General features: G+C 41.8%; 1 protein-coding gene across 3 annotated transcripts; it reads right to left on the reverse strand.

Annotated features, from left to right (window-relative positions):
- Positions 1-9,077: 9,077 nt before the first annotated feature.
- Positions 9,078-93,722, reverse strand: TGFB2 (transforming growth factor beta 2). Of its 3 annotated transcripts, none has more exons than XM_003364564.5 (8): positions 91,962-93,580; positions 77,789-77,872; positions 41,493-41,656; positions 18,205-18,337; positions 17,972-18,082; positions 16,261-16,438; positions 14,906-15,059; positions 9,078-11,880 (listed from the first exon to the last, which is right to left on the reverse strand). In XM_003364564.5, the coding sequence occupies exons 1-8, from the start codon at positions 92,305-92,307 to the stop codon at positions 11,722-11,724; spliced, it is 1,329 nt and encodes a 442-aa protein (XP_003364612.1). In that variant the 5' UTR covers positions 92,308-93,580; the 3' UTR covers positions 9,078-11,721. The 3 variants fall into 3 exon arrangements, with proteins under 3 accessions (XP_003364612.1, XP_005608083.1, XP_001489401.1); XM_005608026.4 differs by having other exon boundaries at positions 16,261-16,323; positions 91,962-93,519; XM_001489351.6 differs by lacking the exon at positions 77,789-77,872 and having other exon boundaries at positions 91,962-93,722.
- Between the last annotated feature and the right edge of the window lie 11,449 nt (positions 93,723-105,171).

Consider the following 105,171-nt stretch of genomic DNA (forward strand, 5'->3'; position numbering starts at 1 on the left):
GTTTAACCAGGGGAGACATAACATGACATGGGAGGGCAAGAGGAAGAAAGAAGCTGGGGAATTTCTCCTATCCTTCTTTGCCTCAGACAAGATTTCCAGCAAAGGTTGCCTGTGCTTCAAGGTGCCAGCTCCCAACAGACAGGCCCATTCTGACACTGATCCCCAGGCTCTAAAAACACTGCTTCCTCTTTTGTCCCACTGGCTTAGGGGTGCTGCTAGCTTCCTGTTGTTGCTAATTTGCAGGTTGCCTCAAAGTCCTCTATTTGGTTTCTCAGCTCTTCCATCACCTGGGTAATGAGTTACATACATCAACTTCCTCTTTCAAACGCTAGTGGATATTATTTTCCTGTTTGGATCCTTTCTGATACAGGAGGCAATGGCCAGGATCTGATGGGCTATGACATATCCCAGAGGCCAGTGAAGAGAGAAGACCAAATATGTACCTCCTTGTAGGCCCCATAGGGTAAGGATGCCTCTCCTAGGACTCATATGCTACTCAGGGAACAGGAGAAGGGAAAGGAGAGGGCCGAGCAAATCCAAAATTGACTGAGTGGCTAGCCAAAAGAGACCGCTTTTCAAACTGAAGCGACATAGTTATCTTGGCTTGGCAGGATTAAACGTTCTGTTACCCAAACAAAATGAGAGGCTCATAAGTTAAGTGGATTTGGTCATAGAAACATAAAATGCCTTTTTTCATATCTGAATGCACAGTCTTAAAATGCATATCTACCATGCTAAGGGTTTTTAATTGGCTCTATAGGCAATGGGATTGCACTGACAAGTTTTAAGCAGGGACTGACATATTTGATTATTGCTTGAGAAAGATCCCCTTGCTGAACTGTGAAAAATGTATTGGAAGGGACAAGGTAAGAGGCTTTTCAGAACAGCATAAATTGAGGAATCCAGAAGTGGCCTTCCTTAAAGTTTTGAGCAGTATCCAGTATAGAGAAGGACAGCTTTATATACCCTCCAATAAATTTTCCTATTAATAAAGATGGCCCTTGAAGCCTGCTTTCCCCAGAGACCTAAGACTTCTGAGCACATTGGGACTGACATTACATTCCGATGTATGCATTGTAATTGGAGCCTTATAATAGATACAAATTAATGCAGAACTTGCTTTAAGAGACCCTCAGTTTGAGCTAAATGCTTTTGGAAATATTCTCACTTTTGGTATTGTGTGACTAGAGAGTTATTTCAGAAACTCATCACAGTCACTCTATTTCTACAAATGTGTTCGTAATTCTTTACTACATCATGAAATATTTGATAACCGCCAAATGTTGAAGAAGTTTTTGTATAGATCAGAGTTTCTCAATCTCAGCAATATTGATGTTTTGGGGCCAGATAATTCTTTATCAAGGGAGGCTATCCTGTGCGTGGCAGGATGTTTAGCAGTATCCCTGGCCTCTGTCCACTAGATGCCAATAGCGCTTGCTGAGTTGTGACAACCAAAAATATCTCCAGACCTTGCCAAATGTCCAGTGAGCAAGCGAGGATGGGTGGGCAAAATTGCTCCTGGTTCAGAATGACTGGTTTAGATGGAACAAGTTAGTCATGGGATATAAATCAAGATACAGACACTTAGTAAGCTATAGTAACGATTTTGTGGATGATGATGTTGCTCGCAACAAAACTAATGATGATGATAATTTGTTTCATTGCTTCTTTTGCTCTAAGCTATGAGCTCCTGGGGTGCACAACTAGTTATTACTGATTGTCAAGAAGGATTATAGGTAGTGGAATGAGATCAGAGGCCCTATTTGCTGATCCTCCATCTGCAGAGACAACATTGTTCCAGTATTCCTTCATTATGAAGAGCAGTTTATCAAATCTTTTGTACGAACTGGCAGAGTTGGATTCTTTCTCACACAGTGGTTTATATTCCAGCCTCTTCTCTGATTGGCAAATGAAAGCCTTTGCCTTTGCATAGGCTCTATTGGAGAAGCATTTTGGGAAGTAGAGGATCTTCCTTCTCCAACACTTCTAAAATCATGCCAAAGAGGAGGCTGGGATTCTGCCTCCACCGGAGATGGTAAACCAAGTCTCAGTGCCTGCAACAAGGAAGGTACAGCATGAGAGCAGATTACAGCATCTTCTTTCGTGTTTTCACTGGGGTGAAATCCTCGCTCGAACATAATCTACTGGAGGCAGAGACTTGCTCAATACTTATTTGTCGAATGGATGAATTAATGAATAGATGCTTCCTGTTCACTGGTACAACCATAGAAAAATACATGCAGACAACCCACAAATCAGAAAAACAATTACAAAGGACTTTATTGATCACCTAATGCAAAGCTTTTGTTTTACTGAAGAAGACACTGAGAACTTTAAGTGATGTTATTACCGAACCAAAGTGGGTCCGCTTCTTAGTGAGTTGAAACTAAAGCATTCACCAGAAGTAGTTGTCACATAAGTTAAAATTTATTTGCAGCAAATAAGGAGACCACGGGGAATCTCTTCCAAAGCCATGGGTCCCTGAGCAAGGAAAAGCAGAGGCCTTTCATTTCAGATGGGGAATAAATATTCAGAAGGGAGAGATGGGTATTCATTTGTGCAGGCTCAGTTGGATAACATGCTTCTACATACATGGAACATGTTTTCCATGGAACGTGGAACATGTCACATGTTATGGTAATAAGGCCTAAGCTCCTCCTAGGATGGAGATCCTAACATTAAAATGAAGTAATTGTCATCTCTTGGGCACTTCTCAACCCATCTGGCAGGCGCTGCTCTTGTGGTGGGGTTTGGACTGGTTCAGGGTGGTTGGTGATTGCATCTCTTCACATAGCTAAAAAAACAATTTGGAGACAGTTAAGTGCTTCTGAAACCTCCTTTGAGTTACTTGGGGCAGTTAATCGGTGACACTTTCTCTGGGGTCCAGATAATATGTCAGTGGCAGACTTGGGGCTATAATCCCATCCCATGCCTCTCCTCAACTTAGCAAACATTGGTTAAGTTGCCATGAGATAAACTGTATATGAAGTGCTAGGAACACAAGATAAATAAGGACTAGTCCAGAATAGGAAACATAGGATCGTGATGGCTCACGTTCTGAGGGAGACCCCTGGGGGTGGGATGTGACCATTCCCAAAGCCCAGCACAGCAGGCCAGAGACAGAGAACAAAGAGCCACTTCTTCCAGTCACATCATTTATGCAACCAGCACGTTGGCTTTTAAAGACTCCTATTGAAAGTCAATGGCACGGTGGGATTCCTCCTTTGAGTCTTTTACTCAAAGTTAAGCCCAGTTGACCAATTTGTTCTGTACTTCTCACTACATTTGTTTAGTTGCTTTGCTGTTATATACAGATATCAAACTTGACTAAAAGTGCTGGGCACATAAAGTCGGTGTTCAGTGTCCCCAACTTCTGTTCCTGCCCACTTCCCTGTGTCCCCTCCTCCCTTCCACTTCCATTGTGCCCTGAAGTGTTCACTGGTTTCACTATAGAGATCCCGGATCAAGAGTAAATAAATCAAAATCAATCTTAGCACCTTTGGTTGGAATTGTTTCCTGTGCTACACCACTGAGGATATTGAAATTAAATATATATCTGTATCTCCTTGGGGAAAATCCTACAGGAATAACTCCCCACAGCTGACTATAAGAGCCTATAACAAGTAGGCAGTGTTCAGGGGGTTTCCAGGCCCACCACACCTGCTTCTCTCCATATTTCACCTTTGTAGGAATCTGAATATTAGCCAGTGGTTTCTTGGAACACCAGGATATGAGCAACGGGAAGATGTACACAGGTGCTGATGTGAAATTTGCTATTTCAATAAATGAACAACCAGTACTTGATTTAAAGTTCTCCTTGGTTTTCTGTACTGTTTAATTTAATTTTGTTTCAAATGAAGAAATTAGTGTTACACCCATTTTTGAGGACAAGCCAAGCTGCATGACTTCACATCGCCTTTTGAACAGTATTCGATTACATAACTTCTTAGCTTGTTTGCTCCCAACATCCTGAGATTTGGAACTTTCTATATGATTCAGAATGGAGATTTGGACCTGAGGAAAGGGTTTCCATCTCCAGGGCTGGCCAGACCTTTATGATGTCACCTGAGTAACACATCTGTGTTCTTTCACTTGGATTGGCATCTATAGGAGAGAAAATCCCACTTTGGGGGAAAAGCCCGAGAGATTCTATTGGGCCTCTTTCTTTACCACCAATTTTTTGCCTTGCTGTTTAATTATGTCTGTTCTCTTAGGCTGAGTGATTTTCCTAGTTTTGATCACACAGCACAGTCTCCCTCAGTACATTCTGTTCCTTTTACTCGGTCTCTGCCCAATTACAGGAACACACTCATCTCTTCTCCAAACAGCCATTACTTGCTGAAATAAAGAAACCAACTACAAAGTATTTCAGGGAAATAAAGACACAGTCAGGGAAAAACCTAGAGCAATTCTTTCATTTAAAACAGGTAATTGAAAATCATTCCTTTTGCAATTTCTGGTAAAGTTATTTATATCTAGTGATTCAATTACCTGGTATTGATATTAATGATTTCTCCAATCTAATAGGAGCTAGCTATGATATTTCAAAAAAGGTATAAAAATAACATTTCCTCTATTGCCTTTGACCTGGAATGTTAGTAAAACCAGTCTTTTTCTTTTTACTGTGATCAGCACTTAAGCTGTGGTTGCAGAGACAAGAGGAGGGCAGAGAAGACAGCAACCAATTGAGTAGATTAGCAATAAAGAATGGGATCTAGATTTTGCTAGAATTACAAGGTAACAGTGTTTGATAGAAACAAAGGCATGTTTTAGCTTAAAGGTCAAAGGCAGGTTTGTAGGGAAGCTCTTGAAGTTTATAATGTCCTGGCTTTTCACTTTGATGGGCCCTTTCTAAGGCTCTGAAACTAATTTTGTATTTGTAATTTTGATTCTTTAAAAAAGAAAAAACACCACTCCCTCCTTATATAAGCTTCCGGAACACAAAGCCTGGATCCACCCTTCTAAGGCTTGTTAGCAAAAAGTGCAGCATAGCTTATTTCCAGATAGAAAAAGCAATGTCGTCTCAATACCAGTGACTCAATGAGTGTTTTGGGGTTTTTTTCCCCCTTAAAGACAGCGAAAAAAGGTTGTCATTATGTCAAAGTACATTGATGAAGATTTCTATGGACTGGAAGCATTTGATACTGTAGTCCAAATACCTGGAAGTAGGTTGTACTGTCCCCCTTAGGAGCCCTTTGCTGGTATGCAAACATCAATTTTATCAAGAGCTTCACCAGTGGGGCTTGTATAATATTTGTGTTTTCATTACCACACTTGCCAATCTGTGCCAACCGTTAGGTTGAACCCTAAAAGATTGGCAACGTTCGTCAAATCATGACCTACAAAAACAGGTCCATAGGGTTTGACCTAATATTGTTCAATTCTATGTCAATTACAAAAACAAAAACTGGTAATATAGCTAATGGGAACAGGTTAGCCTTTGTTTCTAAATAGAGCTGCTCTAAGATTCTACACCAGAGATGTCTAATAGAAATAGAACTTCCGGTTTCTGGCTCCACATGTTACAAGCTTGGAAGTCGCCACTCCATTCTAACAACTAGTAAAGAGTTAAACAGACTGAAAAATCAACAACTCTTCTTGGATCCATAAGAGAGGGGAGGACACAGGGCAGACCACTGCCTCCAGGGTTGGAGAGACAGATGGGCAAATACGGGTTATCAGGAATTACCAGAGCAGAGACTCAAAAGCAGAAACCACCATGGGAACCAGTGCTGGGGTAGGAAAACCTGAATGATAATTGACAAATCGCTGGAGGCTCAATGTGGATAACTCTGAGAGTTAAAAGCTTTAAGGTGGACCCACTCATAAGGGGGCCCCCACAATATTATGAGATTTACCTCTAGGAGCTCAACCAGATTCCCATAGTAAATACTGCAGAAAAATCTCCTAGTGCTTCCTGCAGCTGGAGGGGAAAAGGAACCATTTTGAAATACGGTAGTTTCCCCTTATCTGCGGTTTCTGTGGTTTCAGTTACCCCCGGCCAACCGCAGTCCAAAAATATTAAACGGAAAATTCCAGAAATACAAAAGTCATAAGTTTTAAATTGCACACTGTTTTGAGTATCGTGATGAAATCTCACGTTGTCCCACTCTGTCCCGCCCAGGATGTGAATCATCCCTTTGTTGGATCCCCAACCATCAAAATCCTCTGCTTCTGACACCCAACCATCAACATCGTCATACTCAATGATCCTCTTTCTGAGGTATCAGCAGGTCAATAGTAGACTAATGTTACATCACAATGCCTATGTCATTCATCTCATTTCATCTCACCATGTGGGCATTATCTCCTATCACCACAAGAAGAGTGAGTACGGTACAATAAGATATTTTGAGGGAGACCACGTTCATGTAACTTTTATTAGAGTATATTATTATAATTGTTCTATTTTAGTATTAGTTATTGTTGTTAATCCCTTACTTGTGCATAATTTATAAACTAAACTTTAGCGTAAGTGTATATGTATAGGAAAAAATATACTATATATAAGGTTTGGTACTGTCCACGGTTTCAGGCATCCACTGGGGAGCTTGGAATATATCCCCCACGGATAAGGGGGGACTACTATACACCACTGCATTCTGTCTTTATTAGCAAGGTCTGCCCTGGGGGGAAAAAATTAGCCAGAGGCTAACCTACTAGGGTTATTATCAGAGCCTAACTGGCTCAGGGAAGGGAAATAGCCAACTCCAGCCAATTCTAACCATTCTGTGCCATGTAAGGGGGGAGAAAAATACTGAGAAACTCTTGTGAAATTCATGGTCCAGAGTCAGAGGCTGACTAAAAGACTGAGACCTAATCATAGACTATAGATCGCTTCCCCTTGGGAAGCAATTACTAAAGGCCTAATCACAGCAGTTCCTTTGACCCAGTACACCATGTCCGGCTATCAAGAAAAAATTACGAGGCATACCAAAAGGCAAAAAACACATCTGAAGAGACAGAGCAAGCATCAGAATCAGATATGGCAGGGATGCTGGAATTATCAGACCAGGAGTTTAAAACTACTATGATTCATATGCTAAAGGCTCTAATGGATGAAGTATACAGCATGTAAGAACAGATGGGCAATGTAAGCAGAGAAGGAAGTCCTGAGAAAGAACCAAAAAGAAATGGTAGAGAAATAGAATGCAAGGTATGAATGTGAGCCACATATGTAATCTTAAATTTTCTAGTAATTGTATTAAAAAAGTGAAAAAGAAACAGGTGATAGTAATTTTAATAATATACTTTATTTAACCACATATATCCAATATAGTATTATTTAGACACATAATCAATATAAAAAATTGATGAGTATTTTACATTCTTATTTTCTTTTTTGTACTGTCTTCAGAATCTGATATGTATTTTCCACTTATGGCATAGCTTAATTCAAATTAGCCATAGTTTGATTCCTTGAAAGTCACATATGGCTAGCAGCTAATGAATTGGATAATGAAATTCTAGACTGCCCTCTTATGAATTAGACGATCTTGGACAAGTAATTTAACCATTCTGAGTCTTCTCACCTCCCTCTAAAATGGAGTTCTATAACAAAACACCCACATCACAGGGTGAAACGTGAAGTTAAAAAGGTTAACAGAGACCAGTACCTGGCAGGTGCTCAGCCAACTGTGGCCCTCCTTCCCATCATCTCAGCAAATGGATCAACTGGCCACTTTCTCTCTTTTATTTTGAATTTTAGTTGGTGGACTTAGGCAAAGCTTAACATGAACATTTCTCCTCTATTTTAAACAATTTCTGGTCAGTCATGTAACCAAAAGCTTAACAAATAGAATTACAGAACATGCTCGGGAATAACTGATGGCTTGATCTATTTATGAGACTAGAGTCTGGAGCATTTATCCATTCAGGAACAGGATGAAGTATGGGCCTAGGTTACAGTCTGAATATAAAAAAGCTTATTACAATAGCATTGCCAAGAAGCCAAAAACTGAACAGGTTGGGAGATATTGTTAAGACTACCATTTACTGATCATCAGCTGTAGACCAAACACCAAGCAAAGTACTCTTCATATGTCCATTCACTTAACAACAGCAGGGGCAAAAAAACAAACATGCAAAACCCTGTGAAGCAGTGGTAGTCTCATCCTCCTTTTAAAGATAAAAAACAGAGGTTCAGTGTGGCTGACAAATTGACAAAGTTGATACAGCTGTTGGGTGATTCTTCATTACCCTATGATACCCTCCTGTTCTCACTCATCACATCAAGGGGACGTGGGCTGGGGTGATAGGTCTGATGCTAGCCCTTTGCAGAAAAGCATGAACTAGTTGTTTTAACGTGAGACATTTCCTCTATCTATGAGTTGAGTATAAAAGATGAAACAGATTGTAAAAAGGGAACCATTTTCTATTCTACCTAAACACTTAAATTGATGGTTTATATGCGATATTTAGACAACACAATAGCACAAACTAGTTCTTTCATTAGATAAAGCAAGACAACCAGATTGAGCCACAACTACTTTTTTATTAGTTCTATTTATTAAGAGACTGGCAACTCACTTGCTAAGTCTGGTCTTGTAGGGAACAGCCAAGGAAATTTGCAGAAATAGGGGTTTTTTGGTGCAGCGGTACTGGTGAAACGGAGAGAGGAGTAGCTGCTCCCAAAGACAAACCCAAATGAGCACGTGGCTCTTGTTATATCTGGCTGGCTCAGCAACTATTCGAGTTATGGGGCTACAGGGGATACTGTCTAGACCAGTTCTTTTGGCCCTGGGGTTGGCAGAACATAGAACCAGAAAGCCAAAGCATGGTCCAAATATCTCTCTGCATTTTTTCTAGGAGACAGTCAAATTGAATGAAAACTAAATTTCCAACAATTACCAAATAGCAATAGACAAGAGAATAAAAAGACTGAACAGGGCTTTCTTCTCAATAGATATGTCCTGGCTCCTGAGATACAAAGCATGACATTTCTGGAGTGAATACCCTTGAGAAAAAAGTCCAACCTTAAAGATGGTGTGACTTTTCCAGCTTGATCACATTCTCATTGCATCAGAGGTGTTCTCTGGCCTCAGTGATGACACCATGATAGGAAAAAACACATCCACTTATAATTGAAATAATTTATTTACCACTAGAGCACCACAAAAACAGACATACATTGTGTTAAAATACAGCGTAATCAATCATCAAAATACAAAACAACTATTCTTATATTCCATTTTTCTTAAACCTTGCCAACCATGACATTGTACTGCTGCTTAACACATAAAAACTGCTGCCCCACCCCCACCCGCAGACTACCATCTCCCCACCTCCCTCCCTTCCCCCTCCCCTCCCATGGCAATATTTACTTATGGGAAATAAAGACCTTATAGAACCCCCAAACTAAAAAAAAAAAAAAAAAGATTCAAGAGATCTTAAAATAGAGCATTTAAAATATTATCAGTGCATTCATGAGGAAAGACAAAATAATACAAACAAAATGTCATTCTATCTGAGAGGAAAAAATACCTGCAGAAATAAAAGTGATTTACATAGAATTAATAGAAAAGTGGAAGAGAAAAGAATCAACGCACTCAAATCTGGGATTGGGTTACATCCAACACAAGGGTTGTTCGCTATGGTGGCATCCCATCGCTTGCTTTTCCAGTTTTCAAACTTGCAAACCCAATCCGCCATTTTAATTAAGGGTCCGGAAATTCCAAAAAAGAAGTGTCAATATCAAACAATTTCACTTTGGATCCACACCTCACTGTGCTGCTCTTTAGGTGAAACTGCAAATATTCCATTTTTACCTATTCATTTTTATGTTAAAATGAAATAAGAGACAACTGACAAACTGACATATTCTACAAACCCTGACATAAGGTTACCTTCTCTGCAATGGTGTGGGAATAATTCATTAACACAAGGTAAATTGTGGCCTCAGATGCAGATTTTAACTCTCATTCAGAGGAATGGAAGAATGTTTTGATGATGGGAGAATTTGGCTTGTGCCTTTTCAACCTTCCAAGAACATCTATAAAAATCTTAACCTCAGTGAAATAAACTAATGACTTATGCTGACCTGGGGTTTTCGTCTCCCTTAAAAAAAAATCAACTGAAATGTGAATCTTTCCATCTCCCCTTGAACACTAAAAACTAGATTAAAGGAAAAAAATGATCCCTATGAATTGTCTGCTTTTTAATAACAAGAGAATTCTGGGAAAATACTCATTAACCAAGTTAGAGAAACCTTTCTTCACTCAGTCACCAAGATTCTGAGTTTAGGGAGGGATCCTTAAGCCCTCGCTAAAACTAAAATATTTCACCGCAATTATCTATGTATCTATTCCCCTCAATTTTCCTAAAGTCAAAGATTTTTAATGTCTGATTTGATTAGTAATGATGCTTCGAAGATGAAGGAAGACTGCTGAACTTAAATCTATCCTTTTTATAAAAGGAACAAAAGGACAAGTGAACTCAGGTAGCTTATGTCTTAATAATAAAGTAGGCACAAAGCACAGGTGGAGCAAATACTATAACACATGTCTCTGTAGTGCAAGTCAAAATGCGGGGGCTTTACTCAAAAGTACTGGCCAGCTACAGGAAACACACAATTCTGAGTGATCGTTAAAAAGAGCCCAAATTGAAGTCCAATCTAAATCAGAGTTGACATTATTACAGAACATTAAAAATACGGTAAAAATTTACACATTACACATAAAGTAGTTAATGTTTTGATTTAATAGTTTGCAAAAGAGATCTCCAGATGTGTTTCCAATTACACCGGCTTCTCTACCCAACTATGGTAATAAAATAGGTATGGTTACGTATACCAGAACGAAGGAGAACCCGATAGCAGAGAGATACAGCAATACTTTAAGGTCCGAAGTCTGACCAGTACATATCAAAACATTTCCACGTTTCACTGGTTTACTAAGCTGACAAAGAACCATTTACAATTAAAAAGAAAAAAAAAATCTTACAGACTTATTCTGACTGAAAGTTTTCTTTATTAACAGGCTTTTCAGTTTTGAACCTTACAAGAAGCTTCCTTAGGCAGCTGGTACAAAGCATGTGTTTTTAGGGTCTTTATCTCAATGCAGACTTGCTTGGTCATATAATAACTCACTTGGGTTTGCATCCCGTGAATATGACCTTTTTTTTTCTGGCTCGTTTGAGTTCAAGTTCCTTAAGCCATCCATGAGTTTCTGGCAAAGCATTTGGTCTCCACTTTATACACCTGTTTTATTTTCCAAGGGCAATGAAATGTTCATTATATAGTAACACACAATAAATAACTCACTGTTAACTCTAGGAGTAAGACTGGAAAGGGCGCCTATTGCATAGCAATACAGAAAAATCAGGTGAGGCACGGGATAGAAACAGTATGTACAGCAACTCCACTTAATGGGATTTTCCTGTTTTGTTTTTTTTTTCTTTCACATAATTAACACTAACAAATTCTTCCAGTGTTTATTTTTTTTTCTTAAAAAAAAAAAAGGTTTTGCTTCTTGTCTCTCTCACTTACAGAGTAGGTGAAACGTAGAATAAAGCCTTCAACTTTTTTTGTTTCAGATGCCAGTTTTAACAAACGGAACACAAACTTCCAAAGTGTTTGAACTAGTACCGCTTTTTCAATTTTTTTTTTTTAACACTGATGAAGCAAGGCTCTCTTATGTTTTCTTGTTACAAACATTGTCATTGTCGTCGTCGTTATCATCATCAACACCGTGTGATTATCATCTGGCCACTTTTCCAAGAATCTTAGCTGCATTTGCAAGACTTGACGATCATATTAGAAAGCTGTTCGATCTTGGGTGTTTTGCCTATGTAGTAGAGAATGGTCAGCGGTTCTAAATCCTGCGACACACAGCAAGGAGAAGCAGATGCTTCTGGGTTTATGGTATTATATAAGCTGAGAACCTAAAAGGACACAGAAGAGGAAAGACAACATAGGAAAAGACTAAAAAAACAAGAAAAAGGGCAATTGTTTTTTAACGAACCATTCCAACTTGTCACCTTATCAGTCAGAGCACAGAGTAGGCAATTTAAATTAGTTTTGCTTTGCAATTTCCTTTTCTTAACTCCCACTTATGGTCAAATTGGTATGTGTCCCTAGCAATCGCCGCATCCCCCATTTTCCCATAGAATCCTTTTCCTGTACATGGTAAACAAATGAAACTGGACAAAATTGCTCACTCAACAGATTTTCCAGATTTTCCAATATGTCTTTACTTTGATCGCTGCTTTGCTGCACGTACTAATTAGGCCCTCAAAAATTTTGGTCCTCTTAGTAGTAGGTGTTTTTTCTACACTTCTTTGTAACTTAAGCTGTTTCGTAAGCACGTATTTTCAATTCCCACCTAGATGAGTCCCCTTAAGACCAGGGATTCTGCAGACTTTGTTTTTACTTCACAGCCCTGGTAAGTGTCCTCTGGACAAAATAAGACTCACGTGCTAGGTGAAGAAACGAATACATGCATACATAGAAACACAAATTTTTTAATTAAAATTCCCAACAGAGCTTTAATCTACCCTTAGATAGAGAAAAAGACATTTGTCTGCAAGGTGAAATCGTTCTATGCTAAGTGTCTTTTCAGTCTAATTTAATGCCACCTAAATTTTCATTTAAAAGATAAAAGTCTCTTCACTTATCATTGCTTCATAAATACAATCACGCTAAGAATGACATCAAAGGCAATCTATATTCTTAACTATTCACTTTCTTACATTTTGCTTAAAACAATAATAAAAATAATAATAATAATCGTCACTCCATTTAGCTTTCCATGTGGTAAATGGTAGTGGCTAAGCTGGAGGAGGGGATAGCTGTCCCTAAAACAAAATGAAGAGAAAGTTCTACAGCTAGTCCCATTCCTTTCACCCCACTCTATATCAATGGGTATGTGACTTTCCCCAATGGAAGTATGTAGGTTCCCCAGTGATGATAAAGAGACATTTCCAAGGATGCCATTAATGTATTAGTCAAACAGCAAGTGACCTTTTCCTCGAGATTCACTGCAATTTTTTCAGCCTAAGACAGAAGATCTGTTCAGCGCAGCAACACTGACTACTTTATTAAGCTACCTCTGGCTTCTTGGGTAACTGTCCAAACCACATATTTGTGACCATGACAGTTATTCTTCCTCTCTCCTTGAAAAACAAGCATGGGCTCAGCCTTCACACACTCCCTCTGTGTATCAGGGAGGAGAATTATGTTTCTACTTGGCAACTGGGCCTTGCCCACATTACAGCTACTGTTGCCACAGCCCAGATGAGGCAGCCTGGCCAGAGAGCTCAGACAAAGGGACAGGCATGAGCAAGCTTCGCTCACATGGCCAAGCACATGGTCAGCCCAGAGTGCCAAAATCTACAGGGGAGCTGGGAAAACAGCTGAAGGAAGGGGAGCTATATCTGTCAACTTAAAGTCTAGCATATGTAGGCATTTATAAATAAATAGACTTCATGTTCCACTAACACATGATTTTTCATACGAATTAAAGAGGGAACTTTATAATACAGATTGTCTAAAATAATTGATAACCCTGAAACTCTTGAATTCAGCTGAACGCATTATGTGATCTTCTTGGCAGCAGATTCATTTTCCTATCCTGCAGTGACGGCAATTTTTTGAATGCCTCTTTAATAAGGTGATTTACGGAGGCACAACCCCAATGTGTAGCCACATTTCAGGAATTAAACTCAGGCAGACAGAGCAATCGGAGGTCTGGTTCTAAAACAAGGAGGCCTGAGTTCCAAGTTTTGGTTTGTCACCAACCATTTGATCTTGGGCAAGTCATCTACATGATCTAGACTCCAATTTCTTTAGAAAAGTGAAAGGTTTGGACAAGATAACTTATGAAGTCCTTTTCATCTCTAAAATCGTACATGATGAGGCACCAGGAAGAAGTATTTGCACAAATATCATTGTTACATAGAAAACGTCTTTGCAAATCTGGGCCGGGAACCCATGGATTCTGAATTAGGACCTGTCTTCTGAATTAGCCTTCCATCCTCATTGAAGTAACTTGACAAAATATGCAGATTCTTGTTTACTTTGGGTTATATTCAAAAAGACTTAGAGATGCCAATTTTCAAATCGTTTTCACATATATCATCTTTTTGTTCCTATCAACTCTCAAGTTTGGCATTATTATTTTAAACATTTTTTTTTAAAGATTTTATTTTTTTTTCCTTTTTCTCCCCAAAGCTCCCCTGTACATAGTTGTATGTTCTTCGTTGTGGGTCCTTCTAGTTGTGGCATGTGGGCTGCTGCCTCAGCGTGGTTTGATGAGAGGTGCCATGTCCGCGCCCTGGATTCGAACCAACGAAACACTGGGCCGCCTGCAGAGGAGCGCGCGAACTTAACCACTCGGCCACGGGGCCAGCCCCTAAACATATTCTGTTTAATGTAGACATTCCTTTTTGCTGATAATAAATTGAGGGTCAGAGGAGTTCACCAACTTTCTAACTGTCATACACTAGTGAATCTCTATGCCAAAGCATCTGCTCAAGTCCTAATGTTCTTTCTAATATGACAGTCCCTGATACGGGTGACAGATCCTTTCTTTAGATGGGGACGTGAGTCCCTTCACAGCTGTACTTGACACTATGTGATAGATTCATCCCAAACAGTTTCTTTTCTCGCTATCTATTTATGCTTACAGCTGTTAAGAACATAAAACAAAGGAAAAATTAAATAAAATTGTCCTCGAGTTGCTTATAATCTAATTGGGAAGGCAAGACCTACTGTTCTAACTGATCAGTGTTACTTTCTGAGTTCACTACATCCTACACTCTTCCTCATCATTCAAAAGGATTTCTCCAGCGCCCATTTATGTGTGATGATGGAAAGGAACCAGGTTAATTAGAATTCATTTAGAAATACTATCAGCAGGTACACATTAGCAACCCAAGAATAGAAGAGACAAGTTAGCCAAATATTTACCCTACTGTGCTGAGTGTCTGAACTCCATAAATATGGGCATGCTCCAGCACAGAAGTTGGCATTGTACCCTTTAGGTTCATGTATCCATTTCCACCCAAGATCCCTCTTGAAATCAATGTAAAGTGGACGTAGGCAGCAATTATCCTGCACATTTCTGTTAAAAGAAAGAACAATGGAGATCGTAAAGCTGATCTCCCCCCACCCCTCATCCCAAACCAGAAAAACAACTCATTCATTTATTCAACAAATATCTATGAGCAAATGTCACAGGCCAGGTTTTAATGGTTTTACTGTGATCTCAGTTGACTTTCATGATGGGATGTTATGGCGATTCGCTGGACTACCTTCCCTTATGGGTTCTATACCCTGACCCCCTTATCTGTGACCTCAAAAACCAAACCTTTTCCTTGAAAGACTAGATATAAGCGGAGAGGCAGCAGATGGAGACCAAGCCCTTTCTAACCAGCACTAAGCAGTTACGCCATCCAGCCTCCACTGCCCTTTCAAATACAAAATGGATGAAGTACAGTAGCTATTTTCAAAGAACCACCTGGGCATTTTCCTTCGAGAACAAATTCTTTATTTCATTTCACGTTCCTTGATATAGGAATGAACCACAGATCAAGAAACATGGAGTCTCGCTTAGTGCAACTGCTGGTTGCGGCACCCAAAACATGCCACTTTACTCATGAATTCGGACACTTTGGGCACTTTATCAGTGAGGACCCCTCACTGCCCCATAACCCTTGAAATGAAGAAACAGCCTTCCTCTTATCAGGCTTGACAGGAAGCCACAGAAGAACATTCACACTCTGCCTCCATGAACTCTCATGGGAATGGGAAATAAATTTGCGTTGCCCTCACTTCTCTCATTCTGCAGCTAAAGACATGACAAACAGCATTCTTCTCCAGTCTCTCTCATCTCTGTTACTGTGAAAGAGGTATGACCATGGGCACTCTGCAGCAAGGGTGAAGTCTCCATACGGATGGTGGGTCTTCCCAATTAGGAAGCTACCATCATGCACTTGAAATAAACATGTATCTGCTCTGGGGAACAGAGGGCTCATTTTCTTCTTCGGCCCCAGAGTGCTTCAGAGGGATTTTGGGGAAAAACTCAGGGGGCTAGTTTATCCCTTCACACTTGGTTCATTGCTAAAATGCTGATGAATACAACACAGAAATAACTGTTTTAAGCCTCTGGGAAGAATGATGTTACCAGATACGATGGCTATACTGTACTATACCTGGCCTGCAGCAAGGAATGGAGTTCAAGTTAACTTGTACGGAAAGAGAGGGAAAAGGCAGCACAAGACGTAACACACACAATTGCTTAGTTTTATTTGTATCTCCTTTACCTAAAGCAATAGGCTGCGTCCAGAGCACGCTTCTTCCGCCGGTTGGACTGTTGTGACTCAAGTCTGTAGGAGGGCAACAACATTAGCAGGAGATGTGGGGTCTTCCCACTGTTTTTTTTCCTAGTGGACTTTATAGTTTTCTGATCACCACTGGTATATGTGGAGGTGCCATCAATACCTTGAAAAAATGCATTTGAGTAATAAACATTTAGCTTTACTTTCATCAAATATAATCAGCCATATTTTTTTTTCTTTGCATATTGTCACAAATAGCAGTGATGACCACAACAGCAGCGGCAGCTGGCTATAGTCATTCCCCGCGGATATAGATATGGCACAAGAGGACTGCTGCACGTGACAATGAACACTTCTAAATGAGACTCTTGTCAGAGGAGGAGGACAGTTCAGTGTCCAAGACAGGGCTTGCTAGTTACGAAAGTCACTACAGAAGAAGTCTTTGACCTATAGTCCAAGGGCGATCTCAGCAGTTTCTTTTAGTCAATGTTCAGTTTAGGCTGTGTTCAACCCCTCAACAACCAAACCCACAGCAATAGAAAATGCCTTGTCACCCAGTGGCTCCCTCTCTTCCTAGGACTACCAAACTCAAAAGACTTGCTTAATGGACATGAACTGAGACTTACACCAAATTGCAGTGAATGAGGTTCAACTGAAACAGAAGTCACCTTTACCTAATGCTATTTTGGGACGTTGTGAAGAAAGAGCTTTTTCATTTATTTTATGGCATCCTCAACACTTTCCTGATTCCATCTGAGATTTAGAAACTTGAGCTGCCCAAAGCATGCTCAAGAGACTGCCAGTTAAGCATTTAATCTCCGCACTCTAGAGAATCACGGCTATGCTAGAGTCTGAAATAAATCTCTAGACCTCTGGGAGTATTTTTCCATGAGCAAGAGCCACTGTAGCCTTCTGCAAGTGGACGGAGGTCCCGGGTGGTGTTCATTAGGGAAGGGACATTAGTTCCCAGGCCTGGTGGTGTGGCGCTGATGCTGCTGCCCCAGCACGTGTACTGACTCCCTCTCACTTCTCATCATCAATGACTTGATATCTAATACATGAAGTGACTCAAACCTTTGGCATCGCCTCATTCTCCCTGACTTTTGGCTAATTCACCATAAGGTGAGCAAAAATATGAGATCACTTGTTTTGTGTTTATAAACTGTTATAAAAGTCTGACAAGGAAGCCACTTGAAATATCAGGCACGAGCTACAAAAGGTGGGGTGTTCTGATACATGTAAGGTTGAAAAAGCCGTAGTGTGAGAGGACTCCTTTCTTCTGTGAAATACAGTTGTGGGTTCCTGACGTCGGGTTTGGGGCATTATCAATGGATTTCCTTGAATGCATGCTATCTTCTTCTTCTACAATATTAGCATGGATAGAAAGTTGGTTTGCTTAAATGAAGAAAAAAGGGCTTAACTGACTATTTAATAGTTTAGAGGGTTGATAAGTCAGTCAGTTAGTATTGACCGAATCATCACTGGGGATGAAGCAGTGTAAACTGGGAACCAATTCCTTTCTTTAATCCTTTCTGCCTTCATCTATCTTTCTCCAACCATATCGTTACCCAAACAAATGAAACCCCCCAGGCCTCACCAAACAATCCCATTTTCACATGCAAGCTGACTTCATCCCCATGAGATTATCAACACAGGCCCTTCCCTCCCCCACCTCATAGGACCAAGTTTCAGTTACCTGCGAATCTTGCTTCTAGTTCTTCGCTTTTGTTGGGGATGATGTAATTATTAGACGGTACAAAGGTGCAGCAAGGACAGTGTAAACTTATTTTAAATCCCAGGTTCCTGTCTGGAAAACATTAAGTCAAGGAGGTCATTTGTACGTGTGTCTACACCCTTAAATCTGCAAGCAACTTGCCATACTTTAGGGTCACTGAACATCTAGGGAGGAAAAGAGAGGGTGCTGGTAACCTTTATGGTGGAGCCATTCATGAACAGCGTCAGTGACGTCAAAGGAGAGCCATTCGCCTTCTGCTCTTGTTTTCACCACTTTGCTGTCGATGTAACGCTGGGTTGGAGATGTTAAATCTTTGGATTTGAGAATCTGGAGAAGAAAAGAGCAAGAGGAAAAACTCAGTTGGCATACTGACAGCATGACTAAACCAAAACCATTAACAGTATTCCAATTCATTATCTAAATTTAGCTCCACTCTAGTATATCCATGTATTGTCATCTCAACAGCATGGCCACATGCATAAAAACATAACACCAGGCCATTTGCCATGAAAAATAGACCTACTAAATCAGCTGTGTGTTATGATAAAGGTGACAGGAACCATAAAGCCAAGTGTCTAAAAGAAAGTGACAGTAATTATTTTACTTTGCTGACATAAGCTTTGCAAGATTTCAGCCATAAATTCTATGCTATTAAGTTAATGGTTTTGTTGTTCAGCCTCCCTATTTATTTAGTTTGGGGAGCTGGGATGTGGGGAGGGGCCGGAGGAGGGGTCCACTTCAGAGGACCCTTGCTCACCCTCTGAACGTCCTCACCTTGGTTCCTAAATCCACCGACATTAAAATAGGTGGCATGCCTCAGCTTTTGAGGTAAGTCTCTGGCTGGCACTTTTACTCCCAATGTGACTTTTTGTGATTTATAAAGATATTCCGTATCCTGCAGACTAAGAATGTATCGGGACGTAGTGAGACACACTATGTTGTACCTTCGTACAACAGGGTGTAGTGAGAGTCAGAAAGCAAATGAGCCTGAACAATGAGACTTTAGAAGCATGCATTCACCTCAAATACATAAAGAGCAACTGCATTATGTTCTTGAGTTTCTACAGGAAGTGAGCATTTCAGTGGTTTTTAAAAAATTCTGTCTGTCTTTAAATGATAGTGTTCTGTGAACCAGTCACATGATGATCCTAAGACTCCCAGAACTATAGTGAATTCCTCCCCAAGCCCTATATCCTGCCTTCCTCAGTACTCAGGGGCTGAAGCCCTATCGCTTTATGCTGCCCTTCCTGATACTGAGTCTAATTGTTCTGTGGTCATTTCCTATATATGAGTTTGATCTCTCCAGTAAGTTCATAAGCTTCGCCAGGGCAGGGATCATGTCTTCAATGTGATATCATTTCAAAGCATAGTACTGGATGTAATCAATGACCATTAAATGACTATCTGTATATCTAGAAGATTTACTTACTCTCTTTAAACCTTGTAAATCAAAAATGCATAATCGTCCTGCTGATTTAAAAATGGACTTTCCTTCCAAGTGCGTATATGATTGGTTTCAAGTAATTTGGCCACAAATGCTTCCTAGAATATTTGGCATTAGAATAGACTTTTTTCTGAATTAAGTGTAGAAAAAGAAAAAGATTCATACCACTGGACTCGGGTGCCCTCACGAATTTTAGACAAACCCTACTCTACAGACTTCTCCTTAAAGTCCAACAAACCCCACTAAGTGAAGAGAATCTGGAGGTAACCGTGATTCCATCACGGGCAAGAAAAGCTCTTTGTGAATTAAAGGAAGCAAACTAACACAACTTGAGGGCTGGGCACACATTATTCCATCTAATTTAATCCCCAAAACACTTCTATGAGGTCGATTAGGAAACTGAAACTCAGGGAGGTTAAGTAACTCACCCAATGCCTCACAGTGAACAAGCGTGGAGAGGATTTAAAGCAGTCCCAAGTCATTTCCCCACCTCAGTGCTGCAGCTTTGAAGGCCAACAGAGTTGTAGGAGTCAGGGTGGCACCATGATTCACCCTTCCCCCTTTCCAGATGACAAAAAACATTCAATGATAGAGGCAAAGATGTTTAATAAGATTATAATAAAGGTTGGTGCAAGATGAAAATATAACATGTGGCCTGTATGCACAGTTAATGCCGACATAAACCTATGACTTTAAAGATACAACTTAGCAGCAGCCAGTCCTCTGGAAATCAAACTTTGCCTTGAAAACACCCCCAGTTGGGTAAATAAGACGCCACTTAGCCAATTCAGAATAAATGGTATAATTAACCTAAGATAGAATAACAATGATAAAGCAATGGTTGAGAAGAAGTTTTCAGCATTTCCATCTGCCTCATTGACTATAGTAATAGCAATATAATAACTAGTAATATACCCAGAACTCATTTTTCTGTCTTTAAATTTCTTCCCCTAGTTGACCTCCTATAATGATGCACTATTTCATAAGGCTTTGTATATTTGCTTTGCTCTAGATTAGCACAGTGTATATCTTATTCATCTTTATATCCCTAACACTTAGACATACTATCTAGAACAAAACATTGCTTTCATTGTTGAACTAATTACATGCAAGATATATATATCATATACCAAATGTCTGTTATCTATCTACGAGATATATGTGTATATGTCTAAGACACCATATATATATGGTGTGTATATGGTACACACACACACACACACCCCATATATATATACATTAAGTGAAGACAGAATTTTTTTAAAAAAAATCATGACCACATTGACCAAATGGGCAGAAAACAACACATACTGGCAAATCTACAGAAATTCTTCACCTCATAGAGAAGGAGTAATCTAGATTATCTTATTTAAAATCAGACCAAAGGGGAGAAAAGAGATTCTGAAACTTTTTTCTTTTTTAAATCTCCTTGGAAGTTATGTGCTTGCTCAGTCCTGGAACACTGGCAGGTTCTGACAATGGACCGCTTCAAATTCTCCCGCAAGTGAAAGGTTCTCTATATCTTTTTACCAGTTCAAGAACAGGTCAAGAAAGCCAGCTAGTTAGCTACATAATCCTGAAACGGAGACATGACTTTGGTCTTGCGGGTTTGTCGTCTCGAACTGTATGGCCAAGGAGTTCTTAAACCCACTTGCTGCAATTTAACTCCATTCTTTCTTATTCAGTCCTCAGTGGAAACAGGAAACAGCTGCCTTCCATCACTCATAGAACATCCCTCATATTCCTGGAGACTGTTATTAAGTCCCCTCAGCATGCTCGCGCTCGCTCTCTAAGCTAAATAAACCGAGTTCCTTGAGCCCATATTTAGAGGGGCAATTTCCCAAACCTTTAATCACTTGGGTCGCTAACAAGGGTGAATGATGCTCTGTAAAGGTACTCCTCCCACAGCTCGGTGATTTCGTTTCAGAACTGGCTAGAAAACCTTCTAATCACATCTCAAAGTCTTGAGTCTTAACTGGAAAGGTATCTTCTTTCCAAGAATAGGCACAACCTCCCTGTTCCCTGTTTATCTCCCATTTATCACCCACGCTAAATTCAACTGTGAAGGAAGAAAATCAACCTGTTGCAATTATCAATTAGTACTTTCTTCAATTTAAGAGTTTATACAAAAATGACCAGTTTGGTCAACTTTCCGTTCTATTCTAGCCTTTGCTGTCTGCCTTTCTCCAATCTCCCCACAACAAGTGTATTGAATGTTAATAGTCGTGGATATGCAGCTGTTGTTTTTTTTCTGGAGCCAAGGTCACTCCTAAATTCCTTTGTATATCTTATTGTGACAAAGATAATTTAGTTGAATAAGAGAAGCTCTCTTAACTGGCCTCCATTTAACTAGCCAGATTAACCAGTATTCTCCATTTGTTCTGTGATATATATTGGCAGATGCCCACAGTATGCTGGGGCTCATTGCTGGAAAGCTACTTTCTAGTGTGTTCCAAACACTTCTGGTTTTGCCAGTTGAGTTATACGCTTAGCAAGTATCACTTGTATATGGTTCTAAACCTGTTCATGGTAGTTGAACTCGATATTGTAATTATTCAAGTTAATTAGAAACTGATGAAATACAGGACCAAAAGTAAAGCGAACTGTTGCTTCTGTGAAAACCAGGTTGAATGCCTTGCAAAGTCTTCATAAAGACAAGTTGTTTTAAAAAAGCTTTTCTTTGGAAAACAGTTTAGTGGCTCCCCAAAAATGTAAACATAGAATTACCATATTATCTAGCAATTCCACTCCTAGGTATATACCCAGAAGAATTGAAAGCAGGGACTCAAACAGATACTTGCACACCAATGTCCAGAGCAGCACTATGCACAACAGCTGAAAGGTGAAAAGAACCCAAGTGTCCATCAACACATACATGGATAAACAAAATGTAGTGTACCCATACAACAGAGTATTACTCGGCTGTAAAAAAGAATGGAATTCTAACACATATTACAACATGGGTGAATCTTAAAAACATTATGCTAAGTGAAATAAGCCAGACACAAAAGGACAAACACTGTATGATTTCACTTATGTGAGGTACCTAGAATAGGCAAATTCATAGAGATAGAAAGTAGAATAGACATTACCAGAGACTGGGGGGAGGGGGAATGGGGAGGTATTGTTTCATGGGTACAGAATTTCTGTTTAGGATGATGAAAAAGTTCTGGAAATGGATTGTGGTGATGGTTGTACAACATTGTGTATGTACTTCATGCCACTGAATTGTGTACTTAAAAAATGGCTAAAAGGTAAATTTTACATCATGTATATTTTACCACAATGAATTTTTTTTTTATAATTTTAAATGTGGGAGAGACAGCTATGAAAGAAAGAAATAAGATAATAATAAACTGGAAGGATCCTGTACTCTGGTTGCTCAGCAATTGTCCTGAAACTTCTCTTTCTTTTTCAAAGAAATTAAAAACTAGAAATCATAGATGATGCACTATGGATGTGGTTTATTGGCAATAAATGGAGCCACAGTCAAAGAAAAGTCCTTGGTCTTTTATTAAAAACTCAGCATGTAAATTACGTATTTGTGTGTGAGTGCATTATACATACATGTATACATATATATACGTTTTAAGTTAAAATATAAGGTTTGCATCTCTCTCTTGTGTTTGAATAATCCCCTGCTATAACTGACATTTTTTCTCTAAGTAACAGACCAATAATTGTTCCTGATCGAACAAGAAAAGACGGCTTCTAATATATTGAAAATGAGATTTAGCTGTCTCTCGCTTGGCTACCACCCACAGTGATGTTTGAATGCTATCTTCATTACATTATTGATATATACACATTATCCATAATATGTGCAAAATACCCATATATCACCTCTGGCAACGCTCTAAGCTCTTCACTGAATTACCAAACTCCCTACACAAAAGGATCCATTCATCTCTCTGCCACTGGAAAGCAGCCAATCAGGGAGTGGATAGAGGTGAAAGTCACTGATGTTACCCAACAGTTTGGGAGCAAAAAGAAAGAAAAGAAGTCTAGATGCAAAATTATAGCCAGAGGAAATCTAAGTCTTAAAGGAATAATGCTGTAACTCAACTCAGGATTTGGCTTAGACACCAAGGGCAACACCTCTTCCACTCCTATGAGACATGGCAGAGTTACAAGAAAGCTCAGGGAATTCTTCCCATATTCAGACATCAACGGACCTATAGGAGAACCAAGGGGCCAATTCAACCAGACTTCTATTGGAAGGGGAAATTTAAGAACAGGGCTGTAGAGAAAAACTGACGCCAGGTTAACCAGTATGGGCCCATCTTGTTGTTGTTTTTAAATGCATTTCAAGCTTTTAATGTTTAAATGCATTTAACTATTTTAAGTGAATTGCAGAGTGATTAATAAATGCTGAATTAAACATTCACCTTGCTGGCTATGAGCACCCTCTCTCAGATCTGTCCCACCTCGAGTCATTAACTTCAGTCTCATGAAATACTCGCCAGAAAGGCACTCTGAGGCCATTTGCTCCAACCCACTACAATTCATTCTCTAACATCTCTTTGTCTGAAGACCTTTCATGACAGTAAACTCACTGCATTTTGAGAAAGGCCATCCTGCTTTTGGACAATTTGTATGTTGAGAATTCTTTATCTTGGACTTAAAATTTCCATCAACCAGTCTTTGTGAATCGTAGTACCATTGCCTCATATTTATACAATCATTTAAGTGTTTCAAATATTTGAATATTTTCATGTTTTTCAGTTTTCACAAAAACCTTGTGAGGTAGACATCATAACCCTACATTATCTATATTCTGCAGCTGAAGGAAAAGAAGCCTGAAGGACTAACCTGGGTTACTGAAGTCCTGCTGGAAGAGCCTACACTAAGATCTTGCTCTCTTAATACCAGGGGAGAGGGCTTTCCAATATTGTATTTTGTTCTCTAGAACGAGAAGTAAAATTCTCTTTCTTCTCTATGTCAGGCCATAATCACAAGAGGTGACTTCCGTCAGCTGCTTCCTTCAGGTCAAGGTCTGAGGTGCTTCACCATCCTTGTCAAGCCCCTTTTCAATGTCCCTTTTAAAATCAGTTCCTCAACGAACTCCAGATACAGTCTAGCAGAATACGGAGAATATACAGGATATGCCAAATGCGAAAGGAATGGCTATTACTTCTCTTGTTCTGGTTATTATTTTTAATGCAACCTATTTACTATTTACCATCAAATCACAGTAAACTTTTTATAAAATAAAGCCTTTGTTCTTACACAAACTGTTAAATCAGAGTTTTCACCTCAAATTCTTTCTAGAATGACATGGAATAAAGAGATAGAAAAGAAGGAAGGCAAAGAGGGAGGGAAGGCTGGTTTTTATAGCCCAGTGGTTCTCCAACTTTAGCCTGCATTAGAAACATCTGGAGGGTTTATTAAAACACAGATTGCTGAGCCCAATCCCCAGAGTTTCTGATTTAATAGAGGTGAACTTGAATTTGCATTTCTAACAAGTTCCTCGGAGATGCGCAAGCTGCCAGTCCACTCTGAGAACCCCGACTCTGGCCTATACTTATGCAATTCATTTTTTAAACTAAACGCAAATTACTCATATGTCTCTGTTAATTGTGAGCTTATTTGATCTTGGTGTTTAGCCTTTTGGAAGCTCTCTGAATCTTAAGTTTGCTATTCAACATGGAACCTATCCATTCTAGCTACCTAGTACCAGCAACTGTGCATCCAATGTCTTCATGAGGTCGATGACAACACTGTGAAATTACATAAGGCCAAAACTACAACTTGTTGCTGGGTACTCAGGTACTTTCCTGCAAGACCTTGTTTCTTTAATCAATACTTTGTGGTACATTGTATACAGCAGAAAAAAGTAGAATTTCATTAGTTTAATTGAGGCATGAGGCCCTGTTTAGGCCAGGAGTCCAGCCCATCTTCACCAACTGACAATCCATTCCATTTCTTCTGTGGCCCCTTAGGTTTCTTTGAAGAACCCATAGGGCTTACCAAGGGCCTTTGGAAATCACCAGTGAGTGAAAAGATTCAGAGGCTTTGAAGTCAGACAAACATAAACTGTTACTTACTGGATCTGTGATCTTCTTACTTATGAGAGGGGTCAATAAAACCCACCTTGTATGTTTGTTGAGAGAATTAAATGACACAGAGTAAGCAAAGCCCCTACCATATTGCCCTGTATTCAATAAATATGAATTATTATTATAATCACACTCCTTACCTGGTCAAAATCTTCCAGAGGTTTCTACTGTCTAGTGAATAAAGCCCAGATTCCTTAGGTTAGTATTTAAGATGCAACTTGCCACCAAGTTTATTATCCTAGACCCACCGCTTATCCCTGGAAGCTAACCTAAACATGACCCCTAAAAGCTATATTCCACGTCTCAAACTCTGTTCAGCCAAGTATCCCTACCGGAATGCCCTACCCCGCCTCTGATTTTTACCTAGAGACAAAACAAACCAAACAACAAAAAAAACCCTCTATTCTTTAGTCCAGCTTTTCAATGAAATGGTTACATTCACTCTAAAGTCAGTTTTCTTTTCCTTGCTCCCCAAGCAATTACTGGGTGTGTGAGCAACTAGCCCCTTGCACACAGTGACTTCCAAGGTAATCCTGTATGTGCGTACATTTCAATTTCTTCCAATGAGATCTCAAGCTCCTAAAAGATAGTGGGAATAAATTTATTTAAATCTCCACAAATGCTCTATTCTAGTTTGCTGACAAGAGCAGCTTAAGGAATATATAGTCACTGATTTAATTTTACAGGAATCTGACTCTCTGGGTTGAAATCTCGATATATCAACATTTAATCTCACACAGACAGACAAACAGAACACACTCATGAAGGAATTTCTTGGCTTATTCACAGGAAGAACAAATGATCCTCCAACATACCACTTCAGCATTCATACTCTGAGGAGCCTTTCGACCTGCATGACAAAAAACAATGATGATATCTACTTGTAATAGAATACTTAATATAATCAGTAAATTTGTCCAGTGATTCATTCATTCATTGAATAATTTCTGTTTCACCCACTGTGTGGCTTCTGTCTCTTCAACGGACTCAGACTTCTCACTACTATGGTCCTGCCCAAAAGCCCCACTTAAGTTATATAACTTAAGTCATTCTCTGCCCAGAGAAGGCCACTGATTGGCCATGAGCTGAAGAACTGACCCTGTGTGGGGAGCATCTCAGATGTGCCTGAGTGCTTATTTATTCATTTGCTTGAATTTATTTATAGTCCATTTTCTCCAGTTTAGTTCAACAAGTATTAAGCACTGGCTATAAGCAAGTCGTTACACTTTTATCCCATGCTCACAAGATGATCCCTGTGCTTAAAGGAGTTCACGCTACAGTGAGAGAATACAGACATCTCAACAAAAATTAAAGGAATGTGCCCACAGGGCACAATGAGGTCACTGAGACAGGGCATCTGCCATAGCCTAGTGAGGTCTGGGAAGGATTCCTAGAGCAAGGAGAGGATTAAAAGGTAACTCCCAACATCTGAAAAACTGGCAAGGATGCTGGGTACCAAGAGAACACAGTCCAGGTAATAGGGATGTGCTGGCTCATAGAGAAGAGAACGAATAATTGCATGTTCCTTTCTTTTCAGGGCCTTTCGTCCTTTCCATGCACTGTGCACTTGAACTGATGGAGTGTTTGCTACATAGGCATTTTGCACTCCCAGCACTGCCCTAACAAAGCACCACAAACGGGATGGGTTAAAACCACAGAAATGTACTCTCTCACAGTTCTGGAGGCCAGAAGTCAAAACTCAAGGTGTTGGCAGGCCACGCTCTCGCTCCCCGAAGCCTCCAGAGGATCCGTCCTTGCATTCTCTAGCATCTGATGGTTTGCCGGCAACCTTTGGCGTTTCTTGGTTTACAGCCACATACCTTCAATCTCTGCCTTTGTCTTCACCTGGTGTTCTCCCTGTGTGTCTCTGTGTCTTCACATGGCCATCTTCTTATAAGGACACTGATCCTACAAGATTAGAGGCCTACCCTACTCCAAGATGACCTCATTGTAACGTAACTAATTATATCGGCAATGACCCTATTTCCAAATAAGGTCACATTCTGAGGTGCTGGGCATTAGGACTTCAGCATATCTTTTTTGAGGGGAGAGAATTCAACCTATAGCAGTAGGCGTTCATACACTGTGCTGGATTGAATATGTTCTCACGCTCAACCTGACTGTAAAGTTTTTCAAAGCAAAGAACATTCTCTTTCTTATTCTCCCACAGTCTTTTCCACTGCAATTTTCACAGTCCCTCATTGGTAAATTCTTACTGACTAGCAGGCTTCATTAGAAAGACATAGATGATCATGCAACAAGCCCCTGAACAGTCAGACATATATTAATATATACAGGCAGGTGCCACATAACAATGTCTCAGTCAATGCGTATACAATGGTGGTCCCATAAGTCTAGTACCATACAGCCTAGGTGTGTAGTAGGCTCTACCATTTAGGTTTGTGTAAGTGCACTCTATGATGTTTGCACAACAATGAAACTGCCTAACGATGCATTTCTCAGAATGTGCCCCTGTCATTAAGCAACTGATAAGTGTACACATATATGTACAAATATATATATATATATATACACACACACATACATACATACATACATATATATGTGTCAAGGAGGACAGAAAGAATCATCACACAGAGTAAGCAATTTTATACTGTATTTTACCTTTTCTACTTAATATATTTCATTAGGGGAAGGAAAATAAGGGAGAAAAAGCAATAAAGTGAATTTCCAAGTAACAGAAAGTGGGGCCTTATAGAGAATCAGAGCTGGGTGAATGGCTTTTCTTCCACTGAGGCGTAAACATGGCTCTCTGTTCCTGTTCAACTGCAGCTTCCTTGAACAATGCTGGGTCACTTTGGGGGTGCTTAACAAACCGACACACTGCATGATTACCCTTCAGAAGTGGCTTCACAGAGCCAGCATTCGTCTTGCTTCTCCCATCACCGTGTCCCGTAATTGCCCCGGGTCCTTTGTAACTGCACCCCTTTAAGAGGTCGTAAGTAATGTATACCTCACCAGGGGTTTGTGAGAGCCCATAGAGCAGACTCCCATGGAATACACATCAGCTTCAAAAGAAAGACTCACATAAAAGTAGTCTCTTTGGAGCTTAGATATTTACAGCATTATGTCACTATATTAACTCTTTATCTTTATAGTACATAGTAATGAACATTGATATGTTCCTATATTACACATATCCATGTGCAATTATGATAAAATATGGCATACATAGATCTTTAATGATCTTTATGGAAATGGCACCAGATATATCTTCAAGCTACACACACAAACACACACACACAGGAAAGCCTCTCCTCTGTGATGAAAACACCTAGCTCTCTATTGTTTCCTTCCTTTTTTTATATTCTCTACAGATGGGCCTTTGTGCTGACTGCACATGTACATAAACAAGTAAATTCATTTCTACAGGCATGAGGGATGAAGGAGTCCTTTGTGTAAATGAAAAGCCTCTGAGATGCTGCAACTCAACAGCTCTCAGGAGACCATTCTATATAAATCACCCAGCAGAGATAAGACTGAATTGGAACAAGGTCACATCAGCACAGGCAAGGAAAGAGAAATGTACAAAAAACATTCGATGATAGAATCTGAAGGGAAACTAAGTCAAGACCATAAAAGCAAGTCAATCCTGGGGGCTGAACCACACTGCCTAGTACCATGGATTTTGATAATTATCCAGTTGTTTCTTTTGATAAATATCCAGTTTTTCTTGCCATGGGAGGAATGAGTCTCCCCAACAAAACTTTGAGCTCTCTGGGGCCATATCTTCTGATTTCTTATTTGACTTCCCCTTTCAGTTCCACTCTGACCTGACACTAAAACACACATACTTGGGGAACACACTTCCAACACCCTTTTCCTTCTTCCTGGCTACCAATAATACATGTGGTCTGCACGATGATTTAAGTCCCTGCTTGTCTCAGCTGAGCACTTTAATTTAGGGGGTGTGACTATAAAGTAACGAGTCTAAAAAAAAAATAATGGGCCTGGTTTTTCTACAAATATACAGAGTTTATGGGTTATGCAAGAATATCTATTTCATTAATTTATTAACTAATTTTCTTTTTTTTCCCCACTTGGTTATTATCCAGAATTTGCTCTGAAGAAATAATAGAAAATGAGTATGTGTGTGTTTCTTTCTTCATAAATAGTTAGATAGATATCTTTAAAACAAATGTAGCAGAAATTCCAAATCCAAATAAATGAATGATGTTTCTCAAAAGAGTCCCTTCACGACATTACACATTTATTTCCACAACATTCCTTGCACTGGAATCTTATTTTGAAATTTTTCTTAAATTCATTTGAAAACATTTCTTGGGCACCCTCTATGCACCAGACACCGTTCCAGGAATTTATCCCTAGAGGGGCAGATAAGACCATAACCAAGTTCAAGATGGAGTAGAGGATAAAGTATAGCAAATGATGAAGAGTCTGAGGAGAAACATATAGTGGAGAAGGAGGGTAGGAAGTGTTGGAAAGAGGAAACCTGAGGATTAGACAGAGTGGCCAAGAAGACCTCTCTGAGCAGAGGACATTCCGGGAAAGACCTAAACGAATCAAGAGGGCAGAGTGAACCTTCTAGACAGTGGGAAAGACCGCTGTAGATGGAGGGAATAGCTACCAGAAGGCCTTGGGAGGGAGCAAGCGCGGAACGTTTGAGGAACAGCCAAAAGGCCAGTATGGGGGAGCCACGAGTGATTGAAAGTCACAGCTAGGGGGGTGAGTAACAGCTCAGGGACAGCTTCATAATGCACAATAAGGACTTTGGCTCCTACGCAGAGTGACGTAAGACGCCGCTGCAGGGCTCTGAACAGGGCATTTTGATCTGACCAACATCTTAGCAGGGATCACTCTAACCGCTATGTTGCAAACACCTCTAACGGGGCCAGGGCAGAAACAGTGAGACCAGCTCAGAGGCCATTGATTGTAAAGGCCCAAGCAAGAGACAAGAACCGCCTGGACAAGGGTAGTAGTGGCTGAGATCTGAGAAAAAGATGGATTTTGGATCTATCTTTTTTTTTAATGGAGATAACTGATTTATAATATTTTATAAATTTCAGGTGTACATCATTATATTTCACTTTCTGTATAGACTACATCCAACTGAACAGAACTGAGAGCTCAGAAATAAACCTACACATCTACGGAAAGCTAATTTTCAACAAGGGAGCCAAGAACATACAATGGAGAAAGGAAAGTCTCTTCAATAAATGGTGCTGGGAAAACTGGACAGCCACATGCAAAAGAATGAAAGTAGACCACTATTTTACACCATACACAAAACTTAACTCAAAATGGATTTAAGACTTGAATATAAGAAGACCTGAAACCACAAAAGTCCTAGAAGAAAACATAGGCAGTATGCTCTTTGACATCCGTCTTAGCAGTATCTTTTTCAATGTCTCCCCAGGCAAGGGAAACAAAAGAAAAAATAAACAAATGAGACTACATCAAACTAAAAAGCTTCTGCACAGCAAAGGAAAACAACAACAAAACGAAAAGACAACCTACCAATTGGGAGAAGATATTTTCTGATCATATATCTGATCAGGGGTTGATATCCAAACATATAAAGAACTCATATATCTCAACAAGAAAATAACAAGCAACCCAATTAAAAAATGGGCAGAGGATCTGAACAGCATTTTTTCAGACCTATCTTTTAAAAACTGCCATCACATAGAAAATCAACTTAATTACTTTTCATCTTCCTCTTCCCAAGAACTTTGGCAGACTTCAAAAATCAACACTACCTTTTAAAAATTCAGATTTGTCCAAATTGAAGAAATTCACAACTATATACTTATAGGTTCTATGCACAGCTCTAGAACAGAAGCTCCAAAAAATATTCCGGTCATTGCTGCTATCGGGAAATAAACATATATCCTCCTTTGGAACAATTTCCGCTCTGGTGGAAGTTATAGAAAAGTTAGCATATAGTTACAATATCAGAAAAATGAAACTTTATTAAAGTCAATCCAGGAAGCATGGATCAAGCCTGTTCGTGTGGTGGTGAATCAGGGAGAGGTAGCAATGGGGCAAAGAATGAGGTAAAAAGACACCCTCATTGGGGTTAGTCACTCTATAATCATTCTTCCAGAAAAAGCGAGACACGTCACAGTCCCCAGCCCGCCATGGCCACCCTTCGAGTTTTGATAAAGCAAACACACAGAGGCTAAAACCATAGCAGCTCTGCATCACTCTGCTCTGCTCCACTGATAAGAGGAAATGGGTCAGACGAGACCTCGTCCAACCAGAGGTGACTGACGTCATCACAGAGTAGTTTTATAATCACAAGCCAACTCTAGGGGAAATATAAACCATGTTCTAGATGACAAGCAAAACCTGATAATAATCCACTCCTTACGCATCCAACGTGCCAGACACTTTACATATGTGTTCTCCTCACAGTAACTCATTAGACAAGAACTGTTATCTCCATTTTATCATGAAAAACTGAGGCTCAGCAAGATGAGTGATTTGTGAGATCAGAAAGCTAATAAATAAAGAAGATGGAGGGTGAACCCAGGGCCAACTGGCTGCAAAGTTTCTCTTCTTTCCTGCTCTGAGCTGCTCATCAGCAACTGAATGAGACCACCGCAAGCAGAGTAAGTTGACACTATTACTTAAGGAGGCCCCGAAGCAAACTCCTGGGATGGCCTCCGAGAACCCAGACCCTAGCAACAGGAGCTAGGGTGAGTTTTCATTTTTTAAGAGATTTTGAGCAGATCTTAAATTTAAGAGACTGTTTCTTATAAAAATTCAAACTCAATCCTTTGGAAACTGTAACAATAGTAATAGCAACCATCAAGTAGAGCAATATTGTGCTAGGAATTTCCATGCACCCTCTCTACGCCTCACAAAATCTTTGCCAAATAGGTATTTTTATCCCCATTCTCCTGATGCAGAAATTGTCTCAGTGATCTGACTTCTTCAGACTCCCCAAAGGGGAAAAGCCACACCTTGAACCCATACTGGCCCAACTCCAAACCCTGCGTTCTTCCTACTAGTCTCGTCAAGTGGTCAAGAGCAGGGCCTCGGAGGGTAGACTGCCTGGGTTCAAATCCTGGCTCTGCCTCTTGCTAGCTGCATGGCCTGCGCAAGTTCCTTAACTTCTCCGTGCCTCAGTTTCCTCACTGGTATAACAAAGATAATGAAAGTATCTACCTCATAGGGTTATTAGAAGGATTAAATGAATCTATCTAAAGCACTTCAAATGGTGCCCAGCACACAGTAAGCACCATCTGTGTGAGCAATAATTATCAACACTGTTACTGAGTCATGTTGCAAAAAAGAACCTAGAGTTCTTAGTTACTATTGCACGATTGTTAACATTCTTTGCCTACAGTGAGGAAGGACTACCGTTCACACTACTTTTGGGGTCCCGTCTGCTCACAAAGTTAACAGGCTCTGGAGAATGCCAGAGCCTGATGCAAATGATCACGATCCAATGTCCTTAGGAGGTAAGCACGTCATTCGATCAGTTTGAAAAAAACCTGAGATATTAATAGCCTTGTGCAAACAAAGTGTTTATTATACCTCACGGCTTTTTCTAAAGTGGGTTACTATACTGTGCGTGTCTCCATCGTGGCGCCAGAGTTAGGATCAGTATTAAGGGGATTGTATGCTGTAAAATTCTGTACAACAGGGGCACAGTATAACTTTTTTTTTCAGTAGCACTTTTTGCAAGTCTAATTTAATAGACAGTCAGTTTTTTTGGCTGACCTCTTTATTTTACACACCCTTGGGCAACATGAGAATTGAAAGCTGAACTCTCTGTGTGTGTGTGTGTGCGTGTGTACATGTGCACACAGGCACATGCAGGTTTTGGGGTTAGGAAAAGGGGCAATTTCATTAACCCTCTTAGTGCTCTGCTCCCCACAATGATGGGAACCTCACTCTTCATTCTGAGTATTACTGTCCCTTAAGAAGCAGGCTTCGGCCATCGACCTTGAATTTTCACTGTAGGCCTTATGGGTGTGCACAGTTGAAAATCTTTTGCAGAGCTAATATATGTATATAAAATGGCCATTAAAAGTGGCTGGTGATTCACTCCTCCCTACGAAAATCGTAGTTTACTTATTTTTCTCCATAAGCATCAATTCACCCTTTCATCCTAAAATCTAAAAAATCATTTAATATTTACTATACAGCTTGAAGCCAAAACTAAAAGGATATCAATGACTTAGGATTTAGCCACTGTTTTGCATATCCTTGCAACTGATCTCTGAGATTTCATCACCTTTGACAAACTGGTTGTTGTCTAAATGCAAATTCAATGAGGCGTTCAAACCCAAATATTAAAGAAAGAGGTCAGAGAAAGCAGGAGGACAGATTTTATTTTACTCTCCTTCATCAAAGTTCTGCGAGAGTATTCTCTAGAGGTGGGAGCTCCCTTGTCAAGGCAGAGGTGACTTCAACTGAAGCCAGAGGCTCTCTCTACAAAAATGAATAGTGCCATCGATCCTCCTAAGGCCACAATCAGGAAATCAAAGGTTCCTTTGAAATCCACTGAGCTTATTTCACCTCAGCACATTCATCCTCTACTGATCAACAGGGACCCATCGGCAGACTGTATTCTACCAAGCTACCTGGTACCAACATTTGTGGCCTCACACCAGCCCCAGGTAAGAATTTCACATCTTTCTCCTGATGCTTCATGATGTATGAGCCGAGTGCATCACACTGCCTCTCAGTGAGTTATTTTTGCATAATTTTCTTAGTGGTCTGAAGCTAACAAATTAATCTTAAAAGTAACCTGGCATCTGCTTTCTCAGGTAACTCAGTACTGGGCTCTTCCTTTTGGAGGAATCAAAGGCTTTAGAAGTCAAACTAAGAGATGACAAGGAAGGAAGGGAACTAAGAGATGTTGATGGCCCATTCTCCTTCTGTCAGTTACATACGTTGTTTCATCTTACCCTCATAATAAACACCAAGTGAGTCAGAATTATTAAGAAAACGTAGGTCACGATGCCCACACCACTGAACACTACACCATGCTGTCTCATAAAAATTGTGAACACAGATGTCATCATCAAATCCCAGGATATTAGTGCACACACTGAAACACAAGGAAGGTAGTTCTAACATAAATAAAAGAAAACTTTGTGCATACTAATTAACCAAACTTGCTCCTATCTCAATCTGATGGATTCAGATATCCCTGCATAAATATTGTTGGGTTCAAAGGAATCTCTCTCTCTCTCTTTTGTTTTTTTTTTTTTGGTGAGGAAGATTGGCCCTGAGCTAATATCTGCTGCCAATCTTCCTGTTTTTTGCTTGAGGCAGATTGTCCCTTAGCTAACAGCCATGCCAATCTTCCTCTATTTTTCGTATGTGGGATGCCACCACAACATGGTTTGATGAGGGGTGTATTGGTCTGCATCTGGGGTCCAAACCCACGAACGCTGGGCTGCCAAAGCAGAGTACATGAACTTAACCACTACACCACCAGGCTGGCCCGAAAGAAATCTCTTGATTCTTGATTCAAGTAGATAGCCCTGCCCCTTGGAATTATGTGCCTGCCCATGCAAGGAGTCCAATCAAGATGGCAGGCTGCCCCCAAAGTCTCACAACTCCCTTTCTGGAAGGAATGAATTCTGGGGCCTTTCTCTGGATTCTCCAGATTTCGCTCTAAGAGTACCTTGCATATATCTCTATGAGTAGAAAGATTGTTCTGTTGAGATGCCACTTACACGTCTGTTTCTCTACCAGACACTGAGCAGCTAGAAGGTGGAGGCTGAGTCTGATTTATATGTTTGGCTGGCACTAATTATGGTGCTGACACCAGGAGGTGCTCACTCAGAGTTTGCTGTCTTCTACTCTACACAGAGGGTTTAATGTAGTGGATTAAAAACAGCTGCAACTTCTTTAACATTCCTCCCATCAAGAGATGGGGTCTACTTCCCTTCCCTTTGAATCTGGGCTAGCCTACAGCTGATTTGATCAATAGAATAAGGTGCAACTGATAGTCTGCCAGTTCTGGGCTTAGTCTTTAAGAGGAATGGCAGCCTCTGCCTTGGACACTTGGCCCCTGAGTGTTATGTAAGAAGCTTGACTACTCTTCTGGGAAGACCACAGGGAAACACCCTGAGACTCCCTGGAGTGGACAAGGAGCTCAATGAATCCAGCCTACTATTCATCCCACCCAAGCCCCAGGCAGATGAGCAGTCATCAAAGGTCCTCCAGACCAGCCCAGTTGCCACCTGAATACCACCAAGTGACCCCAGTCAAAGCTACATGGAGTAGGAGAGCAACCCAGCCCTGCCCAAGTCTCTGATTCCCCAAATCATGACATGTAATAAAATGGTTATTTAAGGCCACAAAACTTTGGAGTAGGTTGTTATTCAGTGAATCAATCATCGAAACAGTTACAAAGGTACAAATCTTATTATCCTAGAGATGGTAAAGTTTCAAATGAGCAATAAGTATGAAAAGGGTGTGAGCTGGTAAGAGGAAGTCAGAAATATCTGAGAGCTCCAAGGTCCTCTGAGGTTAGCACATTCTAAACATAAGTATTCTTTGGTGGTCCTATGGGGCCGTGAGGTCATGGGTGCCCTTAATAAGTTATTAATTTCTCAGAGCTTCATTTCCTCACTGTAAAATTGAGGATTTACCCCACTCCAAGACGGTGGGTGTCCTTGCTCATGTTGGTGATATTTAGTTTGAAGATGATTCTCCTTTCCTCTTTTCTCCCTCTGATAACTCTGAGCATGATTTTAATCATAAACACAAGAGCAACTCAATCAAAGAAAGATGTATTCAATTTTGCAAATAGGCTGAGAGCTACACTAAATATTGTAGGTTCAGAGGCACTTCCAGAGCCCTGGAGCTGGTCTGAGCAGATTCCATAAAATCTGCCTTTGGCATAAGCATTAAAAACATGGTGAGGGTCATTCCTATTTGGAAAAAGCTCAAGTTTCATCTCTTTTTCCTCCTTTTTCCTTTCATCTATCAGAGGGCCTTATCCCTCTCATATTTCCTCCAATATTGATGTACATTTGAAGTCATACTGTGATCACACCAGTATACACTATACAGAGTCTGTTAACATAACAAAAGTCAGAGATAGCAGGAGAGCAGTAAGGTTTTGTTTTACTACCATTCATCAAAGTTCTGACAGTCTATTCTGTAGAAAGGGGAGGGTAGCAAGAACTTTGAGTTCTCTTGCCAAGCTAAACGCGACTTCCACAGAAGCTCGGGTGTCCTGACTCTCCCAGGCAGGGAAAATCAACAGATGCACAGCCCTGGACAAGACAAACTTGAACTCACTCACAGAAATGCTACCTTAGGTCCTTATAGCCTGGTATTCTGACTCTAGAAAGAGTATCTATATACATTTTAAAGGACAAAATGACCCCAAAAGCCTCAGATGCCTTAAATCTGTGATTCTCAATGAAGAATGGAGAATGATCACATATGAATCATGAGGAGAACTTTTTCAAACCACATCTGTGCAGAGGCAGTATTTTTCCTCTCCAGAGAGAATCAGAATCTCCAGGAAGGGGACCATGGTCAGTGCTTGTCAAAGCTCCCCCAGGCCTTTCATACTTAGGGGAACGTCTACACTCACATGTGAGCTTGCATACACATACACACACTCCCTACTTAAAATCAATGGCCTGGGGAATCCTAATAAATCATCCATACAACCACCTAAACATCCTGAGAACTTAGTCATAGTCATCCTACCTCCTCCAGGGAGTTGAAAGTCAACTGTGTGCCAAGTAATACAGTAATCAAACGGCATCCAGAGCCACCCCTGATGGCCTAGCTGTTAAAGTTCAGTGCGTTCCTCTTCAGTGGCCCAGGTTTGGTTCCTGGGTGCAGAACCATAGCACTCATCTGTGAGTAGCCATGCTGTGGTGGCGGCTCACACAGAAGACTAGAAGGACTTACAACTAGAATATAAAATTATGTACTGGGGCTTTGGGGAGGGGAAAAAAAAAGAGAGAGAGGGAGATTGGCAACAGATGTTAGCTCAGAGCAAATCTTTCTGAGAAAAAATAAATAAATGAAAACAAATTAAAAATTTAAAAAAAGAAAAGGGCATCCAAAACTCCAGAGGCAGTGTTCTTCTGAAGAGCTGAGATTTCCAAATAGCTGAAGAGCTGCCCATTTAAGTACCAAGCTTTTTTTCTTTTCCCAGCAATTTTGCATATAAAACTTCTAAAATTCATTGCATGGGTTCAGCTTCCTAAATATAATTTAGCCTCGCCTTCACAATTCAAGGCTCTTGTCACAAGCATCAATTTCTGTACTGAGGCTAGAAGAGGGAGTTTATTACTGAAGACTACAAGGACCTACAAATGGCAGCTGAAGGCAAGTGGAAAGTTGGGGAACCACAAGTCAACATGGGACTCCAAATAAAGAGGCCACAAGCAGATGTCAGAAGGGTAGTAAGGAGAAAAAGAGTGACTTGACTATAAACAGGCTAAGATTTAGGAGAATGGTCCCTAATACGCATTGCATTCTGTGACTTGGTTTTCGGGCCTAGCACCACTGTGGTGCAGGGGCCAAAATCTCAAGTCTAACAGGACATCTGCTGCTCTCAGACTGTCTTCCTCCAACCCTCCTCTTCCAATTCAGTGCTTCTAATTTCTTGTGGCCCTGGAGATAACCAAGCTAGTCAGAAGTGGATAAAGGGCCAAAGGCTGCCTTTCTGGTAAGTCAGCTGTGTGTGTGCGTTGTGTGTTCTGTTAGGGTGGTGAGGGATCTCTTTGACTTACTTCCTGGACCTTGGCTGGGTTTCAGGAGGTTAGATTGCTGCCTAGCTGAGCTCCAGATAGATAAGGAGTTGTTAGTCTTCCTTATTTTCCCTCTAAAACTACCTCCTTCCGGATTCCTGTGTTCAGTGACAGTGAACAAGCCCAAGCTCATTTTCTTCATACTTTAAGCTTCTATCTTGGGCAGTGTCTTTTCCAACGTGAGGACTCTAATCTGTGTAGATATTGTTTCTCCTGTCATGGGGCAGCTGGCGCTGCAGTAACCTCGGAGAAGGGACACGCCCACTAAGAACTCACTACGGTCCTCTAAATTACCAGCCTTCAGGAACACATCCTTCCCCCAGAAATGACACAGCCTCTGGGAGAAGGCAAGTCATCAGTAGTCCTGTTATCAGAGGCCACTCCTCAGAGCATAAGGTCAGGCCAAAGAACAACAGTGATGTGGTGGCTGACATTACAGGCAACAAAAACTAAGAGACTTTGCCTTCCGTGTGCTGAAGTCATAGAATTGAAACAGGGCCAAGAAGGACAATCAGTGATGCTGTCATCTGTACAGAGAGACATGTAAGAGTGATTTAATTGAAAAAGAAGTAAAGAGGGGAGATGTAATCATGTTTTTGCTTTTGCTTTTTTAAAATCATCTTGCAATCTATCTGGTTACCTTCAATCCAACTTCTTTTTCAAAGAAACCAGTCTTTGCTTTCCCTCCAAGTAACACTCCACCCTCTGGACGGCCTAGTTTCTCTTATTTTTCTTCGATTCTGGCTGATACTGAGGCAAAGAGCAAGAGATTGATTGGCTATGAACAGCATGGTACATGATGAGGAAAGGGTGCTTGGGAGTGAGAGCTGGAGTGGTGTTCCAGCCCTGCCACCTCCTAGCTGTGTGACCCTGGCCAAGTGCCTTAATTTCTGTATGCTTCAGCATCTTTCTCAGCAAAATGGAGAAAGAATACAGTAGTGGAAAGAATATTTCAAATTGGTGACAGTGGTCCAAAGGTATAAACTGCCAGTTGTACGGTGAATAAGCCCTAGGGATGTCATGTACAGCATCGTGACTATAGTTAACAACAGTGTATTGTAGATTTGAAAGCTGCTGGGAGAGTAGATCTTAAAAGTTCTCATCACTAGAAAAAAAACTGTAGGGGCCAGTCCAGTGCATAGTGCTTAAGTTTGTATGCTCCGCTTCAGCGGCCAGGGATTCACTGGTTAGGATCCCGGGTGGAGACCTGCACACCACTCATCAAGATATGCCGTGGCAGCATCCCACATAGAAGAACTAGAAGGACTTACAACTAGGATATACAACTCTGTACTAGGGCTTTGGGGAGAAAAAAAAAAAAAAGAGGAAGATTGGCAACAGATGTTAGCTCAAGGCCAATCTTCCTCGCTAAAAAAAGCATATCTTTAAAAAAACAAGTGTAACTATGTGAGGTGATGGATGTTAATTAAACTTGTGGTAATCATTTCACAATATAAATATACATCAAATCTTTATATTGTACATCTTAAACTAATACAATGTTATGTGCCAATTATATCTCAATAAATATGAGGAAGAAAAGGATACCTCAGCATACAAACTTCACAATACAGCTGTGAGTATTAACTGAAATAATACTTAGGAAGTGCTGAACAGAAGGTCTCCACACAGGAAGCCAACTGTCTGACGCTCTCCTGGATGACGGAGAGCAATGGCCAGCCTGTCAGCCTCTGCACTGCCCTCAGGGTGCTCCCAAAACGCACTTTAAGATTTGAAGGTCCCTCAGGAGAGGTCATTGAGGACTCATTTTAATAAGTAAGAATTATTTTTCACAAATACACATATAAACTAGTCTTTGAAAATTGTTTTAAAAACGTTAAACGTATTCTCTGAGCTCTCACATACAACAGTTATTTGTATAGTAATTCTCCATTTTCATAATAAGAGGTTCCTGTATACAGAGGTTAATTGATTTCTTTCCCTCCAGTAAGTCCACTCTTTAGTTGTATTGTCATACACACCTACTTAACACTGTGGCTCTTGGGGTCTGTTCTTAATCTTCTTTTGTCTCCCTCTACACACTCTCCCCAGGGGCCAACCTTCTCCTCAATCTCTCCTCACCTCCAGGCACTGAGCGCCATCCATCTGGTGCCCTCAACAGGCCCCTTCAATACTCTGTCTTTGCATAGGCTGCTCCTTCTGCCAAGAGTGACCATCCCTCATCCTGCTTTAACAGACACTTCTCAAGGCCCCATTCAAATGTCAACCCTTTAGGGAAATCTTTCCAGCTCTGCCCTCTATGCTTGCACACACTGTTCATACGACACTACAATGCATGTACAGGTCCGCCTCCCTCCCCACACTCAGGGCTTTTAGAGCAGTACTTGACTGTGCGTAAGAATCACTAGAGATCGCGTTCCACATAAGACGTTCAAAGACGCATGAAGATCCTGGAGATCTTGAAGGTGCATAAGAATCACCTGGAGATCGTCTGATGGAGACACCTGATGCGTCTGGGATGGGGCCTAAGATTCTGCATTTCTCACAGCTCTTAGGTGATGCTGATGCTACTGCCCTTAGACTCCACTTCAGTAACAGGCTTTTAAGAACATCTTTGAAATCTCAATAACTTGGGACTTCATCATCATCATCACCATTCACACGGCAGCCCAGCAACTGTACTTAGGATGATGAGAGAGATGTCAGTGCTGCCTGAAATAATGGAGGACAGAGGTGGACAGAGGATGTGGGTGTGTGTGTGTGAAGTAAGGGATGTGGCCTGGAGAGAGCAGGTAGACTCAGACAGGAAAAGAAGACAGGTTCGTGAAGAGGTGGGAGGTAGCAAATAGAGAAAGAAAAAACAGTGAAAGGGAGAGAAGACAATAGGAAGAAAGAAAAGGAGAAAAGGTGGGCCACAAGATGAGAAAAGCAAGGTCAGCTGACTTCTCTTCTTAGCATGGAATTGGGCCTACATCATCTGACTTTCCAGAATCGGGGGTGGATTTCAGGACTAAAGCCCTCCCAAGGGTGTGTACTTCAGCCATTGATGCCACTTAAGAAGTGTGCTCAGAGCTTCACAATTTCATTCTAAAGGTTCTTCCTTCCTTCCTGAGTGAGTGAGAAATGAGTGGTCATTGTAGGAATAATAACAAATGAGGGCCTATATCATGATCATGAACATACAGAATGCTTTCTATCAGTTTAGGAAATCTAAGACAGTAGAAAGTCTTTTATCCTAAGATTTCAAACTGATTTCCTGTTAAAACAACCCAAACAAAAGTTACCTGATACAATTCAATCCGTTGTTCGGGCACTCTGGCTTTGGGGTTCTGTAAACGAAAGACTCTGAACTCTGCTTTCACCAAATTGGAAGCATTCTTCTCCATCGCTGAGACGTCAAATCGGACAATTCTGAAGTAGGGTCTGTAGAAAGTAGGCGGGATGGCATCTGTAAAAAGTTAGGGCAATCATTGAAAATGATAAAATCCATTGTTCTCTCAAAAAAGACCATGCAGCATGAGATAGTCTCAAGAAACCATAAGGGAAATGTCTACAGAATGATTTCATTTCCAATGCCCAATTTAACACCATTATCTATTTAACCAGAAAAAGAAACAAACATGTGCATTTGGTTACAGAGGTAGCAGATTAAGAGAGATTAACAAACCACTTCCAACTCCATTTGAGGGCAAGCAGTTAACTCTATCCTTTGAAAAGTTGACAGGGGGGTGGAAAACTCTAGATGGTTATGAATTGGAACAAGCTCATGAGGATCGATGGCTGGAGAGAGCTGATGGGCTTGCACACACTTTAATCAGATGTGCCAAGAAAACAGCTCCTAATGGCAAGCAGTGTGCCCATGATTTTTTTTCCTTGAAACATTGGCATCCAAATACTCTACTCTATCCAGGTTCATGTATTGTAGCTTTTTTGGCCTTGACATTTTGGATTTTCACACACATATGACCAAACACACCCTGTAATCAAGTTAGGGTGAGGGGATTTGAATAAAAAAAACTATAGCCACACACAAGCTACACCAGGTCCAGTCTTAAGATTCTATTCAGGATAACGTCCATTGGTAGGAGGAAATCCTGGCTAATGAAGAGAAAGAATCAGCCCAAATTCCTTCAGTTCTGAGCCATGTAAAATTCAGAGATGCAGACAGTACACAACAATTTCACGCTCACGGGTTGTTAGAGTTTATAATCTGCCATTGCCTTTCAATATGCAATTTATTCTACACCAAAACCAAAGCAGGTCCTAATTCTACCCCCGGGCTTCATATACAACCCCCATTTATTGAGCACCTACACCCGGCAGGCCACTTGTTACAGGTATATTTCTACAATTCTCTTCCACAGTCTCCTGCAAGCTTACTTTCATAATTCCAGAATGCTCCCTCCAACCCTGGTGGCACCATTACTTTCTACCCTCTCCTCAATTATGTAGCTTCATTACCACATAATCATTGTTTATGGCTCTTTGCAAATGTTTTTATTACTTCTGAATTATGTTTGTTTATTTTGTTTGCCCCCAGGAAATTTTAAGATTTTTGAGGGTGGAGACCATACTTGCCAGGTCTTTCTTTTTCCCCACATCCCTAGGACAGGGCTCTGTGCACATGGAGTTCACCAAATATCCACTGTTTGCATAGCTGGTCATCAATGGGAGTCTTGAAAGACTCAGGCATCTGGCTATTGGCAAGACTAACTTATTAAATAAATGAGCCATCTTGCCGATCTTAAAATAGAAATAAATACCTTTCATGATTTCTTGGGAAATCCACGCCCTGACGATTGCACTGAAAAAAAGGCTAGGAACACACCAAGATTTCCTCATCATCAGAGTTCTGCACTTTCATCCCCCATAAGGACGTTCCCCGGTCCCTTTTTCCACGTCCTGTGACTCTCTGAAAGCAGCTCATGGGGACACGGTGAATTCCAAGCCACACTCTGCCCCATGACCGCTCATAAACCACCGTTATGAATTGAGGCCTTGTAGCTCGTGACCCAGAAGCCTCAGAAACAAACAAACAAACAAACAAAAAAACCCCAAAAATCTAAAGCATCCAGGGTTCAGAGAAAAGAAAGTATTTATGCAGATACGGTGATGGCCCGCTGCGTGGCTACTTGAAGGAGCTGGTGGACAGTTTTCAGGCGGGCCAACCTTCATACAAGCAGAAAGGTTTTTGGAGCCCCCTAGCACGGCAATTTAAAACCGTAGCCGCTGAGAAAAAAATCGATCTTTCTCTCCTCCGGAACATGCCCACCCCAGGTGACTGGACGGGCTGGTACTAGCCTGATCAGCTCAGCTGAAATCAGGCTGGATGCCCAGGCGGAGAAGCCTGGGCAAAGCTGGGACCAGACTCTCTGGCTCTGAGCCCTCTAGTTTGGCCAGAACCTTCCACAGGCCTAGTGGCTGCATTCATCTTTGCATGGCCTCCCCCTCAGACAGCAGAAGCTTCAAACACGATTTGAAAGAGCATCCTGAGAGGGCAAAGCTAATTCAGTGTGTTTCCTGTCATTAGGAAGAGTAAACATCTCGTTGATTTTTCCCCTTCCCCTCCAGTGGAACCGCCATAGGCCTGTTCTACATCCACAAACACCCATCTTTCACACCCACCCGCCCCAATCTTATCGTTCCATCAAGTTTGTAAATAAGTGCTCTTGAGATTTATTTTTATTCTCTTTTGTGTTTATTAAACTTAGAACAATTTTTTTCCCTTTCTGGTCTTCTGCCCATACACACTCTTTCTTTTTATGGCCGCTTCGGACCACGAGGTCAATTTTGTTTCCACTTCTTCTAAGCAAATCATCCAATGATCCTGTCCTAGGCTTTCGAGCTTTGAAGGGGCGCTTGCAAATATTTACAGGAGTAGCTCGATAGTTAAGTGCAGTTCTGCTCTGCTCCCTATACGTTGGCAAACAGCCCTCCTCCCCTCTGGCCATTATAACCATTTCAGCTGTTTATATTTCAACTGTCTGATAACACAAATCCACATTTTTGGTTCTTGTTTTATAAGTAGAAGCAGTTAATGCATGAGCAGCCCCCATCAGCAGCTCTGCTTTGGTCTTCTAACCACAGTGAAGTGGCCAGGCCAGGAGGAACAGCAGCCTTCCCCAACCCCCTGCTCCAGCCCACAGCAGCGGGAGCTTGCTCCATAAAGACCATTGACCAAGAACTGACTACAACTTCCAAGGGTTGGTCCCAGCTGTCCTCTGCTGTCATCTGCTATGGGTCACCAACCCCCTGCCTGGCTGAGGAACTTGAGCAACTTGCCAAATGTTTCTGCATTTGGGAAAAAAAAAATCACAGCAAATTGCTCTGGCCTAGTCTGTGATCCTGCCCTTACCTCATAAAAGCTTTTGGATGAACCATGTAGGAAGATCTGAGAGTGGCCCATCTATACCCAGCTGGACACGGCAGGCTGGCGCCCTGGGCTCAGGGTACCAGGGAGCCAGGGTAGGTCTTTAATGGCTTGTGCAGTACTGATCCACCCACTTAGCTTTGGAGGGATGGAGCTTTTTCCTCTGCCCTCTCCAAGAACCCGTTTTCCCCTTTGGAATGGGAGTTCTCTCTAAAGTCCTCTGTAATTCCAACCCCAGTTCCTATCCCATCGCCAGGTGGTCAGGTTCTTGTGCTTGACCTTTGCCAACTTACCCACACTCACACCCTGGCTGGCTCCTTCCTCTCCATTTCTGACCCAGTTTTTTTGGTTCAACCCGATCGATTTTCCCTGAACCCTTTGGACATCTGACTACCAGGCCGGTTCTGCTCCTCCTCCCACGCTCTCTCATGTGCCTTCCTCTCAGGCAAAATGCTGCACACAGGAGATTCCAGAACATCAAGTGAGCGCTGTTCCTCTCACTTCAACCGTGGCCACATGTCCCTGCTGAATCAAACTTTGGGGAATGGACAGATGGAAAAAAATGAGGAAATCTAACTAGTTTTTAATTTACCAAGTAACAGTGTACAGAAAGCCTAGTTACAGCACTTACTCACAAGCTATTTTATTAGCATTATATGTTGACTTGGTATCTGTTCCAAATAATTTATTAGCTCATTGCCTATTGTCTTCTCCCTCTGTAAATACCTTGAGCTCAGGAATCTTTACTTACAGTTGTGTAGTTCTCCGCAGCCCAGGGCTGGCTTCACGGGCCTGTGACCAGTGCAGATGCACGGGGTCCCCATGCTCAGATAAGCCTTACACTTGAGTTTCATGCTCTACCGTCACCATTTTGAAATCCTTAATCATTTCATTTTTGAATGTAGGCTCTGTAAGTGAAGTCTGATGAGACAATGGAGCATGCCCAGGGGGCGTGGAGATTTGGGGCATGTGCTGTCCTATTTCCATGAGCTATTGGCCTCCCTAGGATTGGTTCTCACGCCCTACCCCTTGCCCTCTGGTGCCCCCAGCCTCACCTGGCAGAGTCAGATCAGACACACACACCTGAACCATCTCAGGGCAGGGCATAGCTGTTCCCACCTGCAGCTGGCAGTGCCACAGTGCATTCAGAGGGCAACTCAGTAGGAGCATGCCTCTCACCCACTCTTGATCCAGGTACCAGGCACATCCTAGTGCAGAGGGTGCAATCCTATGGGTTGGAGTGACGGTCCTATGGGAAGAGAGATGCCAGGTTCAACATGACATCAGTCCAGTGGCTGGTGGCAGGGGGAACCCAGGACCTAGTGGACTGCACACTTCAAGTTATAGGGCAGGGCCCTAGATGTCTGTGAGAGTCTGCTCCTACTCTGGGAGTATCCCCATACCCAGAGGAACGCGACATCAAAGAGCACATCAAAAACAGCATGACAGGTCGAGAGAGAGACAGAAACCACGGAACAAAGGGAAAAGCTTTATATTTTAGAATCTTCAACAGTACATTTTTCTTGCTTTTTGAACAAGAAGCCCCACATTTTCATTTTGGAAAAGGGTCCCACAAATTCTGTAGTTAGCAGTCACATACAGCTATAGGATTTTAAGGCTATCTGAATTTTAATCCCAAATCAACCAGTCCTAGCTATGTGGCAAGAGGAACATTATTATGGTCTTCTGAGGTTGTTTCTTCATCTATACAATGAGGTTAATAATTTCCTACCTCATATGTATTGAATTGTGTTGTCAGGACTACATATGCAAGCAGACGGAAAGCTCGAGCACTGGGTCCAGCACAAATTTCCCCTGAGAAAGGTCCCTTCCTTGTCTCCCTTCCCATCCTGCAACAATGCTGCCAAGTGGTCCTTGGACCCTCCTCGAGTGTCCCCAGGGAGAGAGAACTCTCTTATTGCCTAACTTAATTAGAAGAGGAGAGGAAAAGGCGCAGGAGCAGCTAAGTGTACTGGGGCAGTTTATAAAGGACTCTATATACTCGGATTCCTCCCCCTGCAGAGAGGAATTACAGTCACCAACGTTCTCACAGACTCCCCACCACCATCCTGTAATATTACACCTGTTTTACTAAATTCTGGCCACCAGAAAGGGCGATAAGAGAATCCTATCTTCCCACCAAATATCTCTGCATCAAGCAATTCCACCTTCCGCTACGATGCTCCTAGTAGGACAACTTAAAAAAAATGAAAACGAAGGAAAGGTCTTATAACACCACCAATATGAGAGGAGCCCTAACAGAGAGTGTGGACTTGGAGCCTGGAAGAAATCCTGCAAGGATGTCCAGAGCTCAGCCTTTAGGAAGGCAATGCGTCAACCATCTACTTGTTGTTTATTCCCTCCTAGGTTGCTTACACCACAAAACTGGCAGAAAAAATGGTGCAGGACCGACACTGGAATTTTGGGTCAAGGATCTCCGGGTATTTGTTGTCTTTGCTAAAGCAGTGGTTCTCAAGGTGTGGTCCTAGACCCACAACATCTGCCTCACCTGGGAACCTGTGACAGCCACGAACTATCCAGTGGAAGCTGATGCCCCATTGAAGGATGAGAACCACTGTGCTAAAAGGTACTAGTTGACTCCTAGCTGGTGAGACTAGTGCTATTTAACAGAACAAGCAGATTAGCAGAAGCCAGGGAATAAGAAGAAAGAGACCTTAGCTTCTAACAGCAGTTTTCTTGGAGGCAGCACTGACCAGAACCACCAAGGGAAACCGGGCTCTGGTCTCAGTGTTCTTGAGGGATTTCCAGGATAAGCCAGGTCAGCAGTTGAAAGTGAAAGGCAGAAGGTGTGGGTAGGAAAGGGCTGGTTAGAGGCCAGGGGGTTGTGTTTGTCTTCCTGCCTGAGGCACTCACCCTGTACCTGAACTTTGAGTCCAAGCTAGTCTCCCTTCTAGGGGAAAAGTTGCAAGAGGCTCACAGGGCAGTCCAGACTCCCATAGATGAGCACGGATGTATGGATCCTATACAGCAGGGTTTCTCAAAGGGTGGGCATGGGGTAGGGCCCCATGGTCTGCATTTTAACAAACTCTCCTTGGGTGAGTCTTATGTGCCCCAAGTTTTAGAACCACTGACATAAACCGTGGAAGAAAAGAAATCCACAAGGATGGAAAGACAAAGAGCATCTATGATAGACTTTTTAATTAATTAATTAATTAATTTTTATTTATTTATTTATTTATTGGTGATGACAATCAGCCCTGAGCTAATATCTGTTGCCAATCGTCCTCTTTTTTTGCTGAGGAAAATCAGACCTGAGCTAGCATCTGTGCCCATCTTCCTCCACTTTGTATATGGGATGCCACCAGAGCACAGTTGATAAGTGGTGCATAGGTCCGCGCCCAGGATCCAAAGCCACAACCCTGGGTTGCCCAAGCAGAGCACGTGAAATTAACCACTATGCCACCAGGCCGGCCCCAGACTTTTTCATTTTTTGAAAGCACTCGTCACCTTATAACATACTATACAACTGACTTATTTACTTAGTCTACTGTTTATTATTATCTGTCTTTTACTGCTAGAATGTCAACTCCATAAAGGGATCTATGTCTGTCTTGTTCAATAAAGTATCCAAAGGATCTAGGAAAGGACACAAACATAGTAGCAGCTCAATAAATATTTTTGAATAATTAATAAAAAAAAGAGAAGCATCTAAACTTTTGATCAGGCATTACACACAGAAAAAAGTGTAAGATGAAGAAATCGCAGCAACACGAGAGCTCTGAGGCTCTTACAATGGAAAAATAAAATTCCTCTGTGATTTGCACTAATTATCTACCTTGATTGTACATTTCAAACTCACAAACTTTGAAAATACTGATGCCTGGGAACCAGCCCCTGCAAGTCGGTTTAACTGGACTGAGGTGGACTTTCCTTAGCTCCTCAGATGATTCTCATGCACAGGCAGGACGGAGAACCCCTCACGGAAAGAAAGCTTGAAGAAGAGACAACTTAGAGGCATCAAACCCCTTAAGAGATTCCAAATATTTCAGGGGCTTGCATAAGGAAAGTCCTTACTTTCCATAGAGTCAGGGAGTCATATTTTGGCTCAATATATAAAGAATTTTCCAATAATTTAGAAGAGTTAAAAAAAAAGAAGGAATGCACTGTCCTTCAAGGTGGGGGTTGGGAGTTGTCACCTCATTGGAAGAATTCATGTAGTTGGGAGATGCACCTTGTCCCAAAAGATGCAGCGGGGTGTCCTGAATCTGGTGGCGGGTTGAGTTAGATGGCCACTCACATCACTTGCAGCTCTGCCATTACATCAATGTCATTTTGATGCTCTCCACGGATGGAGCCTCCCAAAATTGCTTTTCTCCCCTAAATCCTAGGTTAGATGATTGTCACTCACCAGCCACATCAGAATCACCTGGGGGACTTACTAATATTCTTATTAACCGGCTCCATTCCACACCTACTGGGCGACTTCCCAGGAGATTCTGTTTTACACTCAGGTTTACTCACTTCTGCCCTAGACTAGGGTGTAACCACAATAACCTTGGCTAGGCTTCCCTTCCCACTACTCAGAGTCATGAACTAGCTAGGGATGATATAAAATATGTCCATCCCACCATGCCCACCCCAAAAAGAACAGCCTGGTCTCACTGTAGACTCAGAATTCTACTTCATGACCCCTCCCGTTTTATAAGCACTTTCTATACTTCCTTTCTGCAAAAGTGTTTTTTATCCTCCTTTCAAAGATCAAGAAGTTAAGAGCAAAGGAAGTGAAATAGTTTTTAGCTAAGGTCAAGGTGAGGCTGGCCCAGCAATCAAAAGCTCTGGCTTATCTCTAATGTCCTGCCTTCTGCAGGAGCCCCCAGAATCAGAGGCATTAACACCACTCCAGACAGAAGAACCAACATCTACCCTGGAGCATTGTTGCAAAAATGGGCACAAAGAAGTGGCCGTTCCTCAACTGGAGATCTGCTTGACCTTGCAATAAAGCTCAAGAACGTTAACGCAAGGCCCAGTATCTTCACTGATGCTCCTTAAAAGAACAGACCTGATTTGGAAATCTGGGGGGTTGCTCAGTGTGAAAGTTCCCCCATAAGAGGCATCTTGCTAATACCAGTATTGCCCAGGATCCTTTGGACCCCCTTCTGACATACCTAGTGCCCCCAACTCCAGTGGCATCCACTGGCTCTTATCCCCAAGCTCCTCGAATGAACAGAACAAACTCTTCATCCCCCTTCCAAAAATGACTGCACGTTTCCTGTAGCTCTATAGTAACTGGCATGAACTTTTGACAGCCTTAATGAGAGCACTGGTCTCTCATTCTTGACATCCCCAGCTTTAAGGGAAGTAGTTTGGGGTTCATTAGACATCCCTCAGTGTGCAGCAAGACAAGTAACCCACCAAATGGTTGGAGGGCAGTCAACTAGCTTCTATTTGTGTGTGCGCAGACACCGCCAGCAAGAAACCAAGACAATTGCGTTTTGGGGTTTTCTGAAATTTGTCTTGGCACACTGGATATGGATTTTATTTCACTACCACATCCCAAACACTGCTGACATTCAAGTCACAGCAATTTAACACAAAATGACTGAGGAATAAACAGCGCATCAGCAGTGGGTTCTGATTTTCTCTCCGGCCATCCCTTCTATTAAATGTAACCCAGCACCAGAGCATCTGCAATTTTAAGTGGGAGTCTCCAAGAGGGGGATGGTGTCAAACTTGACATGCTGTTGGCAAGTGTGAGTCTAATTGTGTCAGCATCAGCTTATGTGACTTGGCCTTCGTCTAACTGCTATTTGAGACTGTGCATACTGTCAGCATGAGTGTTTGGGCCTCTTCTTACACGGGGCAAAAAAAAGTAAAATAACAGTGGTGCTGGCCCAAGGTGGTTGGTTTTCTTGAACTGTGACACACGAGATTTCTAGTTTCTACTCCAAAGTTTCCATCACGCTCATAAAACCCCACCTACAGGGAGATACCTATTTCATTTCAATTCCGCTACGTTTCTCACCATGCTCTGGACTGTGCAGGAGAATTGTGTAGGGTGTACTGGATTTTAGCAGTAAAATCTTTGGTTGCAGAAAGAGGCAGGCCGACTATTGCTGCTAAGAGGCCAATGGCTAACCTAGAGGAGGGTCAGAGACAACAAGCATGGAGGAGAGCGCCTGGACCCACTTTCATGGGCAAGTGGACAACGAATGTGACATATCCCTTTGAACAGTCTCACAGTGGCAGGCTATCCTCATGATTGGAACAGACAATTGAAGCTCTCTTCTCTGCCATCATCTCATTCTTTAAAGCACATAAAACTCTCTTGATTTTTTTTTCTTTTTCTTTCTCCCTTCTTATCCTCTCTCCTTTTTCTCCATTTTCTTTCTCTCCTCTTTTTCTTTTTTCACTTCAATCTGTGCTTTTTTTCTCTATAATATCCAGGGGGCAAAGTAGCCATGATTCTGGTCCACTAATGATGTTTAAAGAGGTCAATGATCCCACGACACTGATATCCATACAATTATTCTAGAATTCAGCAATGGCTCCCAACAAGGTCAACAGAAAGAAGGCAATATGCGTTGATTCCATTAACAAATTAAACTTGGAAATTTAGGATCTCATCCTTAATCTCTTAACGGATTAGAAGCACACTTTATTTTTAGTGTCTCTTTACAGACTGAGAAACTGAGGAGTAAAATCTTTCCAAGATTACACCAAACATTGCCAAAATAAGGATTAAAATGCACAACCTTGGACATTCTTGCTCATCCCTGCAAAGAGAGCACTCTTATCCCAGAACAAACAAACCTCAGCATTCTCCTTTCCAGAAACTACTGCATTTGCCCTGCAGCTCTGTAATGATTGGGGTGGACTTCTGACATGCTTAATGGGTGGAGTGGCTCCTTACTAGCCTGAAAATCTTTCTCTAATCTTTCTAAAATTATAGCAGTGATGCATACAACGGCCAATGCGTGTCTTGTATTGTGAGCTTTTCTCTATAGTTTTTGTAAGCTTCTTGCTTGTGGCCTAATTTCTTTGCAAGGCAATCACCTAATTACTTGAAGGCACTGTGCTGAGTTATTGCTCTGCCATAAAGCTAAGCTAATAAGCAGCAGGGCACACCCTGCTGGGATTGCAAGCTACTTACCAACTTAACCAAGTGGCATGGGCTATTATTACTAACGTTATTAAATTCATGACTTGAGAGTGAGTAGATATGAAAAGGAATACATGGTCTGGATTATCCAGTTTGAGAGAAGGAATGCACATACAGTCAATGAAACTCTTCATTGCACTTAGAAATGAGATCCCAGACAGGGATTGCCTGGTACCTATTAGGTGCTCTCTCAGTGTTATTCGTATTTAATTCCTTTTACTGAAGTTCTCTCTGCAACAAGACAAGACAGGACAGTCTCTCCCAGAAGTCTCTCAGTGACAGGGAACTCAGAGCTTAAGTAGATGGCCCACTCCACTCCCTGACAGTTCCAACTGGACAAGAGTTTGTCCCTATCTTGGACTCAGATCTGCTTATCTATCCAATGGGTCCAGTTAGGCCACACAAGATGATTTGTTCCCTTTCCACTTGACCCTACTTAGAAAAATTTGAGCCAGTTCTCATGTCCCCCACCCCCAGCTCTTCTCTTTTCTAAGCAAACATTCCTAGTTCCTTTCATTATTTTTCATGAAAGCAATTTAGATTTTGTGGATGTTCTCCTCTTTGCTCCAATCTCAAAATTGGACTCTTCGATCTGAACATAATTCCCAAGGTGCAGTAGAATAGAACTATAACTTTCCTTATTGTGGAATTTACACTTTTATTAATATATCCCAACAGGGAATTGTTCTCCCTCTCTTTTTTAACTTTTGCAATCATATCATATTTTCCATGTGTTTTGAATGCATAATAAATTACAAGTCTTCGGTCTTTTCCACACAAACTATTTTAAAGATATCATTATCCAATGTTTTATAGCCTGAGGCTTTTTTTGTATAAATTTTATAATATATCCTTATCCAATGTGTACATATTTGACTTAATTCCTCATTTCAAATATGCTGAGATGGATTTGAATTCCAATTTGGTAAACTTGTGCATTCATTTATAAATGATATTGCAGAGGACAAAGTCAGAAAGATCCCTAGTGTCTATTTCATTCAATGCCTTAGATTTACAGATCATGAACAAAGTTTCTATGATTTGTTTAGGTGAATACAGACCTGAATCCATACTAGAACTTCTTCCTTCTGAGGTGCCTTCACTACACCAGGCACCACCACTGTGCTGCTGGTCTCCAGGGGGGCACAGCCAAGACTACAGGAAGGGGGCCCCTGGAGCTGGACACTCACACACTACTGCCACAATGAGGTTTCTGTTTGCCCAGTGGCACATCTTCTTCAAGGTGGGCCAGCACGCTACTGTTTCCTATTGAGAATCACCAAGAAAAATGGCCAAAGGGACAGGGCTGAGGAAGATTCCAGAACCCACCTCACCTCACCTCAGAATGCTCAATCTCTATTAATCAACACTCTGAGGGTTAGTTTCCAAATATGCTTCCTTTAAGAGCTGAATGGAAGGTCTAATTTTTCTTCGTGGTGAACACTAGCCCCGAATCTTGAATATAAAGATGGTAGAGAGTAAGAACTGCTTGGAAGGAATTTTTAGTTATCAGATATCCTTATGAGCACTTCAGTAGATGGCCATTCAGTACCTCACAAAGAATATTCGAGTTTCAAAAGACGGTGCTTTCTTAGGGTTGGTAGATGTAGTTATTAAGGGCGTGTACTCTTCCCCATCCTGTTTGTACTGGCAACACAGCTATGGGCAATTAAGATATGGGAACATAAAGGAATTATAGGAATCCAGATGAACCATGGCATGAATGAGTTCTGGAATGGAGCCGCGGGTGTTATGCTTGTTTTAAGAAATTGTGTTTGGGTGCTAAGCAGCTTTCTGTTCAAGACTGGGCCTCCATTTGTGAGAGGAAAAAACCCAACAGTCTTTAAAGTAAGAATCTCCACTGCAGAACTAGATCACAGCTAAGTACTTTTTTAAATGTTTGAGTATGTGTTATTTTTATTTAATTATCTGAGAGCAAGTCATACAGTTCTGCTTCAATCTTGTGATTTTGGTGTAGAGTATAAAATGTGCAAATGTACAAATTTTAATCTGCTCTTAGGGACACTGGGAGCAAAAACTGACTAACCAATAGCAGCTAGGACATCCAAAGGGTGACTCCCACCAGTTCTAATTTACTGTATAGCCCAGCAAAGATGGAAGGCACTGTAATTTTGAGAATGGAAGGAAAATTCTAAAAAATGAGTTCCTACTCTTTAGGGAAGCTTACGCTCTCTTACAGCTCTCTCTATTTTCCTTAGAAGAATTCAGAAGTCTTTCTGACAGGGGTCAAAACTCAGGTGGTTTCTGAAGCTTTCCCTGCTCTCTTTTCTCACAGATGGTTGTGCGGATGGGAGGGGACAAGTGCCTTTATTTAGGCCCAAGTCAACGGCTTTCCTCCACTTTTTGCTTTTTTTTTTTGAGGAAGATTAGCCCTGAGCTAACATCTGCTGCCAATCCTCCTCTTTTTGCTGAGGAAGACTGGCCCTGAGCTAACATTCACGCCCATCTTCTTCTACTTTATATGTGGGACGCCTGCCACAGCATGGCTTGACAAGCGGTGCACAGGTCCGCACCCGGGATCCGAACCGGCGAACCCTGGGCCATCAAAGCGGACCATGTGAACTTAACCACTGCACCACCAGGCCAGCCTCACTCTTCCACTTCTTAAAAAGCATTTACTAAATCCCCTTTAAAGAGGAGCTCTTTGAATAAAGCCAGGGCTTCTTATCCGTGTGATGGTTAGAGCAAATAGAATCCCCAGGCACCAGAGTGGCATATACACACACTTAACCAGAATAAAAGAAGGAGAAAACTATGCTACAGAGATGGAAATTGACTCAAAGCCGGCACAGGTCATCCCTACCTATCACCCCAAAGTCAGAGGAATAACTTTTACCACGTCAGGGCTTGTGCACTATGTCATTGAAGACATCCATTTCTTGTCATATTACATTGGTTTCATTAGACTATTATTTTCATTGAGATATAATTGACATATAATATTATATTAGTTTCAAGCGTCTCTCTTTTTAAAGGATGGACAACATAGCTGAAAGATTTCCCTGTGTCAGAAAAGGGAGAAGATAGCCAGCTCCATAATCTCATCTGAGTAAATTAATTTCACTTTTTAGTGTGTGAGTGAATGAAAGGCCACCATGGAAAGATACACACATAGTACAACAGAGCACCTCACGATGTGGTCTGGGTACACTCCTGTCAGAGTAGCTCTGACCAGGGACACTTGGTGACTCCTCTCAGTTCTGTCCAGTGCCCTTCAACACCCCGAGGATTCACTCTAGCAGGAGCGATTGTGTCACTGCGCAGCTGTAGCGCTGAATGAGGGATCGCTGAGGGTCAGGAAGACGTCAGCTCACACCTACTTCACCTCATTGGCGAGCTCCCCTGTAGACTCTCCTAACCACACTGCACATTGGACCAGCACTGGGAGCACTGGCACTGGGAGAATCTGCAGTGGGAGGACCGGCACTGGGAGCATTGACTCTGAGAGCACTGGCACTGGCACTGGAAGGATCTGTACTGCGAGGATTGGCACTGGGAGGATTGGCATTGGGACAATTGGCACTGAGAGAACTGGCACTGGGAGGACTGGCACTGGGAGCACTGACCCTGGGAGCGCCAGCTCTATATAGGGGAGGCTTTGTAAGTTTCACAAGGACAGCAGCTAAATCTGTCATCTTCCCACTCTTGTGTCCTGGCTCCAGACCCAGGACAGGGCCTCCTAGCACATAATAGGTGCCCAATAAATATCACAAAACAAAAGGAAATAAATGCTTTGCTCAACAGCTAAGTCACATGGTAACGATGAATCTTAGTCACAGTCCCTTACACCTTCATAGGACTTCATGCTTCACAACGCACGTTCACACATTATTTCATCTGAACCTGATGATAACCCGGTAAACTAGGTACTGTTATCCTCATTACACTGTTGAGGAAACCACAATTCCCAGGCCAAATGGTGTTGTTTCAGTGATTCTCAGGGCTTTTAGGGCTAATCCAAGGCCCATCTTCTGACGTCAGGCTCAGGAATCACCTCCCCTGTAAGATATAAATCAGCCGTGGAACAGCACAATCCTCATCGTGCGCACTCTAAGGTGAAGGCAAAGTGGGCCGAGATGGCTTTTGAGACCGTCGTGGCATTCCAACTTGAAGAGATGCAGCAACATTAAAATAAACACTCTTGTCTTTCAACTGGCTCTGACGCTCTGGTGAGAGCAGTTTTCTCTTCCTTGTTATTGTGAACAGCTATTTCTAGTGCCAAGAACAGAAGCATTTTCCTAAAATGCACAGCAGCCTGAGGGTGACAGTACCTACAAGGGACCAGGAAGGATGGAGAAAGTGATTTATGTGTAGGCAGCCACCTCAGGGATCATGACATACAGTGACCTTTTCCGTAACTGTACTTTGGGAATGACGTAAAGATAAGAGAGAGAAGCAGGGAGAGTGCCAGGTTCTTCGCAGTTCAGCAGGAGGGGTAAGACGTCTTTGGAACAATCTGCTCCTTCTCCCTTGGTGGGTGGGGGGAGACTGGACCATAGACAGTGGCAGCAGTGGGCATAGCAAAGACTCAGAGATGCTTCTGACCATCAGCCTCAATGACAAAATCATTTTTTGGTGTTCAAAGAGAGTCTGCAATTGCCCAGGAGTTTCTAGCACTTTAAAAATTTCCCTCTGGAGTGGGGAACCAGCTGTGACCCCTCTTCCCCCATGATGGCCTCACAGAGGCCATTATGCCTTGGACAGTCAATAGATGCAGCCCAAACACAGATGGACTTTTACAAACTCCAGCTGATCCCTTTCCTTCCTTTTTTTGAAACCAACTGACTGTACATTACTCTTTTTTATTGTAGGAAGGAAGCTGGAGGGTTCAAAGAGGGAAATATGCCTTTACCAAAGTTCTACTATAATTAGCACTATATCTAACCTCATGCCCATTGCTCTGTGAGGGCACAGGGTCCTCTACCTACAGCTTCTAGTCTTGCAAAGGACACAGATGCAAGCTTTCGCTATTGGTGGACCTTCCAGGCTGCATTCATTTCTGTGAAGAATAACACTGATGGGGAGGGTAATAAGGCTGGTGGACACAGAGACAAGAACCTCACGGCATGTTCAGCACCTTAAAATATCTCAGAGAAGGATCCCAGAGTCCTAAAAGCACTTTCTGAGTCTAATATATATATAAAGACAGTCACCACAGCATCAGTCCTATTTCTCCAGCTTTCAATCCGATGATCTTTCCTGGCAAGTCTAGTGTGAGTAAAAGCAAGTGAGAAGGTCAAGTGGGAATGGGTCTTGGACAGTGGCCATTTAGGCTGTGAAGGGATGTAAAGTGCACAATAGGGAAGAGCTTCTCAGAAGCGAGCATGAAGAGGATGGCGAGGTACGATTTGTCTGTAGATCTCAGGACGGGGCATCAGCAGCCTCTCCAGGCCTCAGTTCCCTTACGTATAAAAGAATGCCGGGCTTGGACTAGACTCTTCCATCTAAGGTTGGGAGGTCACTGCCTATCCTTGAGCTTCTGGGGCCTCAAGGTTAGAAAGCACTAACTGCTATAGCTTAGCGCACCTTTTCCACCAATATTGGCATCATGGTATTACACAAGCCCACCTCCATTCTCAGCCAGCCTTTCCTCTCTCTTAACCTCCAACCAGTGAAAAGTCTTGAAAACTTCCAAATATCTCAAGGGACTACTTCGTGGCATGTGTTGCTTTGTACCCTGTGACTCCAACCTACCCTTCCAGCTTCATAGGCACACTGCCACCTCCCTTTCCCACCCGTCCCTGCTACACGGGACTCTGCCCCACCCCCTAAGTGCACCATATTACTTCCAATCTCCAACCTTGCCAAGCCCTGACACACCACCATGTCCTTCACCTAGAAACCCTTTACATTTGACAAATTCTAGTCATCCTTGAAGGTCTAGCCTAGTGTCCCTCTTTTCAGAAGAATTTCCAGCTCTTCCAGAGCAGAATCAATTTCTCCCTTCTCTGTGCCCCAACAACCTTTATCATATTGTGTATTATAGTTACCTTTTTAGATTTTTACCTGATAGACGTGAGCAGCATGGCAGCAAGGACTCAGACTCACTTCTGCAACTTTAAAATGTGACAATACTGGGGCCAGCCTGGTGGTGCAGCTGTTAAGTTCGTGCATTCCACTTCAGCAGCCCAGGGTTCGCCAGTTTGGATCCCGGGCGCAGACCTACATACCACTTATCAAGCCATGCTGTGGCAGGTGTCCAACATATAAAATAGAGGAAGATGGGCATGGATGTAAGCTCATAGCCAATCTTTCTCAGCAAAAAAAATGAGGAGGATTGGCAGCAGATGTTAGTTCAGAGCTAATCTTTCTCAAAAAAAAAAGAATTGCTATTATGGGTTAAATAGGTAATGAATATGAACATAGTGAGTACTCAATAAAAGTAAGCTTAAATAATTAACAGACCACTGCGAAGAGAAGAGAAAGGCTGCATCTACTCTCACAGTCTGATGCTAACAAGACTCTCCTAACTAGTGGAAATTAATAAAAGAAACCTTAATTAAATTGGAGTCGGGAAGGACTGTATTGGGAGGTCTCATGCCCTACCACACATTGTCAATTACACCAAACAGGAGAGAAGGATGCTTACATCTCAGATAGGGGAGTAAAACTACTTTCCTAGTGAAGGAAGATTTCTCTGCCAACCCAGAAATAGCCCCGGCAAGGAGAAACACCACAGCTCAGCCAATGAGAAGCCATTGCCGCCCTGAACTGTTACCTTCCCCCAATGGACTTTCATCTAGAACAGGCCCTCCCTACTCCCCGTTTTTCTCTATAAAGGCAGCTCCCCAACTTTGTTTTCCGGATTCGCCTATGGTTTGCCATAGCATGCACACCCCAAATTGTGATTCTTTTGGCTATTCCCAAATAAACTCATTTCGAGGATAAAATAACTGGTGGATTTGTCTTGTAAGTCAACACCAGGAATAAAGAAAAGGCCACATATGTCGAGACCATAGCAGTTTCTGAATCCCTGTGGATGGGAGCCATCCTTTTCTCTACCTTACAGAATCAAACAAACCAGCACAGTTCTTGGATCTGCCTCTGCTCCTCAGTTTATAACTATTAGTATCAGGAACCTGTGGGCACACGTGAGCCTGATTCAGTCGGGCATGTGTCTGAAAACCTAGACTTATTGACACACTGGATTACTCGCACATAAAGCAGGTGTAAAAGGAGACTTCTAGTGATTTTACTGTAAAAAGTACCCACATTAACATGCAATTTACAAAGCGCTTTCTTGGCTATAATCTCATTTTTAACCTTAGTGACATCTATATAAGTGCTGTCTTGTTGACAGTGCCTCCTATGTGCTAGATAATTCCCGCTCCCCATCATTCCCAGTGTACAAATGAAGAGAGTGATGTTTAGAGCAGGCAAGTCACTTGTGCATACAGCCAGAACAAAGAAGTGTCTGGAAATTGCAAACCAGGTCTATCTGACCCCATGTCCACACTCTTTCCATGGTTCCATGTCCCCTCCCCTTCCAATAAAGGTTTGTTCTATAGTACTTCAAGGACCTGGGTTGGAAAGTCCCAGAAGACTCGCCCAAGCTCAGTAAATGATGAGTCTTCTAAGGGTCAGAGCTATCCACAGAAGGAGCTAGTGACTTCCCTGGAGCAGCCAGGGTCTTATGCAAGATTCAAGGAGACATGAACCAGATGACCTTTAAAATGCAACCGCCCTGATGACCTGTGATGCTGTACTGAGGCTTCTTAGGCAAGACTGGTTCTATCAGTTTGAATCTCCAATTTTCCTCAAAGGGGGATGACGGGGAAGGAGCCAGACAACACTGAGAGCTCAGGGACTGAGCTTATGAACAGCCTAATTTAGGTTTTGAAGACGCCAACATGAGGTCCATGTTACTGCTCCTCACCAGCCAAGGACATGTCTTGTGTGTGATTTTCTAACTCCTGGCCCAATACTGTCTGTTGCAGCTATGTAAGGAGACTTTGTGGTCATGTTAAACTTATTCAGTAAAATAACTCCCAAACCTCATGATTAAAGGGATGCAGAGTTTATGCCAAGGACTACCACTCTTTAGTGAGAATTCTCCTTTGCCTCTGAAGTTGTATTGCATTGGGGAAGACCCTGTAACCTCTCCATACCTTGTGAACTGGTGACCCCTGTACAGGACTCTAATCAGGCTCAAATATGATGATGTATGTGAAAGTTCTTTGTTAAATGCAAAGTGATAAACAAGGAAATGTGGCACGACTGTATTAAACTCATTCTTAATTGTCACTGAAGAATATGCTACCCACATATCCCCAGAGGACATTCAAAGATAACAAACAGTTGCTTACATTTTCTCATCTAATCCTCCGGAAACAACTTTCGAGGTAGATCTCCCATTTTGCAGATAAGGAAACTGAGAGCTTGTAACCAGAAAGTACCAGTAAGCGATTATCAAACCAAGATCCTGACTCCCAGCAGGGGTTCTTCCCGCTCACTACATCACCTCAAACTTGGGAAGGGTTCATTCAGATTTCAACGCATAGAACCCAAGTCACTCTCAGAGTGGTGATGTGAGATCAGTGGGTCATCGGTCCTGTGCATAATACCTGCACGGGGCCTCGGCGTGCACTTGGCCAGCCTCCGAAGCACCTGCAGCCAACTCTCACTTGTTCTCCTGGCTTCACTGAACGTCCCCTACAGGTTATCCTCCAAATTTCATTTTAACCACCCATTCTCAACAGATTTGAGTTTCACCTTCTGTCCTTGTTGGCCAGACTCTAGGGATATGAATGGACTGGATATGCCCCCTGAGCTTAAGGAAGAAGGAGGTGAGGCAAACGCATGGAAAATCCACTGTCTGGAAAGTCAGGCTGCCAGTACGTAAGGTGCCAATAACAAAAACAGCAGCTAAGAGCCTTACCTGCATCGTCTCCATCAAGCCTCCCAAGGGCTCTATGAGGTACATACTATTTTTATTTCCAATTTGCAGACAAGGAGACTAAGGCTTAAGGAAGATTAAATAATTTCTCTCTGGTCACACAGCTAATAACATGGTGCGCCAGAGTGGAAGGGACTTACAATGGACTACTTTTAGTCCTTCACTTCAAAAGGTAGGATAGACCCCTATTATACATGATCTTGTTTATAGCACGTGGTAGAGCATTTAACATACGGGTTTTTCTCAGTTTTTCAAAGAGCTCACATACCTGCAATGCTTTTTCCATCTCAAGTTATTCTAATTCTATTCCAACATACGTAGCTATTTTAATTACCTATGTGAAAAATATTATATCTTCTAATCCTATAAAATAATGAATGACAAGATACAGCACTAAAAATAAGACAAGCACCCAATGCACTCAAATCACTTACATTACTTAATTCTTTTATTCTCCCTTTTTTTAAAAAAAAATAAACCAAGATGTTCTGGAATAGGAGCAGGAAAAAAAACTGAATTACTTCATATTATTTAAGAAAACTTTCTCTCTATCTCACTCCTACAGAACTGTCACACCACCACAAAATTGCCATGCATGACAAACTGTGATGCTGAAATGAAGGAGAATGGTGGAGGGAAGGCATTCTTGGACCATTTCACAATTTGGGGGAGGCTCCAGAAGGTGGTACTTTTTTGTCAGTATGTGTTTACTCTCTATCTACCTTTTTAGGTAAGGAAATCCAAAGGCAACATTTCTCCCTCAAAAATGTCCTTCAGGGAAAGTTCTTCAGAAGCTTGTAGTTAATTTTGTTGCAACTTCTAACTTCTTGAAACCTGACCCATGGGACATATACCAAATCTCGCAAGTCCTCTGACATGTTAGCTGTGTTCCATTCTTCAGTAAAAAACTCCCAAACATCACTGTCAAGGGGATGAATGGGTTATACAAGGATTGCCACTTCTCAGTAAGGATGAAGTCAACAGGAGCCTGTGTGACACTGAAGGCCTGTGACTCCCCTCCCCCCATGCCACCTGCTTTCCCATCAAAAAGAAAAGGGATTTGTGAAGGGCAAATTAGCAGTCTTGTCATTGCATTTCAAAACGTTCTTGCTATTTCTTAATGTAGATTCATATTTACAATAGATGTTACATCTTTAGAACAGACACACTCTTTCCTGCCTTGCATTTTGGACCCTCCTAAGGATCACTTACACATCCCAGGAGGGTTATATATGGACGAAACCGGGTTTCAGATCCTGTCTAAACGTGACTTCATTTATGCTCTTAGGCTGCCAGTTAAACGTCTGTTTACATCATAAATTCAGCTCTACAGCTTTGCTGTAATATCCCAGGGCAGAATCCAAAAGTTAAGGCTTTATCACATAGTTTTCTTTCCTCCTGGTTGGGATCTGTCTTTCCTTTCGCTTTTTATTCTTCCTAGAAACCTTTCTTTATCATCTTGGGTTTGATTCCCAAACCTAATTATTTCCAAGAAGACTGTAAAAACAATTCACAGCAGGCTTGTGTCCATTAACAACTTCCTCATGCCCATAAACATTTATTTTCAAAAAGCGAGATGAGTGACCAAAACAGAAACAGCACATCCTACCTCCTCATACCACCAGCGCTCGAGAAGGAACGCCCATTTAAGATGGGAGCTCCTGGGGGCCAGCCCCGTGGCCGAGTGGTTAAGTTCGCGTGCTCCGCTGTGGGGGCCCAGGGTTTCGCCTGTTTGAATCCTGGGCACGGACAGGGCACCACTCATCAAGCCACGCTGAGGCAGCATCCCACATGCCACAACTAGAAGGACCCGCAACTAAAAGTATACAACTATGTACCGGGGGGCTTTGGGGAGAAAAAGGAAAAAATAAAGTCTTTAACCAAAAAAAAAAAAGATCGGAGCTCCTCAGGACAGCAGAGGCGGCATTTGAAGATGGTCTTAGCATCGTGTTGGGAGCAAGAGTTGGTAACTTTAGTTCCTTTTCCTAATCCTGACCCTTTTCCCTAAACACCTGCTGTTTTGTTCCAAGTAAGTACTCGACTGTCTTCTGCTTTAAGATTTTGTTGAAGATATAGGTATATTTTTGTCAAAACTCACCAAGCTGCACACTTAAGATCTGTGTATTTCCTAGTATGTAAATCATACTTCAGTTAAGAATGGGGGAAAAAAGGAGTTAGAAGGATGAATACTCATATAAATATTTTTAAAATAACATCATAATGAAATGTTCTACAAAGAAATACTAGTCCCAGGCAGTTGTACAAAGGAATCTCACTAGACTTTTAGGAAATATATCATTCCAATCTAGGCAGACAATTCCAGAGAAAGCAATGGGGAAATATTCCCCAACTCACTTTAGCAGGCTAGTGTAACCTTATACCAAAACCAAATCAGAAGAGGGAATTTATAGACCAAAGCCACTCACGAAACAAAACCAACTCAACAAAATAGTAGCATAACTAAAGTATGTAGTATATACAAAAAGAAAAAGAAGATTTGAAATGACGGAAAAATCATTCTTTGGATTCAGTTCCTCTGCCCAAATGTCCAACAGGCACAGCGGTGCTGCAAAGCCAGTAGAGAAAAAAATTTGAATTTCCACAGAGAAAAAAACCTGCCTACCTACTTTAATTTGGCAGCAAAACCAAGTGCTTAAGACAAGTCACTTTATCAGTCTCGCCTCCGTGGGCGCCTCGATGAATCAGGGGCCCTGCTCGGGTCGGAATGTGTATCTTGGAGAACACTTTCTCCATGCTAGGGGGATGGCTCTTCCACTGACAACACTAACCAAAGAGCTTCATTTCACACCTTTGCTTTTATAATTTTCCAGCTTCAGCTAAAAATACTGCTTTTTGGGTGAGATTCAACCAAAGCATAAACCCCCAAACCAAAGGGCACAGTAAGAGAATAAAGGTTCTCGCAAGGGGCTTGGAGCAAGAAGGATTTTCTGTTTCTGTTTCCAGCCTCATTGGAAGATGGCCCTGGGAGCTTCCAGGTGGGGGATGGGCATCTGTTTCCAATGCTATGGCTTAATCTTCACACAAACACTCCTCTCCCTCCAAAAATTACAGCTCTCTTGAGAGTCCTAATGGCAGCCCCCGTTTGGTAGGGGCTGAAAGAACTAGAACTAGCTTTAATTGTCTCCTTTTATTGACCTAGGCGATCTTGTCACTGTTTACTCATCAGATGAAGTGACAATGAAGGTAAAATGAAGGACATTATACATGTGCTTCTCTGGTAACTGCTGATCTCTTCAATTTGAAAATAATTCTCTCTCGCTCCAGCCTACAACTGCCCCACTGCGTGCACACGTACACACACACACACACACACTCACACCCTCCTAATAACATTATCTCATTTACTAGCCCTATTTATTGACATACGGGTTCAGTACAGACTGTCTGGAACTCTGCCGTAAGCCCCTTCTCTTTCAGGAACATCACAGATTGCTGGGCTTGTCCAGTTTTAGGGTTTGGTTTTGTTTGCAATCTTGGCACTGGTGCCTAAGGAAGACGTCGTGCTGTAACACAAAGAGGTTTAAGGTTGGGATTCAGCAGACCCAGATTCTACTCCCAGCTTTGCCACTGAAAAGCTGGCCTCGGGTAAATCTCTTAACTTCTTTAGGCCTCAGTTTCCTCATTTGTAAGATGTGAATAACACCTGTGGTGCAGGGCGGTTGGGAAGGTTGGAGGAAGGGGGAATCAGCAGAGGTTACAGGGACTGCCTCCGCTCAGTTTGGCCTCTCTTGGCCGTTCTCATCTCTTGCTCTAGACCAGTTTTAAAGTAAAAATAAAGACAGATCTTGGAACAGAACCTTGGGCAATCCACCTAACTCTTGAAACTACCCTTTCCGCATCTATAAAAAAGGGAACAATACAGCATCTACCTCATACAACTGTGAGGATAAAATAGAATCGTGAAAGCAAAAACACTTAGCACTGTGCCTGGCACATGCTAAGCACCCTAATGCGTTAGCCTCTATTATTTTTTCCTAGATTCCAAGTTCCCAGCAAAAGGGCTGTTTCTGGCAAATCTTTGTTCCCCTTCCCAGCTACCTAGTCATTCAGGGATTCCTCTGAACACTGAGCTCCCTTCCCAGCAGCCTGACCCACCCCCACTCTGTTCAGCTCTGCTCCTCATCTCCAGATGAAGCAAAAATCTGGTAAATATTACACTTACAAGGTAACAGGTCTGGAATGCTTGGCATCCCAGGCGGAGCACAGTTGCTTCTTGGCATCCAGACGCATATACGCTGCAGCCCAGGGCCAAACTACATTTGGCTGCTTTGTGCAATTCAAATAAAGATATTAAAAATCCTCCAACTCTATAAACATTTGTACTGTTTGCTAATCAAAGGGGTCCGTTCAAAAAAAACCTACCTGAAGAGAACTTGGCATGCCGACTGTTCTTTACAATTTAGACCCCAAGGAGCATCGCCTACATGTGTATCACATAGGTTTCTAATATATCAATGATTTCTCTATTTTAGGCCAGGTGAACTTTACGTCCAGAGTGGACTGCTTCTCTCCAAACATACAGACCTAAGCAATCTCCATTCTAGAGTTTTGTGCCCTTAACCATTACACCATCCTGTGGCTTTAGTGTCACATGATCTGTGATTGACTTGAGCTTCCAATTAATGGGAGTGAGTAATGGTGACAGCGGCAGTTATGGTGGGTGTGCACCCTGGTACTACCACTTAATAGCTATTTTCTTGGGCAAGTTATTCAATTTCTTTCTGTGCCTTGGTTTCCCCATGTGTGAAATGGAGAAAATAATAAAACCTATCTATTATTGCCAAGATTGAATGAATCAAGATCTCTAAAATGCTTGGAAAACTACCTGGAATATAAGAAGCACTACATTATTGGACGGAATAAATATTATTATTACTGTTGTTGTTATTGTTATTATTGACCAAATGTCAAGTGTGAAAAAAAGAAACTACATCTAGGTCCTTAGCGAAGGGTAGCTTCTTGCTTAAGGAAGTAAAAGAAGTTAAACGCATTGCACTTCTTTAGGCCCACCTTTCTCCGTTAACTAAAAGGAGGTAAAGTGGTAAAATTAGACTCTATCACAGCCAGTGACTTAAATGTTGGCTTTCACTGAGTCAGATGTCAGGACTGAACTGCTCTTGGTCACAAGAACAGAAAAAGGATACTGTTTTCAACTGGCTTCATCTTATCCTTCAGATATCTAACTTCAGAGCTTTTAAGTAAAACCTCCTCCCAAATGACAACTTTGATTAAAAATACGAAAGCATCAGGGAGGAGCAAAGAAAGGTGCTAAATTTCCCCAAGAACAAAGAAAATATAGCACATTCTCTTGGTCTGCTTTTACAATTAAAGGTAAGAGTGAGGCCAGATTTCCTCTGTGGGTGACAGAAGGTCACGTTTCAAGGACCACTAGGATGACAAGTAGAGTTTGTCTGGCGGACGCCCTTCTGGCTTCACCGGCCTGGGAAGGAGCTGCTCAAGAGGGCCCAACCAGCCAGCAGGTGAAGACTCTATGCCCTTTCCACACTTCTTTCTCTATTACCCTCCTTTCCTCTCCTTCCCCACTCCTCTCTGTGCATTCCCAACTCATGCTGTTGCCTCGGGTCCCTTCTGCGTAGGAACAAGAAGGAAAAAGTGCTACAACATATGTAATGAATGAAAAATAAGGAGGTGGTGGCTAGTGGGGAGACCCATCTCGGGATTCATTTTACAGAGGATACAGGAAGAAGCCAGAGTTAGAGGAGTGAGAGAGTGGGCAAGATTTTTGTACTGAGCAAGGCCTTCTGGGACCTCAGACTGCATCCTTTGGAAGCATCTGTCCTGCGTACCCATGACATTGGGCAGAGTTTCTCCACAGCCACAGTCACCCAAGGTACAGGACAGGACTGGGCTTCCCAGGGGTCAAGAGGGGGGCAAGCTATACAACACAGGGGCAGGCTACCAGCACAAGAGTGGGACGTCTGTTCTTTATACTTGAAGAAGCATCAGTCTCTCTCAATATGAAGTATATTAGGGGGAGGCGCACTAAATCGAATGAATCACAGTGCTGATTTGGGGGTGGGGTTGGTGGGGAGGGATGTCCCTGTGGTTAACCACCTTTTACTGGGCTTTTTTATTGATTGCAGTTGTATTCAAAGAGATGTGACTCAGACAGACCATATCCGAAGCCACGTAAAGCACTGGGTTCTAATGGGATTTCAATGTACGAGAATGTCATGAACCGTACTGTGAAATGGGAAAAGCTTTGCTATCAACATAAACACCATTTGCTTCCTTCCTTTAACAGTTAAAGAAGAGGCTGATTTTCCTATTTCTCTTTTACTTGGAGGCTGTGGCTATTCACTGCTTAGGTACAAACATTGTTTTATGTACGTTAGGGATCAGTTCTCTTAAAAGTTGCTTTCATTAACCAGCCACCCCCTGCCATTGTGTTCCCATGGCTCTTTGTTTGTAAAGATCATTCAGCATTTTTTAATTATTCTGCTTTGTGTAGGGGAGTTAGTTTACAAATCTGTCTCCATAAATAGGCTATAATTTACTTGAGGGCAGGGATAATATAATGATAACTATAAAAAAGAGTAAGAATGACAATAGCAAAAGCCACATTACTAGTTTTGAGGGCCATGCCATGTATCATGACTCAATGGCATTATCCCATGTTGGTGGAAAACAAGAAATGAGGCTTAAAGAGGGAATGTGCCCAATCTGATGTCATGTAACTAGAAAGAGTGGTGCCTCCACTGCCACCTAGGTTGTGTCACCCCAGTGCTTTGCTCTGGGCTGACTGTGCTCCCTGTTCCGGGAGAGAGCCATCCCTCCTTATCTCATTTTTTTATCTACCTGGATGATTCAGGCACCAAACCCATGAGGCAATATACACTCAGTGAATATTTACTGAATTAAATCAAACAAAATATTCCACATCACTGTTTTCAGGGACAATCCAAATAGGAATTAAAGTGAAATAACAGAGGAGAGAGATGTACCATTTTGTTGAAGAAACAGTTACCAACACACATAGTCCTTTTAGGCAATTTCTGAGTTTCAAGCCCTCTTGCTAAGAACAAGGATGTCCTTCTGCCTTAATTACTTCTACCAAATTTTAAACAATCTCCCCAATATGATTTTCCTCTTACAGAAATTGGTACTACTTTTTATTTTTTCCTAGACTTTTAAAAAAATATCACTTGCTTTTCTCCATGTACGGCAACTTGCTATTAAAAACCTGGGCTGGAATTTCTAGTTTTCCTATAGTTCTCAGAATACAAAAACAAGAAAGTTCGAGCCTTCTCTGATCACCTTGAAATGAATGAGTGAATGGATGACAATATTTTCAGTCCCCACCGCATGCAAGGCATTTTTATGTGTTAATTTCCTTTTCTGAAGTACCATGAAGGAGTAGATTTCCAAACATTAATTCTCATTTTAGAGAAGAGAAAAATGTGGTTCAGAGAGGGTAACTGACTTGCCCCATAGTACACAGCTGGGAATTTGCCCAGGTCTGCTCTGCACATAGCGAGTATTTTCTTTCTATTACATCACAGACTAATTGTCACACTCGAGAGTCATCTTTGGCTCACACATGAGTCACTTTCTTGGCTTATCAACAGTAGGATGGGATCAAAAAACCAAAGGTTGACATCTTCACAACGTTTAAAGGAAGGGACCACCGTCTGTTATAACAAAGCAAAAAGAAACAGAGAGGCCCATTATATGAACTCGTCTGTCTAGACAGATGACTAAACAGGGGTCCCTCCAGGGTTAGACTCGAATTTCCTCCATTCAGCCTGTTGGATATTTAGCAATAAAAAAAAAAAAAAAACCTGCTTAAAGGCTGTAGTACTAATCTGATCCCTCCTTCGCTACCCAGAGAGTAGTTCAAACGTCGTGTCGGTGCAGCCTGCATGTATTAAAGTTTCAAGCAGAAATCAGATTGAAACAAGAAGAGCCCTAAAAATACTTGTGTTGTCTGGCTAAGGCCCCAAGAACACAGGCCTAACTGTCCCTTTATAACTCCAGTGACAGCAGTTTGAACTCACAGAGGGAGTAGGGTCTAATCCAGGTGTCCCCACAGGACTATCCGTGGCAGGAATGCAGCAGAATTGGGCTTCTCCTCTTTCACATGGGCTGGCAAGGAGCTTCTCTCCTTCTCTCCTCTGTGCCCCGGGGACTCTGAACTTTTTCTAACTTATTATATGAAAAACGCTACTGAGAGCAAAGAAAAAGTCAGTGTCATTTCATCAAGGCTGAGAGATGTGAGTAGAAGCTGGTGATAAGATTAAAAGAAAAACGGCCTATTAATATTTTCTATGCTTAGTATATAAAAAGGTCTCTCAGTTAGGCAATTGGGAGTTGGCAAACAGACCACGTGGCCCCATGGAGAAACTGGGAGCATACCAATTGTCTAAGCCCTCTCCCATTTCCCGAGAACATGCAAGGCACTCTTTCTAGTATGGTCCATATTTGCAAAATTCATTCACTCCCTGATTTAACAAATATTTATTGGGTGCCTGAATCTGCAACATTCCTTCATATGTATGGGGATAGAGAGGACTGCCAGGAACTGGCGATGGAATTTCTAGGGCCCTGGCCTAGTACCATTCTGATCTTTTAACAGGCATTAAAGGATTAATGCAGTAGTTTAAGCAAGTATTCAGATTACCAGCCTGCAAAAAAAAACGTTGTTCCTATCCAGGGAACAAAATGTAAAACACCAGGATTTTATGTTGCATACTACAGTGATTGCCCAGTCTGGACAGGAGATATCTGTAAGGATGCACCATACTTTGTATATGTTCATATAAGAAGAAACCGTTTCCATTCCTCAAATGGGGATCCCAGAGAACAAACAGGCACTAAGCTCAGAAGCCACTGCCTAATTTGAATACCAGCAGTCAAGCCCTTGAGTCCTGCTGCCTGCCTTGAACTTTCATAGGTTTTTAGGAGAGAAATACTGGATTTAGAAGAAAAAAAGAAAGATATCCAAACATATCTTGTTTTCCTTTTTCAGAAAAGAATGGTTTCCTGATACATAGATACATATTACTCTCACTCAATGGATCCTCCTTTTTGACATCTCATTCGTTCATCCAAAATCTCCTTATTTCTGTTTAAGTTTATCACCTTATGGGAGTAACTGATAGGATGAACTCTGGAATCAGACAGGCCAAGTTCAAGGTCTGGTTCTGCCGCTTATTAGCTGTGTGACTGTGGGGCAGTCACATGTTGTCTGTAAGCCTTGGTTTCCCCATCGATAAAGCTGAGAATAATAATACTGCTTATCTTATAGGGCTAATAAGGAGGTTAGCACAGTGCCTAATAGAAGTAGTCAGTAACTGCTGGCTATCAGTATCATTATTATTCATTTTATTGTTATAAAACCCTCTTCACCTATTCAACACCCCTACCCAAATAGATGCCTTTTCCTCATGCAGAAATTCACTCATATTATAACACAGAGAGCTAGATCAAAACTCGGTTCTAGCAAAAGCTATGTAAACTCCCAAAACAGAGGTTCTTAACTCTAGTTGCAGGTCAGAATCACCTGGGGACCTTTCGAAAACAAAAGACGTCAGGTCCCACCCCAGACCAATTTGTGAGTCAGAATTTCAGGAGGGGGACCCAGCATGAGGATGTGTTAAATGCTCCCCAGGTGATTGTGATGCTTAGTGAAATCGAGAATCTCTGCGCTAGAGCTACGAAACAGACACCACAGACTTGACAGTCAAAGCTTCCAGTAAAGGCCCTGAGTACTTTGCCATCTGAGGCCCAAGTCCACGTTTCTGCCATGGTACCCGCACACCTAGGAGGTTAGCTGATCTTGGTGCTTCACCTGTTTAGTTTCTGAAAAACAGTCAGCTCTCTCCCTACCAGTAAGCCTTGGGTAAACAATCCTTGAAGCCACAGGGAGCTGCCGGCCTGCTCTCCTGAATACAGACAATGGGAGAGGTAAGGAGCAGCCTTGGGAAAACAAGAACACAGACCAGGAAAGCAGAACAGCAACCCCTGCTGCGGACAAGAATCCACTTGCAGCTCCACTTCCGAGCAAAGATACAACCCAATCAATTAGAAAAATAGGGTCTGACCATTAAGATTTCAGAAGGATCCAAAACCAATTTAGACTCCAGTCGGTGCACAAAGTTCACATTCAGCAAAACAGCTCCAGCAGTTGCATCATACACACAACAGGGCAATTCAGAAATACAGATGTCCAGCCATGTGCAAAACAATGCTTTCATTTTTTTCTGCTCTTTCCCACCACTGATCCCAAGAGCAGGATGGAAAAGCTCAGCATCTGCTGCTACTAAGAATAGGCTGTGGAGGTGATCATAAACTTGCAAGCACCAAGCTACGTAGCATGCTCAGGGGAGGTCAGTGCGGACGGATGGCTGCCACTGTGTTGAGGGTCACAGAGAAGATGCCCCAGGCCAGGCAAGGTTACACGCCAGTTTGCTCACTGGACACAGTAATAAGGAGCATGAGTTGACCAATCTATCTGACAGGTCACTGTCAGGAGATAAAGGTTCAAGTTAGACAGTCTTCTAGGGAACCACATCGTACACAATGTTTAAGAAATCATCAAACTGGCATGGAACTCATACAAGAGAGATAAGAAATAGGAAAGATATGCTCCCTCTAGCAAACAGTTAAGCCTCTACAGACACTCTCATGGAAACTTAGCCTGGATCCTTACTGTGGACAACATCTACCCAATATTGTTGGGTGTGTCAGGACCATGGTGGCAACCTGAGACCCTAAGGCTAAGGAATGTCACTACATGTTTTGGAGGTAAGCCTGAGATTCAGAGCTTCCCTGACATACCTACACTTCACATAACACATCAGGACTTGCTTCAGAAACCTGGTACTCCCATCTGTGCCTTTTACACCAGATAAACTTGTGTCAGTTGGAGGAGCAAATTATATATAAAAAGGGAAGAGGATGACATTTATGGCTGTCTCATAAAGTCAACCTACTAATTAGTCAGTAGATATCCATTACAAAGCTCCTCATAATTCTACAGATAAAGCAACAGTACGGATCCAATCATGTCATACCCACAATATGGAAAGTTTTTAACATGGGTGAAATCTTTCTCTCTTCCCCAACCCATCTTCCCCCACCTACAGTGTAGTACAGTGTATCATTTGTTCAAAATGATGTCTGTCCCTCTCCCCTGGGCCCATCCTCACATGGCCCCTCCCTTGTGCCCTGTTCCTACCCTATTAAAATCAGGCTTGGCCAATGGAATACAGGTAGGCGTAGCTGCCACCTCTCATGGTCTCACCATGAAGTCAGCACACCCATGTTAGAGGCTGCTCCCTCAGCTTGGGTCCCAGAAAGAAGATGTCATGGAGCAGAGCCACAGCCAACCCACAAGTCCATATAATATCAGTGAGAGATCCATCTTTGTGTTATGCCATTGAGATGAAGAAGAAAGCTCTAGTGATCTTGAGTTTGTAAAATAATGCCCTATTCCACAGAGTTCCATTATACCACAGCACATTGTTACATGGATTTTTTATGCAATAGGGCAATTATGTCTTCTGAATGTATCAACTTGGGATAACTAATACTTGATATAACCATCCCGCCCTATTCTCTAGCCTTAGTATTTCAAAGCGAGTCTCCTGTAGGAACACATCAATGTTTTCAAAGCACACTAAGCACTTCCGCTGTTCCATGATTCATCAAGATGGTAGTCATGCCAGCTCACAAAAGAAGAAAACATGAAAGGGCAAATCTTCTCCTTCCAGAAAACATAAGCAGCTTCCTATTACTGCCTGATGACTGCCAAATTATAATCCCAAAGGTCAACTTTCAAGCAGTAAACATCACCTCCCCCAAGAAGGCTTCCTTCACCTCTCTAGACCAAGGTAAGCAATTCTTCTTCTGACCTCTCAGAGCCCTTCCTTATAATCAACCACATGATGTTGGCTTCTTGTCTTTGTTTGGTTGGTTCGGTCTGCTTCATTTCCTCAGTAAGTTGTAGGCTCCCCGAGGTCAGAGTCTACACTATATTCCTCCATCTACCGGCAGACCTCGCACTGCGCCTGGCACACGGTAGACTCAATAGATAGTTCTTGTACAGAAGGATGAAGGAATATAGTCAACATCCCAGGGCAAAGTCTCGCTGTTCAAAACTTAAAAATTAGAAAGCAAACTCTAGTCCAACAGAAACGCTTTTTGACTGATAAGAGACATAGTTTTATAAATTCCCTGGCTCATGACCTCATTTCAAAGTTTAGGCAAATTCACTAGGCACAGCTGGAAAGATCCAGAGATCCTTCTAAGCCTGACTTTCTACTTCACGCAGGGCAAGAGAGTTGGTCATTCTCCTAAGCCAATGCATGGTCACCTCTGCGTTTTGTGCCACTGTCTCTGCACACCAAGTGGGAGATGGTTGTGAGTAGGTGTTAATAGCAAGTATGAACCTCAACAGCTGTCATTCCACACTTGGCAGCACAAGATGGGAGGTCCAAGGGGTTATTTTCATACATAGAAGGGTGCAAAGATAGCTTCTTTCCAGAAAGGAAGGGGGTGAGTTGCCAATAACTCAGGAGTATTAATTAAAAACAATGAAAAAAACCAAAATACACATTCTACATACAGAACCCATTGTAGCCTGCCTATCAAGTTATTTACTAAAGAAAGAACTCAGCACAAGGGAAATTCTTGGTATAGAGCAATTGCACCTAGAAATGCAGCTGCAAAGAGTCCTTCTAATGCATTACAAAGAGCTCCTCACTGGATTTCCTGTTCCTACCCTGGTCTCTCTGGACACTATTCTCAACTTAACAGCCATGGGAACCCCTTGGCTAAATCCACTCTTCTCCCCATTTTAGTCAGAGGAAAAGCTTCAGACTTTACAATGGCCTACAAGGCCCTGCATGACCTGTCCATCATTATCTCTCTAATCTCGTCTTCTAGGACACTTCTGATAGTCCCTAAACATGTCAGGAACAGCACCAGCTGTTCCCTCTGCCAGAAATGCTCTTCCCCAGATAGCCCCAGGCTATTCTCTGACCTCCCTCAAGTTTCTGCTTAAATGCCACCCTCTCAATGAGCCCTTACACGCCCAGCTCATCTAAAATTGCAACTCGCCTCCCCATCCCTCAACCCTGTTCTACTTCTCTCCCCTACAACATTTATCAAATTCTACCATTCTTATGTAATCTTTTTAATTACTTGCCTATCTTCCTCATCCAGAATGCAAAACTCCCCAAGGGCAAAATTTTTGCTGTTTTATTCACTGATAGTATCACTAATGCCAACATTGGGGCCTAACACATGGATGCTTGATAAACAATACATCCTAAGAATGTCTTGTCTTTACCTTAGTCTTCCCACGATCTCTGCTTGCATTTGACATTGATCTTAAAGCCATACCTATATTTGTAGTTAATGCAGAGATTTTCCATTGAAGGCTTGTTGGGAAGTAGAATTAATACTATCAGTCATTTTTTTCATACTTCAGTGATGCAGACCACGTGGGCTGTTTAGTGATAAAGACCAGATATGAGAACTGGATATTTCTGTCTTAGTTTGATGGCCAAAAACACTACAGTAGTTATAGACTATCCATTTGGTGTGGGTGGATAGAAAATGCTGAATGGTTCCAAAATAACATCAGAATAACAAGAGGCACAGGGTTGCACAAAGACAATAACAAGTAATTTATCATTAACTTTTCTTTTTAATAGCTGGCTCAGATTTTCACCTGCTCTGATAGCTCTGGTTGAGAAAAACACTATTCGGAAAGAGAACATTGCAGTTACTCAAAGCTGAGTTTGGCTGAGATAGTGGAGTTTACATTCCACTGTTGGCTAGATCCTTACCCCATGGAATGTTTCAGAACAGGATTCAGGCCATGAAGAGGCTGGCAGTGCTTTGACCAAACGCGACCTCCGGGAATTCAACATTAGACATTGACTTACACATTATACAATATATGTCATGTATACGTTAGTTTTGAAATCCCCTTTCCACTCCACAGTTGCCCAGTTGAAGGCACCTGAGTGGAGGCAATCACTCTCATCCATAACTTCCAAACTATGCATCCACCCCTCAATGTGGTTAAACGACTTCCTTGCCACTCACTGTCCCCCTCACTGTGGTGAATGGTGAGCTGGAGATAAGTGTGATATGTGCGATTAACCACAGAGCTATCTTGGTATCTGTATGTGTTTGGGCAAATGGAGAGTCCAGGGTGAAAACTCAGCCGTGTTGTGCATTCAGGGTCCCAGAACTGCAGGACCAGCTGATCAAACAGAGGCTCCACTGCATCTGATCCTTCTGTGCTGGAGGACGGGAGCAAACAGACCTGCATAATCCAAGCATCCAGTGCCTCCTGCTCGAGCGAGGTCCAAGTCACCTGCAGTGCTTTTAAATGTGCAGATTCCTCGGGTCCCCCAACCCCAGCAATTCTGACTCTGCAGGTAGGTCTGAGATAGGCCAGGGAATCTCCTTTTTATGTCACCTCGGGAGACACAAACACAGGCTACACTTTGGCAGCACCATCTTTAAATCTTAACCAAGCTACTTAAAAGCCTCTTGCTCAGTAAATACATGAAAATAAAAAATGAATTCGCCTTCATGACTTTTAATCCATTTGTTCAAAAAGAGACCGTCTCTATTGCTTATCTTCTGGGTTCTTTTATCTTATTGGGAAAACTTTGGGGCAGGATAACCTCATCTTAACCAATATTTTTAGGGATGATGAATTTAAAAAGAGAAAAATGATTTAGGAGCCACATGGGCTGTGAACAGCAAGGACTATTCTGTCCTCCAGGGGATTTTATTTAAAGCTGATGAAGCATCAGAGCTGCCAGTCCAATCCTCAGTGTCAGAACACAGAGTTATCAACTACACCCAGGTTAGACAGTGAGTGGAAGAGCAGGAGGCGCCACAGGCCCTGCGCTCCCTCCAGCCGCTCCCAGCATCTCCTTGGAATGGAGAAGCGGTTCACCCAAGGTGACAGGGATGGCCCTCGAGCTGCTTGGCACAGGCCGGCCTTCACTTAACGAGTGTTCAGAATCACACTCAGCATGGAGAAATTCACCCTGACCCTGGACGCCTGCCCCCTGGCATCCGCTCACTTACATTTTTACTCAATTACTATTTCTAAGAACAGAGACAAAAAAAAAATGCAGAGCCCCACTGCTCAGCAGCCTTGCATGGAAGATCGGAAAGGGGTCCGCAGGGCTTTCCTGGAGGCCTGGAAGCCGGGTGGGGTGGAGGCACCTCCCACTGTATGGGAATCTACTGGAGCCTGCGCCTATCTCCTCTCCACGCCCTCGGAGACACTCCTGATTTTCCCAGACTCGCTGAGGAGCAGGGTGGGTTTCCAATGTTTTTTCACCAAAGAAAGAGGGAAGCTTGATGCAATTCTATGACCAAAAGTAACCCCAAGTGAGAGGAGTGTCCAAGAAGGAAAACCATGCAAAGAACCAGGGTAGGCTGCTCAACTGGCTTACTATGGGAGGAAAAGATGAAAAGGAAATTAATTTAAAGTAGTAGGTAAGAAAATTATAAAATTAACGGGACAGGATTCCAAAGGTAAAGCAAAAGGAAGGCAAAAAAGTTTGGGGTCTCTGAGGACAGGTGGAGAGCATCAGGCCAGACCTGAGTTCAGATTTTGGCTCTGCCAGTAGCGAGTGCTTTGACCGAGGACAAGGGATTTACTGCTCCAAGCACAGCTTCCTGAAAAATGGGGATCGTCATCCTGGCCCTGCCCAACTGACCAACATGGGGAGAACCAGGATGGTGTGAACTAAGTACCAGAGAGCTGGGGGGTATTCAACAAATATTTTCCTTCTCTCCTTCCCTTTCTTTCCCAAAAAGCTAATGGGGGGAAAAAAAAGTCAGACAATTAACTCCTTGGTTTAGATAGTGAAATAAAACACAAATTTAGAGATTAAAAACAATATAATCTGTCTTATGAAAGGGAACTTTAAAAACATGGATCAAGCCTTTCACTCTTTTTATTCAAACCTTTCCCTCTTTTCATTCACATGGCAGCTTCTAGCCACTGTGAGGCTTTCTGTACTGAAAAAAATGCATATTCTCAATAGATCAGTTCTTTTTGAGGAAACCCTAGCTTAGGCCACTGTAAATAAACTATTTTATTCTTTTATTCCTAACAAGCAAGGTTAAGCATGATAAATGGCAGACTAGGATATACCAGTGAATCAGACATCTACCAGGGTAATAAAAACATTTATTTTGTTCCTATCCAGGACCTCCACCCACTTAGAATCAAAATAATCCAAATCTTCTCAGGGCCTCAAAAATGCAGAGTGAACCCACGCCAGGATTGTGAGTCCATTTCCTCTCTTCCTGAGAATGGATCAGAGACAACTTGGGCCACTGAGTTCCTGAGTGCCAGGATCATCTGAGACATCTTTGCTGTGGTCTCATTGCCCATCATGCAGTAGGCGCTCAATAAAACCTGGTTGAATTGATTAATGTTCCAAATCAGAAAAGGGTGAGACCTCTGGCTTTGGTGTCCCCCAGACTAACTCATGGCACTGGCTCTGAGGAGTCTGTACTTGTTTGGAGGGTCAGGAGCAAGTGGCAAGCTGCCAGGTCCAGTCAGCAGAAGGCTTGACCCATGGAAGTCCATTTTCTCATGCAACCCAGGAATGACAATATGAAGGTCACAAACAATGGCTTCAGCATAACTCTTCCTCAGGCCTCCCTCTAGAATGTCAAAGGAGAGAAAATCTCCTTCCTCCCCTTCAGTTCAGTAAAGAAACATTAATTGAGCGACTTTTAAGTGTCAGGAATAAGAACAGATACAAATATGATACACAAAAAGGACCCTGGACATTCTGGCCACTCTGTTCAACCCTCCAGAAAGTGTCTTCCATTAGGGTCAGGTGATCAATGTTTCAAATCTATTTGGAACCCCTGGAACACATATCTCATACACCCACAATCCACTCTTTCACATATTGCTATCAAGTCATCATATTACTTCAAAGCTATTCATAGGTTTTTTTCTCATATACACTGACTAAAATATTGGGGGCACCTTTGTGATGGTTCAGCTCCAAAGCTGCATTTCAGAATTCTATTTTGCCTCTGACAAGTTCCCCACAGGAGACAAACACTCAAGATGGGCTTGCTATCACTATGTCAAATGAGGTATAAAGCAGACAAGTGTACTCACCAAGGTACCCACAGAGCACCTGGGACTGTCTGGAGCACAAGCTGCCCACTGAGCCAGAAGGTGTTGTAACAACTGGGCAGACAGCTAGGAGTTTTAAAAAGCACAGTCATTAGCTATTTTACTGAGGAGATGCCTTGCACAGAGCTATACAAAGACTCAAAGTAGGAGAGGGACTCGCTGAATGTACTTATCATTCCCCCAGAAATACAAGGTCCCTGCTACTCAGGGCCAGAAGATTAGACACTAAGCATCTACAGGGGTTTCTGGATTCTAGTCCCAGATCTTTTGGCATCCCTTAACCAGCGGTCAGGCTCCTGAATTCAGTTTTCCCTTTAACACGCTCCAGTGTTAAAATAACAATGTACAATTTATATACTGAAATGGTAAAATAAATACCTTTACTTATAATAAAGATGAATAAGAAAGGCCTTGACCTCCTTTGACAAAAGACAGCCTACCTATTAAGCATAAAACTCTGTTTTTCATTTGGTTGGCCTAGATTTCAGTTTTCTTAAAACCACCTGTCATCATTTCTAACCCGCCCATGAAAAGTCCTTCTCCAATGAGTCAAAAATACAAATGGATCTTGGTTTGGGGCTGCTTAGCTACAGTTTTAAAATCTAGGGCTCCTTGGAATGGATTAAACATGTCTTCCGTGATGGTTATTACATCCTGAAATTTTGAACTTCTCTTTCTTGAAATTCACAGCAACCAGATCTGGTATATTGCCCACTATAGTCTTATAAAAGAAAATACCCCTCAAAATACCTCCAGTTGAAGAGAAAACATTGCTGAGCATTCAAAGGCTATCCTATCTGTGGTGGAGTCAATAATAAATATAGGATTTTTGCGCGAGAAGATGTAGGTTGAAAGCCCTGCTCTGTCAGAGGTTTCCCGTGAATCTTTGGACAAATCCCTTGATTTTCCCAAGCCTCTGTTTCTATAAGATGAAGTAGACATAATGCCACCCGTGAGGGTTTTTAGAAGATTGAAATGAGATGACATATTTCAAAGAGACTGACAAATAAACGGTGATCAAGGGATGTAACATTATTAGTGATCTAATTTATTTGATAGATGAAGCTCTGATTGCCTTGTGTGCCTGGCAGGAATATACTTCTCCCCTAGCTCCTTACACAGATTTAAAATCCACACACCTTCCATTCACCCAAAGCCTGTCTTTTAGAAGTAGCATTGCCACTATTCAGACCTGACTTGTAAATTTCTTTTGACAAAAGACAAAGGCCTTGTGGATTCCTCTCTTTCCCTCTTTTTTTTTTTTTTTTTTTTTTTGCCAGATTTGTGCCTTTTATCTCTCAATTTTCAAATAGATAAGACTTTTCCCATCCCCTGTAACTTACCGTCTCCAACATCCAGCCCACTAACAAGATCCCAGTGATATATTTTCACCCTTGTGTGGATTACACCCTCTAGTCAAAACCCTTTTTAACTGAGATGCTGCGGGACTCTGAATGGCCTGCATGAAAGATGAAGGCCCACCACTCAGGTTTCTGCAACATGGTGCTATCATGTTGCCACCATATGCTGTTACCAGCTGACATCTGCTCACATATGTTCTCACCAATAAGCAACCATGTTGTTTATTTTTAGAGCCTTCTTCACAGTCTTACAGGGAGAAAATGCCCTCAAATAACCAGTCAGCAAAGACAGGAAGCTACACTGGGGATAAACTGTTTGTCACAAGATTAGCAAGTCAAACAAATTCTTCTCATTCACATCTGACCTCTAAAAGGAGATGCTGAAAGTTATCTTAAATAAAAATCTCAAAGCGTATAATCCGAGAAAGGCAGAGCATAAGTCCCTTGGTGAGCAACACTTTTTCTTCAAACTATGGTCCTCTGCGTTTCTTGGGGGGATTTAACTCCTTTTCCTGGGAAACAGCACCTTCTTCAGGCCAGTGGATGTTGTGATGCAGAAGAGGGACAATTCTATTAATTGAATCCTGATCCCTGAGATTGCCCCAGGTCACCCAGGTCGAAGGAGCTCTGGGTGGGGACAAGGCAAGGTTACTAGTTTTATTTGCAATTTCCAACAAGCAGGTCTCAAGTATGCACCATTGGCTTACTTTCACTCTGCTGTACAGCTGCAGTATGAAAATCTTTTCTTTCCTTTTTTTTTCTTTTTTGGTTGTTTTTGTTTGTTTGTTTTTTATTTAATTGCTTGTCTTTAAGCAGGGTCAACAGGGCGCTCTGGTGCCTCAGAAATTAGGACCATGAATTGGATGGAGATATAAGTGATGCTAATAGTGATTATTTAGGCCAAAGAAAGCAATTCTTAGTTTTCAAAAAAACAATTTTCAGCAATCTATATGATTGATGTGGCACTGTGGTACGGATACACTTTTTCAGAGCAATGAGGCTTTGGGTAAATGAGAAATGCTTTGTAAAATGTGAAATCCTATGAAAAATCTGAGACATTAACAGTCTTAGAGAAATAAAGTTTTTAGAAGTACTTGGACACTCACTAATTGATAATGGGAGACCATGGCTCATAGAAGTCACAAGATAGAAACAGTCCCGAAATTAAAATTTTGCATTTAAATTAAAATAACTAAAAGAAGATGAAGTTAACCATAAAAGTGTTGGGCTTCATTTTTGCCTGTGATGACACAGCTAAGAAATAAACCAGCAAAACAAAAAATACGCAGTGTTTCCAGAGTATTTTTGAACTACCTGCCTGAGAATCAGCTGGCCTTCTTGTCAAGGTGCAGGATTCTGGAGCCGACCTTAAAACTACTGATAAATAATCTGGATGGAGGGTAGGGGACAGAGGTTTGGAAATTTGCGTTTATAATAAGCACTGCAGGTGATTCTTTTGCACGGGAAAATTCGAGAACCACTGGTGTAGACCTTTGTGACTTATAGGTTAGAAAGGCCTTTTCCAAAATCTCATTTGACCTGAAAACAACCCAATCAGGTGGATCAAGAAAAAATTATCCCCTCATAAGAGCTGTTTGTTCTGAGTAAGTAGTGGTTTTGTGTAGTGTTAAAGTGTCTATAAGAGAGATAAAGATAAAGCCATTCTTCCTGCATTGATATCTTAAGCAGGATTAAACGTTATTAAAAATGCTCAGGCAAACTTTGTGTCAAATTAGCCCCTGCCTCAATTCCTCCCAAGACCGCCACACGGACATCTCTCTCGTGATGGTACAATGCCATAAGCGGGTGCTATCATTTCCCCCCGACACTATGCTATGAATTTTTCTACTCTACTTAAATAATTCCCACAAATGTTACTGCGAAAGGGCAAACTGCTGATCCCAAATGTATAATGACTTGGGGTCAGCTTGGCTCAAGACCCTCTTTCTAGGATCCATGCACTAGTGCCAAAGAATTAATGAAATAAGACATGACTCTGTACTCATAGTTTCGTTATTGATGGTGATATTTTCCGACAGTGGAATTCTTCTGAAAGATAGCTCTCTCCAAGACAAACTAGTACCCTAGTCACCTCATTTCTTGGAGGAGAAAAGTATGAGTTAGTAGGTGAAACAGTGGCTGTTCAGGACTTAGTTCACAGATCTGACCAGTAACTTCCATTAACATCCAACAACCTAAGGCTTAACACTATGAGGAGGTACAGATGAATGCTAAATCACTATTCAAATCAACATGATTTTTAACAGACATATTTAAGGACAGGAACTGCTGCTTCAGAACCAGAGGTGAAATCCATAATTTAGCTTGGGTTCTGCCTGGCTACTTCAGGGTAAAAGCCAGGAGTCTGGTACCCGCCTCCCTGTTTCCCTCTCCTGAACTTCCAGAGCCCCAAATGCCAAGGTATGAGCTTGCATGTGGAAACGTTTCCCCACGGAAACCCCTGACAGACCTCCAAGGGGACAGTTCCTTTACCAAATCATCCATCTTCTGCAAAGAAATGTCCTGAGTCTGTGATTTTTTTTTCTCCTTCTAAAGCAGAATCGGAATAAGTCATCTACCTTTTTTGGTCTTAATTTAGCAACTTAATTATAAGAGTTTATTACAAAGCAAGTAGAAACAACTTCAATGGTACTGTCATTAACACATCGAAGCAGAAGTGACAATGAGATTAAGTCAAAGGATAGGGAAATAAATGACAAAATAAGAATAAAGTCTCCAAATAGAAGGAATGGAAAATTTACTGCTATGTATGGTATAGAGAGAATAATCCCTGATGACTTTGGTCTAAGAAACATCAAATTACCCACACTGAAATGAATCCAAAAATTAAAAAATTAAGTCATATTTCCTAGAAAATTCCCATTTCTGTTTTGGCAACAATAAATATTTTAGTGCTCTTCAAATGCATTAAAAAAATGACTGTATTCTCTTTAGATAGTGCTTCCTCATAGGTTTGCAAAGACCAGTGGACTTGTGGTCATTTCAGTATCTTCCTCAAAGCCAAACTGTGCCTTCTCGTTCACAAGATGCAGTTACAAATAACGATTCTTACAGCAGCCTGAAGTTATGAATGAGTCGTTACTTACGAACTAGCCTGTCAAGACAGATGTGGTATTTGTCAGTGTAGTGTGGGTCACATAGGAAAAGCCAAGCGAACAGAGCCAAGGTCTAAGTCACAACATTTTTCTTTTGCTTTCATGAGACTGGAAAGATGCTACAGTATTTCCAGAAACAAACATCTCCAAAAAAGCAGTCTTATTTTCAAATAGCTACTCCATGACTCTTCTTTCAGAAACACAATGTCTCTTCTTCAGGGCTAGCCTGCTTCATCATTATCAATGTGTAGGCAGCTAGGAAGGCCCGGAGGAAGAGTGACACTGTGTCCGCGAACAGAGACATGTGGAACACGCTCATGTGAGAGCAAACAGCTGGCCGGGGAAGTTAGAAATGCATTTGAACTACTTTCAGATGTCTGGGCTTCCCAACATCCAGAAAGCGTTTTCCATTTGCCTGAAGTTCTTCAAGTCGTTGTGGTGGAAGGAACACCTAAGCCCCACATTTCTGACTTATCAGGCAGCAACAAATCCAAGTGCTCATTTGAGAGGATGAAAGGATGGTCCTGGTCCACAAAGATAGCTTTCTCAGCACCATGAGGCTTTCCTTCCTTCTAACAGATGCTGAACCCAGTAAACTCAACTCCTCTTGGACAGCACTGGTTTCTCTCATCCCTGAAGTGGATTTACTCGGTTGCCCCGGGGAAAGCCAGGATGCTACCTCACGCACAGAACATCTTGCTCTGTTAACAACGACCCAAGGCCACATGTGGCCTTTCCTTTCTGATATCACCTCCCACGTTTTCATTTCTTCCTAGCCTCTTTGCAGTGACTCCTAACCACCCTCTCCTCTCCTCTCATCCATCTTCTTGCGACTTCTACTCCCTAATGTCATTTCGTTGCTAATGTCCTTTTTTAAATGAATCACCTGACAGCTAAGAAACTTCTGTGGCTGGTGCTGGCTTATGGAGGTGGAATGAGGTCTACCGGAGTCCAACTGCAGCTGCCTGACCCGGCTAAGCCTTGACTCCAAATGTCCTGGCTTCTTTCTCAGCAGAGACTCTCACCAGGGGAGGTGATGAGAGACAGGGGACCTGCGAGGAGGAGCCAAACCAGGCCCAGAAACACATTACACAGAAGCCCCCTCTGCATGTTAGCCTTTTAGGAACAACATTCCCTCCGTCTTTTGTTGGATTTCAGACTTTATGGCCCAGAAAGATAAAGAGGTGAGTGCTATGTGACTCATATGCCTATTCAGAGAGATCTGTTAAAATAATTTAAACATTTCTCCCTAAAAATTGATATACCCTTCGAAACAACTGGAAACATTTTGAGATGTCAAAAAAATCAGAACTGGAAATTAATACACTGAGCATGCATAGGAAGACATGCTGGCTGGGAGGAACACATACGTGGGCCTCGTGCTCTTGATTCCAGAGGAGGATATTATGAGTTGGCGACTCTTAAAGTTTACTACAAAGGAAAGTTTTCTGAGGGCAGATATCACACCTACACTTAGTTTTATTTTCTATGTGCTTCTAGTATAGCACTCTGTGCTCTGCGCACATGGACTGCTGCTACTCTTTCATTCCACAAACATTTACGGGATTTCACCTATTTTTCATATTTTAATACCTCTAAAATCCCTGTTCTCTCCTATAGTCAATGGTATGTTATAATTAATTGGCAATGATACTTCTCTCTTAGTGGCACATAAAATAATGGTGCATCTTAAAATTAATGGGGTTTGACATTCGATGAGGCTCAGTGAATGAATAGCTGCCGTGCAAAGCTGGCTTACTAAGCAGCCTGAAGCAGCTGCACTGGGTGTTTCTTTGTACATGCCATTGTCCATCCTTTACAACCCCAGGGAGAAGGTAATACCTTCTTTATCTTTACAAGTGAAGAAACTGAGGTCAGGTTAAGTGAAGGGGTTTCAACCTGGCCAAAAAGCCACTAAGGGCAGATCTGAATTCAGCAGGAAGCAACTTAAATGTCAATGAGGCAGTTTTACTAAATTGCACTGAGACAGCCAAGTTGCCAACTGAACAAAACCACATTATAACAACTGCCACAGGCCTGGAGTAGGACTCCTTGTCTTTGATGCTACCTCCCCTTTTCAGCCTCTGAGCTTCCTACTGTGCAATTCCCTGCTATTTATGCTCCTTCTTTTACTTATTGGGTCGGTCTGGCTCCAAAGTCCATGCTCATTGTATGACACTATCCTGCCTTCCCAAATAAATGAATTCTCTGAAAGAGATAAGATGAATGCCCTATCAATCAAATTTACCAAAACTTTTGGGGAGAAAATGGTTGCAGTTAAAGACCAAGACCAAGAGACTTGATAAATCGCAATTTTTATGTCAACCAAGTGCAGAGACAAAAGCTGAATGAGCTGAATGTGTGAGAGGCAAGAAAGAAGACCCAGGGTTGTATGCAAGTCTTCACAGGTCTATTTCCTTTTTTAGGGAAAAAATCCAGAGCCTATGAATGTGATTTCCGGTAGGAGAAGGAAAGCCACCACTCTCTCACGGTTATGTTACATCATTTTGCAAGAGGGCCAGAAAAGTCATGCTCTTCATGTCCTGGTCTCTATGATTTGTGGTAACTAAAAGCCTTACTTCCAATAAGACATCACTGATAGAAATAGCTGTGTCCATGTCCTCATAAGTCACAGGGAAAATACTCCTAAGGACCTTATAGGGTTGCTCGTAAGGATTAAATAAGTATATACGTGTAAAATATTTAAAACTATGCTTGGCACACAGTATGTACCCAATGAAAGTTAGCTTTCATCATCATCATTATCACCATCATTTTCATTATTATCTGTGAAACTGGAAACAGGAAATGTATGGTTATGAGAAGCCTCTATCACCTTTAGCAAAGTGATGTGATGCATCAGGCACATTTTCCCTGAAAACAAAGGTGAGTAGATTTCATCTCTCCACATTTCCTGATCCTAATGCTTTGAACTCATACATCCTTCTTCCGGTGGTTCAATCTAATTCTCTAAAGGGAAATGCTCATTCATTTATGAAGCATTCATTGAGCAAATACAATGTGCCAGTTTCTGTAAGAACAGAGATAAGTCAGAGTCAGTTCCTGTTCTGAGGCAGTTTACGAACCAATGAAGAAGACAGGTCAGAACACAGCCAGATTTTACCTACAGCGAAAGAACAGAAGTCGAGTTAGAGATGAATATCAGGATTGTGAGAGGGCAGGGGAAGAGCTAATTAAATATGACTAGGAAAATCAAAGACGGTTTCAAAAGGAGGCAGCAACTGAGTAAAACTCGAAGGATGTTTAAAGGAGTTAAAAGATGGATCTCCCAGTGGAAGAAATAGCAAAAACAAAGGCCCAGAGGCACGAAAATAAATGGCTCATTTGGGTAAAGGCAAAGAGGATAATGTAGCTGGAGTGTAGTTTTCATGCAGGTATTTAAAGAGGGGTGGGGCCGAGCAAGGAGGAGGGGCCAGATCCTGAAAGCTCTTGGCTGTTATCTAAGAAATCTGAAATCTTACCTAAGAAGCCTAAACCTTCAAGGCCTTCATATACGAGGAATAGACAGTGCTAGACATGGTAGCTTACCAGCCCTGCCAGTCTCTGTTCCCAGCCCCTTAAGTGGCAAAGGTCACGGAAGGAATAATCCCAGGGAGCAAGGGAAATAGATCCATTGAGTGAAACTTACAAAGAAGAGAATGAGAGGGAAGTTCCAAGACACCTCAGGCTAGTGGAAGTGGCTCCCAGGGCATCACTTTCAATCAAATTTTAATATCTCTAAAATATCTCTTTTTCATATCTCTTGTAAGCAATGGCACGTTACAGTTGTCAGTAATACTTCTGTCTTAGTGGTACATAAAATAATGGTGCATCTGAAAACTAAGGATTTGAGATTCAGTGATTAATAGCTGCCATGCAAAGAAGTCCTACTAAGTGCCAGAAGCAGAGCTAGGTGCTTCTTTACAGACGTCCTCCTCAGTCCTTCTTCATCCTTCTAAGTGAAGAAACTGAGGCCTGGTTAAGTGAAGTTAACCTCCATACATGCAGATATTCCAGCATAGTGCAGAACAGGAAGGCAATTCAGACATTGTGGGGAAGAGGTCAAGGGGAGTTTTATGCCCAAGCCACCCCCGGAAGTGAGGGGGTGGTCACAGTGCAGCGCACTTCAACACCCACTTTCAGATAGCGGTTAGAGAAGAAACAAAAAGAGGGACAACACCCCAAATCCACTTCTGGTGGCGGCATGATGCGAATTTCTACCAAACAAATGACGGAAGCAAGCTTTTCAGTCTAAACAAACCCACCAGGAAGAATCCCTAGCATGTTATTAAATTTAAAATACCTGGAGAAAGCTGAATCCCTAGGTTAAAAACCATCTTTGTTTAAAGAATATTAAGAAACAAAAGCACACCATCTGGTTTCAAAATGACAATGGAAACATTTGTTTATCTCGGCCAGAGGCACATTTCATCAAGCTGTTCAGAATCTGCAAAGTGGAATACACCCTTCTGCCTGAGCAGAGCAAGAACATCTGGCCAAACCAAATTCTCTCTCCAGGATCCCTCAGTACCGGAAATGCTACATGGGGATAGCTGAAAGGGCTGGTCCAGAGCACTTCCATGCAGTCTCCTTGCTTGCTGCTCACCTTACTATTGAACCTGTAAAGCAGGTGGCAGTGGTGCCAGGGGAGGGAGGAGTCAGACTACAGTCAAACCCTCAGTGGTGGGTGGTCGGCCTGCACATCTCTCCCAGGGCCAAGCTGCTCCACTCTATTTTCCCCAATCTTTAAAAATGCAGCCTGAAGTGTGTTGTAATCTCTGGACGAAGGCCTAGGAGTTGGTGACCTCCTCAGTTCTAACCCAGATTTGATGTGGGATCAGCAGTGAGTCATTAGCCCTTTTTTCACATCTCAGTTTTCTCTAGGAAAAATGATCTGTCATTCTTTCATATCTTTATATGAAAGATGCCGTGACGAGGTTACATCAGCATCTTTTCACCAGAGACACGTCCTAATTCAAAAGTGCAGTTCCTGGAGGAGCCCCCAGGGGTCGCTGTGGAGACAAAGAGGGCTCCAGGTCCCTCTGCCAGGTCAAGCGGTTCCCACCTGCTCCTCCAGCTTTGCAAAGCCCAGCCCCTATGGGATGGAGACTCCTCAGGAGAGGCTTGAAGCTGGCTGGCCTCACTTGGCAACAAAGACTGCCCAACTGCTTCGGTTATAAACAGTATATTTCTTCGAGGGTTTTTCCTAGTCTATGAAAAGAAAAAGAAAGAAAAGAGGAAATCCTGAAAGAGAATGTGGCCTAAGTGAAATGTAACCACAATTAGGCACTAGAGTTAGTACAAGCAATGATGCAATAAAAATGCAGGAATAAAGTTTGGTCTGTTGTGTATTAATAACTCAGTCATTGTAGAAGTCAAGAGGTTCAAGTCTGTCTGCCTTCCTTTGATCTCTCTCTCTCCTTCTCTCTCTCTCTTTCTGTTTCTCTTTTTCTCACACAGAGAATCTTAAAAAGTAAAATCCCTGAACAGAAAGCAAAAATATCACTATGTTCTAGCAGTTGCTAATATTTTCCTTCATTGGGCAATTGGTCAAGAGTCCAGCAGTTCGTATACAGAAAGACATATCCATGACCAGAATCCTCAGTTGCATTCCCCCCAGCCATAGTGCTATTGGTATTCACTCTACATTCCAGGATTTCACTTGGAAAACTACAGGGGAAATAGAAAAGGAGATTGTTTGGTACTAAATGTTTAACATGCTCGTGAAACAATTACAAAGGAAACCTATTGTGATGTTTCAGGCTGTATATCTTAGTTTATCTAATTCAACATGATAGAATAAACCAACATGATTATTTACTGTCTTCGGTTGCCTACCTTGAAGATTCTACTCTCCATCAACATGAATTGCTTATTTTCCTTGCAAGGAACACCCGAGGTAATTCCTCATTTCTTTTTTCTCTGCTCTGACTAACATCACGTTGGTGCTGACTGAAGTTACTGCTGGGTGGGGCAACACCATTACTTAGGTTAAATGAATGGGAAATTTTGATGTCTCTAAGTTAGGAGCTTCAAGATCTTCATAATAAAGTATATGCCATAAAAAATGGTCCAATTCATATTCCCATTTAATTAAGATAACTTTTTGTTTCTCTTTCTAGTCAATGCTTTCATTTTAATGTCCTTTTGATCATAAAGATATTTTATTTTTAGGTTACTACTTTTAAAAAGGTACTACTAGCAGAATTCAAGTAACCCCAAACAAATACCTGGATTACCAGGGCTGCTTAACATGGGCATTATTGACTCTCGGGCTGGATAATTCTTTGATGTGTTAGGGGAATGGGGGAAATCTGTCCTGTGCATTCTAGGATGGTCAGCAACATCCTTGGCCTCCACCCACTAAATGCCAGGAGCAGCCCTTTACTCCCAGTCTTGACAATGAAAAATGTCTCTGGACATGGTCAAATGTTCCCTGAGGGTGGGGGAGGGGGGCAAAATCACCACATTAAAACCACACCGTGTGCCTGAATTGTTACAATGAAAAAGGAAAAGGAAAGAAAGAAAATGAAACGTTTGTCTCTTCCTTTTTTTGATTGTCCAAGCCTCTACAGATTTGAATCATCAATCATTTGGATCCTTACTCTAGTTAATGGAGTCACCTTTAGAAAATTTCTAAAGCCTTGTGCACAGTCTTTTGAATAGATGTGCCTTGAACTTCAAATGGATTGTCAAAGGACTAGACGTCCACTAACTCCCACTGGGTAAACGATCGGTAAACCTTAGCATAACTACACATTGAGCCTTAAACTAACAGCCTATGAAAAGATCAATATGAATAAATTCAAAACTAATCAGACTCCTTCTTTAAATGTTGACACAGTATTATTTATATCCCATAAATACCTTCTTGACTAAAATTCATCCTAGGAGATTGGCACCTGGCCAGTTCTATTCATATTTACTGTATTTATATAGTATCCTGGGCCAAGGATAATATTTAAGACAAAATATGCCTGAGGGCATATACAATATCTTTTATATTTTTACTTTTAAGTCTCAACATTGCTAAAAATATTTAGTCTGAACTATATAAAATGTCCCACAAAGGGCTATCAGCAATCTGTAATGATATACAGCTCATTGAGTATAATTAGAGCATATTTGTAATATTTGAGCTGAAGTCACTCCCTGAACGCTAATAAGTTGGTGGTAAAAAATGAACCAGTGATCTTTCCCATGCCTTCATCTCTGGGGCTTATGACCCTCGCCGATTCACTGCAAGAAATGACAGGCACACTCCCTCCTCACAGCCACTTCAGTGCCGGCCCAGTTAAAAATTAGGCGGAAAAATCTTAAAGAGGCAAAGTTGGTATAGAAGCCAATGCTGTACTTTCAGTTTGCTCTTTAAAAATACGGTGGAGTGATTTCTTCTTTTCTTCCTTTCTTTTGGAAGGGTTCACTATATTCCAGTATACCTAGAAAGTGCTGGAAAATCAGTTAACCTACTTTCTATAAAATTATGCACAGTCCTCGCACAGTAGTATCAAACCTGCTATTAATATGGCTTTCTGCTCCTAAACTTTCATACAGAGAATACAGGCTTTAAGGAGGCTTTTAAGGAGTATATTTTTCATACTGAACTTATCAGACGTTTAATTTATTTGGTGGCTGGGGGTAGGATGGAGAAGAGAATCTACACACTGATCTTTGATGCCATCCTTTGAAATCCTAATAACCTGAGAACTTTTCTAATTTGGTGATACCATGATTCTGGGTTGGGTCATGTCAGCTCTTTGGATTGAAGTGTGTTTGAAAGAACAAAGAACGAACATCCTCTCTCCACTTGCTCTTGCTCTTTCCACACACCTATCTAATGATGCGATCAGACCTCCTCTGTTATAAAAGTGCTGGCTGTTCATTAGAGCTTTTGCAGGTAAACATTGAAGCGATGACTGGGTCAGGTTCTGTACTTGCCTGTCTGCCCAAACACCAGTAGAACTGATGCACGTGGAAGAGAAAGCAAACTGACTCAACCCTCTGTTCGGTCTCAATGGTTTTGGACTAATTACAATGAACTTTCTTGCCTAATATCTCCTTGGCTCCGCCCCAGGTAGAAAGCTTTACTTCCCGAGGGGAATAAGCAGGGTGGAGCGGATTTATCACCACTGTTGTGGATGGTGCCATAATTACAACAATAAAATCATCCTGCTTGCCAGGATCTCCTGCATCTGCTCTGCTCTTGAACAAGCACAGGAGAAGCTGCAGCAGAGGAAAGGTTGCCAGGAAGACAGGGGTTAGATCCATCCGCTGACATTCTGAGACCATCAAGTACAAGACATGGCAAGTCACACAGCTAGGACTTGTCAAACTAAAAATAAATATTAAAAAAGAAAAGCACCACCCTGCAATTAGAACCTCTAGGATGAAATTACCAAGATGGCCATATTATCTATTTAGGCAAGACACAGAGACTTTGTGAAGGCAGCCAGTGAGTATATAGGACATGGAAAGGGGAGGAGAGAAATGGACGGCCAATGAAAAGTTTACGACTTGGGATTTGGAATACGCAAATGTCGAAGCGGATTTTTTTTTTTTTCTTTTTCTTCTTCTTCCTGGTATTTAACCCTCTCAGGTATCACTGGATGCTTCTTCTTTTCTTTTTTTAAGAACTTGGGAAAAATTCTAATCTAACTGTCCTCTTCCCTTCCTCCCAAGGAACTCCACAATAAATCATTTCACTCCCATTGCTACTGTATGCCAGCTGGTTTTGAGGACACTGCCCTCAGAGAAGTCAGTAAAAAAAAAAAAAAAAAAAATCGGCTGTCTTCTACTCTGAGATTCAGGAATGCATCGAAGTAACTGCAGGAAGCCTATGAAAGGGCAGGGAGCAAGGGGCTCAAGGGTGAGAAAGATAAACGACAAACGCGTCAGAAAAGTGATCTGCTATCTTAAGAAGGCAGATTTGGGCGAATTATAAAATTAACATGATGAAACACCTTTTAAATATAGTCAGAAAAGAAGTTTTTCTTTCCACCCCTCCAGGTGAAATCAAAAGGGGACTTGGTTACAGGACCTCGCCTTCGGGGAATGTAAACACCTAGCTATGGCAATCGGTTCAAGAGTTGAGGTTTTGGGGTAGGTTTCCCGAGGAGTCTCCAAATCAGGTTTTGTCTTGGCGATGCTGACATTTTTCGGGGAGTTACAGACAATAGAGGAGGCTTGGGGAACCAGCTGATAGGTCGGCAGGAAAGGGGCGCCTTCCGGAGAGGCTAGTTTTGAGCTACTTTTTTTAACCCTTCGTGCACCGGTTCGCCGGGCTCCACGCCAATCGGAGCAAAGAAAACAAACCTACCAGGATTTCCCAGTTTAACTCTGCCCCAGGGAGCGCCTCCAGTTTGACAGAGGAGGCTGACTCCTAGCTGGTGGCCTGGTAAAGAATTTCGGGGAAGAGTCAAAGAGAATAACGCCTTAGAAAGGACTGAGGCGTTGGGGGCAGGGAGAAATGGAGAAAATAAAGTAGAAAGTCAAGATTTTAAAGCCTACCTTTCTCAAGCAGAGAACTGGAAAGGGGGTGGGTGGGACGAAGGACAGCAGAAGGGGAAAAGAGCGAGCGGGGACCCAGAGAGGGAAGGGCGATCCCTAAAGTTGTTGCGCTTTTGAGAGCTCCGCGCAGCGCTTAAACCTCTGGGAGTGGAAGCGAAAAACAGTACTTACTTTCCGAGGGGAAGAAGGGCGGCATGTCTATTTTGTAAACCTCCTTGGCGTAGTACTCCTCGTCGCTCCTCTCGCGCTCGCAGGCGGCCGCCCTCCGGCTCGCCTTCTCCTGGAGCAAGTCCCTGGTGCTGTTGTAGATGGAAATCACCTCCGGGGGGACTTCCTCCGGTTCGGGATAGTCTTCTGGGGGGCTGGTGAGCTTCAGCTTGCTCAGGATCTGCCCGCGGATGGCCTCGATCCTCTTGCGCATGAACTGGTCCATATCGAGCGTGCTGCAGGTAGACAGGCTGAGCGCCACCGCGACCAAATGCAGGAGCAGAAAAGCGCTCAGCACACAGTAGTGCATTTTTTTTTAAAGGTGGAAAAAGTTAAAAAAAAACAAAAAAAATTTAAAAAGTAGGAAAAAAAGAAACCAATAACTCTCAAAGTTCAGATCAGGTAGGTTTTTTTTTTTTTTAATGCGAAACTTTTGCAAACAGTCGAGAGTCAATGTCCAATAGAAAAGCTATCTTGCTTGAATTCCTTTAAAAAGAAAATACAAGTCGTTCCAAAAGGGGAAATATTAATACACGATGGCCAGGGGGAACCCTAACTTTGGGGAGTAAGAAAAAGTTTTCTTGGAGCGACGAGATGGGGGGGAAAAAAGAGACGAGTGGCTATTAGGCAGAAATAAATTTAAGAGGAAGAAACGGAGTTCAGTGTGTCAGTTTCGGGTGCGGAGTGGCGGATCTGAACTCGGCTCCTCCAGCCAAAAGGGAAGAGATGAAAAGGTCCCGGGGCTGGCAGCTGGCGAACTGACGGGAGGGGCGCCGGGAGCGCTGGAAGGGGGGCCGCCGAGGCTGGCCCAGGCTGTAATTTATATATTTAAAGAAGGAGCGGTTCAGCCCTGCCTTCCACTGCGGCGCTGAGCGCAGCAGCAGCAGCAGCAGCTCCGGAGCGGAGGAGCGCACACGTGTGTGAGTGTGTGTGTGTGTGTGTGTGTGTGTGTGAGTGTGTGTGCGCGCGCGCTGGCGTGCGCGCGCGCTGCGGGCGAGCCCGGCGCGCCGCCGGGAGGCGGGTGCGCTTCGCACGGCGCTGGGGACTCGGTCGGGTCGTGCAGCGGCCGCAAGGGCTGCCGAGGCGGCGAGGATCCTGCTCCCGGAGCGGCGCGCCGGGGCCTACCCCCGGGCGGGCGCACGCCGAGCCTCTCGGTTACTCCACGTTGCCGCCGCCGCCGCTCGCAAACGCGTCCAGCCTCCAGCTCCCTCCTGCTGCTGCTCCTCCTTCTTCTCGCGCTCCAAACGCCAACCCGGCAACAGACGAGCAGCTGCCGCCGCCGTGGCTCTCACCCCCTGCGGACCGCAACGGCAGCCCCGGAGACCGCGGACCGGGGGGTTTTATTCCTAAGGGGATGCGAAGGGGTTCCCTTGGAGTCCCACCCTCTCCTGTCTCTCCCACTTGGACTTTCTCGCTTCGGGTAGGTAGGCAGGCACTTGGCACCCTGAAATAGACCCTCTTCTGCTTTCTCCTGTCTGCAGCCAGACAGCCCGTTTGTTCCCAAATGGCTCCCTAGACCGTTACACTGTGTTCTCCATCCCTTTCCCCATGCCCCTCCACTTGCGCTCTCGCTCTTCGCTCTCTCTGCCTTTCTCTGGGTCTCTCTGTATCTGTCTGCCTGCTCCTCCCTCCCGCCCTCCCTCCCTCCCTCTCTCTATCTTCTCTCTCGTCGGAAGCTTCTGAAGCTCCCCTCGGAGCAACCTTCTGCTGCCAGCAGATAACATCACGATCTTGCCTGGGAGGAGAGATTTATAAGTTCCCTCTGAACCACGTGTTTGCCTTCAACAAAGTGACGTGCTAGGATTACAGTCAGAAGTCCTCTCGTTTACTTAGACCACGGGCTCTCCCCGAACCGTTGAGGGGGTGTGGAAATGAGGACGGCTGTGGGCGAGGGCGGGAGGAGGTGGAGTGTGCGCCCTGACAACAGTGATTTACGGTATTTACTTTATATAGTCATTTTGGACAGGTCTGTTGAAGGACAAGCTATCAAGCCTCCCGTTTTCACTTGGTGTGGCTCACCCACAGCCTCCCAAATTGAATCACTTGCTGTAGAATGGAAGTCTTCCCCCCTGTACTGTACACACACAGAGACCCACACGTGAAAGGGCATCAAACGGTTCACTCAGGGCCAGGCCAGCCCTGAGACATGGCTTCCAATTTAAAATTTACCTCCTGTGTTTTTAGTGGAATCCTTTTCTGAGATGCCAGAACACTGTGCTAGTACCTCTATTCTAAGTTTATTTCATTATGGTTTGTTGTTTACAGTGTAGTCCTCCATTTGAGTGTGGACTGCTGAAAAAAGAGCTCCATCTTTTTTTTAACCTGGAGAATAAAGTACATTTATTTGTTTCACTGTTTGAGTGAATGACTGGATATCTTCCTCATTTGCTGCCTAAGCCACTTCTTGATATGGCTTTCTCTTCACCCTATTCCCCAGCTAGACATTAGCCACCAACTTCATTCCTTCCGTAGCATCCATCCAGGAAACTGCCATTTTAAGTGTTTGGTGTCTACTGTTACACACTACACACAACTTGACATTTTCTATTTCAACCAAGTCCAAATTAGATGAATATAAAAATAATTCTTGCCACTGTTCACTTTCCCCTTTTTCTTTTATTTTACCTTGAGTTACTCAAAGTCAACATTTTCATTTCATCATGACTGTGGCCAGACCGACTAGACAGATGATTTAAACTGGAAACTCTGTTGAGTGTCCCCCCAAACTCAAAGCCTCTATATTATTCCCTAGTTCAGATGTTCCTTTTATTGTAGAAAGGTCACAAGGAAGTTCCTCTAACTTTTGGAGTTTATACTTGACATGCGCATGGGGCCTACATCATTAGTAAATAGAGTGCTGAATAAATAGCTATACAATAGCTAACACATATTACACTTAGTAATGTGAGATACATATATAGATGTATATAGATGGTCATTTAATCTTCACAACCTGTACCTATACAATAGGTATTATCATCTCTACTTTGCAGATGAGGAACCGAGGTACAGAGGTTAAGCACCTTGCTCAGGACCACATTAAGTGGTGGGGCTGGATTTGTAGTCAGGATCCTTGTCTGTGTTCTTACCCCCTAGGTACTCCTAAGAAACACTGGTATCCAGAATATGTCTTTCAAACGGATGCTGTGGTGAAGTAAGTTTGGGAGATACTGGGTACTGTATTTGCCTTCTTGTAGATTCACAGTTCCCACCATCATGTTCAAGGCTCTGAGAATCTTGCAGAAAAGAAAACTGTTCAGCTCTTTTTAACACAGCATATTCTGAACTCCCTTGAACATGGAATTTTTTCCGTATTAATACACATCAGAAAATTCTGGAATAAAAGAATTGTTCCAACTCACTTCTGAATAATTCTGAAAATTATGTATACATCAGCATTAGCAGACTCCTTTCTTTGAGGCCAGTTTCACATGGAAGCAACTGGAAGGGAGTTAGATAACCAGCTACCATTCCAACAGCCAAAGCAAAATATAGTCAAGAGCAGCTACTGTGGGGCCAGCCGTTTCATCAGGCTGTCAGCCCTGTGAGTTCAGGTTGAGAACTGCAGGAATCTAGCTATGCACAAAGGGGAAAACGAGAATATCCTCACACCTGGGGTAATTAGAGAACACAGACAAGGAGTGGCGACCTAGAGCCACCCAGTGAAGATGTCGCTTGGAATATGGCTGGTTACCTCGGTCCCCATCCTCCGCTGGGGACGTCAGTTCCACCTCCCCTCAAACCAGGGAGACCACCTTCTTGGTATAGACACAAAGGCCCCTGATGGTGAGCGGATTCAAATTAGTGTGAAGAGAGCAGCAAAAGCCCACCTACATCACTTCTAGGAAAACAACTAAGCCATAAATTCTTCTGACAACCATCTCCCTTCCCAACATAAACCCACACTTTTGTCCACAATACTTGGTGGGACACTTATTGCTAACTTAACAACTCCTTAAGCTACTTTTAATTTTCCCACTGCCCAGGAAGGTAGGACAGGGCAGGGGTTGGTGAAATCTTCTGGAATGGGTGAGTATAATAGCTTGAGCATCAGAGGAGGACCCCCTTTCTACCTCTCAGGTGAGCAATCCTTTGAAGATGTAACAGGTAAGACTGTAAGAGCTGTCTCCCTGGTAACCATAAATGGATCCTTTCTTCTACTAAATAACTCTTCTGGAGTCTTTTCACTTTTATATTCAAGATGTAAACATTCACTAACATTCATTCTTATGTGCTAAGGACTTTATACAGGGTAACAGGGTATTGAACCCATACAGATCGTCATGATTACCTCAAGGAGGCAGGAGGGCACAGTGCTTAAAACGGCAGGCTCCAAGGTCAAGTTTTCTCGGGTTCAAATTTCTGTCACTTTCCAGCTTTGTGATCCTGGCCAAGTTACTCAGACATTTTGGGTTAGTTTCTTCATCTGCAAAATGGGGTTAACATATCATACCAACAATATAAGATTATTGTGCGGATTAAATTCTACAAGGCACAGAAAGCACTTCTAACGCAACCTGGCATTCAGTTTGTGCTTAGTAAATGCTACCTACCATGTTCTTATCCTCTGACTTCTTCATTTTGTCGGAGAATGTACGATAACACACGTGTGGCCTCCACTCTTTCTCAGATATAAATAGAAAGAAACAGCCAGGGAAGACGCTAATGAGAATTGCTTCATGGTTTATGTCTCCTAGCAGTTTCTAGAAGGACATGCTCATTAAGTTACTTTACATAGTATGGTATCTTGCCCCTGGTAATTGTAGGAAGAAAGGACGAGATAATACACTTTTGGTGACTACGACTCTAAATGACTATCAAAGTCCAGTTAAGCCCAAATTCAAGATGAAAGTCGCTCATTATTTAACAACCTAAAATAGAATTCTTTGTTTTCCAGATCAGAGAGGTAGAGGGTGCAGCTGTTCTGACCACTAGCCCTCCTCTGCTCATTAATAGGTCTATTCACTTAATTAATGTGGTATTCCTGCAAGAGGCGAAACAAATGTTTGATACCAAGACAACTACTCATCTCTGTCCAGGAGTCTTACCCCTACGGGTCACAGGCAAGAGTTTACGATCTAATAGGTCCTTCCTAACTCTGATGAAAGAATAACTTCATTTGTAACAATTTTGAAAGCTTTCCACTATGGTTTCAAGCATTAAAAACCAGGAGGTGGAGAAAAGAAAGATATGGAACTACTGTTATTGATTACATTTTACTCTAATAGTGACACCTGATAAATGCAAAATAACCCTTGAATGTGATAATACGTTAAAAAGCCTTTTGAGTTCTTACAGCTTTTTCCTTTGATGCTGCAATTCAAAAGCAATGTTTGGTCTATAGCAATTTTTGTCTCATGTTCTGTGTGCATTTCTATGGATAAACAAGTGTCTGCTCTCAGAATAAGGAAATGGAAAGGTTAGCGGTTTCCCCATGAAAAGTAATACAATCATCATTTCCGTTTTGTATCTTGAGGTTAATCTAAGAAAGAGGTGATACAGAGAAAGGAGGGAACAATGGGTAGGGAGGAGAAGGGCCTAAAGAGAAGTTCAGAGGTGGTACAAGATAAAGAGATAAACTCCAGAGACAGGGACTAGAAAAAGCAGAGCCTATCAGTAGGCTGTGAGGTTTGAGAGAGATAAACTCCTCACCCTTTACTGATACGCTCACTGGAACATTTATCTTACCCTTTGGAATTATGATTAGCGGATGGATTATTGCTTGTTGCTTTTGGGCCCGTCTATCTGTACATTTTCAGCTCTGTGAGAGGTCCAGCAGGAGGGAAGTCTTTCTTTGGCAGGCAGTATCTTAGTGGCCTGGGCTTTGTCATCCCCTGGGTCTACTGAAGTCAGTTGCAGCTCTGGTTTCTTGCCCCTGTGAAATTTATCCACTAAAATAGCATTTAGTGGCTGATATAAATAAACAGCATTTAGGGAGTGATATAAATAAATGAACATATGGGGACAGTTGTCATACAGTATAGTATGGATACGAGCTTAATAAAATGCTAATATTGATAAAAAGAAGCCAGCAGCATAGTTCTCCATACTTTTTAGGATAGTGTTTGACACTCGCCCTTCCAGAATCTCTACTACTTCACTGACCCCACCGCCCCAGCAGTCCACAGACACGCTTCACTGAGCAAGAAGCCGGAATTAGGTTGCTGGGGGTAAAGGAAGAGAAATATTAATGAAGGGAAAATAAAAAATGAGGAACAAAAAGAAAAGGCAAATGATAGAGAGAAAAACATGATTATGTTCTCATAATTAAAATGAGTATGATAACAAAGTAGAATTTTTATTTTTTAAGATACATGGTCTTTAAATGAATTTGTCATCATTTCTGTGGGTTTCACAGATTCTGTTAGATTCTGAATGTGTAAATCTCCGTTAGCGAAGTTACCAACCTATATTTCAAACAACCTGCCTTTCTGCTGTCTCAATTGTCCTGCAATTAAAAAATGAGAATGAAATAAAAACCAACAGGCAATAGTAATTGTACATAACCTGGATATAGTTTTTTTTTTAAGTTAGAAGGAAAAACTAGTAAATAAGTATTTTAAAAAGCAAAGTGTAAGTATACTTTAATAAACATTTTAAAAAGCAAAGCTGGATGGGTAGTTATAATTTGTAAAACTGGATATTAATGGCCACAAACTTTTCTTGATGTTTGTTTCAAGTCTTAGAAAAGAAAGTTCTTGTAACTAGGGTGACCATATAATTTATCACACACTCCCGAACACTTTCAACAGCGAAGAGGATGCTATTCATCAATACATTAGGAGAGGTAAACCAGGATGGCTACACAGTCACCCGATTTAAAATGAAGCCACTTTACATCTGAATCTGTAAAACACACCAGTTAGACTTTTCCCTCTTCTTGGTTACAATAGTGATATATTTTGCATATTTCCAAGCCTTTTTTTCTTTGCCTGTGCTACAGATTCTAATAGTATCAGCTATAATTTGAAAATACTCATATAATTTTAGCAGTTCTATAAACATGCACCATCCAGAAACTGAGGTCCCTGAGAGGTGCTTGGTCAAGATTCTTTTGAGCTTCAGGAAAGCCAGTCTCCCACATGGAAAGGAAGAAGAGGATAAAGATAATAGTGATTAGGGATTACCAAGCATTTCATGTATTCCGTGTACAGCCAAACTCATTTTTACATTTTGGAAAATGAACAATAGCTAAAGAATCCAAGAAGTAAAAATGAATTCTGTCTCCTTCCCATTTTAATGTACAGAAAAAAGAAGAGAACGTTTCATTTTTGTCATGTGGTGCTCACGGGTCACCAAATACTGACTTTTTGCATCTTGACCTTTCCTGTTTAATAAACAGTAGAGTTTGCACAAAACCAAGGATACCTGGGAAGTTAACCTTACCTAATTGAAAGGGCTGTATGTCCTGTTAACTTGCAAATTTTTATTATTTCAGTTCTATCTATGTGTCCTTTTAAGTACAATGGCAGTATCTTCATAGTTCCTATCAAATGGCAAGCTATTTACCATATACCAAAGAAATAAATCCAAAAATGTGTGTGAGATATGACTCTAAGAGATTTCAGCAATACACAGAAATGATTTTGGCTGCCTGGTTATGAGAGAGAAGTTGTTTTTTGTTTAAGAGGTCTTTGTCTTTCAATGTTAATTAAGGTCATTAAACAACAGACTATTACAAGGTCAATCTGCTTATTCGACCAGTTGTAACAATTAAATCTAATCAATGCTACAGTTGTACTGATTGTTCAGAAACTAGCCACTTGTCAGGCTGTGGGAAAAAAAAATTCTATCAATCAGTTAATTCAATGATAGCCTAAATCCTGCCACCTAGAGGAGAGCAGTGGTATGTCTTACAATTTCCTGTTTGGAGAAGAACATGCCCAGTTTTCTCTGGGTATTTTCATCACTGGCTTATTAAACAATTACACAATGTCATTTTATTGTAAAACATTTTTTAACACTGTAATTAACAGTTTCACCTCAAGAATATTTTCCATTGATAGGCTGGTTTTTTTTTCCAGAGGGAAGGCACTATATAAAATTATTGCACATAAAATGAAAAGTACAATTTCACATAAAGATTGGGAAACATGCATTTTTAGAACAGATTCTAGATCAATAACAATGGAACTTCCTTAATTTTAAAGTTTCAGTTACTTGTTATCTCTTAGCTAATATTTCAATATCTAAATTCTTAATAGCAAAAATGTGAGCACTTATACTTTTATACGTCATCTAATGTCATTAAGTAACAAACAGCAGCATATGGGCAATATATTGTATCTTAGTATAAAAGGAGCAACAGTCATGTTCCAACAGACGAAACTATTGGACGCCCCAGTAGTTACAGTAGTTCCCTTTCTGCAGCATCCTGCAGCAAAACTTTAATTATCATACTCAAACAAGACCTCTAGTAACTTCTCCAATAGTACGTTATATAATAAACTGACAGTAGCAACCAAACTGAAGCTTGAAGTGTATGCTCCTTTAAACTCTAAAGTGCCACTGCCAGGAAAATTTTCACCCTTTCATACATGTCTGCTTCTACCTTCCACTGGCCATAGCTTCAAGCCGTAAGTAAAGGAGACTGAAAACTGCAACATGCCCAATTACTGTTCCAGAGCAAAGTTCAATTTCTAGAATCTGATTTTTCTATATGACATTATTTTCTAGAATCTGATTTTCTCTAAGACATTAGTATCATCTGAAATGTGAAGAAGCAGTGTTGTGTATAGCAGCTCTGTGACTCGAGCTGTGTGACCTTGGGCAAGCTATCTGACTTATTGCCTGTCTCCTCAGCTACAGATTGGGAACGATAACCACACCTACTTCACAGGCTTAGAGGAAGACTGACTGTGTGAGTTAAGGGCCTTATAAAACCCTGAAATATTATCTGGCATATAATTACTGTATAAATGTTGGTGGTTATTACTGTTCTGTCCCAACTTACACGTGAATAATTGATGGGACTATCAAAATAAGATGGTCAAAAGTGAAATGGCAACAATATTTTTAAAATAAATAAAAAAAATAGAGGTTCTCATTGCAAACTATAGTAAATTTTTATTAATCCAGAGACAGTGAGAAACAGAAGTGATACATGAGAGAGGAAAGAAGTCAGATTTTTTTATGTTCAATGTTCAAAGCAGGGTAATTACTAAAATGTAAGAGAAAAACTAGGATTCTAGCAAAAAGGACTCTCCCTACAGTCATTTATTGCAGCTCTCTATAGACTCTTAGAGGGTCCTAGTAAGACAGTATTTAGAGTTTGGCTTCTGGAACAGTATAAATAGGCACAAATTATGTTTTAATATCTCATTAAATGTCAGGATCTTTTTTAAAACTCAGTGTGAGACTTGTCTTTTCAGACTCTCAAAAATTATTTTCTTAAAAAAAGAATGTATTATTATATTCTTATATTCATCTAATGAATTTTTGGCATTTAAAAAATTTACTCACACTATCCATGTTTTAAATCTTACATTTCCAGTGAACATACTATTGACATATGTGTTTTTACCAGTCTTCACAACCACCATTTTAAATGGGAGCAGCAAAATGGAAACGCTATAGTTTACATAAATGGTTTCACATCACTGAACTCATAATCTCAAATTTCTTGCTATTAAAAACAATACTCTAATACTATTCACACAGCAGTTTTTGTAATCAAGATCTTTTCCTGAGTAGGGTTTCTAGAAGCAGAATTACTGGGTCTCAGTAAGTATCTACTATTTGCCAGACTTTAACCTTTTGTGGGGGAACTCATTACCTAGGAGAGGAACATTTACTATTACATAGGTCAAAAATGAATGACACATCTACACGCACAGCACCTAATCCTCCAAATGCATAACAGGGAACATTTCTTGAGACCCTACTATGTATCAGGCACTGTGCTAGATACACACTGTACATACACTATTCAAATCCTTAGAATATGAACAAACGTATCCCCATGCCTGATTTTAAGCCTCAAAAGTTTAAGAAATTTGTGCAAGGACACTTAGCTAATAAGAGTCCAAACGAACTCTGAACTCAGTTTTGATTCCAAAATTATGCCGTCTATCATCTCACAACGAATACTGATTTTTCTAAAAATGTTCGATGTAAATATAATTTCACTTATCATTAAGAAGTATATTTGGGAGTCCTTGTAAGGACCAAAATATGGCAGTTGTGCGTCATGCAAGCTAGTTATTCCTAGCGCTCTTACCATTCGTGGAGAAAGATAATATCACCTTGAACCTTTCGGACTATGAGCTTTTATAGTACACTTAAGAGACCCAGTGTTAGCGTACAAAGACAAATATTATGTAGAAACAGCCCTGATGTTATGCTTGGTACTACTCAGTATTTCAGGGGAACTGCTGTGTCTGGCTGCCTCGCTGATGTTTTGAGAGCTGATGTCAATCCATTGTTTATGGCCATTCCATGGGAGGGGATACATTTTTACCTAAGACTGAAGTCTGGTTCTGCAAGCACAGAGGCAACTGTCTAGTAGCCTAAGGGTGAATCAACAGCTGCGAGGCCACCCACGCATAAGGACACAGCTCTCAGCTGTCTTCCCATTCAGAGCCCCAGTTGGTCCTGACCCCATACGAATTTGGTGTTCTTGCTTTGATGTTTATGAACCGATTGCATTAAAAATACAGGATAATGATTCAGGGGTTAGAGAAACTGTTATTTATACAAATGTGGTTAACACCTCATCATTTTAAACTGGCTGTGCTAATAATCCTCATTGTGCTCTTTGTTTTCTGTTTTTTGCCCAAATCTGCAAGTTACATTTGCTTCCGCAGGATGTTAAGTGTGCTGGAAGAGACTGGAGCTGTTGGACAACTATAGAGTCCTGCAACTGAGGGCACTTCTGCAGGAAACCTCCTAAATAAGTGGGCTCCCCGATACAAGTCCAAAGCACGGGAGCTCACTGGCTTAGATGGCACATGGTATCAGCTGCTCTGGCAGTTCTCAATATGTGCTTTTTTGTACATCATAGAACTATTCTTTTAGAGTACAGCAATAAGATTTAAAATTTGGTGTATTCATTCTGAAAGGTGCAGATAATACTACTAAAAAGTCAAATGCTATTTCTTAACCAGTGGCCTAATGTTTAAGGACAATAGTTACCTCAGGAAATAATTTAATTATAAAGCAACTTAATATATCTTTTTTTTTTTGAGGAAGATTAGCCCTGAGCTAACAACTGCCAATCCTCCTCTTTTTGCTGAGGAAGACTGGCCCTGAGCTAACATCCATGCCCATCTTCCTCTGCTTTATACGTGGGATGCCTGCCACAGCATGGTTTTTGCCAAGCGGTGCCATGTCCACACCCAGGAGCCGAACTGGTGAACCCCAGGGCCGCCGAGAAGCGGAACGTGCGAACTTAACCGCTGCGCCACTGGGCAGGACCCTAATATATCTTTTTTGAAACACAAATAGTGAAAAACGAAATCAACAATAATTTTATCAATAAAATTACACCAGTATTTTTATATACTTAAATTGTATCCGTAAAGGTTTATGGGAAAACCTCAAGACAGACTCACGATTCCAAAATTACTGATGATTTCTTAGACTAAATAGATGCTCTGTAACTTTCTTATCTTCAGAGTTAGACAGAACACCACTAGCCACATGTAACTTCTTAAAATGTAAAGTAATTAAAATTAAGTAAAATTAACAATTCAGTGTCTTTGTATCACTGGCCACATCTGAAATGCTCAGCAGCCACTTGCGCTGCCACCGTGGACAGTGGAGAGAGAAAACACTTCTCTCATCTCAGAGTTCTGTTGCAAAGCACTGATTCAGAGACTACAATTTTAGGAATTATGCCCACTACTCCAATACATATCCTTGCTTCCCTGCTCAGATGAGAACCACAGAGCATTTCACAGAAAGCTAAATATGTACTCCTGCTATTGGGAGAGTGGGGCGGGCAAAGGAGAGGGAAGAGTGAGGTGAGCAACGTTGGACCAGATATTGTTAACAAAACGAAATAAAATAAAACCTGTTTTGTAACTGCATCTCTGAGGATGCCTCTTCTGAGCACAAAAGGTTCCACGTAACACCCAGGCAAAAAGCCCGAAATTATAACTCCCTGAAATGATGCTTAGAGTAGATGCCAAATATTAATGTGGTTCTCTAGGCTAGAAAGCACACTAGAGTCTAAAATTATTTAAGGATTGTTAGAAGGTACCTTCAATCTATGACATTCTGATTATATTCATGAAAAGTCTTAGTATTTTGTTGAACATCAATTACTATGCTAAATGTCCCATCACCTACCTCAAACATCGTTCTACTTCCAAATTTGTTCACAGGTCCTCCTGATCAATAATACATTTAATGGGTTCAGAAAAGTCCACCCAATGGAGAAATTCTCTGGGTCAACTTTACTGCAACAGTCAGTAAGACTCATCTCTCCAGCTGGCCACAATGCACACTCCTGTTTTCTTAAGGAAAGAATAAGAAAACTTTTTGTAGGCACAGAACAGTTCTTTCTCCTGTTTCCAAAATCTGTACTTACTGCCAATTCCCCTCAAATAGTCTTCTCACTCATATATCTGCAGGGCTTAACAGATTCACTACCTATCACCAACACATGGAGCAGAGACAAATGCCAGTCACACTGACCCCAATAGAGGAATTTAAGGAAAAAGCAGAGTGAATTCTGTTTCTCTCAACTGAAAAGTGTTCCCAAATAAAAAGAAAGTTAACATACCGATAGAGTACGGGCAAATTAATCTTTTCATAGCTGTAGCCAAGCTTCATTATTCTAAGACCCCTATTTATGTACCACTCACATTCCATTATAATAGTTTTTTAAGAGTCACGGTAGATAACAGATTTATTTCAAGTTATCACGGTTAATCCAAATTCCCAGAGTATTCAAATCATACAGTGAGAACTTACTGCAGGAATTCAACTGTAAAAAGGAAGAGGAGATTCAAATTTTTTGTCCTCATAGGAGCAAAATTATCCCTTGTTTCGCATAACAATACCATCACTCAAATAATTCCAGCAGAGTTCCTGGAATGGGTGCTCAGTGAATCTAATGCTAGATTCACTTAACTTTCTAATTCCATTAAGAAATTTAATCAAGAAACAACGGGAGCTGAACTTTTTCCACATCTAAGTTCAAAATGTACAGTTTGCTATATTATACATC

The sequence above is a fragment of the Equus caballus genome, chromosome 30 (assembly GCF_041296265.1).
Source record: "Equus caballus isolate H_3958 breed thoroughbred chromosome 30, TB-T2T, whole genome shotgun sequence".
In the NCBI taxonomy this organism is placed as follows: Eukaryota; Metazoa; Chordata; class Mammalia; order Perissodactyla; family Equidae; genus Equus; species Equus caballus.

Coding starts and splice junctions, on each gene's coding strand:
- TGFB2 (XM_003364564.5), bottom strand. CDS start 92,307: ATGCACTACTGTGTGCTGAGCGCTTTTCTGCTCCTGCATTTGGTCGCG. Junction 77,873..91,961: donor GCCCTTCTTCCCCTCGGAAA/GTAAGTACTGTT, acceptor TAAAACTCCTAG/CTGTCTGCCCAGTTGTTACA. Junction 18,338..41,492: donor AACGGATTGAATTGTATCAG/GTAACTTTTGTT, acceptor TTTCTTCTCCAG/ATTCTCAAATCCAAAGATTT.